The sequence below is a fragment of the Micromys minutus genome, assembly GCF_963924665.1.
Source record: "Micromys minutus genome assembly, chromosome: 22".
Taxonomy (NCBI): domain Eukaryota; kingdom Metazoa; phylum Chordata; class Mammalia; order Rodentia; family Muridae; genus Micromys; species Micromys minutus.
Genome location: NC_137957.1, coordinates 4,286,326 through 4,430,504, shown reverse-complemented (window position 1 = coordinate 4,430,504; position 144,179 = coordinate 4,286,326). Strand labels below are relative to the sequence as shown.

The window sequence follows — 144,179 nt, the reverse complement described above, 5'->3', positions numbered from 1 at the left end:
CTGGGTCTACACTGTTGGGATTGCTTTAATCCCAGCACTCTAGAGACATAGGCGGGTAAATTTGAGCCTAGCAGTTTGTATATTGCAAGTTCCAGGCCCACATAGTGAAGCTTGGTCTCAAATGAAACCTAAAAACAAGAGAGCTGGAGTCTAAGGCAGGCTGTGGGGAGGCTGAGCAGGTAAAGGAGGAACCTGATGGGAAGACGAGGTATTGGGAGGTGGAGCTGACAGGAATAGCAGGTAGAGACTTTACACACAGTTACTTTTATTTACTGTGAGTCTGGGTACAAGTGTGTACAGGAGTGTTTGCCAGCATGTGTGTGTGTGTGTGTGTGTGTGTGTGTGTGTGTGTGTGTAAGTCAGAGCTTGGTGTTACCCTCTGTTGCTTTTTGAGACCATTTTTCACTAAAATTGGAGCTTCCAGTTTCCGCTAGACTGGCTGAACCAGAGCCCCAGGATCCACTTTCTGTAATCTTTGCCTTGTAGTTAGGGATGCGCCCTGCTGCGGTTCCTGGGTTCTGGGGTCAAACTCACTCCACATGCTTGTACAACAAGCACTTTACCCACTGAGTTATCTACTCAGCCCTGAGGGAGCTTTTTAAAAAGATTTTATTTTATATGTTCCTGGATGGCCTGAAATTCTCTGTGTAGATCAGGCTGGCTTCAAACTCACAAGAGATCTGCCTGCCTCTGCCTCCTGAGTTGCTAGGATTAAAGTAGCTAAAGTTATGAGATGCTGCTTTCAGTTTAGTTTGCTGCTTGTAGAAGTTAGGATTTAGAGGGGATTGGGCATCCAGAGCACTGGGCTTTCCTCTTTTTGTTTTTGGTGACAAGGTTTCTTTCTATATTGATAGCTGTCTGAGAACTCACTATGTAGACTAGGCTGGCCTCAAACTTAGAGATTTGTCTTTCTCTGTCTCCTAAGTGCTGGGATTAAAGCTGTGCACCACCACGCCTGGCATACTGCATTTTCTTGCATGGATGTTAGAACCTGATTGACTCTGTGTTTCAGGGATTGAGCCATGTGCTCAGAACAGGCAGTGCCAATCACAGCCTGCCCTTCCTTGCTCCTGTGACAACATCAGTGGTTGCTCTGCTGGCTCTGACAAGAACCTCAACTGTAGCCGCCCACCCTGTCAGGAGGGCGAGCTGCGTTGCTTACTGGATGATGTCTGTATCCCACACACGTGGCGCTGTGATGGCCACCCAGACTGTCCTGACTCCAGTGATGAGCTCAGCTGTGGTTTGTGCCCTGGGATCTTGGTATACCTGTGTGGGTGGGGAGGGCTGGCAGTTACTTAATGCCATTGGTTATTTTCTCCATGGGTGACTAGTTTGAGGATGTGAACACATGCATCTTCCCAGGCCTTCATCCCCCAGGCCTTCATCCCTGTTGTGGTGAACAAGACTTTGTCAAGATTAGTGATTTCCTACCAACTCTACTCTGTCTTAGATCAGGATGAATTCTAAGAGTTGGGCACCAGGAATGTTGTGTGCCATACTGCTAAGCCTTGGGTGCCTCTCAACTACTGATGCCTGGGCTTATTGCAGACACTGACACAGAAACTGACAAGATATCCCAGGAGGAGAATGCCACAACTGTCAGGTCGTCTATGACTGTGGAGAATGAGACCTCTTTCAGGAATGTCACAGTTGCCTCTGCTGGGAACGCATCCCGAAACCCAAGTGCCTATGGGGTTATTGCAGCTGCTGGTAAGATAGGCTTTCCCATATGAGGAGCTTGGGATTACTGGGGGGAGTGCACAGCTGGCTCTCCACTTATTAGTCTGTGATAGCTTTTACCTTCCTTGTCCCGTTCCTGACCATCTGTCTGTCCCCTACAGGGGTGTTGAGTGCGATCCTGGTTTCAGCCACCCTTCTCATATTCCTACGACTCCGAGGTCAGGGTTATCTGCCCCCATCAGGGCTGTTGGTGGCCGTGAAGGAGTCGCTGCTGCTGTCAGAAAGGAAAACCTCTCTGATCTGAGGACACATGGTCACCACCTGAGTACAGTCAGACTGGGACAGAGCGGCAGTGGAACATGCAGGTAGCTGCTGGCTTCTCACCTTCGAGACCTGGGCTTTTGGCCACAGAGAACTTTGATTTTTAAGCTTCTACAGATGTGGTCCTAGAGACTGGGGGTCCTCAGACACTCCCTCTGTATGTGATGAGCTGGGTTGGAAAATTGCCATAGCCAGAACTGAGGGGCTGGCCCCAGGATGCTCCCAAAGAAACGGGGCCACCCTGGTTTAGACACTCCTGCTGCTCACATTGATGGGTGGCTATTAAAGCTTCTTCACCCCCACTGCCTCTAGCCTGTGTTTCACTTGGCCTGGGCAGCCTACTGTCTCTTCTGGATCACCTTCTGCCTTTTAAAGGGGAGCCTGCAGCCAAGAGAGCACGGGTCTGTGTCCTGGACATTTCCTCCTGTACCTGCTTCCTTTATAAAGTGAGGCTGGGTTGGCAGTGGACTGAATAGAAGAGGAGACCTCAGGTGGTGTTTCCTTATTGGGCATTACTTTGCCATGGTTTCTTGTGTGGCATGGGCAATCCTGACTTGAACTTGGCTATCCCTTGGTTTTGCAGGGCTATAATCTCAGCACGTGGGAAGGGGCGGTAGGAAAATCAGAAATATTAGGCTTGATGTTACATACTTGTGATTCTGGCACTGGGGAGATTGAGACATGAAGATCTGGAGTTCAAGGAAGGTCTTGGCTATTCAGGGAGACCTTGTTTCCTCTCTTCCACAGGTGCAGTTGATGTTTTATGACACAGTTCTGTTCTTGGCTGACAGGTTGCTTACTCTCTAGCAGTGAGTTAGCCCTAGGAGGGAGGGAGGGACTGTAACTAAGGTCCAAGATGTCTGTGCAAGGACATACTGAAGACAAGAAAATAAGGTTAATACAACTTGACTTCTGAGTCACAAGGCAGAGGTCTTCTCAGACCCTCATATTCCTAAGTAAAACCCCCGACAGGCAGAGGAGAGACCTCCCAGGCATCTCTGTGGCTCTCAGTAACCTCGGGTCCCATGATGAGCACTGGAGCTCTGAGGCTATGAAAGTTAAAGGACAAGAGTCCAGATACTCATGTAGAAAGTTGGATTTGCCTATAATCTTATTACCGAGGGTGGGTATGAAGACAGGAGGACCCCAGGGACCTGCTGGCCAGGCAGTCTAGCCTGAGAGCTTAAGAGTCAGTGAGAAAACTTGTTTCAAAAAAGAAAGGAGAGGGGCTGGGAATGCATCTCAGCGATTAAAGCACTGTTTCACAAGCATGGGAACAGAATTTGTATCCTCAAACCTCATGTGAATACTGGGTGAGTGTGGAGGCCTGCCTGTAATCCCAGCTCATAGTGGAAGAACGATCCAGAATGATTTCTGTCATCAACATGCATGTGGACTCTCAAATATATGTCTATACCCAGGTGTACACACACACACACACACACACACACACACACACACAAACTTTCATTCACTCCAGCACACACATATAAATCTCAACAAAAAGAATTCCTGGATCTCTGATGCCTGGCAGGCAGTGACTTGGTCACTCACTGATAATGTGATGCTGGGTGCAAAGGAGGGAGTGTACACCAGGAGGGCTTACTGAAGGTGGGGACTGCGTTGGTCCCCTGAGGATGATTGCGTCCCCTTCCCTAGTACTACAGTTATAGGTATGTACCACCATGCCTGGTTTTATGGGGGTGCTATCGATGGAACCCAAGGCTTTGTGTATGCCAAATGTATACATACAGCCAGGTGTGGTTGCTCATTCTTGTAATTCCATGTATTACAAGTGGTGAGATTAAAACAGTAAGTTGAGGCAGGAGGATTACCTCAAGTTCCAATACAGATTACACTTTGTATATTTAGACTCTCTACCAGCTGAGCTATATTCCTAGCCACTCGTTTTTTTTTTTTCCCCCCTTACTCTTAGGGTAAAGGGCAGCCTACTGTGGTGGACAGGAAGGATTCCTAGCCATTCCCACCCTAGTGATGGACTTCAGACCTCCAGGGGTTATTGGGCAGACCATGTGGGCTCAGGTTTGGGCATGTGCGTGAAGGCTGTAAGTGGTATTAAGGTAGCCAGGCCAGATTTTGCGAGATCACAGCCTTACACCTCAGTCTAGTTTTGAGAGGCTTTCATCACCCTAAATCACCTAAGAAACCCCAATCCCATGGGACTCCTGCAATCCCAGCATTTGGCAAGAAGAGGCTGGAGAATCACAAGTTTAGCCTGGGCTATGTACACCCTGTTTCTTCAACACAGTAGCAGTCACTACCGCTAAAAAGTTAGAAGATCCTGTTCCCATTAGCAGTTACTTCCCATCCCTCCTTTTTCTTCTCCAGTTCCCCTGCTTCTCTCCCCCAATCCTTCCCCACCCCCCACCCCCGCCCCAAAGCAGAAGCAGCTAATTACTTTCTGTCTCTAGGGATCTCCATGATCTGGAGTTTTCATACAAATAGATGTACAAGTTTCTGTCCTCTCCCTCCTTCCCCCTCGCATCCCCACGTTTCTCTGCATATGCATTATTTATACATTTATTGTGTATTATGTGTGTGTGAATGTGTGTGCTTTGCGTGCTATGGTGGCTATGTGTAGGTCAAAGGACAACTTGTAGGAGTTAGTTCTTGTTTCAAAGTCAGGCTGCCAGGCTTGGAAGCAAGCACCTTTACCTGATGCAGTGCCTATTTCTGGTCCTGTCTGCCCGCCCCCCTCAGGATTTCATATCACAGGGTGGCTTTGAGTCACTGTAACTGAGGATTACTTGAATTCATGATTTCTCTTCCTTCTATTTTTGAAGTGCTGGGATTAAAGTCATGCAGAACCGCACCTGAAGTGACTTTTTTGCTTTTTCCGTTTTTTTTTTTTTAATTAAATATGGTCACATATTATATCTCCAAGTGGTTTTGATTCACTTTAATCTGTGTTTGAAACCTGGGGTAATCTTCCTGCCTCAGCTTTCCAAGAGCTGATGTTACAAGAGAGAGGAGCACACGTGGCTGTGTACGTGGTATTTGTGGCTGGTATTGTCATGAACACTGTTTTCCTGGCTTACTGAGCTGCAGTGTGTGCCAGCGTTTTGTTTTACAGTTGAGCAGTATCCCGTCATGCAGGCTAACCAACTCTTGTACATCCATTCTTCAGTGGCTGGAAAGCAGGACTACTTCCATTCCCTGTGTTCATTTTTACAGGCGGTAGAAATGAAATGACATGGCCCACATGGTATCTGAGATCTGTATGCCTCATGTATGTCTCCTTGGTACAGGATATCATTCTGTTGCCCATGTGGGCCTAGAATTCACTGTGTAGCCAGCCTGTGCTGGCCTAGAACTTTCAGCAGTTCATCCTCCTTAACTTCTCAGGTTCAGGCCTTACATTGCATGTCACGGGTTTTCACTAGTTTGTGTGTGTAATAGATATGTAATTATGTATGTGTGTGGAGGTCAGAGGACAGCTCTTGGTGGGTGTCATTCCTCAGGTGCGTTCTACCTTGTGTCTGAGATAGTGTCTCCCAGAGGCCTGAACTCAAGTTGCTGGGATTCCAAGTGTGCTGTCATGCCTGGCTTTTTCTCTTGAGTTCTGGCGGGGATGGAGCTCAGGTCTGTAGGCTTATAAGGTAAACACTTGAACTGAGCCATCTTCCAGCCTTCTTTTAGAAACATTTATGTGTGTTTTCTGCATATATATATCTGTGTAGCAGATGTGTGCCTGGTGCTCGTGCTGTCCATAAGGTAGCATCAGATCTCCTGGGACTGGACTTACAGATATGGATGGTGTGAGCTGCCATGTGGGTGCTGGGAACCAAACCTGGGTCTCTGGAAGAGAGGCCAGTGCTCTTAACTTCAAAACCGTTTCTCCAGCTCCATTCTTCTTTTTTCCCCGATCTTTTGCTACAACCTACACTGACCTAGAACTTGTTATTCTCCTGCCTCAGCCTCCCAAGTGATATGATTATAGGCATTTGCCATTATACCCAGCTCGAAACTGGGATTTGGACCTGAACAGTCCACTCATGGCAGTCTGGACAACTGGATCCCTTTGAGCCTGGGTGGAGCCCTCAAAGCCCAGGATACACAAGGCTGGCCCCGTAGCCCTTGTGTCTCAGCAGTGGTCATGTTGAGACAAGGTGTCTTCTTCACCTTGTTGATGCATAGTCTTTCTTTTTCACTTTCAATATTAAGTTTAGTTTTTTAGGATGAAGTAACAGTTTAAATAATTACCAGAATTATGAACATTCATTTATTCAGACAAAGCATCATTGTTCACAAGTAGCTAAGAAATATTTTGCAATTTATATAATAAATATATCTGTGTTTAGGTTAACAGGCACCATCTTGATAACAGAAAAGTTTTTAAAAAAACCAATAAATAAATATTTAAGAAAAAAAGGTGTTTGTATCTGAAATATAATACAGCCTTAAATGCTTTTCTTCACATAGCATCGAAGTCTCCAAACTGTCTAGAAAGTTTCTGAAAATATAACTCCTACCTTAAATCATTAAAATAGTACCTAAGAAAAAAGGTCAGTTGAAGACAATTTGTAATCTATATTTGTAATTCTCCATTCAACAAAATATCAATTACCAATGTATTAAAAGTCAATGGTGTGGGTGCATGTATGCAGTGTGTTAATGGTGAAAGCCCGGGATACATATATTTATAGTCACTCTCCTAACACTCCTGTCCCTTCCATCTGTGGATATCCTGCCAGTTTCCCAGGCTTTTTTGGTATTTTTGTTTGTTTGTTTGTTTTTGTAAATACATTTAGTAATACCCAACACAAAGCACTGATAATAATCCTTGGTAAATGAGGAAATCCCAGCAAAGTCCAGACCCACAGCTTTGCTCCCCAAGCGCACTAGAAAACAGAGAAAGCAATCAGTGGCCCTCATTCATACAGTCTGCGAGCTCCTGAGAATTCACGACTGTCCGAGAATTGGCCGATACAATCCTCAAGAAAGTGGCAACAGATTTTGAAGATGAATATCAGAGAATAAGTCTTTGATAATTTTTCTATTTATTTCTGCCAAGGCAACATTAGGAGGTTAGCATAGTTGTCAATTTTCTTTTTTTGTTTCTCTCTCTCTTCCTCGTGTGTTTTGGCAGATGAACTTTTAGGTCTTCCTCTTCCTCGTCTGATACAATCTGAATGGCTGTTACTTCCAGATCTTTCGGTTTTCTAAATATTTACTGTAGAATTTGTTTTCTTCTAACTCTGTTCCCCTCCTCTTGGCCTCATTCATGTTTTCTATAGATGGTGGTGATTTTTTTTCTGAATGTTTTGAATTTAGTAGTTTTCTGCTAATAAATATATAATCACAAGGACATCATTTATACGCAACAGGAATCTATCTGTTGGTCGTACTCAGGGCATGATTTGGTGGCCATCTTCACTTTCCTGGCTCAAAGTGGCAGACATGCTCCCCTCCTGAACAGCTGTCTCCAGACACATCAGAAGAGGGCATCAGATCCCATTACAGACGGTCGTGAGCCACCTTGTGGTTGCTGGGAATTGAACTCAGGACCTGTGGAAGAGCCGTCAGTGCTCTAACCACTGAGCCATCTCTCCAGCCCTGCTTGCTTGTTTATTGAATGACTGATGCTGTGTTTCACTATCCTAGAATTTGCATGTAGACTAGGCTGGCTTTAAACTTGAGTTGTACATGCTTCCTTCAGCCTCTTGAGTGTTAGAATTGAAAGCTGCAGCCGCCATGCTCCATCTAATTTTGATTATTCACTTTGTATTTTTGTATTTTTATTTTTATTTTTTTTTGTTTTAGAGGCATTTTTATTTAGATAACTAAAAAATTAGATGTTCAGAAGCAGTCAGTGTACAATGAAAGAGGTCAAACCCATTACTTTATCATGTATTTCCTCTTTCTTTTCACAACTAAGCAAAGAAAAAAAAAGGCATTCTTCTTTAAGGGAAAAGTCAGAAAAATAGGCCAATATTTTTTTTTTCTTCTCCATAACATAAAGAGCTACAAGATTTAGGAGTAAAATGGAAGGTGAAGTTGGCCTTCATTCAGGACAGCAGGCTGTGGCACTGGGATCACAATCCTCCTGCCTGCACCTCTACACTCCGCTATTCACTTAACGGCAACGCTGAGTACTTGTTCGTGCGCAGGAGCTAATTCATATGCCCCGTATTTTCCGCCCTGTGCCACAGGCAGAGAGTGGCTCTGAAGGCTGCTGCTTGTCTCTGCCTTTCAGTCCATGAACTCTACGGCATCTGCGGCACACGCTTGATGCTCAGGCCTTAACTTCAGGAGTTGACGAATAGATGGAATCTGAATTCTCTGAAGCAACTTCTTCCAGCTCTTCTGCTGTTTCTGGAAATTCGATCTTTGGCTTTGCCAGTTCCCCGCTGTCTTCCTCAGGAAGCACATATTTCCACAGGCCATAGGTCTTTCCTACCACAGTTTGCCACAATCTCAATGTCCTATCTTCAGAACCGCTGGCATAGAGTTCACCATCCGGACTGAATCTCACACAGTGAATGGGACCAAAGTGACCTTTGTGGGATTCTAATTCGTCCCCACTATTATAATCATACTTATACAGTTTAAAGTCCTCTCCACCCGCAACAACAAATTCCTTCTCAGGATGAAGAGATGCAGAATTAATGGTCGCAGGAGCTTCAAAGGATTTAATCGGCTCCAGACTTACCGCACTATGAAAAGCAATAGTTCGTCCATAGGTAATAACCAACATCTCTCCCTCAGGAATATACTCCATGCTGCTAACAGACATATTAAAATTTAGAGATTTCACTTCTGTCATTGTGGCAAGATCCCAGAGCTGAACAGTTTTATCATCAGCTGAAAGGATCTGTTTATCCTCACTGCACCACAGAGCCTTTTTAATACCGGAAGTGTGGCCACTAATTTCCTTCGGGTCTGCTTCAGGTTTGTTTAAGTCATAGATGCACAGCAGTTTATCCTGTCCCCCAGTTAACAGGTAATTGCTATCCTGTGTGAAATCCAGTCTTGACAATGTGCTTATGAGCCAGGGTCATCAATTCATCTCCTGAGACAGCATCCCACACTTTGGGCTGTGAAGTCTGCAGCTGCTGTGGCAGTTTTGGTGGCATCCTTATTCAACGTTGCACCCCAAACAGCACCTTTATGACCCAAAAATGTTCCAATCCAGTCTCCCGTGTCTCCCTGGCGGAGCATAGGCTTGCCATCTTTGCAAGCGCTGATCAGAAAGTAGCCATAAGGCGCGATGCCGCTGAAGGCCAAATCCACCACGGGCCGCGTGTGGCCGGAGCAAGTGAGCAGTGTCTGCCTCATGGCCACGGCGGCGGCGGCGGCGGCGAGCGCGGTGACGCGGAGCAAGGACCGAGGTTCGCGGTCCTCCTCTGCTACCTAAGGCTCCCGCACTCATGCCGAGGCCGGGTCCGGAGTCCCCGCGATGCCAAGGGAGGGACAGGGAGGGAGGGAGAAGGGGAGGGGAGCGCCGGAGAGCCGGCCCGCGCCACTCACAGTCCACACCGGTTATTTACTTCTTTATTAACGGGCATCTGTAAATTCCATTTTCTTACAGTCATGAATAAAGTTGCTTTGTTAAGTTTGAGGCATAATGTGTATTAACTACATTGTGTGAATTTTACATTTGAAATCCAAATGTGAGGGCTGAAGGTTGCATTGTCATATTTGTCTGTTAGTGGCCACCATCTAGAAGAGAGGGAAGAATTATTTTTCCTTGCCTCAGATAGTGGAAGCTGGAGGAAAAGGGTTAGTTTTGCTTGTATTGAAGGACATCCTTGAAATTGTGAATAGTATTGCTCTGTTTTAAGTGCATATTTAAGCACATCAAAGTATAGATATGCATCAACAATGGGCAGTGGATAACCAAGAGGGGTATGCATATCTGAAGGTGTAAAGAACAATAAAATTATGAGAATTATGCAACTGACACTAAAAGTCCCAACTAACATGACACACGGTTGAGATATAATTGGTTCCCATAGTAGCAGGAAGATAGTCACCTGTGGACCATGCCTGTGCAAGTTAGATTGTTGATAATTGCTGTGACCTCATGTTTTTCCACTCTCACAAGTAACAACTCTGAGACTTCGTTATTTATGAATAAATGGTTAGGCCCTAACTTTGGCTTGTTCTCTCACTAGCTTGTAACTTATTGCATTAGTCAGGGTTCTTTAGAGTCACAGAACTTATGGTAGTTTCTATATAGCAAGGAATTTGTTGGTGATTTACAGTCTGTAGTTCAACTTTCTAACAATGGCCGGCAGCAGCTGTGAATGGAAGCCCAAGGATCTAGCAGATGCTGAGTTCCCACTGAGCAAGCAGGAGAGAGCAAGCCTTGCTTCTTCCTTATATAGGTCTCCAACGGAAGGTGTGTCCCAGATTAAAGGTGTGTGCAGTAACACCTGAATCTGGGACTTGCTTTGTCCCAGATGACCTTGAGCTCAGAGATCTCCTGGCCTTAGTGTCCTAAGATTCACAGCCTCTATGCCTCAGGATCAGGATCACAGGTGAGCTTCCCAATTCTGGGTTGTGGTTCATTCCAGATATAGTCATGTTGACAACCAGGAATAGCCACTACAATCCTCCCCTTGTCAAGTTGACACAAATAATATCTCATGTCCACATGAAACAATAGCAAGGTCATGAATATGACTAACGTGATATAATTATTTCTTCTACAATCACAAACACATTTGTAAATTACAGTGGGGCGTTGTCCCTTGGGAACATTCTTTTAGTGTCTCAACTTAAATACCAATTGATGTTACAAATGTGTTCTTAACAAAAAACATAAGCATTCATATTACTTTATAATTCTCTTCTCCGCAGCTAGTTATACGGCCTTCGCTGGTATTTATAACTACCTTCCTCTACTGACCATTCTGTATTTCCTCTGCAAGCACCTCAGCAGGCCTTGGCTCTTTTCCTGGAGAAGTGACCCACACCTGCATTCCTGATGGTCTGTGTTCTTGGTCATCCTGCTTGGATCGGGCTGTTGTAGTTTCCCACTGACTTTAATCACAGGACATGGTATTACTAAGAGACACCCTGAGGGATCTCCTGCACCCCAGACATAATCCTTCTTACCTCCATTGTGGAGAGGCAATCCAATTTCCCCATGGTAATCTGGATCTATCACCCCTCCTAACACTGTTATTCCCTTCTTAGCCTGTTGGTTTAAGGCATTAGAAACCCAAAATGACCATGGGGAAGTCTGAGCTTCCAGTTCGATGGAAGGTTTGTTGTGGCTCCTGGTAGAAGCACTCCCCCACCTCTGGAACCAAAACTTCTAGGCCAGCAGAACCTAGAGTTGAGGGGACAGGAAGCAGGACATTTCCTAGAGGGTCACTAGGAGTGATAGTGAGTGAAACTTTTCACCCCTTGATTCCTGGACCCATGGATCCTGGCTATGGGAGAAACTACCATATATTGGATGCTGGTTCAAAGCACATACTGCCTTCTGAAGAACTCTGCCCCAGCCCTCCATGCTGCTGCCACCTAACTGGCACTATAACTGCGTCTTCAAAAGGCCACTTCATCTTTATCTCAGACCAACTGCTTCAGGATGATGGGGAACGTGGTAAGACCAGTGGATTCCATAATCATGGGCCCACTGTCGCACTTCTCTGGGCTGTGAAATGAGATTTTGGTCTGAAGCAACACTGACAATGAATAAGGTATTCTGTAAGTCCACGGATGGTGGTTTTGGCAGAGCACTATGTGTAGGAAAGACAAATTCATAACTAGAATGAGTATCTATTCCAGTAAGAACAAAACATCCTTTCCATGGAGGAAGTGGTCCAATTTAGTCAACCTGCCACCAGATTCCTGACTGGTCACCTTAAGGAATGGGGCTCAGTGTTGGTCTCTGCTGTTGGCAGATCTGACATTCAGCAGCAGCTGTAGCCAGGTCAGCCCTGGTGAGTGGAAGTCCATGTTGTTGATCCCAAGCATAACCTCCATCTCAGCCACCATGGCCACTTTGTTCATGTGCTCATTGAACAATGGCAGGGACGGCTGGGGAAAGAGGCTGGCTGTCCTCAGAATGGGTCATTTTATCCACTTGATTATTAAACTCCTCAGCTGGTCACTTTTTGGTGAGCATTTACATGGGGTACAAATATCTTTACATCCTTTGCCCATTTAGAGAGATCTATCTACATACTTCTTCAGATGTCTTTCTCACCAGTTTTCCAATCGTGATCTTTCCAAGTTCCTGATCATCCAGCCAATCCATTGGCAACAACCCATGAGTCAGTGAACAGTCGTATATCTTCTTCCAGATAAATTGTAATACCATGTATACTGCCCGAAGTTTTGCCCACCATAAAGATTTTCCTTCACCTGGATCTTTCAGGGTTGTCTCAGAAAGGGGTTGTAATGCTGCAGCTGTCCATTTCTGGGTGGTACCTGTAGAGCCTACAGAGCTGTCAGTAAACCAGGTATTAGCGTTCTCTTCTTCAGTCAGCTGATCATAGGGAACACCCCATGAGGTGCGTGCTTGGCAGCAGATGGCACTGTAAGGAGTAGAAACCATAGGCATTTGAGCAACTTCTTCCTGTAACTCACTTGTGCCTTCAGGACCTGCCTGGGCCCGACACATATACACCACTTCCATTTGATAACAGACTACTGCTGTGCATGTCGTACTGTATGACTCGAAGGGTCTGATAGCACCCAGCTTATGATGGACAGTTCAGGTCATATGGTAACTTGGTGTCTATTGTTAAGAGCTGTTTTTCAAATGGAGAATACTTGTCTGTAGATGACAGTAGAGCTTTGCTCCAAAATCGCAAAGGTCTTTTCTGTGACTCACCTACAGGGGCCTGCCAGAGGCTCCAAACAGCATCTCTATCTGCCACTGACACCTCATGTACCGTTGGGTCTGCTGGATCATGTGGTCCAAGGGGTAGAGCAGCCTGCACAGCAGCCTGGACCTGCTGAAGAGCCTTCTCCTGTTCCTGGCCCCACACAAAACTAGCACTTTTCCGAGTCACTTGGTAAATGGGCCGGAGTAACACACCCAAGTGAGGAATGTGCTGTCTCCAGAATCCAAATAGAACCACTAAACGTGCTTCTTTCTTGGTTGTGGGAGGGGCCAGGTGAATAACTTACCTTTCACCTTAGAAAGAATATCTCTGCATGCCCCACACCACTGGACTCCTAAGCATTTCACCGATGTAGATGGTCCTTGAATTTTGTTTGGACTTATTTCCCATCCTCTGATACACATATCTGTTTCCAATGAGTCCAAAGTGGTTGCTATTTCCTGCTCACTTGGTCCAATCAGCATAATGTCATCGATACAGTGCACCAATGTGATATTTTAAGGGAGAGACAAACGATCAAGGTCCCTTCTAACTAAGTTATGACACAGGGCAGGAGAGTTAATATATCCTTGAGGCAAAACTGTAAAAACGGGGTACTGCTGGCTTTGCCAACTGAAAGCAAATTGCTTCTGGTGGTCCTTATGGACAGGTACTGAGAAGAAGGCATTTGCTAGATCAATAGCAGGATATCAGGTACCAGGAGATGTGTTAATTTGCTCAAGTAAAGAAACTACATCTAGTACAGCAGCTGCAATTGGAGTTACTACCTGGTTTAGTTTTTGATAGTCAACTGTCATTCTCCATGATCTATCTGTCTTCTGCACTGGCCAGACAGGAGAGTTAAAGGGAGATGTGGTGGGAACCACCACCCCTGCATCTCTCAAGTCCTTGTTAGTGGCAGTAATTTCTGCAATTCCTCTAGGAATCTGATACTGTTTTTTAGTCATTATTTTCTTTGGTAGAGGCAACTCTAAAGGCTTTCATTTAGCCTTTCTAACCATAATAGCCCTCACTCCACAGGTCAGGGAACCAATGTGAGAATTCTGCCAATTTCTAAGTATATCCCAGTTATACACTCTGGAACTGGAGAAATGACCACAGGATGTTTTTGGGGACCTACTGGACCTACTGTGAGTTGGACATCAGTCAAAACTTTATTAATCATCTATCCTTCATAAGCCCTTACTTTGACTGGAAGGCCACAATGTTTCTTGGGATCTCCTAGGATCATTGTCAATTCAGAACCAATATCCACTAGACCCAAGAAAGTCTGATTATTTCCTTTTCCCCAGTGCACAGTTACCCTTGTAAAAGGCCGTAGGTCCCTCTTGGGAAGAACTGGAGAAAGGCTAACAACAAAACTTTTAGGTGTCTTATCAAGATTTTTCCTCAGGGGAACTTGGCCACTCCTTCATTCAAGGGGTTCTGGGTCCACATGAATGGAAATCTGCAACTGACAGGGGTGAGAAGGTGGGGTATCTACAGGATGAGACAGAGAACTGGGAAAATGGAGGTGCCCAAGAATCAATGTGGGTGACTTTAGGTGTGATTCATAACATTAGGTATGTGTAATCTTTTAAAATTTCTTGAGAAACCTCCATACTAACTTTTATAATGGTTATACTAGCTTACACTTCCACTAATACCAAATAAAGTTCTTTTTTCTTTCTTGCCAAAGGTTATTGCCATTATTTTATTTTATTTTTTTGAGACAGTATTATTATGTAGTCCTGGATGTCCTGGAACTTACTTTGCAGATCTGGTGTTAACCTCACAGAAATTTGCCTGTATCCTGCCTCCCAAATGCTGAGATTAAAGGCATGCACACCACATGGCTTCCTTCCTGATTCTGTCTTTGTTTTCTTAATTTACTGTCTTCATTAATTATTCTTTGACAGTTTTATACATGTATTTAATGAATTTTGGTTACCTTCAACTCCTATTGCCATTTCTTATTCCCTTACACTTCCATTGAATTCTTTCATCCTAGTAACATGTCCTCATTCTTAATTTTACCTATTTTAAGTTATAGTTCATTTGTGTGTATAGACATGTGTGCCACAGCACTTATAAGAAGGTCAAATGACCTAAACCACACAAAGGTCCAACAAAGAGTACTTCAGACAAGTCTCCCTTATAAACATCGATGCAAAAATACTCAATAAAATTCTTGCAAACCGAATCCAAGAACACATCAAAACGACCATCCATCATGATCAAGTAGGCTTCATCCCAGGGATGCAGGGATGGTTCAATATATGGAAATCTATCAACACAATCCGCTGTATAAGCAAACTCAAAGAAAAGAACCACATGATCATCTTATTAGATGCTGAGAAAGCATTTGACAAATATCAGCACCCTTCATGGAAAGATCAGGAATTCAAGGCCCATACTTAAACAGTAAAAGCAATATATAGCAAACCAGTAGCCAACATCAAACTAAGTGGTGAGAAACTTGAAGGAATCCCACTAAATTCAGGAACTAGACAAAGCAGCCCACTCTCTCCTTACCTATTCAATACTAGAAGTCCTAGCCTGAGCAACTAGACAACAAAAAGAGCTCAAAGGGATATGAATTGGAAAGAAAGAAGTAAAAATGTCACTGTTTGCAGATATGATAGTATACTTAAGTGACCCCAAAAATCCCACTAGAGAACTACAGTTGATAAACAGCTTCAGCCAAGTGGCTGGATATATAATTAAATCAGTAGCCTTCCTCTATTCAAAGAGTAAACAGGCTGAGAAAGAAATTAGAGAATCAACACCCTTCACAATTGTCACAAAGAATATAAAATAACTTGGTGTGACTCTATCCAAGCAAGTGAATGACCTGTATGACAAGGACTTCAAGTCTCTACAGAAGGAAATTGAAGACAACCTCAGAAGATGGAAAACTCCCATGCTCAAGGATTGGAAGGGTCAACATTATAAAAATGGCAATCTTGCCAAAAGCAATCTACAGATTCAATGCAATCCCTATCAAAATTCCAACTCAATTTTTTATAGAGTTAGAAAGAGCAATTTGCAAATTTATTTGGAATAACATAAAACCTAGGATAGCAAAATCTATTTTCAATAATAAAAAAACTGCTGGAGGAATCACAACCCCCAACCTCAAGCTGTATTACAGAACAATCGTGATCAAAACTGTATAGTTGGTATAGAGACAGTCAGGTAGACCAATGGAATAGAACTGAAGATCCAGAAATGAACCTACACACCTATGGTCACTTGATCTTTGACAAAGGAGCTAAAACTATCCAGTTGAAAAAAGACAGCATTTTCAATAAATGGTGCTGGTTCAACTGGAGGACAACATGTAGAAGAATGCAAATCAATCCATTCTTATCTCCTTGTACAAAGATCAAGTCCAAGTGGATTAAGGTCCTCCACATAAAACCAGATAACTGAAACTAATAGAACAGAAAGTGGGAAAAAGTCTCAAACATAGGCACAGGGGAAAATTTCCTGAACAGAACACCAATGATGTATGCTCTAAGATCACCAATTGACAAATGGGGCCTCATAAAATTGCAAAGCTTTTGTAAGGCGAAGGACACCGTCAAAAGGACAAAATGACAGCTAACAGATTGGGAAAAGATCTTTACCAGTTCTGTACCAAATAGAGGACTAATATCTAATATATACAAAAAACTAATGAAGCTTGACCCAAGAGAATCAAAAAAACCCTATTAAAAATGGGGGACAGCTGTTTCAGGCTCCATCTGTGCCCAAAGCCATGGACAGAGCTGGCCCAGGGCCACCAGAACTAACGTCCTGTCCACGGAGAGCTGAGCACCCAAGGGAGACACAGGCGCATTCTCCTTCCTGAGTCCACAGGTGAGCCTACACTCTCTCTCCACTGACTGTCTGGGGAGAGACTGTCAGGAATGCTCAGGGTGTATGTATCACACTGCAGACTGGGAACAAACTGTTCCAGCCTCCATCTTCACCCAGAGTTAGAGCTGGCCCATTGCCATCAGTACTCATAGCCTGCTTATAGAGAGCTGAGCACCCAGGACAGATCTTTCTCTGAAGTCCATGGACCCACAAACACACAGGAGAGACAAGCTCCATTCAGAGACAACAAGATCAAATAATATTAAAGATCAGAAGATGGCAAGAGGCAAGTGCAAGAATCTAAGCAACAGAAACTCAGACAACCTGGCAACATCAGAACCCAGCTCTTCCACCACAGCAAATAGTGTATATCCCAACACACCAGAAAAACAAGATTTGGACTTAAAATCATGTCTCATGTTGAATATGGAGGGCCTCAAGAAGCGCATGAATACCTTCCTTAAAGGAATTCAGGAGAACACAGAAAGGTACAAGTCCTTAGAGAAACACAGGAAAACACAAGCAAAAAGATGAAGGAATTGAACAAACCCATCCAGAATTTAAAAATGGAAATGGAAACAATAAAGAAAACACAAAGAGAGACAGCTCTGGAGATAGAAAACCTAGGAAAGAGGTCAGGAGTCATAGACACAAGCATCACCAACAGAATACAAGGGATGGAAGAGAGCATCTCAGGAACAGAAGATAGCATAGAAAATGTTGACACAACAATTAGAGAAAATGTAAAAATTAAAAAGCTCCTAACCCAAAACATCCAGAAAATGCAGGACAAAATGAGAATACCAAACCTAAGGATAATAGTAGTAGAAGTGAGAGAAGATTCACAACTAAAAAGTCCAGGAAATATCTTCAACAAAATCATAGAAGAAAACTTTTCTAACCTAAAGAGATAACCATGAACATACAAGACTCCAAATAGATTGGCCCAGGAAAGAAATTCCACCCAACTCTTAATAGTCAAAAGAAAAATTGTTCAAAACAAAGAAAGTATACTAAAAGCAGTAAGGGAAAAATGACAAGTAACATATAAAGGCAGACCTACTAGAATTATACCAGACATCTCAACAGAAACTTTGAAAGCTAGAAGATCCTGGACAGACTTTATACAGACCCCAAGAGAACACAAATGCCAGTTCAGGTTACTATATCCAGAAAAACTCTCAGTGACTATAGATAGAGAAACCAAGATATTTCAGACAAAAAACAAATTTACACAATTAGCTGTCCACAAATACAGCCCCACAAAGGATAATAGATGGAAAACTCCAACACAAGGAGGAAAAGTACACCCTAGAAAAAGCAAGAAAATAATCTCTTGCAAGAAAACCAAAAGGAGAAAGGCATAATTGTAACTCTAACAACAAAAATAGCAGGAAACAACTATCACTATTCCTCAATATCTCTTAAAATCATTGGACTCACTTTTCCAATAAAAAAGACTGGATACATAAAAACGATCTAGTATTTTGGTGCATGCAGGAAACTCATCTCAGCGACAAAAACAGACACTACCTTATAGATTGTCTCGAAGCTGTTCGTGTTTTAATGTTAATTTCACTTCCCCATGAAGGGCTGCCTAGTCACATACTCATCTTGTGACTTCATCTGAACTATCCCATTTTAATTAGTAAGATAAAGAAGAGCCAGTGACTGGGCGGGGTAAAGGAAGTAGAGAGAGAGGGTTAGAGAGGAGAGGACGAGGGGGAAACTCCAAGGTGGCGATCCAGTAGAATAAATTAGATCCAGGTGGGCTTAATTGGCATTAAGTAGTTATGAACACTAAGGATTTTATAGGTCTAATATCTCATATACAAGGGCAGTTTGTATCTTTGTCTATTTGATGTAATCTTATTGTGTAGAGGGTTTGTGAATTGATAGTTTGATATATAAACATTTATGATAAGCGATTGGGCCTTAGAGTTGTGTTTGTGTTGGAATTTGGGGTAAAGAAACATGCCGGGAACAGAGAGAGACCTGAGTGGTGGCTTGGACCGAGCCACAGAGGCCGTGTGCTGGCTCTGTACTAGAAATGGGCCCATAGGGTGAGACTGCGGGGCCAATAAAGAGATAGGCAATTTTATCTTTTAATATTTACTGCAACGCTACTTCAGAGTAAAAGGCTGGGAAAAACATTCAAAGCAAATGGTTACAAGAAACAAGCTGGAGGAGCAATTCTAATATCGAATAAAATAGATTTTCAACTAGAAGTTATCAAAAAGGATAAGGAAGGACACTTTTTACTCATCAAGGGAAAAATCTACCAAGATGAACTTTCAATCATAAACATCTATGTTCCAAATATAAGGCCACCCACATTCAAAAAGGAAACTCTACTAAAGCTCAAAACATATATTGCACCTCACACAATAATAGTGGGAGACGCCAACACCCCATTCTCATCAATGGACAGATCATGGAAGCAGAAACTGAACAGAGACACAGAAAAACTAGCAGAGGTTTTGAACAAAATGGATTTAAGAGACATTTATAGAACATTTCATCCTAAAACAAAAGAATATACATTCTCAGCACTTCATGGTGCCTTCTCCAAAACTGGCCATATAATCAGTCACAAAACAGGCCTCAACAGATATGAAAAGATCAAAAGAATCCCATGCATCCTATCATCACAATAAACTAAGGCTGGTCTTTAATAACTACATAATCAACAAAAAGCCAGCATACATACAGAAGCTGAACAGGTTCTACTCAATGATAACTCAGTCAGAAAAAAAATAAAGAAAGAAATCAAAGACTTCTTTGGGATACAATGAAAGCAGTGCTAAGAGGAAAACTCATAGCACTGAGTGCCTCCAAAAAGAAACTTGAGAGAGCATACACTAACAGCTTGATAGCACACCTGAAAGTTCTAGAACAAAAAGAATCATATACACCTAACAGGAGTGGATGGCAGGAAATAATCAAACTCAAAGCTGAAATCAACTAAGTAGAAACAAAAAGAACTATACAAAGAATCGACAAGACCAGGAGCTGGGTCTTTGAGAAAATCAACAAGATCGATAAACCCTTAGCCAGACTAGCTAGAGGGCACAGAGAGAGCATCTAAATTAACAAAATCAGAAATGAAAGGAGAGACATAACAACAGAAACTGAAGAAATTCAAGAAATCATCAGATCCTACTACAAAAGCCTATACTCAACAAAACTAGAAAACCTGGAGGAAATGGATAAATTTCTAGACAGATAACAGATACCAAAGCTAAATCAGGATCAGATAATTCCTCTAAACAGGCCCATAACACCTAAAGAAATAGAAGCAGTCATCAAAAGCCTCCCAAGGGAAAAAAAGCCCAAGACTAGGTGGGTTCAGTGCAGAATTTCATCTGACTTTCATAGAAGACCTAATATCAATACTCTCCTAATGGTTCCACAAAATAGAAAGACAAGGAGCATTAAACAACTCTTAATTTGAAGCCACAATTATGCTCACACCTAAACCACACAAAGACCCTACAACAAAAGTGAAGTTTAGACCAATTTCTCTCATAAACATTGATTCAAAAGTACTCAATAAAATCTTGCAAACTGAATTTAAAAACAAATCAAAACAATAATTCATCATAATCAAGTAGGCTTCATTCCAGAGATTCAGGGATGGTTCAATATACAGAAATCCACCAATGTAATCCACCATATCAACAAACTAAAAAAAAAAAAAAAAAAAAAAAAAAAAAAAAAAAAAAAAATCACACACACACACACATGATCATCTTACTAGATGTTGAGAAAACATTTGACAAAATTCAACACTCCTTCATGTTAAAAGTTTTGGATAGATCAGGAATCCAAGGCTCATACCTAAACATAGTAAAAGTAATATACAGTAAACTGGTAGCCAACATCAAACTAAATGATAAGAAACTTGAAGCAATCCCACTTAAATCAGGAACTAGACAAGGCAGCCCACTCTCCCCCTACCTATTCAATTTAGTACTGGAAGGCCTGGCCAGAGCAATTGGATAATAAAAGGGAGTCAACAGGATACAAGTTGGAAAGGAAGAAGCCAAAATATCACTATTTGCTGATGATATGACAGTATACTTAAATGACCCTAAAAATTCCACCAGATAACCCCTACATTTGATAAACAACTTCAGCAAAGTGGTTGGTTATAAAATCAACTCAAACAAACCAGTAGCCTTCCTCTCCTCAAAGGATAAACATTCAGGGAAGAAATTAGGAAAAGACACCCTTCACAATTGTCACAAACAATATCAAATACCTTGGTGTGATACTAACTAAGCAAGTGAAAGATCTGTATGCTAACAACTTCAAATCTCCGAAGAAGGAAATTGCAGAAGATCTCAGAAGATGGAAAAAATCTCTCATGCTTGTGGATTGGAAGGATCATCATTGAAAAAAATGGCCATATTGCCGAAAGCAATCTACAGATTCAATGCAGTCCCCATCAAAACTCCAACTCAATTCTTTATAGAGTTAGAAAGAGAAATTTGCAAATTCATTTGGAACAACAAAAATCCTAGGATAGTAAAAACTATTCTCAACAATAAAAAAACTTCTGGGGATATCACCACCCCCAGACTCAAGCTACATTATAGATCAATTGTGATAAAAACCGAATGGTACTGGTACAGAAATAGGCAGGTAGATTAATGGAACAGAATTGAAGATCCAGAAATGATCCCACACATTTATGGTCACTAGATTCTTGACAGAGGAGCTAAAAACATTCAGTGGATAAAGGACAACCTCTTCAGCAAATGGTGTTGGCTTAACTGTCAGTCAGCATGGAGAAGATTGAAATTAGATCTTTTCTTATCTCCTTGTACAAAGATCAAGTTCAAGTTGATCAAAGTCCTCCACATAAAACCAGGTACACTGAAAATGTTAGTAGAGAAAGTTGGGGAAGAGCTTAGAACACATAGGCATAGGGGAAAATTTCCTAAACAGAGCACTAATGGCTTATACTCTAAGAACAAGAATTGAAAAATGGGACCTTATGAAACTGCAAAGTTTTTTTTAAGGCTAAGGACACTATCAAGAAGACAAAAAGGCAGCCAACAGATTGGGAAAGGATCTTTACCAATCCTACATCTGATAAAAGGCTAATATCAAATATATACAAAGAACTCAAGAAATTAGACTGCAGAGAATCAAACAATGCTATCAAAAGATGGGTACAGAGCTAAACTGTAGATTGTCTTAAAGATGTTTGTATTTTAATGCTAATTCCACTTCCCCAAGAAGTACTGCCTAGTCACGTACTCAGGACTTCATGAAAACCACCCCATTTTAATTAGTAGAACAAAGGCAACAACCAGTGATTGTTCAGGGTAAAGGAAGTGGAGAGATAGAGGGTTAGAGGTCAGAGAACAGGAGAGGACGGAGAGAGAAGTTCCAAGATGGAGGTTGAGAAAGATGAATTAGATCCAGGTGGGCTTTATTGGTGTTAAGTAGCTATGAACATTTAAAGATTTTATATAGAAGGGCAGTTTGTATCTTTGTCCAGTTGGTATAATCTTATTGTGTAGAGGGTTTGTGGATTGAGAGTTTGATATATAAACCTGTATGAAAGCTATTGGGCCTTACAGCTGTGTTTGTGTTGGGATTTGGGGTAAAGAAACACCCAGGGATGGAGGCAGTAATCAAGGCAGAGTAATACCACCAGGGACAGAGTGACATTGTGGGGGTGGCTCAGACCCAGTGTCAGAAGTGCATACTGCTCCATACTAGAAGCAGGCCCATGGAGTGAGATTTCAGCACTGATAAAGAGATAAGCCATCTTTTATTTTTTAATACTTACTGCAACAGTAAACAAAAAAAATCAACTGAGGCATACCGAATGGCCGAGAAGTACCTAAAGAAATGCATGACTTCCCTAGTCAACAGGGAAATGCAAATCCAAACAACCCTAAGATTTCACTTCACACCCATCAGAATGGCTAAGATCAAAAACTCAGGTGACAGCAGATGCTGGTGAGGATGTGGAGAAAGAGCAGCATTTCTCCACTGTTGGTGGGATTGTAAGCTGGCATAACTCTGGAAACCAGTATTGTGGTTCCTCAGAAAATAGGACATAGTACTACCTGAAGACCCAGCTATACCATTCCTGGACATATTCCCCAAAAATGCTCCAACATCTATCAAGGACACATGCTCCACCATGTTCATAGCAGCCTTATTTATAATAGCTAGAAGCTGGAAAGAACCCAAATGTCTTTCAACAGAGAATAAATATAAAAATTGTGGTACCTTTACACAGAGGAGTACTACTCAGCTATTAGAAACACTGACTTTATGAATTTCCTAGGCAAATGGATGGAACTTGATGCTATTGTCCTGAGTGAGGTAACCAAGTCACAAAGGAATACACATGGTATGCACTCAGTGATATGTGGATACTAGCCCTAGAATTCTCTAAATACCCAAGAAACAATTCGCATACCTTATGAAGCTCAAAAAGAAGGAAGGCTAAAATGGGTATGCCTCAGTCTTTTTTAGAAGGAAGAACAAAACACTTACAGGAGGAAATACAAGGTCAAATAGTATAGTAGGGATTGAAGATAAGATCATTTCAAGGTTGCCTCACCTGGGGATCCAACCCATATGCAACCAACCAATCCCAAGCACTATCTGTTGCCAAAGTACATACTCTCAGGAACCAGACAGAGATGCCTCCTCAGGGGCTCTGCCAGAGTCATACAGATACAGTTGAGCATGATTGCAGCTAACCATTGGACTGAACATGGGGGCCTCAATGAAGGTGCTAAAGAAAGGACTGAGGGAGCTCAAAGAGGTTTCAACCTCATGGGAAGAACAACACTATCAATCAACCAAACCCTCCACAACTCAAATGGACCAACCATTGAGCACACACTGAGAGACCTAATGCTCCAGCTGCATATGTAGCCGAAGATGGCAATGTCTGGCAACTATGTGAGAAGAGGCCTTTGGCCCATGGAGGGCACATTCCCCAATGTAGGGGAATGCCAAGGCAATGGGTTGGAGAGGATGATTAGAAGGGATTGCACCTTTGTGAAGACAAGTGGGTGGGGAGTGGGCTGTGGAAGGGGATTACATTTCAAATGTAAGTACAGAGAGTATCTAATAAAAATCAACAAAAAGACTATAAACACAATAAATTAAAACAGAAATCAAGGGAAAAATCTCACAAAGATAGACTCAGAAATGATATGAAAAAGCTGTAAAAATGCAAAACCCAGAAGACTAGTAGGCAGCATAAGAATACAACAACAAAACAGGGCAATATGGCACCATCAGAGTCCTCTTAGTCTACATAGCAAGCACTGGATATTCCAATGTAGGTGAAGCAGAAGAAAGTGACCCTAAAACTAACCTTATGAAGAGAAGAGATGATGATAGAAGCACTAAAGAGAAAGTGAAAAAAATTCCTTAAATCCTGTAAATCACAAACAAATAGGTGAAGGAAGTGAATAAAACATTTTAAGGTCTGAAAATAGAAGCAATAAAGAAAACACAAACTGAGGAAATACCCGATATGGAAAATCTAGGTAAATGATCAGCAACTATAGGTGCAAGCAACACCAACACAATCCAAGAGATTGAAGAGAAAAACCTCTGGTATAGAAGATATGCTAGAAGAAATTGATACATTGGTCAAAGAAATGTTAAATTTAAAAATTTCTGGACAGAAAACATCTAGGAAATTTGGAACACTCTGAAAAGACAACAACCCCAAAATAATAAAAATAGATGAAGTAAAGGATTCCCAACTCAGAGGGCTGGAAAATATTTCAACAAAATCATAGAAGAAAATTTCCTAACCTAAAGGAAAGGCCTAAGACACAGAAAACTTAGAGCATTAAAAACACCGAATGAGAAAAATTCCCTTCGCCATATAATATTCAAATCACTAGACAGGAAATAAAGGTAGAATATTAACAACAGCAAGGGAAAAGGCCAAGTAACATAAAATTATACCTAACTTCTCAACAGAGACTGTAAAGGAACAGCCTGGGCAGACGTCTTGCAGAATCTAAGAGACTACAGATACCAGCCCAGGCAAGTATACTCACGAAAATTTTAAATCATTATAGATGGAGGAAAGATATTCCACAATGACGTCAGACAATATCCACACATTTATCCCTACAGTAGGCACTAGAATGAAAACTAACCCAAAGAAGTTAACTATACCTGTGAAATAATTTCATACCATCAAAACTAAACAAAAGAAGCACAAGTGCATATGTGCACACACACATACCAGCACCCCAATATCTACAAAAATAACATGAATTAATAATCTTAGGTCATTAATCTCAATATCTGTGGACTCAATTCCCCAATAAAAAAACACAGGCTTAGAGAATGGATGTGAAAACAGGATCCCTTACTTCAGAGTAAAGAGTTGGGAAAAGATTAACCAAGAAAATGAACTGTAGAAGCAAACTGGTCTATCCATTTTAATACCTAACAAAAATACACTTCAAATCAAAATTAAGCAAGAGATGGGGAAGGACATTACTTATTCTTAAAAAAAAAAGTGAACAAGATGACGTTTCAATTTTCAATGTCTCTGCTTCAAATGCAAGGGTTTCTACATTTGTAAAAGAAACATTACCCATGACTCCAGCTGCACATGTAGCAAAGGATGGTCTTGCTGGGCATCAATGGGAGGAGAAGTCAAGGCTTGATGCTGCAGTGTAGGAGAATGTCAGGGTGGGGAGGCAACAGAGGGTGGGTGGGTGGGTGGGTGAAGACCTCATAGAAGCAGGGGGAGGGGTGGTGGGATAGGGGATATGGAGGAGAATCCGGGAAAGGGGATCACATTCAAAATGTAAATAAAATATATCCAGTGAAAACAAACTAACAAAAAACAAGTGCAATCTGAAAAAGACAAATAAATAAAAACTAAAAAAGTTTAAATCACATATTAAACCTTATACATTAATGGTGTGAGACTTCAAAACCCCATGCTCACCAATGGAAAGGGCACCCAGACAAAAACTAAACAGAGAAATAATTGGTCTAACATGCTATGAATCAAATGGACCTAATTGATAGCTACAGAATTTTCAGTCAAACAGAATAGAATATACCTTTTCCCACCACAGCAGTTTATGGAACATCCTCCAAAGCTGACCACATAATGAGTCACAAAGTAAGTCTCAAAACACAGGAAAATTGAAATACCCCTGTATCTTATCAGACCACCATTGATTAAAGCCGAATTTCACAATAATGGAAACAACAGAAAGCCTAAAAACTCATGGAAAGTAAACAACTCTCTACTGAATGACTATCCTGTGAGAAAGAAATAAAGACATTAAAGACAAAAATAATGCACCTTGTTTTTGATAAAGAATTCAGAGATGTATAATGGAAAAATGAAAGCATCTTTAACAAATGGTGCTGTTCTAACTGGATGTCAGTATGTAGAAAAATGCAAATATCTATCACCCCGCACAAAACTTGAGTCCAATTGGATCAAAGACCTCAACATAAAGCCAGACACTGAACCCCAATATAAGAGAAAGTGGGGAATAGCCTTGAATGCATTTGAATAGGGCAGTCATGAACAGAACATCAATAGCAGATGCACTAAGAACAACAATCAATAATTGGAGCCTTACAAAGGATGCCATCAATAGGGAAAAAAAAGAAAGAAAGAAAGAAAAAAAAACATCAGCCTGCAGAATGGGAAAAAATTTTCACCATCTCAAATAGAAGGTATGTTAAGTGTTCAACATTCTTATCTATCAGAAATGTAAATCAAAACTACTCTGAGATTTTATTTTACACTTGTTAAAATGGCTAAGATAAAAATCCCTAGTGAGAGGTCATGTTGGCCAGGATGCGGTGCAAGGGGAATACTCCTTTATTGCTGGTGGGAGGGCAAACTTATTCAGCCACTTTGGAAATAAAAATAGTGATTTATCACAACATTGGCAATTAATCTCACCACAAGATTGCTATGTCATATTATTTCCAGAGGATGTTCCATCCTCCCACAAGGACACTAACTCAGCTATGTTCATAGCAGCTTTATTCATAATAGCCAGAAACTGGAAACAGCCTAGATAACCCTCAACAGAAGAATAGTTAAAGAAAATATGGTACATTTACACAAGGACTTATTACTACTCAGATTTAAAAAATTTATTTGAAAATTTCAGGGAAATGTATAGAGCTAGAAAAAAATTATCCTGAGGGATGTAACCCATATCCAGAAAAATAAACTTGGTATGTACTCACTTATATAGTTACTCATTAACTATAAAATATAGGATAATCATGCTACAATCCACAAACTCAAAGAGGCTAAGTCACAAGGAGGGTTCAAGGTGGGGAGGGGGAGATAATACATGAATTTCCCTGAGAAGGAGAAATAGAATAAATTTTATGGGTAGATTGGGGATTGGTGGGGATTGAATCAGCAGGAATCAGAATAATGAATGATGGGGGAAAGAGTATGGAAGAGAAAACTGGAATTGGGAAGCATTTCAGGGCTGAGGTAGAAACTTAGTGCAATGGAAACGTTCAGTAATCTATTATGGTGACCCTACCTAAGACTCTTAGTAACTGGGGATACAGATCCTTAACCAACCATCTGTAGATTGCTTTTGACAAAATTACCATTTTTACTTTGTTGATCCTTTAAGTCCATGAGTATGGGAACTCTTTCCATCTTCTGAGATCTTCTTCAATTTCCTTCTTCAGAGACTTTAAGTTCTTTTTATATAGATCCTTCACTTGCTTGGTTAGGGTCACACTAAGGTATTTTATATTCTTTGTGACAATTGTGAAGGGTGTTGATTCTCTAATTTCTTTCTCAGCCTGTTTATTTTTTGAGGAGAGGAAGGCTACTGATTTGTCTGAGTTATTTTTATATAACTTTGCTGATGTTATTTATCAACTGTAGGAGTTCTCTAGTGGAATATTTGGGGTCACTTAAATATACTATCAACAATAATTTCATGACATTCCTAGGCAAATGGATAGAACTTGAAGCTATTATCCTGAGTGGTGTAAGCCAGTCACTAAAGAACACTCATGGTATGTACTCACTGATAAGTGGATACTAGCTCAAAAACTCAGAATACCCAAGAAACAATTCACAGAACTTATGAATCTCAATGAAAAGGATGGCCAAAATGTGGATGACTCAGACTCTTTTAGAAGGGAAACAAAACACTTATGGGATGAAATAAAGTGACAAATAGAGGAGCAGATGTTTGACCTGTGTGGCTCAACACTCTGGGTGTTCACTTCCACAGAGACATAGAGGCTGAGATCAATGCAATAAGCAAGAGGTTTAATTACTCTAGTGTACTGGGTTCGTCTTGCAAGTGGAGTAGAGGCGACCATGAGGTTTTCAAGTATACATTTTTTTATACAGTTCTCAGGACAGATTTCAGCAACAGCCGGTGGTGGTGGCATCTCATTGGTGGGTCACAGTGACCCTTGGATTTATTGGATGAGGGAGTTTAGGCTGCTGTTGATGTATTTTTGGGACTTTTCCATGAGACCTTGTGGCTGCCAGCCAGTAAATTCTGTGGGTTTTCATCCTTGTTTTGTTTCTCAGAACTGGGTGTTATGAAAAAATCTCAGAGCTGGGCAACTTAACCTTGCCAAGAGCCTCACATTCTTGGGTTGTTGTAACCCGCCATTGGAGCCTGGCTTTATTTTTTCTTCCCCTGCTTGTTTTGCTAAGAACTCCTTTCTTGTATCCATAGAACATTCCATCCGAGCTGTCTTTACTTTAAAAACATCCTGTTTTGTACACTCTTAACTGCACCTGGCCTCCCTGAACTTTGTTGTTCACCCCATATAAAAGCAGTCCCAAGTAAAGCCTGGTTGGCATTCACCCATTATTGAGTTACCCATGTGTGTGTTTCTTTTTCAATCTCCCAAACTGTCCAAGGTTCAGTGACAGTGACGGCGTGGGCATCGTCATTAGGTGTTTTGGAAAGTCCCGGGGGGGGGGGGCAACTTGTTCCTACTTGGTTTCACCAAGAACCTCAGATTTCTTCCTTTTCTTTGGAGATTTTATTTCATTCTTAAAATTATAGATTATTCTGGTGTAATTCTTGATATTGTTTTCTGAGCAGCATAATACGAACTGTACTTATTGGTTCTCTGATAAAAGCTAGCAATTGATTTAAAATGCAAGGTCTGAAGGTCAAAAGCAACAATAGAATGATTAAAGGTTTTATCAGAGTTGAAACAAAAGTGACCCCCCAGCTGTAAAAATAATAGGTCTAGCCCTCTCCTTTTCTTTAGGACTACCTCTACCAGGTAGTTGAGGGACTCCCAAAGGTGGGAGATAGAATCTTTTATCTTCTGGATATCAAGGTCTATGGCTGCACACAAACTGGAGTAGTGGTTGCTAGGGAGGCAATTTCTATTTTTAACTCTCTCAGGTTGGCTCCCAGAAGCACACTCAGTGTTAAGGCTGTAATTGGTTCTTTCTTTCTTCAGCTTAGACCCAGTCTCTTTCTAGTATCTTAAAGACCTCTGAGCCCTCATGATATAGGATCTGAGGCATCAGCTGAACTAAGACACAAAACCCCTTGGTCCAATTCAGGATCTGAAGATGTACACAAGGGTTCAACCTTGAAGAATAAGTCCACCAGGTATCCTCAGGAGGAATCAAATACCCATTCACTCTACCATAGTCATGAGTAGAGTTACAAAGAAAGTTTTTCTCTGGGAGGATAGTGTCTATACATAGTCTTTCTCTCAGTTTCTGAGTGGGAATATCCCATGTGTCCAACCTGGCAGCTAATTTACACAAATTGGGTTAAAGTGGGCCACTAGGTGTAAGGGAGTGATTGTTTTAGATGTAGACCACACCTGTAGCTGATAGGACCTGCCATGTAAGTCCAGCACAGGTATTGGAGTTGCTCATAGTTTTCAAGATGTCCTCTGCTGGCCACAGAAAAACTAGTAGTCAGATAACAGTGTTCAGGATATTTTGAGCTTTAGGGGGTTGTCAGTCTTTTCTATTTTCTAACTGGAGATGTCAGATGGCTCAGGTCTGGAGCAGGTTTCACATGGGAAGTGTGTGTCCAGGTCGTGATCTCGTTTACCTTGATGGCTGTTGGAGTAGTCAGCAGGACTTGGTAGGGTCTTTTCTAGTGGGCTCAAGTGTCTGGGCACCAAGTATGTAGACTGAGTCACCATCCTGGAACTGATGGAATGTCTTTGGAGTCCCTGGTTCATAGGCAGCTGCCATCTGTGATCACACTTCTTTCTGCACCACCTGCAGACCTTTTAGCCTAGCATATAAATTATTATTATTACAGGGAGGTTCTAGGGTATCTCTTATAACAGCCAGGGGTCTTGCAGTCTCATACAAAACTTCAAAAAGAGTCAGACTAAAGTGGGATGGGATGTTTCTAGCTCTAAACAGGGCAAGGGGAAGGAGTACCACCCAGTCAAAGCCAGTCTCTAAGGCCATATTTTTTTTTAACCTGTCTTGAACTTTGGGAATGGTAAACACAATGAAGTTTTCAATTGGTCCCCAAGAAATGAGCTAATATCTGACTTACCTGGGCAACAAAAGCTGGCCCATTGTCTGATCCAATTACCTTAGAGGTGCCAAACCTAGGGAAGATCTCTTCTAGAATGTTTTTAGCTACCACTGCTGCCATTTCTCTCTTTTTTGGGGGAGGCTTTCTCCCACCCAGAAAAGGTATCTATAAAGACTAACAGACATCTATATCCCTATCTTCTTGGCTAATCTCTGTAAAGTCCACTTCCCAGTAAACCCCAGGTCTATCACCCCTCAGCCTCTTTTTTTTTTTTTCTACCTTAGTTCTACATGTATTTACCTTCTGGCATGGCACACAGTTATCTACTACCTTCCCCACTAGATGCCTCAAATCTGGCACAAAAGCATTTGTCCGCAAGATGGTTCTCACAAGTTTGTCAAACTCTAGATGAGTCCAGCACTGTGTACCAGGTTCTGGATGGGGACAATGAGCTCCACAGGTTATATGGCTTAGGTGCTGTGAAGTGGAAATCAGACACCTGTTTGTTTACCTCTTGGAGATCTTGAACTGGCCAGCAGTCATTTGTTCCAGGTTTCCTCACACTCAGGAGAGGTGTGTTCCAGGCTGATTGCCACTTACTCAGAACCCCGAGTTGGAGTAGCAGAATGATGTGTGGCTTGATCCTGTCTCATGCCTCTTTTGACATGGTGTACTGATGCACTGCTATAGAGCTATCCTGGGCTTTTCAGTTCTATATGGATGGGGGGTTGGTTCTTAGCCTCTCTCATTCCTGCAATTTCTGCCCAGGCTTGTGGATACGCCTACAGCCACCAGTCTGAGGTGGGCTGTTTTTGCTCAAAGAGTTGATACTTGTCCTCCAACTGGATGGTTAGGACCTGTATAGGATCCCCTTTTGGCTTTCTTACATGTGGTCTATCAGGGTGAAAGTGTATTTGTGCCCCCATCTTAGGAGGTCTCTCCCAAACAAAAGGCAGGGATAGTCTGACATTACTATGAATGAGTGGGATACCCAGCCCACTCTGAGATCTACAGAGCTTCGGGTAGTCCATGAATATTGTTTTGTGCTGGGAGCTCCTTGAACCCAAGACTTTTTATTTGACGTGGGTCCCTCACTTCATAGCAGGACAGAGGACTGAGCCCCTGTATCTACAAGGAACTGGATAGGTTTCTCTTCCACTTTCAAGGTTACTCTGGATTTGGGGAGGGGATCCAAATCCCGTCCCCCCAATTACTGTTTTCTTGCATGGTGAATATCATAGGACCCAGGGGTTATTTTTCAGGATCACAGGCTCCCCTTTTCTTCTTCCATTGGCAATCTCTGTCCCAGTGGACATTTTTTTTTTTTCAGTAAGCACATTGATCCTTGTCTAGAGGCTCCTTCCTAGTGCCTGACTTAGTTTTTAATTTTCTGTTTCTCATTGATGTGGCCAGGATCCTCTGTAAATTCCTTTCCTGCCTCTTCTTCCACCTTCTCTCTCTCTCTTCTTCTTCCTTTCTCTTTCTTTGTTCCTTCTCTTCCTCTATCTCCCGGTTGCAGTAAACTTTCTCAACAACCTGCACTAAATTCTACAATGACTTATCTCATAGTCTATCTAGCCTCTGAAGCTTTTCCCCTCACACCTGTACTGGTCTATAGAGGCATAGTCACAATAGCTTTGTGCTCCTTGCTGCTGGGGTCATAGGGTGCACACTGGTGGGATGCCTCCATGAGCTGCTCTAGAAAGGGTGACGGTAACTTGTCTGGTCCCTGCTTAACCTTATGAACCATTGTTAAATTTGTGGGTCATCGTGCAACCCTCTTAAAACCTGCCAACAGAGGCTGGTGGTAGACCTTCAGGAGTATTGAAATCCCAGTCTGGCTTGATCAGTGGAAATCTTGGTGAAATAGTAATAACTAGACTTCTAACAAGATTAAGGGACAGAGCATTGGTTGCAGAGCATATTATAACCTAATGACAGTAGCAAAAAATCATTACTGAAAGTCTCAAAACTTTGACAGTTTTTTTTTTTAAACCTGGAGTTTGAGCTGAGAAGGCAGGCTTGGCCCAATGCCTGTACACAGAAAACAAAATATTTTTTTCTTTACAACTTTATTAAAAAAACAGAGATACATGAGAGATTTTTAAAAGCATTTTGGCATAAAAATATATTTTTGTCAGTACTTGATTTTTTTTAAGGTTTGATAGAACCTGAACAACTATCTACTCAAAGATCATGGTGGTACATGCCTTTAATCTGAGGAGACAGATGCAAGCTGATCTCTGAGTTCAAGGCTAGCCTGAGACAGAGCAAGTTCCAAGTATAAAAAAGCTAAGATCCAGGCATGTTGGTACAAGCCTTTAATACTAGAACTGAGAATACAAAGGCAAGTAGATCTCTGAATTCAAAGTTAGTCTTAGAGAGCAAGTTCTAGAACAACCAAGCTTAGGAAAGAAAGGAGTTAGAAAACAGAAAGTGGTCGATTACGTAATAGAAAAATGCAGGGGGTAGGGAGAGGGGATGAAGGGGCATGTTCCAGCCACAACAAGAAGTAGAACTCAGCAGATTTGGCCATGTGGCTCTTGCTGGAAAGTCAAGAGTAGAGGCATGACTGGGACCATTGATCTTGCTTAGCTGGGGTTACAAAATTAGCAGTGATCAAGTAATTAAAAAGAGATCAGCAACACTGAGGTGAAATCTGGGAAGTGTTTTCTAAGAGAAGAAGGTGTGTTTCAGAAGTAACCAAGGTTGTACCTTATGCTACAACTAGACTTGGTAATGTGTAAGAGCCACCCAAATGGTTTTGAAGGCATGAAGAAGTCACGGAGAGTGTCTGAGGTCTGGCACCGTGAGAGGCCATTGGTGAAGGTGCAGCCTCAGCTGCAGTTGGTGGCCTAGAACTGAAGGGATCATGCAAAGAAGTTGAGTTTTAGCCCCATGAAGGGAACCTGTGAGAAGCTATTGGTGAAGTCTAGTTGCATCAGAAGACCCCAGCATATTGGAGATGCCAATACCATGGGATGGCCACCAAGATCAGCATTAGAGTGGAGTCAACCAGATCCTGGAGTGTTACAGAGGGCAGAGCTGGAGATGTTCCCCAAGCCCTTTACATAAGCCCCAGAAGATCCTGTGTGGATCCCAGACATTTGAACAAGAATCTGTGAATGCGAAATTGCCTTGCTGATCATAAGACATTAGAGATGCTGGAGCCGAGGGGATACCTGCCAGGGAAAACTGCTAATAGTGAACGGAAGCAGCCAAAGAGAAAGAATCGTGTTAAAGTCAATAAAGAAAGGAATCAAAGATCTGAAGAGTATTTTGACTTCACACATGGAAATGCAGAGTTTGTCAAGCTGACTTTTGGTCTTGCTTTGGTCCCATATTTCCTCACTATGATGTTTTGGAATTGTAATGTATATCCTATGATGTTGGAGATATGTGATTTACTTTTTTTATTTTGATTTTATAAGAGATTCAAGTTAAGTGATGGAATAAGTCTCAGAAGGAACTTTGAATTTTGGAATTTTAACATTATTGAGACTATTATAGACTATTATAAAATTTTGGAAGTTGGACTAAATGTATTTTACATTATGCAATGACTAAGTATGGGCCCCATAAACTCATGTGCTTGAACAAGTCTATGGGGGCTAAGGATTGGGTTGTGGTAGTTTGAATGAATTTGGTTCAACAGTGGCACTATTAGGAGATGCGGCCTTGATGATATAAGTGTGGCCTTGATGGAAGAAGTGTATCACTGTGGAGGTAGGCTTTGAAACCCTTCTCATAGCTGCCTAGAAGAGACAGCTTACTCCTGGTTCTTTTCAGATCAAGATATAGAACTCTCTGATCCTCTAGAGCCATCCCTGACTGGATGCTGCCATGCTTCCCACCATGATGATAATGGACTGAATCTCAGAACCTGTAAACCTGCCCCAAGTAAATGTTGTCTTTATAAGAGCTGCCTTGGTCATGGTGTATCAGAGTCCAGTCTGGACACAGGCTCAAAATTCTCAACTGGAAGCAGGGATGTCTGGAAGGCACATAATGAACACAGACTACTTTTTGGGTACAAGATGACAGGCAATTTTTTCAAGGCTTAAAGTTACTCTCTTTCTCTCTGTTCTCTCTCAATCTCTTGTCTGAAGCTTGAGGGTGCGCCCGCACGCACGCACGCGCACGCACACACACACACACACACACACACACACACACCTCTGTTCATTCCCCCTTCACTCTTACACACACTCTCCATACACATCTCACACATGTCTCAATACACCACATGCACTCTCCTTTCATTCCTGTGCCTATGTGTTTTAAGGTTTTCCCCACTTTCTCTTCTAATAGTTTCACTGTACCTGGTTTTATGTGGAGATCTTTGATTCACTTGAATTTGAACTTTGTACAGGGAGATACGAAAGGATCGATTTGCATTCTTCTGCATGCTGACTGCCAGTTGAACCAACACCATTTGTTGAATAGACTTTTCTTTTTTCTTTGAAAGTTTTTTAGGTCCTTTGTTAAAGATAAAATGACCAGAGGTGTGTGAGTTCATTTCTGGGTTCTCAATTTTGTCCATTAATCTACCTGCTTATCTGTGTACCAATACCATGCAGTTTTTATCACAATTGCTTTGTAATATAGCTTGAGATAGGGATGGTGATTTCCCCAGAAGTGTTTTTATTCTTGAGAATAGATTTCACTATTCCAGGTTTTTTGTTATTCCAGATGAATTTGCAAATTGCTCTTTCCAACTCTATGAATTGAGTTGAAATTTTGATGGCGATTGCATTGAATTTTGAAGATTACTTTTGGCAAGATGGCCATTTTAAAAATGTTGATCCTGCCAATTCATGAGCATGGGAGATCTTTCTATTTTCTGAGATCTTTAATTTCCCTCTTCAGAGTCTTGAAGTTCTTGTTCTTGGGAATCTCATAAAATCAAAAACTTCTTTGAAAGTAAGGCAAAGGATACTGTCATTATGCCAAATGACAACCTACAGATTGGGAAAAGGTTTTAATCTGTCCTACCTCTGATAGAGGGCTAGTCACCAATATATAAAAAAAAATCTCAAGTAGTTAGATTTTACAGAACCAAATAATCTTATTGAAAGCGGGGTGCATTTGGCCTAAAAATATACTTACTTTCAACAGAGAGAAATTGTTATCACCAAAATGAATCATAAAACATACTTACCTTTATGGAATAACATGTGGCTCACAAAGCTTTACTTCACCAGGAGCAAAGGTCTTTCTCATATGCTTGTTCTGATTACAAACTAGTAGACAGAATATTGTTCTTAAGCTCAGGAAATAAATGAATAGAATAGAAATTAATGAACTTGTCTGGCAGTTCCTCAGAAAATTGGACACAGTACTACCTGAGGACTCAGCTATACCACTCCTGGGCATATACCCCAAAGAAGCTCCAGCATCTATCAAGGACACACAATTTACCATGTTCATAGCAGCCTTATTTATAATATCCAGAAGCTGGAAAGAACTCAGATGTCCTATACAGAGGAATGGATAAAGAAATTGTGGTAAATATACACAATGTATTACTACTCAGATATTAAATACCATTAGTTCATGAAATTCCTAGGTAAATGGAAGAAACTTGATGAAATCATCCTGAACGAGGTTACCCAGTCACAAAAGAGCACTCATATGTACTCACTTATAAGTGTATACCAGCCCAAAAAACTTGTATTACCCAAGAAACAATTCACAGAACTTATGAAGCTCCAAGAAAAGGAAGGCCAGAGGTGGATGCCTTGTCCCTTCTTAGAAGAGAAAACAAAACACTCATGTGAGGAAATAAAGTGACAAATAGAGGGGCAGGGATTGGAGAAAAGATCATCCACAGACTGCCTCACTTGGAAATGCACCCCATAGGCAGCCACCAAACCCAAGCACTATTGCTGTTGCCAAGTAATGCTTACTGGCAAGAACCTGATATGGATGCCTTCTCAGAGGCTCTGCCAGAGCCATACTGATACAGAGGAGGATGCCTGCAGCTAACCATCTGACTGAACAGGGGACCCCAATGAAGGATCTAGAGAAAGGACTGAATATGCTGAAAGGGTCTGCAACCTCATAGGAAGAACAAAATGATCAACTAACCAAATCCACCATAGCTCCCAGGGACTAAAACACTAACCAATGAGTTCACATGGAGAGACCCATGGTCCCAGGTGTATGCACAGTAGAGGATAGCATTTTATGGCTTCAATAGGAGGAAAGGCCTTTGTTACAGTGAAGGATCATTGTCCCAGTGTAGGGGAATGCCAAGACGCTGAAGTTGGAGGGGTTGATGGGAGAGGGCGCATCTTCATGGAGGCAATGGGAGAGGGTGGGGGAATGGGATTGGGGGAAGGTGTTAAAAGAGATACAGAGAATATCTAATAAAAATAAATTAATGAACTTAAAAGAAATTAAAGAAAAAGTTCTTTGAAAAATAAGTAGGCTTAATTAACTATTAAAATTTAGTGAAATAAAAAGGGAAGAATTAAATCAATAATATAAAAGAAAGGGAGTTAGAGAGACCCTTTAAAACAAATACCAATGAAATTCAGAAAAATCACACAAACATCTAAAACTCTGCTTTATGGCAGTTAAGAGTTTCTGAACAAATGATAAAAAAATCTTTTGATGCATATGACTTACAAGTAAAAGAACATGAGATAATTAATTTTAAAAGTTGCACAACAAGCACAGATTCAAAAGCAGTTATAAGAAATATCTCTTGTTTTTGATATTTTTTGAGAATTTTTTTTGTAGGATGAAGGCATCAGATGATTCACTGTATGTTAAGAACAAATTTCTGATTCATGGATGGAATAAAGTCATTTTACATCATGCTAGTGTGAATAGGACAAGGAAAGCTTATTATGTACATTCACAATGATAAAAATTATAAGTGGTTTCCTCTTATGAACTGTTAGCTGCTGAAAGCATACTGTACATTCATTTTCCCTTAAATAGTAGTTTATCAACATGGGAGATTAAATAATAAATATCATCATCAATTATAGTGTATTAAATACAATGACATTCATTTTATTTGATTTGAAGATTATTATATTTGGAATTACATAAATAGTGATTACTGTATGTTGTTTTTAGTTTGCCAGAAAAAACATACCAATATGTTCTGGTAATGCTTTTTGCCATAGAGGAGATCAACAAGAACCCGAATCTTTTACCCAACTGTACCTTGCCATTTTTCTTGGTGACCAGTGTGATACATCAACACATCTTAATAAACTAAATATATTCTCAAAATCTAGAGACATGTTTCCTAATTACCTTTGTGAGTATAGTGACTGTGATGTAGCACTTACAGGACCAACATGGACAGTTTCTGCCAGAGTAGGGGCACTCCTGCAGCTTTTCAAATTTCACAGGTAATGTTAAGTGCTATGGGTAGAGTTGAAAACAAATGTCCTTGGTTTGTCCCTCTCTCCCTCCCTCTCTCCCTCCCTCCCTCCCTCCCTCTCTCCCTCTCTCCCTCCCTCCCTCCCTCTCTCCCTCCCTCCCTCCCTCCCTCTCTCCTTCCCTCCCTCCCTCTCTCCCTCCCTCCCTCCCTCCCTCTCTCCCTCCCTCCCTCCCTTCCCTCCCTCTCTCCCTCCCTCTCTCCTTCCCTCCCTCCCTCCCTCCCTCCCACTGTATCTTCTTTGATTCTTTCTTTTTGTTTTTGTTGCTTTTGAATATTTTGTTTGTTTGTTTACAAATTTCCAAATTCTGCTCCCCTGCCTGTTTCTTCCTTCACTGAGTCTCTTCTACCTACCCCTTCCTTCTCATCTGAGAGGGTAAGAACCTGGGTATCCCCCCCACCCTGGCACGTCAAGTCTTTGTCAGATTAGGTGCTTCCTCTCCGAAGGAGGCCAGATAGAGCTTCCATGAAGACTGATCTACCTGTCTGCTTCATATATGCTGGTGGGCTTCATTCCAGCCAGTGTATGTTATTTGGTTGGTGGTTCGGATTTTGAGACCTGCCAGAAATTCAGTTTTGCTGACTCTCCTGGTCTTCCTGTGAAATTCTCATCTATTACCGGGCCTTCAATCCTTACCACAGTACTTTTGTGGGTATCCCTGATCTCTGTCTGTTACCATCTGCTCTTGCTTTCATCTGCTGCTGGGTACAGACTCACAGAGGACAGTTAAGCTAGGCTCCTGTCTACAGTCATAAGAGTATCATTAACCATTTTGGGGATTGGTGTTTGCCCATGGGATGGATTTTGAGTTGGGCTTTTATTGGCTGTGATTCCCCCGAATTTTGTGGAGAGCGGGTGTGGTGGCAGTCCCAAGATGATGCTTGGGACTCCGGCCTAGTCTTGTGACTAGCACCTGACTTCCTCCTGCCCCGAGATTAGCCACTCCCACCGTGCGAGCTTTGCAGGTGCACCCACGACTCGAGATCAGGATAATAGGACTGCGCTTGGGGGCGGGGAGAAAAAAAAAAGAGAAACTGAAAAGGAAACAGAAAGAGAAACAGAAAGAAACACAGAGAGACAGACAGGGGAGAGAAAGATTTTCACTGGCATGCTGTAAAGTTCCTGAATAAACTGCTTTGAGAAGAACACTGTGTAGTCGCTCCTTTTCTGCTGGTCAGAGACGGTAGCGACAAGTGGTGGCCCGTACGGCGAAACTTCCCTTCGGTGTTCAGAACTTATCGAGGTCAGGGTGACTAGTCCGTAAGCTCCCAGGTAAGTGGGACAATCAATCTCGGTTTGAGATTATAAAGCTCCCCAGTAAGGGGCGAGGAAGGGCTCTTGGTTTGAGGCGATATAGGTCCCGGTACAGGGTCAAGTTGCACCCGGTACTATGGGAAACACAACATCAGTTCCAACAGTTCACCAAGCTCTGAAGGATTTGCTGAAAGTGAAAGGAATCGGGCTATGAAAGGAGACTGTAGAGAATTTTTTAAAGCAATGGACCAGGTAGCTCCCTGGTTCCCGGTATCTGGACATCTCACAATGTCTAGTTGGAAAAAATTAGGAAGGGATTTGCGGTTTGCTGAAGAGCAAGGGGTACTAGCTAAAGGAGTGCTGCTGGTATGGAAATTGGTGAAAAACTGTATAGGAGATGAGAAACGGTGTAGTGCGGAGCTGGAGAAGGGAAATGAGGCTCTGAATCAGGTTAGGGAGGAGCTCTCCCAGAATTCAGAGGTGGGAGAAGTGTCTAGTGAGGGAGAAATGTGGGAAGACGATCTAGAGAGCATAGCCGACAGTTTGGAGAAAGTGAAAGTACGGGTTGAACCCTCAGCTCAGGGGCTGCCAACTCCGTCTCCTTATGCCCCAGGCAGAGTGGAAGGGTGTAGTTTGCATCCTGAAACTTGGACAGAGCTACAAGCCCAGTGCTTTCCTGTATTTCAGGATTCGCAGAGTAATCACTACCATGAGCCGCTAGACTGGAAAATTGTTCAGAGGCTAGCCGAGGGAGTGTGCACCTATGGAGTTAGTGCTGCGTATGTTGTGGCGCAATTAGAACACTTACACCGGTATTTAATGACCCCTAGTGATTGGCAAAATTTGGCTCATGCTTGCCTGACCTCTGGTCAATATTTAGATTGGAAGGCATACTGTATTGAATTTGCCGTGGAGCAGGCCGTTTTTAATGCTCATAATGGTCAGCCCACCTGGGATCAGGACATGCTGATGGGACAATGAAAATTTGCAGCAGCTCAGACTAATTATCCAACTCAGGTATACGATCAGATCAATATCCTAGGCACTAGAGCTTGGAAATCTCTCCCAAATAGAGGGGAAGTAAGTGGAAATCTGACTAAGATTCTCCAAGGACCTACAGAGCCATTTGCAGACTTTGTGGCAAGGATGATGAAAGCGGGGGGGGGGGGACATGTTTTTGGAGATCTCGGTACTGCCATGCCTCTACTGAAACAGCTTATATTTGAATAGTGTACTAAGGAGTGTAGGCAAGTGATCACCCCATATAAGAGCAAAGGGTTAGAAGCCTGGATGAAGTTGTGCAGGGACCTGAGAGGGCCGCTAACTAGTGCAGGCCTAGCAGCTGCAGTTATGCAGATGTCACAAGGAAGAAATGGTCAAAAGAGTGGGACTTGTTTTGCATGTGGACAGCCTGGTCGCATGAAGCGTCAATGCCCACAGCGAGGCAGAAGTGACAGGCAACGCGCTCACCAACAGGGGGCGCCTGGGCTGTGCCTGAAGTGCAGAAAGGGGAATCACTGGGCCAATGAGTGCCGTTCAGTGAAGGACATCCATGGGCAGCCCTTGAACCCTGGTGTCCAGCCAAAAAACTGGAGGCGGGGTCCCCGACCCCAGAGCCCTCAAATATATGGGGCAATGTCGGAAGGATGGCCAATCCTGAACCCTCTGATGCATTGGGGCCGGCCAGGTGAGCAACCAAAGGCAGCGCAGGACTTGACCTCTGTTCCACCACCAGACTCATATTAACTCCCTGAATGGGAACTCAATTAGTGAATACAGACTTTAAGGGCCCTTTACCTCTTGATACTGTGGGATTAATTTTGGGGAGGAGTTCTGTCACGATGCAGGGATTGGTAGTCCATCCTGGGGTGATTGATCCAGATTATACTGGGCAGGTAAAAATTATGGTCTTGTCCCCTCGAGGCATGTATGCAATTTCACCAGGGGATAGAGTGGCTCAATTGGTCCTTCTGCCCAGCCCTCATGCACGACTTCCTGCCAATAATCAGGAGCGAGGAAGTAAGGGGTTTGGGTCCACTGGCGCCTCTAATATTTTCTGCTCCCTTGATCTTGACACCCAGCCGCTACTGAAATTAACAATTGATGGAAAGTCCATATCGGGCCTTTTAGATACAGGTGATGATCGTAGCATAATTAGCACCAGAGACTGGCCTACTGGGTGGATGAAACAACAGTCAGAGCAGACCTTAAGAGGGCTGGGATATGCCCAGATGCCAGAAATGAGCTCTTGCATGTTACACTGGACGGATGATGAAGGCCATTCTGGTGACTTCCAACCCTATGTGTTGGCTGTTCCAATATCCTTGTGGGGCCGTGACTTAATGAAAGAGATGGGCTATGTGCTGACTAATGAAGGACATCACAGCTCACAAGCCCGAGAGTTAATGATGGACATGGGTTATGTCCCTGGAAAAAGGCTGGGCCGCACCCTACAAGGCATGGCCTCCCCTGTAACTGTCCACAAGAAAATGGATTGCGGTGGGCTGTGTTTTTCCTAGGGGCCACTGAGGGAGCGTTACCCATAACATGGAGGACTGAGGATCCAGTTTGGGTTCCTCAGTGGCCACTCCCCTCAGAAAAGTTGATTGCTGCTCAGGTATTGGTACAGGAGCAACTAACCCAAGGGCATATACGACTTTCTACTTCCCTATGGAATAACCCCATATATGTTACTAAAAAGAAATTAGGAAAGTGGAGATTATTACATGATTTAAGAGAAATTAATAAATAAATGGTGATAATGGGGCCGGTGCAGAGGGGGCTCCCATTGCCTTCTGCCTTGCCTTGAGATTGGCCTCTTATAGTTCTAGATATTAAAGATTGCTTTTTCTTGATACCTTTACATCCTAAAGACATGGTTAGATTTGCTTTTACTGTGCCCTCACAAAATCATGATGAGCTGGATAAGAGGTTTGAATGGACAGTTTTGCCACAAGGTATGGCTAATAGTCCCACCATGTGTCAATTATATGTTGATGCAGCCCTAAAAGAAGTTAGATTGGCCTTTCCAAAGGTGAAATGTTATCATTACATGGATGAGATACTTATTGCAGCCCCAAAGGAAGGTATGCTTGATGAGGCATATAGCTGTGTAGTATCTCAACTACAAAAATGGAATTTGGTTGTGGCTCCAGAAAAGGTTCAGAAGGATATGGTGGTAAACTACGTGGGGACTAAAATAACTGTAGATTCGGTGACTCCCCAGAAAATCCAAATTCGTACTGATAAGTTAAAAATGCTAAATGATTTTCAAAAATTATTAGGAGATATTCACTGGGTTCGACCCTATTTATCTCTGACCTATTAACAGACAGCTGCAATCACTCTATGATATTCTGCCAGGTGATTCTGATCTTGATTCTCCCAGACAACTCACTGGTGCTGCCCGAGCTGCATTACAACTGGTAGAGCAGGGCATCCAGACTGCGGCCTTAAAACACCGGGATGAGTCACAACCCATTTTGCTGTGTATTCTGCCCATAGAGGCACAGCCTACAGGAGTTCTATGGCAAGAAGCTCCTTTGCTTTGGATACATCCCAAGATTTCCCTGGCCAAGACACTTGTGCATTATCCCACTTCAGTGGTACAGTTGACTTTGCTAGGCATTCAACAATGCATACAGTATTTTGGCATCCCACCTAAGGATCGTATAATCCCTTATAATGTGAGACAACTAGAAGTATTGTCATCTACTATAGATGTCTGGGCTATTCTGAGATGCAGTTTTCAAGGTAACTTTGATAATCATTTCCCTAAGGATCCTATCCTACAGTTGATTACCACTCATCCTGTGGTTTCCCTCGCATCACTTCAAAGGATCCTTTACCAGACGCCCCACTTATCTTTACAGATGGTTCCAAGACAGGACAAGGAGCATATGTGGTGGCAGATTTCTCTCCGGTTACCATACAATTTCCCCCTGCATCACCCCAAGTTATTGAATTGCAAATTTGATTTCTGATAGCCAGTATGTTGTTAACATGATGCTTTGCTTAGAAGTAGTGGGTAAAATCAATTCAAAATCTACTATTGGACATCTCATTGTCACCTTGCGTGACTTGATTTTAAAAAGAACATCGACCTTTTTTTGTACAGCATATCCATGCCCATACTAACTTACGTGGTCCCCTAGTGGAGGGAAATGATATTGCAGATAAAGCCACCAGGGCTTGCTTGATTTTTTTGATACATCACCTATTTCATTGGCTCAAGAATTTAATTCACAGTTCCATGTTAATTCCAAGACCCTGTCCTCATGCTTTAAGATCATGCGCGATGAGGCATGGGATATTGTAAAAGGGTGTCAGAAGTGTGCTCCTATGCTACTTCAGACTGGGTTTGGGGTTAACCCACGTGGGTTGTGCCCTCTACACCTCAGGCAAATGGATGTCACTCATTTCCCTGAATTTAGAAAACTAAAGTATCTCCATGTTTCTATTGATACAGCCTCTGGGATCATTTTTGCATCTCTACATACTGGGGAAAAGACATGTCATGTAATTGTACATTGCTTTGAAGCTTGGGGTGCCTGGGAACATCCCAAAGAATTAAAAACAGATAATGAGTCTGCCTATTCTTCTGATTCTTTTGTGTCCTTCTGCAAAATGATGGGTGTTTGAGTAACTCACGGATTGCCCTGTAATCCTCAAGGATAAGAAATCATCGAGCATGCTCACTGCACCCTCAAAGAGTGTCTAGTTAAACAGAAGGGGGGAATTGCCTCCACAGGTTCTTCACCTAGGGAGAGACTGGCTATTGCTCTTTTTACCTTAAATTTTTTAAATGAAGACAAGCATGGGTGGGTTGCTGCTGAGTGTCACACTAATCCTGATGTTTCTCCCAAAGTCCTGGTTATGTAGAAAGATGTCCTGACTGGCAAATGGCAGGGTCCCGATCTTGTGTTGGTTTGGGTGAGAGGGTCTGTTTGTGTGTATCCTCAGGAACATCGACAGCCACTGTGGGTCCCAGAGAGGTTGACCAGAGTGGTCCAGGATGAGTGGAGCAATGACCCTGTGGATGAGCCTGATGCTGCTGATGCTTCCGGTGGTGAAGACTGAAGATCTGCGATGGGGGCTCCTATCAGTGTTCCCTAAGCCTTTACCTCTCACACACTCAGCACAAGTTTTCCCTCGATTCTTTGCATCTAATACCTCCTTGCAATTGCCTTTCTTACCTTGGGATGAGGATATTGCACCCCTTGGGGATGCAATATTCTCCCTTAAAGGATTGTTATGTTTTCAGATGATTACCAACATTTCTTAGAATAGTAATTGCATTCAATTGTATAATCAGTCTGAGGATAGGATATTGAATTGTAGTAATGATAATTGTTTTTATAGCATGTGTTGTAATGCATCCACACATCATTTGGCTGTGGAGACTAGAAAGTCATGCTTTGTTCCCTGGCCTGTACAGGCCCCCTCAGCTATGACCTTATTCAGGCCTAAAAGAGATTTTGGATCACTACCACCACCTCAAGGCTGAAAGAATGGGCTGGACTAGCTAGATTAGCCCTTTGCTTGGTCCTCATAAGTGTTCTGGCATTCTGGTGCATGTGCTGTATACAATTTTGACAGAGCAGAACTCAAGCCTTAATAATACAGGCAGTGGTGGAGACTGGGCAGTCTCCTCAAGTGTGGTTTGGCATGCTAGAGTAGTCAGTGATGGGTAAGACTTCCTGGGCGTGTCACCAACCTAAGACAGGGATAGAACCAATGCAGTTCATTCTCCCAACGACGGGTAAGAGGCACTGCCACAGGGGGAAACCTAAAGCAGACATTCTCTCGGCCAAAATTAAAAAGAAGGGAGAGATGTGGAGAGCAGGTGTGGCAGCAGTCCCAAGATGATGCTTGGGACTTCAGCCTAGCCTTGTGACTAGCACCTGACTTCCTCCTGCCCCCGAGATTAGCCACTCTCATTGTGCGAGCTGCGCAGGTGCACCCATGACTCAAGATCAGGATAATAGGACTGCACTTGGGGGCAAGGAGAAAGAGAAAGAGAACCTGAAAGGGAAACAGAAAGAGAAACAGAAAGAGAGACAGACAGGGGAGAGAAAGATTTTCACTGGCATGCTGTTAACTTCCTGAATAAACCGCTTTGAGTAGAACACTGTGTAGTTGCTCCTTTTCTACTGGTTGGAGATGGTAGCGACACCATTTTTTTTTTTTTTAGTGATAAAGATCTTTATTTGGTTGGGGCCGGGCACTTGTACACATGTATCCGCAAATGTCAGAAAAAATGAGTTAAATCATGAAGTCTAAAAGTAGGCAATTGTGAGCCTCCTGACATGGGTATTGGGAACCGAACTCCTATCTTCTGGAAAGACAGCAACCTTTCTTAAAGTCTGAGCCTTCTCTCCAGCATCCCAAAAGACATTCCTGATAATTTCATTGGCCAAGGAATAAACTAATTCAGCCCAAATTTTCATCTGCAGTAAAATGTACCGAATGTAGTAAGTTCCCACAATAGGACCCTATTCAGAAGTACAAAGAAGCAAATCACTACCCTATTAAGAGGTGCCTTAACAGCATTATGCTGAGAGAAAGAAGCCTCAAATTAGCCAGAAACAGACGATCATAGTGTTTGGACGCTCTCTGAGCCTAAAATGGACTAACCTAACCTATGATGTAAAAACTGAGACAAGCAAAGAAATAGGAACTGAGAATTATGTTAATTTGACACATTGAATTCTTCAATGCTTTTACTTTTTTTAAAAATTGAACAACTTTATTTTAAAAAACAAAGATTAATGTACAGATTTTAAGCATTTTTGCATAAAAGTATATGAATACATTTTTTTGTCAGTACTTGAAATTTTTAAAAATTTGATAGTGTGCATTAAAATCTTACTAGTTACAATGACAATAAAGTACATGTAAAACAAGATATAACCTAAAATTAGTCAAAGTTTCGTTGGTGTGAAAAGATTAAGCATAATGGTTTTTCATTTTCTTTTTTTCTTTTTTCTTTTTGGCCTTTGTTTTTTCTTGAACTTCATATAGTCTATGAGTTGTTTCTGGGTGGTCAGAGCTTTCTGGGGTTAGTAAACTATCAGTGACTGCATATTATGTCTGTTCTTTTGTGACTGGGTTATCTCACTCAAGATGATTTTCTCTAGATGCATCTAAAACTTTACAATCTCATTAAGTCCCATTTGTTAATCTTTGACCTTAGAGCTTGAGCCATTGGTGTTCTCTTCAGGAAAGTTTCTCCTGTGCCTATGTGTTCTAAGGTTTTCCCTACTTTCTCTTCTAATAATTTCAGTGTACCTGGTTTAATATGGAGATCTTTCATCCACTTGCACTTGAGCTTTGTAAAAGGGATAAGAAAGGGTCTACTTTCATTCTTTTGCATGCTCTGTGCCAGTTGGACCAACACCATTTGTTGAAGAGGCTGTCCTTTTTCCATTGAATGTTTACAGCTTCTTTGTCAAAAATCAGGTGACCATATATTTGAGGGTACATTTCTGGATCTTTTATTATATTCCAGTGATCCACATGCCTGTCTCTGTACCAGTACTATGCAGTTTTTAGCACAATTGCCTTGTAATATAGCTTGAGGTCAGGGATAGTGATTCCCGCAGATGTTTTCTTGTTGTTGAGGATGGATTTTGCTATTCTAGGGTTTTTGTTATTCCAGATGAAATTGCACATTGCTCTTTCTAACTCTATAAAGAATTAGGTTGGAATTTTGATGGGGATTGCATTGAATCTGTAGATTGCTTTTGGTATGATGGCCATTTTTAAAATGTTGATCCTTCCAATTCTTGAGCATGGGAGATCTTTTCATTTTCTGAGATCTTCCTTGATTTTCTTCTTCAGAGTTTTGAAGTTCTTGTCATATAGGTCCTTCACTTGCTTAGTTAGAGTCACACCAAGGTATTTCATATTGTTTGTGACTATTCTGAAGGGTATCTTTTTCCTAATTTCTTTTTCCGCATGTTTGTTCTTTGAGTAGAGGAAGGCTACAGATTTGTTTGAGTTAATTTTGTATCCAGCCACTTTGCTGAACTTGTTTATCAGCTGTAGAAGTTTTCTGGTGGATTTTTTGGGGTCATTTACGTACACTATCATGTCATCTGCAAACAGTGATGTTTTTACTTCTTCCTTTCCAATTGTATCCCTTTGATTTTCTTTTGCTGTCTAATTGCTCCGGCCAGGACTTCCAGTACTATGTTGAATGGGTAGGGGAAGAGTGAACAGCCTTGTCTAGTCCCTGATTTTAGTGATATTGCTTCAAGTTTTTCACTGTTAAGTTTGATGTTGACTATTGGTTTGCTGTATATTGCTTTTATTATGTTTAGGTATGGGCCTTGGATTCCTGTTCTTTTCAAGACTTTTAACATAAAGAATGCTCTCTCAGCATCTAGTGAGATCACCATGTGGTTTTTTTTCTTTGAGTTTGTTTATATGGTGGATTACATTGAAGGGTTTCCATATATTGAACCATCCCTGAATCCCAGGGATGAAGCCTACTTGATCATGGTGAATGATCGTTTTGATGTGTTCTTGGATTCTGTTGGCAAAGATTTTGTTGAGTATTTTTGCATCAATGTTCATAAGTGAGATTGGTCTGAAGTTCTCTTTCCTTGTAGGGTCTTTGTTTGGTTTAGGAATGAGGGTTATTGTGGCCTCGAAAAATTGGTTAGGTAGTGTTCCATCTGACTCTATTTTGTGGAATAGTTTGGAGAGTATTGTTATTAGGCCGTCCATAAATGTCTGATAGAATTCTGCACTGAATCTATCTGGACCTGGGTGTTTTTTTTTTTTTTTTTTTTTTTTTTTTCCTGTTTTTTTGGTTGGGAGGCTTTTGATGACTGCTTGTAATTCTTTAGGTGTTATGGGATTATTTAGATGGTTTACACGGTCCTGGTTTAACTTTAGTATCTGGTATCTGTGTAGGAATTCATCCATTTCCTCCAGATTTTCCAGCTTTGTTGACTATAGGCTTTTTAGTAGCATCTGAGGATTTCTTGAATTTCCTCAGTTTCAGTTGTTATGTTTCCACTTTCATTTCTGATTTTGTTCAATTGGGTATTCTCTCTTTCCCCTCTAGTTAGTCTTGCTAAGGGTTTATCAATCTTGTTATTTTTCTCAAAGTACCAGTTTTGGTTTTGTTGATTTTTTAAATGGTTCTTTTTGATTCTATTTTGTCTATTTCTGCCCGATGTTTGATTATTTCTTGCCGTCTACTCCTCTTGGGTGTATCTGCTTCCTTTTGATCTAGAGCTTTCAACTGTGCTGTCAAGTTACTAGTGTATGCTCTTTCCAGTTTCTTTTTGGAAGCAGTCAGAGCTATGAGTTTTCCTCTCAGTACTGCTTTCATTGCATCTCATAGGTTTGGGTATGTTGTGTTTTTGTTTTCATTAAATTCTAGAAAATCCTTAATTTCTTACTTTATTTTTTCTTTGATCATGCTATCATTAAATAGAGTATTGTTTAGTTTCCATGTGTATATGGGCTTTTTGTTGTCTTTGTTTTTATTAAAGACCAGCCTTAGACCATGGTGATCTGATAGGATGCATGGGAATATTTCAATCTTCTTATATCTATTGAGGCTTGTTCTGTGTCCAATTATGTGTTCAATTTTGGAGAAGGTGCCATGAGATGGTGAGAAGAAGGTGTATTTTTTTTTGTTTTTGGATGATGTGTTCTGTAGCTCTCTATTAATTTCAATTGGTTCATAATCTCTGCTAGTTTCACCGTGTCCTTGTTCAGTTTCTGTTTCCATGATCTGTCCATTGGAGAGAGTGGGGTGTTAAAGTCTCCCACTATTATTGTGTGGGGCAAAATGTATTTTTGAGCTTTAGTAGGTTTTCTTTTATGAATATCGTTGCTTTTGTATTTGGAGCATATATGTTAAGGATTGAGAGTTTCTTTTGACAGATTTCCTCTGTAATGAGTAAAAAGTGTCCTTCCTTATCTTTTCTGATAACTTTTGGTTGGAAATTTACTTTATTCGTTATTAGAATAGCCACTCCAGCTTGCTTCTTGGGGCCGTTTGCTTGGAAGGTTTTTTTTTTATACCAACCTTTTACTCTGAGATAGTGTCTGTCTTTGTCTCTGAGATGAGTTTCCTGTATGCAGCAAAATGCTGGGTTTTGTTTATGTATCCAGTCTGAAAGCTTATATCTTTTTATTAGGGAATTGAGTCCATTTATGTTAATAGATATCAAGGAATAGTGGTTTTCTGTTTCCTGCTATTATTGCTTTTGTAGGTTGAATTGCGCCTGTGTGTCTCTTTTTTCTTTTTGTTTTTTGTTTTTTTTTTGCTTAGGTGTTTTCTTGTTTTTACTAGGATGTAGTTCCCCTCATTGTATTGGGTTTTTCACCTATAATTCATTCTAGTGCTGGGTTTGTGGTCAGATTTTGTGTAAATTTAGTTTTGTCTTGGAATATCTTCATCTCTCCATCTATGGTGATTGATAGTTTTGCTTGGTATAGCAGCTTGGGCTGGCACTTGTGCTCTCTTAGTGTCTGCATGTTGTCTGTCCAGGCTCTTCTAGCTTTCATAGTCTTTGTTGTGAAATTGGGTGTGATTCTGATTGGTCTGCCTTTATATGTTACCTGACCTTTTTCCCTTACTGCTTTTAGTATTCTTTCTTTGCTTTGGGCAGTTGGTGTTTTGACTATGTGTCTGGAGGAATTTCTTTTCTTGTGTAACCTATTTGGAGTTCTGAAGGCTTTTTTTATGCTCATGGTCATCTCATTCTTAAGGGTAGGGAAGTTTTCTTCTACAATTTAGTTGAAGATATTTACTGTGCCTCTTGGTTGATATTCTTCACCTTCTTCTATTCCTATTATCCTTAGGTTTGGTCTTCTCATGGTGTCCTGGATCACCTGGACATTTTGGGTTAGAAGCTTTTTGGTTTTTGCATCTTCTCTGACTGTTTTGTCTATGTTTTCAATGTTGTCTTCGGCCCCCAAGATTCTCTCTTTCATCTCTTGTAGTCTGTTTGAAATGCTTGCATCTGTGACTCCTGATTTCTTTTTTAGGATTTCTCCCTCTAGGGTTGTCTCTTTTAGTGTTTTCTTTATTGTGTCCATTTCCATTTTAAATTCCTTCTTCCATTCCTTTATATCTTGGGTTCTTTTTCCTTCTTGTTCTTTGAGTGTTTTTTTTGTTTCTTCTTTAAAAGCCTCTAGTTCTTTATGCTTTTCTTCCTGTTCTTGTTTAAGGGTCTCTATCATCATCTTGAGGTAGGATTTCAGGTCTCAGTCTTTTTTTTCTGGAGTGTTTGGTATTCCACTGTGATGGGAGACCTGGGTCTAGTGTTGCCAGGTTGTCTTGGTTTCCCTGGGGTACATTTTTGCTTTCCTCTTGCCATTTTGTTGTCAGTGATTGGTTCTCACCTTTCCCTTGTACTTGGCCTGTGTCCCGGGAACTCCGCTGTTTCTGGTGGTGGATGGTTCTAGTCCCTGTTCTGCATCCAAAAGCCGCCGGCTGGAAACTGAGGGCCCAATGCTGGGTTCCTGGTCACTGTATCAATCACGGCAGGGGCGCACTTTCCGCATGAGCTCGGCAGAGATCTCTCTGCCCCTTGGCTATTTGGAACCCCTACTCACCAGGCCTGTATGTAGTGTTTTTCATTCTTTTTTTCTGACTAGCTTTGGCTTGAAATCCATATTGTTAGATATTAAAATGACATGCTTCTCAATTTTCTTTTCTTGGAATACTGTGGAAGGTCTAAATTTAGCTTACCTGCTTTCAAGGCCAATGTTGACAGTGGGTTCAGAGTGATATGCTTTTTATTAGAAGATTTTAATCCTTGGAATGTAACAAGAGAAAATGTATGTATTATTTTATAAGTCATATATGAATGACGTTTAGTGTCTACACTGATACTGATGCCCAGACTTCAAGTTACTAGATGATAGAATATTAGATTATCTTCTCAATTTTATTTATGATTGGTTATCTGGTTTATAATATCACAGCAATTTTAGGTAGAATCCATCATTGTGACTAGTATGGGATTGTATATCTATAAAGAATACTTTTCTTTTTCATAGCTGCAATGTCAGTATGTTAAATGGCCTCTGCCTATAATTGATCAAGACACAATGGGCCATTTGTTTGCATGGGCTCTGAGTGGAATGGATGTGTATGATTTTTTTTTTTACCTCATTTCTTACTTTTGCTCCCAAGATGAAGTACACATATGAGATTTCAAATGACTTTCTGACATAGGCCTGGGACCACATATACCCAGAACGTATGCCATGAACATTAATGAAATTACTACCCTAAGGCAAGAATGGATGATCTTAAAAACATATTTTTCATTTAAGATTCACATTCACTTTAAATGTAAAGCCCTTGGGCCAATTGTTCTGCATGCCTCTTAGAATAATTGGCAGTCAGAATTGAGGAATTGGTAGAGTTGTGGTGATATTGAATTGACAGGATTTATGGCCAATGTGAGTCACCTCTACAGTGAACGATATTAATAAAAACAGACACACATTTGTACATGACTAAATTATTTGTTTGTGTCCATGGGATGATACATGGAACCTGTGTTCAGGCTTACTGAATGGCAGACATGACAAAGGTATACACTTTGATTGTTTTCTTAATGTTGTTAAGACTTCTTTTTATCTTGGGCAGTTTTCCCAAAGCCAGTTGCTTTTGGAGAAGAAATCACAATGAAAATCTCGAAGGCAACATGAGGAAGGACTGTGGTTTCACCCTTTTCACAATACCTGGACATCTAGTGGAAGATTACTTCAGGGTGCTGCTGAATTTTCCGTGAGTGCTTCACTTGTGTGTTCATGTTTCTGTTACTGAAATGTAGCTGGGAAGACAGGCATTATGTGACTCTCCTCTTTTCCCTCTCAAACTACTTCAGAAAATGCTTGAAATTTAGTTTTTCCTTTATTTCCTTTTTGAAATAGTTTATTTATAAAGACTTTCATTTATAAAGATGGGATTTAAGAGAGATTGCATTCCCCATCTTTTCTTTATAGATTACTTCTTTTCTTTAGCATTGCCATTGTATGGGTGGGGTACAGTTATCTCAGCACTGGAATTAGTTTAGTATTGGAAGGCTGCAACAATGATCCTTCAGCGTTCTGTTTTGAGAATACAATAAATAAATCCCAATTTTGAGTTAATTTATGTTTGTTTTTTTCCCTTTGGATAGATGTAGCCATAAACATTATTTATTGTTTGAGGCAACTTGTGTCTCAGGTCATCCTGCTATGGTTGTTCCATGACTTCTGAAGATGGATTTAACTATAGTCATGAGAGGACTATAAACCGTGATATTTTCATGGGTTTTGTGTTCAATGTATTGTCCCTGGTCTGCAATGTTCCAGTCACTTAATTGTGTTATTCTCATTGTCAGTTATTTGTTGAGTAGTCTACCTTTAAAAATGAAATAATTATACAGTGAATAGATTCCAGTGAATAACTATGTTTCTGATAAAACAGAAGATGTCAGTGAAGGAAGTGACAGCTCTCATTTGAGTATCTCATGTCACAGACGGTAGCATGGGTAATTGTTAACACTTTAGAGCAAAAATGAATGTTCTAAGTTGCATTATCTTTGTCTCTACTGAATATTCTTACCATATTAATTTGAAAATATTTTTATCTTATTAATTCTTTCACTTATAGTACATTTTATTTCCTTTTTTGTGATTATACATACTGCACATGCAATTTTTGTACATTTTATACTGTGTACATTTTGCTTCTGATGGCTCACTCAAAAATTCTCATGCCCGATCAGAGGTATCTACCCTTTAACTAGTTTGAGTCCTATTTTCTATGCACAAAGGTGGATAATTTTGTTAAAGATACAGATTGCATGGGGGTAATATCATCTGTTTACTAAAGGTGCTGTGGCATAACATCCCTTTAGAACAAATTTTCTGTTCATCTCCGAATGCACCATGGGCAATATATACAAAAACAGCAGATTTGAGATGTCTTGGTCAGCTAATAAATGACACAATGAGGCAACAGAGAGGCAATATGAGATTGTGGTGAGTTAGGACTGACAAATCTCATAGCCAATGAATATTCACCCAAATTAGACATCATTTAAATGATAGCAAATGATAATTAAAGTGTGTATATTTATAGAGGAAAATGTTGTACTGTTGTCTGTGGCTATATCTTTGGAAGCAATCATGTAGAGCAGCTTAGATAATTCCCATGTTTCTGCTACATGTATTCAATCTCAATTCCTCTCTGCAAGGATATGGAACACATTTACTTTAAATATCCCTTTGAATCAGGTACATACTATAACTGGTAGGCATATGGTTTGAAAAATATTAACTTAAATTTTGTAAAAATATTTTTTATTCTCCTGTTGTAATTGCTATTTCAGTGGCTTAATGTCTCCATCTGCTAATCTAGGCCTGGTCTTGGAAGCATCTGGCCTCTGTACAATATAATCCAGTTGTAGAATATTTTCAGCCTCTGAGGTTTGCTGCTCTGTAGAATCATCTTTTCTTGAACTTTCTGAACTCTAGTTGGTTAACTTAGTTTGTTTGACTCAAAGTCCTCTCCAACCTGACAGATTCAATCTGGCTTCTCTCTCAGCTTCTGACTCTTTCTTTGTTCTGCTTGGCCTCAAAGTAACTCTGGCAGTCTGTTATCATATTCTGGCTCCTTTTCATTTTCTGGAATATTTTGTCTTTTTTTAAAAATTAAACAACTTAATTAAAAAAAACAAAGATAAATGTACAGATTTTAAAAGCATTTTTGCATAAAATTATGAATATATTTTGTCAGTACTTGAGCTTTTTAAAGGTTTGATAATTAATTAGTAAAGCGGAAATTTTACTAGTTACAATGAGCATAAAGTACATGTAAAACAAAACATAACATGGAAAAAAATCAAAGTTTTCTTGGTATGTAAAGATTAATCGTAGGCTACATTCTTTTTTTTTTAAAACACATTGAGGCTCTTTGTGTATGACAGTTTATTGGATAAAATATATTCCACTACATTGCTTGCTATGATACGTTTTAGTTTGAAAAAAAAAAAAAAACCAAAATGCTCCATTTAACTAATAGAATTACGAACTATTGCTGAAATAAAATAAAATTGCATTTCCCCAAGTTTTGTCAAAGGTTTGTTCTTGTGGCCTGTTACTCCTAATAGCAGTACCTAGGTTTCCCTGCCCGGCTTCCAGGCCTATGATTAATACGAAAGTCTACATTACTTTCTCTCCAGGTGTTTTTTTTTTTCTCTTTTTAAAATTAGATACTCTGTATTTACATTAGAGATGTCATCCCTTTACCCCTTCCTGATTCCCTCTCTCCTCCCCTTCACAAATGTACACTCCCTTCTGATTCCCCTCTCCACCCATTGCCTTGTCATTCCCCTGCGTTGGGACAACCTGCCCTCTCTGGAACAAAAGTCTCTTCTCACATTGATGCCAGACACTGCTATCTTCAGCTACATATGCAATTGGATCAATAGGTCTTTCAAAGTGTGCACAAAGGTTGGTGTTTTACTTCATGGGAGTTTTGGAGGGTTTGGTTGGTTATTGTTATCTTCCCATGAGGTTGCAACCTCTTTCAGCTCCTTAGGTCCTTTCTTAGCAACCTCATTAAGATTTCCAAGTTTAGAGGAATGGTTTAGCTGCAAGCATGTTCAGCTGTATCTGTATGACTCTAACATAGTCCCTGATAGGGCATTTCTATCTGGTTACTTCTAGTAAGTACTTTTTGGGATCAGCTATGGTACTTGGATTGGGTGACAGCATATGTGGTGGATCCCCAGGTAAGGCAGCTTCTGACTGATCTTTTCCATCCATATGCCTAGAAATTTAATAAAGTCATTGTTTCTAATAGCTGAGTAGTACTCCATTATGTAAATATACCACACTTTCTGTATCCATTCATCTACTGGAGGACATCTGGGTTCTTTCCAGTTTCTGGCTATTATAAATAAGGCTGCTATGAACATAGTGGAGCATGTTCCCTTATTGTATGTTGGAGCATCTCTGGGGTATATGCCCAGAAGTGGAATAGCTGGGTCTTAAGGTAGTACTATGTCCGATTTTCTGAGGAACCACCAGACTGATATCCAGAGTGGTTGTAAAAGCTTAAAATCCTACAAACAGTGGAGGAGTGTTCCTCTTTCTCCACATTACTGCAGCATCTGATCCCATCTGAGTTTTTGATCTTACCCATTTTTACTAGTGTGGGGTAGAATTTCTGGGTTGTCTTGATTTGCATTTGCTTATGACTAGGGATGTTTAGCATTTCTTTAGATGCTTCTCAGCCATTCTATATTCCTCAGTTGAGAATTCTTTGTTTAGCTCTGTACCCCATTTTTAATAGGATTGTTTGTTTATCTGGAGTCTAACTTCTTGAGTTCTTCACATATATTTGATATTGCACCTTTATCAGAAGTGGGATTGGCAAAGATTTTTTCCCAGTCTGTTGGCTGCTTTTTTGTTTTCTTGACTGTGTCCTTACCCTTACAGAAACTTTGCAATCTCATGAAGTCCTATTTGTCGATTCTTGATCTGAGAGCATAAGCCATTGGTGTTCTGTTCAGGAAAAATTTTCCTGTGCCTATGTGTTCTAAGCTTTCCCCCACTTTCTCTTCTAATAGGTTCAGTGTACTTGGTTTTATGTGGAGATCTTTGTTTCACATACACTTGATCTTTGTACAAGAAGATAAGAAAGGATCTGTTTTTTTTGTATGCTGACTGCTAGTAGAACCAACACCATTTGCTGAAGAGGCTGTTATTTTTCCATTGAATGTTTTCAGCTCCTTTGTCAAAGATCAAGTGACCACATGAGTGAGAGTTTATTTCTATATCTTCTATTCTGTTCCATTGATCTACCCGCCTATCTCTGTACCAGTACCATGCAGTTTTTAACACAATACCTTTGTAATGTAGATTGAGGTCAAGGATGGTGATTCTCACAGAAGTTTTGTTGTTGTTGAGAATAGATTTTGATATTTTAGGTTTTTTGTTATCCCAGATGAATTTGTAAATTGCTCTTTCCTACTCTATGAAGAATTGAATTGTAATATTGTTGAAGATTGCATTGAATCTGTCGATTGCTTTTGGTAAGACGGCCATTTTTACAATGTTTATCCTTCCAATCCATGAGCATGGGAGATATTTCCATCTTCTGAGATCTTCTTCAATTTTCTTCTTCAAAGGTTTGAAGTTCTTGTCATATAGATCCTTCACTTCCTTGGTTAGAATCACACCAAGGTATTTCATATTGTTTGAGACTATTGTGAAGTGTGTCGTCTCCCTACTTTCTTTCTTCACATGTTTGTCCTTTGAATAGAGGAAGGCTACTGTTTGTTTGAGTTAATTTTACATCCAGCTACTTTGCTGGAGTTATTTATCAGATGTAAAAGTTCTCTGGTGAAATTTTTTAGGTTACTTAAGTATACTATGATATATATATCATCGGCAATAGTGATATTTTGCCTCTTTTCTTTCCGATGCGAATCTTTTTGATTTCCTTTTGTTGTCTAATTGCTCTGGCCAGAACTTTCACTACAATATTGAATAGTAGGGGGACAGTGGGCAGCCTTTTCTAGACCCTGATTTTAGTGGGATTGCTTCAAATTTCTTACCTTTTAATTTAATGTTGGTTACTGGTTTGCCATACATTGCTTTTACTATGTTTAGGTATGAACCTTGGATTCCTGATTCTTCCAAGACATTTAACATGAAGGGATGTTTTGAATTTCCTCAGTTTCTGTTGTTATGTCTCCCCATTTTTTCTGATTTTGTTAATTTGTATACTCTCTCTGTGCCTTCTTGTTAGTCTGGGTAAGGGTTTATTGATCTTGTTGATTTTTTCAAAGAACCAGCTTTTGGTTTTGTTGATTCTTTGTATGGTCCCTTTTTTTCTACTTGGTTGATTTTAGCTCTGAGGTTTATCATTTTCTGCTGTCTACTCCTCTTGGGTATATTTGCTTCTTTTTATTCTAGAGCTTTCAGCTGTGCTGTCAAGCTCCTAGTGTATGCTCTCTTCATTTTCTTTTTGGAGGCACCCAGAGCTATGAGTTTTCCACTTAGTACTGCTTTCATTGCATTCCATAGGTTTGGTATGTTTTGCTCTTATTTTCATTAAATTATAAAAAAAATTTAATTTCTTTTTTTTCATTTTTTGACTCTGCTATCATTGAGTAAAGCACTGTTCAGCTTTCATGTATGTGGGCTTTTTGTTGTCTGTGTTGTTATTAAAGATCAGCCTTAGTTCACTGTGATCTGATAGGATGCATGGGCGTATTTCAATTATAGCTATTGAGGCTTGTTTTGTGACTGACTATATGGTTAATTTTGGAAAAGGTGCTGTGAGGTGCTGAGAAGAAGGTATGTTCTTTTGTTTTAGGATGAAATGTCCTGTAGATGTCTGTTAGTTCCCATTGGTTCATAACCTCTGCTAGTTTCACTGCGTCTCTGTTCAGTTTCTGCTTCCATTGTCTTTCCATTGATGAGAGTGGGTGTTAAGTCTGCCACTATTATTGCGTGTGGTGCAATATATGTTTTGAACTTTAATAGGGTTTCTTTTATGAATGTGGGTGCTCTTGTATTTGGAGCATAGATCTTTATAATTATGAAATCATCTTGATAGATTTTTCCTTTAATGAGTAAAAAGTATCCTTCCTTATCTTTTAAAATCGGTTTTGGTTGCAAATCTATTTTATTCGATATTAGAATGGCTACTCCAGCTTGTTTCTTGGGCCATTTACTTGGAAGTTTTTTTCTCAACCTTTTACTCTGAGGTAGTGTCTGTCTTTGTCTCTGAGATGAGTTTCCTTTATGCAGCAAAATGCTGGGTTCTGTTTATTTATTCAGTCTGATAGTCTATGTCTCTTTATTGGAGAATTGAGTCCATTTATGTTAACAGATATTAAGGAATAGTGATTGTTGTTTCCTGTTATTTTTGTTGTTAGAGGTAGAATTATGTCTGTGTGTCTTTTTTAAAAAAATTTTCTTGCTTAGTTGTTTTCTTGCTTTTTCTAGGGTGTAGTTTTCCTCCTTGTGTTGGGTTTTCCACCTATTATCCTTTGTAGGCCTGGATTCATGTATTGTGTAAATTTACTTTTGTTTGGAATATCTTTGTCTGTCCATCTACTGTAATTGAGAGTTTTGCTGGATATAGTAACCAGGGCTGGTATTTGTGCTCTCTTAGAGTCTGTATGATGTCTGTCCAGGATCTTCTAGCTCTATAGTCTCTGTTGAGAAGTCGGGTGTGATTCTGATTGGTCTGTCTTTATATGTTACATGTCCTTTTTTTTCTTACTGCTTTTAGTATTCTTTCTTTGTTTTGAACACTTGGTGTTTTGACTATTATGTGTCTGGAGGAATTTCCTTTCTGGTCCATCTATTTGGGGGTTCTGTAAGCTTCTTTTATGCTCATGGTCATCACATTCTTAAGGGTAGGGAAGTTTTCTTCTATGATTTTGTTGAAGATATTTACTGTGCCTCTTAGTTGATATTCTTCGCCCTTTTCTATTCCTATTATCCTTAGGTTCGGTCTTCTCATTGAGTCCTGGATCTCCCGGACATTTTGGGTTAGTAGCTTTTTGGCTTTTGCCTCTTCTCTGACTGTTTTGTTTATGTTTTCTATGTTGTCTTCAGCCCGAGATTCTGTCTTTCATCTCTTCTACTCTGTTGGTCTTGCTTGCATCTGTGATTTCTGATTTCTTTTTTAGGTTTTCCATCTCCTGGGTTGTCTTTTTTTGTGCTTTTTCTATATTGTTTTTATTTATGTTGTCAATTTCATCATCTGTTTTGCTGTGTTTCTTATAGTTTTTTGAGTGATTTCTCCTGGTTCTCCTGTGATTGTTTAAGGGAGTTATTTATAAGCTTCTGGAATATCTCCACCATCATCATGAAGTATGTTTTCAAGTATAAGTCTTGTTTTTCTGGTGTGTTAGGCAATCCACTACTTGCTGTGATGGGAGAGCTGGTTTCTGATGTTACCAGGTTGTCTCAGTTTACATTGCTTAAGTTCTTTGCTTTCCTCTTCTCATCTTGTTATATGTGATTTTTAGATGATCTTGGTGTCAGTGACTGCCACCCATCTCTCCTGTAGTTCTGAGGTCCTTTGGGATGAGGCAGAAATTTTTTTTCTGAGTATTCAGCTTTTTGTGGACAAGCAGTGAGTTCTGATGGCAGTGACTCAGTTCTGTTTTTGTGGGTTCAGGTATGGGAGCTCTTGTGAGGCTGCTCTGGGAGCTCAGCCCTCTGTCCACAGCTCCTGAGTACTACTGTTGGGGACCTGGCTCTTTCCCTATGCCAAAAAGGACCCTTTTCTAGAGAGCACAGCACTCTCTGCTTTCTAAGAATTCCTGCTGACCTCCCTGGGCCTATGTGTCAGACTCACCTCTGGTCAAGGTGTAAAAGTGCCTGTGGAGCTGATTGTTAGAGCAATGCCTTTCCTGGGCAGATCCTGATTCCCACTGACAAAGGCTGGGCCCTCACTGTTGGCCGGAATACCCTTTTCAACAAAAACCGCCAAGTGCTCTCTGAGCTCTGGATACTCACAGGGTGACCTCACCAGGCCTGTGCCCCCAGGTTTCTGCTGGTACAGGTGGAAAAGAACCTGTGAGTCTGTTTCATGTTCTTTTAAAACATCTTTACCAGCATCGGCTGTCACCTGAGTTTTTGATCTTAGTTATTCTGCTGGTGTGAGGTGGAATCTCAGGGTCAGTTTGATTTCATTTTCCCTGATGACTAATAATGTTGAATGTTTCTTTAGGTGCTTCTTGGCCATTCAATATTTCTCAGTTGAGAATTCCTTGTTTAGTTCTTTACTCTTTTTTTTAATATGAGTATTTGCTTCTCCAGTGTCTAAGTTCTTGAGTTCTTTATATAGTTGGATATTAGCCCCATATTGGATTCAGTGTTGTTGGTAAGTGTCTTTTCTCAATTAGTACATTTCTGTGTCTTATTGACAATGTCCTTTACTTACTGAAGCTTTTCAGTTTTATGAGGTCTCATTCATCAAATTTTGTTCTTTACACTTGGGCTACTCGTGTTTTATTTAAGAAAAATTTCCCCTCTGCCTATGTGTTTGGGGTCCTTTCCTACTTTCTCTTCCATTAGATTCAGCAATATGGTATTATGTTGAGTTCCTTAATGTACTTGGACTTGAGCTTTGTATAAGGAGATAAAAATGGATCGATTTGAATTCTTCAACATGCAGACTGCCAATTGAATCAACACCATTTGTTGAAAATGGTGGATGACATTAGCTGAAATACACAACAAAAGGGGAGGGAGAACTTAGAAATATCATATCCAGAGGTTAGGTGTTGCCCTTTGTTAATAGAAGGGGCCACCTACTCATTTCCAAAATTTTGAACTCATAACTGCTTCTGTCAAAAGGAAATATGGGACAAATATTGGACCAGAGACTGAAGGAAAGGCCATTCAGAGACTGCCTCACCTTGGGATCCATCCCACATACAGACACCAAGCTCAGATCCAAGATGTGCTTGCTCAAAGGAGCCTAATATCACTGCTTCTTGAGAGGCTTTGCCAGATCCTGACAAATATAGAGGCAGAAGCTTACAGACAGCCATTGGAGTGATCATGGGGTCCCCAGCGGAGGAATTAGATAAAGAATTCAAGGAACTGAATGGGTCTGCAACCCTATAGAAAGATCCACAATATCAACCCACCAGACCCCTCAGAGCTCTCAGGGACTCAACTACCAGTCAAAAAGTACACATGGAGCAACCCATGGTTCCAGCCCCATATGTAGCATTGAGAGGCCATCAGTGGGAGGAGAGGCCCTTGTTCCTGTGAAGCTTCAGTGCAGGATATTGCCAGAGTGTGGAGGAGGAAGTTGGTGAGTGGGTAGGGAACACTCTCATAGAGGCAGGGGAAGGGAAGATGGGATAGCGGGTTTCCAGAGTAGAAACCTGGGAAGGGGATATTTGAAATGCAAGTAAATAAATATTTCAGTAAAAAATCCATAGTGAGTTTTAAAAAAAGAAAGAAAGAAAATGCTTTCTTTTTTTTCCCACTGGATCATTTTGGCTACTTTGTTAAAGATCAACTGATGATCAGCGTGTTAGTGTATTTCTGAGTGTTCAACTCCATTTTTTTGATCTAGCTGTCTCTTTACTAAACAAATCTTCTCTTACATAAAGGATAGACATTTTGAAAAAAAATTAGGGAAACAACACTCTTCACAGTAGCCACAAATAATAAAAAATATCTGTGTGTCTCTAATCAAGCAAGTGAAAGATCTGTATGACAAGAATTTCAAGTCTCTGAAGAAAGAAATCAAAGGAGAACTCAGAAGATTGCAAGATCTCCCTTGTTCAAGGTTTGGGAGGATTAACATAGTAAAAATGGCTATCTTATCAAGAGCAATCCCCATCAAATTTTCAACCAATTCTTCACATAAATACAAAGTCCAATTTTCAAATTCAACTGGAGTAACAAAAAAATAAAATCCAGGATAGTGAAAATAGTTCTCAACATTAAGTGGACTTCTAGGGGAATTATCATTTCTGACCTCAACATCTACAATAAAAGCAATAGTGGTGTTGTCCACTAACAAGTGAATGTATACCATGAATGTCTTCCTGGATCAGGGTTATAGCATTTAGGGTGTTATTTTCTAGTTCTACTCATTTTGTTTTTCTGCAAATTTCATGATGCCATATTTATCATTACTTTTTATCAGATATTCCCTATATTTATATTTGAAATGTTATTCCCTTTGCCCACCCTGCTCCCATTCCACCTCCCCCTCTACTTGTCTTTTTGAAGGTGCACTAGCTCCTAACTACCCTCTTTACCTCAGTACCTTGGCATTCCCCTACATTGGGAAAATGTGCCCTCAATGGACCAAAGGTCTCTTCTCACATTGATGCCAGACACTGCTATTTTCCACTACATATGCAACTAGAGCCATGGGCCTCTCAATGCGTGCTCGATGGTTGGTGATCTAGTCCATGGGAGCTGTGAAGAATTTGGTTGGTCAACAATGTTGTTCTTCCCTTGAGGCTGCAACCATCCTAAGCTCCTTCATGCCCCACCCCCAGCATCCTCACCAGGGTCCCTGTGATCAGTCTGATGGTTAACTACAAGCATGCTCAACCCCTGAGAAGGCACCCTTATCTGGTTCCTGCCAGCAAGCACCTCTCTACAGTAGCAATAGTGCTTGGGCCTGGTGGCTGCACATGGGGTGGATCCCCAGGTGAGGCAGCACCTGAAAGATCTCCTATTCAACCCCTGTTCTTTCACTTGATCCTGTACCTCCTTCGGTGAGTGTTTTGTTCTCCCCTCTAAGAGGGACTGAGGCTTTCACATTTTGACCTTCCTTTTTTTTGAGCTTCCTAAAGTCTGTGACTTGTTTCTTGGGTATTCAGAGCTTTCCATCGGTAGTATCCAATTATTAGTAACTGCATACCATGTGTGTTCTTTTGTGACTGGGTTACCTCACTCAGGATGATAATCTTTAGTTCCATCCATTTGCCTAGGAATTTTGGAAAGTCATTGTTTCTAATAACTGAGTAGTACTCCATTGTGTAAATTTACCACACTTTCTGTATCCATTAATCTACTGAAGGACATCTGAGTTCTTTCCAGCTTCTGGTTATTATGAATAAGGTTGCTATGAACATGGTGGAACATGTGTCCCTATTATATGCAGGAGCATCTTTGGAGTATATTCCCAGGAGTGGAATTACTAGGTCTTCAGGTAGAACTATGTCCACTTTTCTGAGGAACTGCCAGACTGAGTTCCAGAGTGGTTGTACCCCACCAACAGTGGAGGACAGTTCCTCTTTCTCCACATCCTCACCAGCATCTGCTGTCATCTTAGTTTTTGATCTTAGCCATTCTTACTGGTGTGAGGTAACAATCTCAGGGTTGTTTTGATTTGCATTTCCCCGATGACTAGGCATATTGAGCATCTCTTTAGGTGATTCTCGGCCATTCTGTATTCCTCAAATGAGAATTCTTTGTTTAGCTCTGTGCCCTAATGTCCTAGTTTTAATCAATGCGTAATATTCAATTGTGTAAACAAAGCACATTATCATTATACTTTCTTCAGTCAAGGGACATTTAGGTTATTTGCAGTTTCTGGCTTTCAAGTTTTTACTTCACACAAAGCAGTGTAAAGGTCCTCATGAACCTTTTAAAAATTAAATTTAAGATGGGGCATCTGCTAAAAAATACTTGTTGCCAACAGAGACAGTGTTTTCACCAAATTAATCATACAGCATACTTACGTTTATGGAGTAATATGTGGCCCCAAAAGCTTTACTTTGCCAGAAGCAAAGGTCATTCTCATACTACTGATAATGATGTAGTAGACAGAATATTGTACTTAAGCTCAGGAAATAAATGAATGGAATAGAAATAAAAGAAAGGTTTTTTTAAAAAATAAATAAGCTTATTAACCTTTAAAATTTAGTAAAATAAAAAGAAAATAATTAAATCAATAATGGGAGAGAGAGAGAGAGAGAGAAAGAGAGAGAGAGAGAGAGAGAGAGAGAGAGAGAGAGAGAGAGAGAGAGAGAGAGAGAGAGAAGGAGAGAGAACCTTTAAAACAAATACTAATAAAATTCAGAAAACCACACCAACATCTGAAAATCTGCTTTATGACAGATTAGTGATTCTGAAAAACATGATAAATCTCTTGAAACCTATGACTGGCAAGTGTTGAACTAAGATGAGATAATTCATTTAAACAGTTTCATAGTAAGCACTGATACAGAAAGGGTAGTAAGAAATCCCTCATTTTTGATACTTCGTGAGAATAATTTTTCTAGGATAAAGGCAAGAGATGATTCACTGTATGTAAAGAGCACATTTCTGATTCGTGACAGAGTAAAGTCATTTCACAAATTTCTAGTGTGAATAGGAGTAGAAAAGCTTATTATGGAGTTTCACAATGACAAAAATTATGAGTGGTCATCTTTATGAACTATTGGTTGCTAAAAGCATAATGTACATTAATGTTCCCACTAAATGACATTGTATCAACATGGGAAATCAGGGGATAAACATCATTATTAAACATTCATTGTATTTGATTTGAAGATTATTATGTTTGGAATCAATAGTAATTACTGTATCTTATTTTCAGTTTGCCAATAAAAACATACCAATATGTTCTGGTAATGCTTTTTGCCATAGAAGAGATCAACAAGAACCCTAATCTTTTACCCAACTGCACTTTGGGATTTAATTTTCTTGGTGACCAGTGTGATATTACATCAACACATGTCAATAACCTAAATATATTTTCAAAATCTGGTGAAGTTTTTCCTAATTACGTCTGTGAATATAGTGACTGTGATGTAGCACTTACAGGACCAACATGGACAGTTTCTGCCAGAGTGGGGGCACTCCTGCAGCTCTTCAAAATTTCACAGGTAATATTAAGTGCTATGGGTAGAGTTGAAAACAAATGTCCTTGGTTTGTTCATTCTTTCTTCCCTTCCTTCTTTTCTTTCTTCTTTCCTCCCTCCCTCATCTCTCTCTCCCTCTTTTTCTTTCTTTCTTTCTTTCTTTCTTTCTTTCTTTCTTTCTTTCTTTCTTTTTTCTTTCTTTCTTTCTTTCTTTCTTTCTTTCTTTCTTTCTTTCTTTCTTTCTTTCTCTCTCTCTCTCTTTCTTTCTTTCTCTCTTTTTCTTTCTTCCTTTTTTCATTTCTTCACTCGTATTTTGCTTGTAGGTATTTTGTTTGTTTGTTTACATTACAAATGCTATCCCTCCTCCTGTTTCTTCCTTCACTGAGACCCTTCTACCTACCCATTTCCTTCTCATCTGAGAGGGTAAGAACCTGGGTATACCCCTCCCACCCTGGCACATCAAGTCTATGTCAGATTAGGTGCTTCCTATCCCACGGAGACCAAACAGAGATTCCATGAAGACTGATCTACCTGTGTGCTTCATATATGCTGGTGAGCCTCATTCCAGCCAGCATATGTTATTTGGTGGGTAGTTCAGAATTTGAGGCCTTCCAAAAATCCAGGTTTGTTGATTCCCCTGGTCTTCCTGTAAAATTTCCATCTATTACTGGGTCTTTAATCCTTACCACAATATTTCTATGGGCACTCCTGATCTCTGTTAGTATCTTTCTCTGTTTCCATTTTCTGCTGGGTATAGAATAACAGAGGACAGTTATGCTACATAAGAGTATCATTAATAATGTTGGAATTAGTGTTTGCCCATGGGGCAGATTTTGAGTTGGGCTGTTATTGGCTGACCCTTCCTTCAGCCTCTGCTCCATCCCTGCATTTTTTAAAGATAGGACAAATTTTGGGTCAAAAGTTTAGTTTGTGGTTGGTATCCCCATCTTTCCACTGGGGTTCCTGCATGTAAAAGAGTTGGTCTCTAGCTTCCATGCCTCTACTGTTAGGCATCTCAGCTAAGGTCAGATACAATGTCTTTTGGGAGACTCCCCTATTCCAGCTCTCTGGACTTCCTACAGATGCCCCCCAAACCAAACCGTTGCAGATGTCCATTCCTTCTTGAGATCCAATGGGCCTTTTTTCTGCCTCTTCCTGCACCTGATACATTTGCTCTGGAAACTCTTTTCCAGCCCTTTACTCTGAGGTAGAGTTTATTTTTGTTGCTGAGATGTGTGCAGCAGATTGATGCACATGTATACATGCTCAGTCTGTTAGCCTGTGTTCTTTTATTGTGGAATTCATTCCATTGATGCTCATAGAAGTTATTTATCAATGATTGTTATTTTTGTTGTTGCTGGATGTGGTATAAAGTGTGTGTGATTCTTTTCTTTTGGGATTTTTATGAGATTATTAACTTGTGTTTTCTTGTGTTTTGTTATCCTTCTTTTGTTGTTTTTCTTCTAATATCAACTGTAGGGCTGGGCTAGTAGAAAGATATTGTTTAAAATTGGTTTTGTATTGGAATATCTTGATCTTTTTACATAAGGATACTGAGAATTTTGCCAGGCATCAGAGCCTGTGTGGAGATTTGTGTTCTCTTAGGGTCAGCATGCCATCTGTCTAGGATCTTCTGCCTTTTATAGTCTCTGATGAGAATGCTGGTGTAGTTCTGACAGGTCTGCTTTTATATGTTCCTTGTCCCTTTTCTCTTACAGCTTTTAACATTTAATTTTTATTCTGCACATTTAGTATTTTGATTATTATGTGGCAGGAAGATTTTCTTTTCTGTTTCAGTCTGCTTGGTGTTATGTAGGCTTCATTTATGTGTATGACTATCTCTTTTTAATATTAGCAAATTTATCTTTTATGATTTTTGTTGAAGATATTGCCCTTTGACACGGAAGTCTTCACCTTCTTCTATTCTTATTATACTCATGTTTTTTCTTTTCATCATGTCCCACACTTTCTGGATGTTTTGGGTTAGAAATATTTACACTTGCCATTTTCTTTGACCAATGTTCAATTTCTTCTGTGGCGTCTTCTATGCCTGAGATTCTCTCTTCCATATCTTGTATTCTGTTGTTGATACTTTGGTCTGTACTTCTTGCTTTCTTTCCTAGGTTTTCCATCTCCAGTGTTGCCTCCATTGTGTTTCCTTTATTGTTTCCATTTAATTTAATTTTTCAGTTTGCACCATTTCCTTCACCTGTTTGTTTGCATTTTTTGTATTTCTTTGAGAGTTCATTTGGTTGCTTTTTAATGGCTTCTACATATTTGATTGTGTTTTCCTGTATTTTTTAAAAGGGACTTATTAACATCCTCCTTACAGGCCTCTATCATCTTCATGAGATGGCTTTTAAGATTACTATCTTCCTTTTCAGGTGTTTTGTGATATGTAGGGCCTACTCTAGTAGGAGAGCTGGGTTCTGATGGTGCCATATTGAATTGTCTTCTTTTGTTTGCCTTTCACTATCCAGTTTTCCCTGGTGTTGGTCAGCACGAGTGTCCTGCCTTGAAGCAGGCCTCCTGCCAGGCAGGTGGAGCTGTTTTTTTGAGTTTGAGCAGGTCTTCTGGGAGTCAATAGGAACTGTGTACAGGGAAATAGTGTATTGCTTTGTAAATACTATGTGTTTGTCAGGTTAGAGCTGGATTCCTGGAAGGCAGGCAGAGCTATGGACTGTGAAGTGGTGAGCTGGCCTTTGAATGCTTTGTATGTCATATTAGAGCCAGATTCTTGGGACGTATAGGGTGGGGCATGTTGTGATGCTCCTAACCATTGCTGTTACAGGTGTGGACTGGAAGGGAGATAGAACTCTGGCTGCTAGGCTCTCACTCCTAAAGGCAAGGGTACTGAGGTGGAGTTGAGGTCGAGTCTCATCTGTGTGTGTCTGGTTAGAACCTACTTCTTAGGAGGCAGGTGCAGGTACGGATTGTAGTGTTGTGTGTTGCTCTGTATCCCAGTAGTGCAGGCACATACCAATGGAAGACAGAACTCAAGACATGCAACTCGTGGATATTTGAAGAATTCTGAGTGAGGTAACCCAGTCACAAAAGAACACACATGGTAAGCAGTCACTGATAAGTGGATATCAGCCCCAAATCTTAGAACACCCAAGATATAATTCATAGATAATATGAAGCTCAAGAAGAAGGAAGACCAAAATATGGATGCTTCAGTCCTTAGAAGGGGAACAAAATACTCATATTATAAAATACAAGGACAAAGTGTGGAGCAGGGACTGAAGAAAAGCCTATCCAGAGACTGCCCAAACTGGTTATCCATCCCATATGGAGCCACAAAACCCAGTCATTATTGCTGATGCCAAGAAGTGCTTGCTGACAGGAGCCTGATGCGGATGTCTCTTTAGAGGCTCTGCCAGAGCCTTATTGACAGAAATTTAGATGCTTGCATCTAACCACTAGACTGAGCACACATACCCCAATGGAGAAGTTACAGAAAGGACTGAAGGAGGTTGCACCCTCGTAGTAAAAATAACAATATCAACCAATGTGATCTCCCAGAACTCCCAGGGACTAAACCACCAATGAAAGATTACACAAGGAGGGACTCATGGCTCCAGCCACATATGCAGAAGAGAATGGCATTGCCCTGCATCAATAGGAGGAGAAGCCCTTGGTCCTGTGAAGGCTCGTTTCCCCAATAGGGGAATGTCAGGGTGTTGAGGTGGGAGTAGGTGGGTGAAGGGGACCATCTTCGTAGAAGCAGGAGGAGGGATTGGAAAGGTCAAACTGGGAAAAGGGGATAACATTTGAAATGTAAATACATAAACTATCCAATTAAGAAAAGAAGAATTTTGATGTAGTGAATTTGCTGATTTACATATCCATAATTTGTTACAAAGAAAATGAAATAAAACCCATTTAATGTAACCTTGGTGCTTTAATTTTGATAAAAATGTTACTTCAGTAATAAGAATTTTGTTGCCTACTGAGAAATGTCAGTAGTTTTCCAACTTAAGGAAGAAAAGCATTATTTCAATTTGGTGAACACACAGTCCTCCCTTCTATCTGCCAATCATGCTTCTTAATTTCAGATCTCAGGTTTCTCATGCTGCTTTGGTGTTCTGTCTTATTTAGGTTACGTATGGACCATTTCATGATCGTCTGAGTGACCGTGATCTGTTTCCTCACCTATATCAGATCGCCCCAAAGGACACAAGCCTAGTTCCTGCCATGGTATCCTTGATGATTCATTTCAGCTGGAAATGGGTGGGGCTGGTCCTCTTAGATGATGACCAGGGTGTTCAGTTTCTTTCAGATGTGAAAGAAGAAATGAAGATCCATGAACTCTGTTTAGCTTTTGTGAATATGATCCCAGTAAACATGCAGTTATACATAGAAAGGGCTGAGAATTATTATTATCAAATAATGACATCATCAGCAAATGTCGTCATCATTTATGGTAATGTGAACTCCACTCTAGAAGTGAGCTTCAGACGATGGGAAACTTTAGGTATACGGAGGTTATGGGTCACATCCTCACAATGGGATGTCATCTCAAGGTCAAGAGATTTCACCATTGACTCTTTCTATGGGACTTTGTCCTTGTCACACCATTATCAAGAGATATCGACTTTTAAACATTTTATTCAGAAAACAAACTTTTCAGCTTACCCAGAAGACATTTTTCTGGTGAGATTGGGATGGATTTATTTTAATTGTTCATTATCTGTATGTGACCATAAAACACTGAATCATTGCTCATCTAATACCACATTGGAATGGTTGCCGTGGCACAATTTTGACATGGCCATGAATGATGAGCGTTACAACATATATAATGCTGTGTATGCTGTGGCACACGCCTTTCACAACATGGATCTCCAAGATATTCAAGTAATGGAAAGTTGGAAAGGGCTAATACCTAGGTGCATGCAGGTAAATATGACCGTAAGTTTTATCAAGTTGACATTTAAAAATTAACATACTCTATATCAATCAGGACCTTAATCAAATACCAACAACTCAGTTACAAACTGGGCATGGATGTGTTAGTCTGTAATCCCAGTATTGGAAAGAAAAAAAAGAAAAAAAAAAAAAACCCTGGCATGTACACACACACACACACACACGTGTGTGTGTGTGTGTGTGTGTGTGTGTGTGTGTGTGTGTATAAAACGTTCAATGGATAATGAGCAAAGCCCCCCAAAAACCCAGGAAAGTTTATGTTTAATAAGAAACCAAATGCACCTAAATACATCTAATGTAATTTCATCTTACTATGCTTTTTAGTTATTTGAATTAAAGTTGCATTTTGAAAGGGATATTTAAAAGTACAAAAATATCCATCAGAGAACATTTCTTTCTTAATGTGTTAGCATATTTAATAATAAGGTTATGCATTTTTTAGGTAAATTCCTTTCTGAAGAATATGAGATTTATTAATCCTGTAGGAGATCCGGTGAATACTAATCAAGAAGAAAAATTAGATGCGATGTATGATATTTTCAAAGTTTTGAATTTTCCTCAAGGTCACATACTAAAGGTGAAGATAGGACAGTTTTCTCCTTATTTTCCACATGATCAACAACTGTTCTTGTCTGAGGACATGATAGAGTGGGCCACAGGAAGGAGACAGGTGGGTTGCATCAAGTTTTAATTAAAATTTTTTTGGATATTGTTTTTATTTACAGTTCAAGTGTTATCATTTCCGCCTCCATTCCTTCTCCACTTGTTTCCACGAAGGTGCACCCTCTCCCAATCACCCACTCCACTTCAGTGCCTTGACATTCCTCTACACTGGAAAAACGAGCCTTCACTGGACCAAAGGCCTCTTATTCCATTGATGACAGATAATGTTATCCTCTGCTACATATGCAACTGGTGCCATGGTTCTCTCTATGCGTGCTCAGTAGTTGGTGTTTTAGTCCATGGGAGCTCTGGAGGGTTTGTTTGGTTGATAATGTTGTTCTTCCCATGAGGTTTAAACCCCTTTCATCCCCTTCAGTCCTTTCTCTAACTCCTTCATTGGGGTCCCTGCATTCAGTCTGATGGTTAGCTGCAAGCATGCTCAGCTGTATCTGTATGACTCTGGAAGAGTTTCTGAGGAGACACCTATACTTGGTTTCTTCCAGTAAGCACTTCTTGGCATAGTGATTGAGGTTGATGGCTACATATGGGGTGAATCCCCAAGTGAGGCAGTTTCTGAGTGATCTTTTCTTCAATCCCTGCTCCTCCATTTGACCTTTTATTTTCTCCAGTGAGTATTTTGTTTTCCCTTCTAAGAAGGACTGAGGAATCCACATTCTAGCCTTCCTTCTTTTTGAGCTTCATAAGTCTGTGAATTGTTTCTTGAGTATTCAGACCTTTTTGGGCTAACATCTGCTTATCAGCGAGTTCATACCATGTGTGTTCTTTGGTGACTGTGTTACCTCACTCAGGATGATAGCTTCAAGTTCCATCCATTTGCCTAGGATTTTCATAAAGTCATTGTTTCTAATAGCTGAGCCACATTGTCTTTATTCATTCCTCTGCTGAAGAACATCTGGGTTCTTTTCAGCTTCTGGCTATTATAAATAAAGCCTCTATGAACATGGTGGGCCATGTGTCATCATTATATGTTGGAACATCTTTTGGGTATATGCCCAGGAGTGGAATAGCTAGGTCTTCACATAGCACTACGTCCAATTTTCTGAGGAATTGCCAGACTGATTTCCAGAGTAGTTGTGTCAGCTTGTAATCCCACAACAATGAAAGACTGTTCCTCTTTCTCCACATCCTCACCAGCATCTTCTGTCACCTGAGTTTTTTATCTTAGCCATTCTGACTGGTGTGAGGAGAAATCTCAGGGCTGTTTTGATTTATATTTCTCTGATAACTAGGGATGGTGAACATTTCTTTAGGTGCTTCTCAGCCATTCATTGTTCCTCAGTTTAGAATTTTTTGTTTAGCTCTGTACCCCATTTTTAAATATGACTTTTTTATTTTCTGGACTCTATCTTCTTGAGTTCTTTGTATATATTGGATAGTAGCCCCTATTAGATTAAGGAATAATAAAGACCCTTCCCAATTTGTTGGTTGCCATTTTATTCTCTTGACAGTGTCATTTGCCTTACAGAAAACTTTTCAATTTCATGAAGTCTCATTTGTCGATTCTAGGTCTTAGCGCATAAGCCATTGGTGTTCTGTTCAGGAAAATTTCCCCTGTGCCTATGTGTTCTAAGCTCTCCCCTACTTTCTCGTCTATTAGTTTGAGTGGCTACAGGAAGTAAACAGGTGGGTTGCATCAAGTTTTAATTTTAATGAAACCTCAAAGTGGTTCTTTTTTCTCTCTTATTTATTCCCATTTTCATTTTTGAGAAGGATATATATTTTCTTGAATTAATTTACGTACCCATGCTATTATGCAGCAGAGTACATATTTATATACTGGCAACCTATTTTATTCAAATCATACTGAAAATACATTTATTAATATATATCAATATGTTACAAGATGTTGTACATGTTACAAGGTATAGACAGCAAAAGAAATTTCTGTTATTAACACATATCTGATTTTTCCCAGTTTCCCACTTCTGTGTGCAGTGTGCCTTGTGATCCTGGTTTCAAGAAATATCATCAAGAAGGAAAAGCAGACTGTTGTTTTGATTGTTCCCGATGTCCTGCCAATGAGATTTCCAACACTACAGGTCATTACATGCCTTGTGAGAAAATTCTTCAGACTACATGTTTTATATGCATTATGTACATAAAAAACCTTGATAGGGAACTTTAGACATAAAATCTCCTATTATTTTAAGCAGCTTATATGACAAGTAGTGTTACTCTGAGATAAAACACTCATACCATTTGTTCAGCCACATTTTTTTTTGTGTATTACTAGACCCACAAAAGAGTGTATTTTCTCAGGTAAGCAGGCGTGAGAGCTGAGGATTATGGCAAGTGTCACATCTCTCAGATATTTCACACATGTGACTACCTATTATTGTTTTCACCAATGTATTGATCATAGTGAAAATACAAGTTTTTCATAGCCCTATCACATCAATTCTCAGATAGTTTACTGAAAATGGCTGGGTACTCAAAGGTTTAATGTTCAGTTTAAGAAATATGCATTCCTTTGGGGGTCAACTCTCCTGTCAAGCCAAAAATCAAAGCATATGCTGTATTTTATGTTGTTATTTTATTTACAGGTTAAGTAACATATGGAAATAAAATTTGTGATTAAGCCACAAAACTGAAGTGAATATAGGCAAATCAGCTATGAGATGACATAGTTGTATCTACATTCTTGAGAGACAAGGGCCAGTTTTTAGAAAAGTATTATTTAAAACATATTAGGTGACTGAACTAAATTTTTACAGAATTATTACAAATAACTAACTGTTAGAATATAATGTTAATTATGTCCAGAAGTATATTAAAAGTTAATGTTGTTTGAAGTAAAAACTTTGAATGTAGATGTAGAGATATGATGTGGAAAATATGATCAATATTAATTAGTTTTTGTGAAGTGGCTAGTGTATAATGTCAGCAGAAAAAGAGCTAAGAATAACATCATATATGAAAAATGTCATAAAATTCATGTAAAGATGACACTACCTCATAGATATATAGCTAATGTTAATTATTTATGAATTCACTATTAGCTAAATATAAACTTATTGGTTATATTTTTTATTTATACTTGCTCTTAATATTGTATATACAAACTAATATAGGAATTCTGGTGTTTATTAGATATGAAATTATGATATATGTAAAGAAATTGTTTTGTCATTGGTTATATTTTATTTACATTTCAAATGTTATTCACTTTCCTGGATTCCCCTTCACACCCATTATCTAATTACCCTCCTCTTCTAATAGGGTATTCACCCTCCCATACACCCCCTCCAGCCTTCCTGCCTTGACATTTTACATACACTGGGGTATCAAGCCTTGGCAGGACAAAGGGCTTCTCCTCCCAATGATGACCAACAAGATCATCCTCTGCTACATGTGCAGCCTGGAGCCATGGGACCCTCCATGTTTACTCTTTGGATAGTGGTTTAGTCCCTGGGAGCTCTGGTTGGTTGGCATTATTGTTCTTATGGCATTGCAAACCCCTTCAATTTCTTCAATTCTTTCTCTAACTTCTCCATCTAAGGAACCCATTCTCAGTTCAATAGTTGGCTGTGAGCATCTGCTTCTGCATTAAAAAAAATTAATGCATATGATCATGTTTCTCGTCAATATTATTGAGAAAAATCAAAGAAGACTAAATAAAATAATACATTTCTCAGTGGAAAGAATCAATATTGAAAATGTATCAATCTTTAATGATGTATAATATATGTAAATTGCAATCAAAGTAACAGCATATACCAAAGTGGAATATGTAACTCCTAGGTGGGAAAAATTCTCCTAATTTCTCTTATTATGTATCATTTCTATTTTATATAATTTAGAAAATAATTTATACGTTTTTCCAGCAAGTTTGTGTTTCTTTTATATGTTAATAAAGGTCAACCTACATAGTTGTATAACTTAAAAATATATGTAAATGCCATAGTTCCCGAAAATGGACATTTATAAAAAGAAACCCAAAGTGGTAGAATCATTAAGTTGGAATTTAAAAAAATTTTTATTTATTTGTTTTATTAGATAATTTATTTATTTACATTTCAAATGTTACCCTTTTTGCCAATTTCCCCTCTGGAACCCTCTTATGCACCTCTCTTCCCTTGCTTCTATGAGGGTGCTCCCCCACTCACACACTCACTCCTGCCTTCCTGCCCAGACATTCCCCTTCACTGGGGCATTGAGCCTTCACAGTACCAAGGGCCTCTCCTCCCACTGATGCCCGACAAGACTATCCTCTGCTACATATGCAGCTGGAGCCATGGATCTCTTGTATACTATTTGTTTGGTGGTTTAGTCCCTGTGAGCTCTGAGGCATCTGGTTGGTTGATATTGTTGTTTTTCTTATGGGGCTTAAAACCCTTTCAACTTCTTCAGTCCTTTCTCTAATTCTTTCATTGGAGATGCTGTGCTCACTCCACTGGTTGGCTCTGAGCATCCAACTTTGAATTTGTCAGGCACTGGCAGAACCTCTCAGGAGACAGATATATCAGGCTCCTGGCAGCAAACACTGCTTTACATTCATAATGTTTATGAATTCATAATGTTTCCTGCTAATTTGAAAACCCACTCTGCCTTAATGCCACCACAGTGGGACAGGTCTAGCCATGCCCCAAATCCCGCCTCCACAGGAGAAGGTGATGTAAACTCTAGCCAGACCAGCCACCCCCTAAGTCCCTTCGTGCACACACATGTAAGCCCTAGAAAAACAACTATGGCCAATCTCAGAGGCAAACAAATGGTTGAATCTCAAGCTATTTAAAAAGGACAAAAAAAGGAGAGAAGTGCACAAATATAAAACACATGTTGAAATCTTCTCCTTCTGGGATCCTTTTGTCCCCAGTGAATAGTCTTTTCAGGAGCCCTATCTTGGCTCTGCGTTGCCTCTGAGAGCCAGGCTGGGGTTAACACACTCCACCGGCCAAGCTTTAATCTCAGCAACCCACTGAACATTGACCTGCCAGAGTTTACAGGCCCAGACTAGACATAAGCACCGTGCTGAGATTTGTTTATATGCTTCCCAGTGAGCTGGCCTGAAAGCATCAGAAGCAGCATTTTCTCAGACAGGCTGTGTGGGATTGAGCATGGTCTCACAGATAATATTTTCCAGTTACATCCATAATTACAGCCTAAGAATTCTATGAAGTAATTGTTTTTAATAGTTGAGCCACATTTTCTGTATTCATTCCTCTACTAAAGGAAATATGGGCTCTTTCCAGCTTCTGGCTATTATAAATAAGGCTGATATGAACATAGTAGAGCATGTTTCCTTGTTGTTTGTTGGAGCACCTTTTGGGTATATGCGCAGGAGTGGTACAGTTAAGTCCTCAGGTAGTGCTATGTCCAGTTTTCTGAAAAACTGCCAGACTGATTTCCAGAGTGGTTGTGCCAGCTTGCAATCCCACCAAAAATGGAGGAATGTTCTTCTTTCTCCACACCCTCACCAGCATCTGCTTTTGCCTTAGTTTTTGATTTTATCCATTCTGGTCGATTGATTTTATTTAATATTTTTTAAACAACCCAAATATTATCTTCCTCCTGGTTCATCCTCTGACTATTCCATGTCCCATAACCCCCCTTCTCCATGAGAATGTTTCCACTCCTACTTCCCACCCCACAGGGCCTCTCCACTATCTGTGATCCCCAGTTTCTTGAGTGTTAGGTGCATCTTCTTTGACTGAAGCCAGACAGGCAGTTCACTGCTGTATATGTGTTAGGGGCCTCATATCAGCTGGTGTATGCTGCATAGTTTGTGGTCCTGTGTCTGAGACATCTCTGGGGTTCACATAAATATAGACTTCTGGTCCTCCTACAAGGTCACCCTCCTCCTTAGCTTTTCTAGCTTTCCCCTAATTTAACCTAATTTAACCACATTGGTCAGCAGCTTCTGTCCATTGGTTGGGTGCAAATATCTGCATTTGACTTTTCCAGGTGCTTGTTGTGGTTTTTGAAGGGCAGTCATGATAGTCCATTTTTGTGAGCACTTCATAGCCTCAGTCAGGCTTTGGGGTCTCTCTTTTTTCAGACAGGCACAATCATGGGTCAGAGTTTTGACTGAGGATGGCAACCCCATTCCTCCATATGATGCCCTGTCTTTCTACTGGAGTGGACTCTACATGTTCTCTTTCCCCACAGCAGGGCATTTCATCTGAAGTTTCTCCCTTTGAGTCCCGAGAGTCTACACCTCCCATTTCTCTGGTACATTCTGGAGGCTACTCTCAACCTCCCAACTTTCAAGGTCGCCTGTTTCCATCCTTTCTGCTTTCCCTCAGGGCTTCAGTCCTTTTCCCTCACCCATACCTGATCATGCTCTCTTTTTGACCCTGTCCACTTTCCCGCTTAGGTCTCTCCTTCCCAACACTTTGTGAATTATTTTTTCTCCTTCTCAAGTGGGATTGAGAACACTTGGGCTCTTCAGCTTGTTAACCTATTTGAGTTCTGTGAACTGTACTTTGGGTATTCTGTATACTTTTTTTGGCTAATATTCACTTATCAATGAATATATACTGTACATGTCCTTTTGAGTCTGAATTACCTCACTCAGGATGATATTTTCTAGTTTCATCCATTTGCCTACAAGACTCAGGATATTCTCATTCTTAATAGCTGTGTAGTACTCGATTGTGTAAATGAACCATATTTTCTGTATCCATTCTTCTATCGTGGGTCATCTGGGGGGTTGTTTTCATCTTCTGGCTATCACAAACAAGGCTGATATGAACATCTCGGAAAAAGTCCTTCTGTGTTCCAGTAAGGCAATTTTTTTGAGTATATTCTCAAGAGTAGTATAGCTGAGTCTTCAGGTAGATTTATTTCCAGTTTTCTAAGGAACCTCCAGTTTAATTTCCTGATTGGTTGTGCCAATTTGCAATCCTACAGAAATAGGGGAGTGTTCCTCTTTCTTCACATTCTTGCCGACATGTGCTGTCACATGAGATTTTGGTCTCAGTCCAAAACCATGAGATTGGTGTAAGGAGCAATCTCAGGATCATTTTGATTTGCATTTCTCTGATCACTGAGTACTTTCAACATTTCTTTAGATGTGTCTCAACAATCTGAGATTCCCCTGTTGTGAATTTTCTGTTTAGTTCTTGTACTGGATGGTTTTTTGTCAACTTCACACAAGCTAGAGTTATCACAGAGAAATGATCCTCATTTGAGAAAATTCCTCCATAAGCACTAAGGCATTTTCTCAACTGTGATCAAGGGTGGAGGGCCCGGCCAATGTGGGTGATGCCAGCCCTGGGCTTGTAGAATTGGGTTCTATAATAAAGCAAGCTGAGCAAGCCAGTAAGTAACATCCCTTCATGGCCTCTCCATTAGCTCCCTTCCTGACTGGCTTGGGTTCCAGTCCTGACTTCTTTTGGTGATGAACAGCAATATGGAAGTGTAATATGAATAAATCCTTTGCTCCACAACTTGCTTCTTGGTTATGATGTTTTGTGCAGGAATAGAAACCCTAACTCAGACAGTTCTATACCCCATTTTTGTATTGGGTTTTTTTGTTTATTTGTTGGTTAGCTCCTTGAGTTATATATATATAACTGTTTTGTTTTCTTTATTTCTTTATATATATTGGATATTAGCCCTCTATCAGATGTGGGGTTATTGAAGATTTTTCCAATCTGTAGGTTGCCTATTTGTCTTGTTTACTGTGTCCTTTACCTTACAGAAGATTTCCAATTTCATGAGGTCCCATTTATCAATTTCTGATCTTAAAGCATGAGTCATTAGAATTATGTTTATGAAATTTCTCCCTGTGCCAATGAGTTCAAGGCTCTTTCCCACTTTCTTTTCTATTAGATTCAATGTATCTGGTCTTATGTTGAGGTCCTTGATCCACTTGGAATTGAGCTTTGTGCAAGGTGACAAATATGGGTCTATTTCATTCTTCTACAAACAGACATCCAGTTAGACCAGCACAACATATTGAAGATGCTTTCTTTTTTTCAATTGTATATTTTTGGCTTCTTTGCCAAAGATCAAGTGTGTTTAAGTGCATGTTTTTCTTTCTGGGTCTTTAATTCTATTCCATCTAACAATGTCTCTGTACCAACATTATACAGTTTTTATGTCTATTGCTCTGTAGTTTAGATTGAGGCCAGGGATGATGATTTCTCCTAGCACTTCTTCTATTGCTAAGTTTTTATTTCCCTATTATGGTTTGTTTTCCTTTCCAGATAAATTTGTGCATTGCTCGTTCCATGTTTTTGAAGAATTGTTTAGAGATTTTGATGGGGATCACACTGAGTCTGTTTATTGCCTTTGGTAGGATGGACATTTTTACTATTTTACTCCTGCCAATCTATGAGCATTGGTTTTTTCTGCTCTTCTGAGGTCTCCTTTGACTTTTTTCAGATCCTTGAATTTTTTGTTATACAGATCTTTCACTTGATTGGTTAAAAATCACTCCAATATATTTTATATTGTTTGTGGCTATTGTGAAGTGAGTTGTTTTCTAATATTTTCTCATCCTGTTCACCATTTGTATAAATAAAGGATACTGATTTGAGTTAATTTTACATCTGTTCACTTTATTAAAGTTGTTTTTCAGCTGTAGAAGTTCCCTGGTAGTATTTTTGGGGGTTACTTAGGTATATTATCTTATCATCTGCAAATAGTGATACTTTTTTTCTTCTTTGTCAATTTGTATCCTCTTGATCTATTTTTTTGTCTTATTGTTCTAGCTATCACTCTGAGTACTATATTGAATAGATATGGGGAGAGTGGGCATCTTTGTCTTGTTCCTGATTTTAGTGTGTTTGCTTCAAGTATCTCTCCATTTAATTTGATATTGGCTGTTGGTTTTAAGTAAATTGTTTTATTGTCTTTACATATGGGCCTTGAATTCCAGATTTCTTCAATACTTTTAACATGAAGGGGTGTTGTATTTTTTTTATTAGATACTCTGTATTTACATTTGAGATGCTATATCTTTACCCCACTCCACTCTCCTCCCCCTCTATTTGCCTTCACTAAGGTTGACTCCCTTCCTCCTCTCTTCCCCATTGCCTTTTCATTCCCCTACACTGGGACAATGTGCCCTCTCTGGAACAAAAGCATTTTCTTACATTGATGCCAGACACTGCCATCTTCACCTAAATACACAACTGAATCACTAGGTTTCTCAAAATGCACACAGAGTTTGGTGTTTTACTCCATGGGAGTTTTGGGGGGGGTTGGTTGGTTGATAATTTTTCCATGAGGCTGCAACCCCTTTCATCTCCTTAGGACCTTTCTTTAGCAACCTCATTGGGATCCCCGAGTTTAGACCAGTGATTAGCTGCAAGCATGATCAGCTGTATGTATATGACTCTAGCATAGTCCCTGAAGGACCATCTCTGTCTGATTTCTGCCAGTAAGTACTTTTTGGGATCAGCTATAGTGCTTAAATTAGGTGACTGCATATGTGGTGGATCTTAGGTGAGGCAGCTTCTGAGTGATCTTTTCTTCAATCCATGCTTCTGTATTTGACTTTTCATTTTCTCCCATGAGAGTTTTGTTCTTTATTCTAAGAGGGACTGGAACATGCCAATTTTGACCTTCCTTCTTTTTGGGCTTCATAATGTCTGTGAATTGTTTCTTTTTTTTTTCATCTTGAAAACAGTTTATATAGAAAGCCCAGGAAATACAGTGAACTGCTCATTATTACAGTAGAAATAGAGTAGGTAGAAGGTAACTGAAAACCAATGCAACATCAGACTCAATTCTACGACTCCTACAGCTCCTTACACATGGTTTCAGAAACCAAACCCAACATTTCCAGTAACCATAAAAACAGTTAAGATAAAAACAGCCATGAAAGCCCTTATATCATGCTTGATATAGGGAGGCAGGAAGATGTAAGAACCAGGACACATGAGACATGATGTTTTATCTACAACTCCTGTTTGCTTTACTGAGGATGTTGTTTCAAAATTCAGTCACCTTCTTTGGCTTCAGACACAGATTCCTCCTCAGCATTTTCGAACCATTCTAAAAGCGTCTTCATTTGCTCAAGGAAGACACTTTCCCCTTTGCATCATGGGCTCTTCACTCAGGACCTCAGCTTTATAAAAAAAGCACCACTATTTTCTGGAAGGCTTCCATGAGGTGAACGTTGTCATAGCAATACTCCGGGATCTTCAGTAACCAAGTCAGCTCCGACTGACCTTGAGTAGTGAAGGCAGCAAGTAGAGGGCTGTATTGCTCCAAGCACTTGATAGCTTGTTCTGTTAAAAGCTTCTCTTTTTTGTTCCACTCCACGGTGCTCATCACACTTGACCACACTATCCAATGACCACTGGTTCTGGGATGTAATTTTATTTTAATTTCTTCCTTGACATATAAATTATGTCCTTGAATTAGTCCCCATGGGACCCATTCTAAAGCTCCTTCTGGAACTCCTTCTGTGCCCAATGGTCTGCTGGTCGCAGACATGCTCCAGAAGCTCTTTCAAGCCTGCCTCAGTGAAATGCTTAGTGAAGTGCTAACGCGTTGTTTATTGGCAGGGAACAGCTCAGTCAGTCTGCTGTTCACGCCCACTTTTTGAAGACTCTGAGCAACTGCATTTATGTCTTTTTCATTTATCCATGATGTATAGAGTTTTACAGCAAAAGCTGCTGGGACCCCTTCTTTAACCAAAGTCCTTTTATTTTATTTTATTTTTAAACATTTTTATTTTACAAAACAAAGATAAATGTACAGATTTCAAGCATTTTTTGCGTAAAATTATACAATACGTTTTTGTCAGTACTTTTTTTTCAGGTTTTAAAATAATATTCACATAAATCTATATGAATAGTCAGTACTTGATCTTTTTAAAGGTTTGACAGTATGCATCGAAAACCCAATAGTTACAATGAGCACAAAGTACATGCAAAAAAAAAATGTAACATGAAAATAGTCAAAGTTTTCTTGTTGTGTAAAGATTTTTTTGTTTTGTTTTGTTTTCTTTATTTCTTGGACTTCCTACAGTCTGTGAGTTGTTTCTGGGGCAGTGCGAGCCTCTGGGGGTTAGCATCCCACTATCAGTGACTGGATATTATGTATGTTCTTTTGTGACTGGGTTATCTCACTCAGAATGATATTCTCTAGATGCAGCCATTTTCTTAAGAATTTGGTTAAGTCATTGTTTCTGGTGGCTGAGTAGTATTCCATTGTGTATATGTACCACAATTTTTGTATCCATTCATCTTCTGAAGGACATCTGGGTTCCTTCCAGCTTCTGGCTATTATAAATAGAGCCGCTATGAACATTGTGGTGCATATATCTTTGTTGTGTATTAAAGTGTCTCTGGGGTATATGCCCAGAAGTGGAATAGCTGGGTCTTCAGGTAGTACTATATCCAATTTTCTGAGGTATCGCCAGACAGATTTCCAGAGTGGTTGTATTAGCTTGCAACCCCACCAACAGTGGAGAAGTGTTCCTCTTTCTCCGCAGCCTCGCCAGCATCTGCTGTCATCTGAGTTTTGGATCTTGGCCAATCTGACTGGTGTGAGGTGTAATCTCAGGGTTGTTTTGATTTGCATTTCCCTGATGGCTAAGGATGTCAAGCACTTCGTCAGGTGTTTCTCGGCCATTCGGTGTTCCTCAACTGAGAACGTTTTGTTTAGCTCTGTACCCCATTTTTAATAGGGTTATTTGATTCTCTGGTGTCTAGCTTTTTGAGTTCTTTGTATACCTTGGATATTAGGCCTCTATTTGATGTGGTGTTGGTAAAGATCTTTTCCCATTCTGTTGGTTGCCGTTTTGTTTTCTAGACGATGTCCTTAGCCTTACAGAAACTTTGCAATCTCATTAAGTCCCATTTGTTAATCTTTGACCTTAGAGCTTGAGCCATTGGTGTTTTGTTCATAAAATTTTCTCCTGTGCCTATGTGTTCTAAGGTTTTCCCTACTTTCTCATCTAATAGTTTCAGTGTATCTGGTTTAATGTGGAGATCTTTGATCCACTTGCACTTGAGCTTTGTACAAGGAGATAAGAAAGGGTCTATTTTCATTCTTTTGCATGCTGAGTGCCAGTTGGACCAGCACCATTTGTTGAATAGGCTGTCCTTTTCCCATTGAATGTTTACTGCTCCTTTGTCAAAAATCAGGTGACCATATGCATGAGGGCTCGTTTCTGGATCTTCTATTCTATTACATTGATCCACATGCCTATTTCTGTACCAGTACCATGCAGTTTTCAGCACAATTGCCTTGTAATATAGCTTGAGGTCAGGGATAGTGATTCCCGCAGATGTTTTTTTGTTGTTGAGGATGGATTTCGCTATTCTAGGTCTTTTGTTATTCCATATGAAATTGCACATTGATCTTTCCAATTCTATGAAGAACTGGGTTGGAATTTAATGGCAATTGCATTGAATCTGTAGATTGCTTTTGGTAGGATGGCCATTTTTAAGATGTTGATTTTTCCAATCCATGAGCATGGGAGATCTTTCCATTTTCTGAGATCCTCCTCAATTTCTTTCTTTAGAGGTTTGAAGTTCTTGTCATACAGGTCCTTCATTTGCTTAGTTAGAGTCACACCAAGGTATTTTATAGTTTTTGTAATGATTGTGAAGGGTACCTTTTCCCTAATTTCTTTCTCCACATGTTTGTCCTTTGAGTATAGGAAGGCTACTGATTTGTTTGAGTTAATTTTGTATCCAGCCACTTTGCTGAACTTGTTTATCAGCTGTAGGAGTTCTCTGGTGGAATTTTTGGGGTCACTCAAGTACACTATCATGTCATTGGCAAAGAGTGATGTTTTTATCTCTTCCTTTTCGATTCGTATCCCTTTGATTTCTTTTTGCTGTCTAATTGCTCTGGCCAGGTCTTCCAGTACTATGTTGAACAGGTAGGGGGAGAGTGGGCAGCCTTGTCTAGTCCCTAATTTTAGTGGGATTGCTTCAAGTTTCCCGCCATTAAGTTTGATGTTGGCTGTTGGTTTGCTGTATATTGCTTTTATTATGTTTCAGTATGGACCTTGGATTCCTCTTCTTTCCAGGACTTTAACATGAAGGGGTGTTGGATTTTGTCAAATGCTTTCTCAGCATCTAGTGAGATGACCATGTGGTTTTATTCTTTGAGTTTGTTTATATGGTGGATTACGTTGATAGATTTCCTTATGTTAAACCATCCCTGCATCCCAGGGATGAAGCCTACTTGGTCATGATGAATGATCGTTTTGATGTGTTCTTGGATTTGGTTTGCAAGTATTTTGTTGAGTATTTTTGCATCAATGTTCATAAGTGAGATTGGTCTGAAGTTCTCTCTCCTTTTAGGGTCTTTGTGTGGTTTAGGTACTAGGGTTATTGTAGCCTCAAAAATGAGTTAGGTAGTATTTCATCTGATTCTATCTTCTCGAATAGCTTGGAGAGTATTTGTGTTATATCCCCAATAAACAGTCTGATAAAATTCTGCACTGAACCTGTCTGGACCTGGGCTTTTTTTGGTTGGGAGGCTTTTGATGACTTCTTCTATTTCTTTAGGTGTTATAGTTGTATTTAGATGGTTTACTTGGTCCTGGTTTAACTTTGTGATCTTGTATCTGTCTAGGAATTCCTCCATTTCTCCAGATTTTCCAATTTTGTGGAGTATAAGTTTTTGTAGTAGGATCTGATGATTTCTTGAATTTCCTCAGTTTCAGTTGTTATGTCGCCACTTTCCTTCTGATTTTGTTAATTTGTATACTCTCTCTTTGCCCTCTAGTTAGTCTGGCTAGGGTTTTATCAATCTTGTTGATTTTCTCAAAGAACCAACTCTTGGCTTTGTTGATTTTTTCAATGGTTCTTTTTGTTTCTATTTGGTCTATTTCTGCCCTAATTTTGATTATTTCTTGCCGTCTACTCTTCCTGGGTATATCTGCTTCGTTTTGTTCTAGGGCTTTTAGCCGTGCTGTCAAGTTGCTGATGTAAGCTCTCTCCAGTTTCTTTTTGGAAGCACTTAGGGCTATAAGTTTTCCTCTCAGTACTGCTTTCCTTGCATCCCATAGGTTTGGGAATGTTGTGTTTTCGTTTTCGTTGAATTCTAGAAAATCCTTAATTCTTTCTTTATTTCTTCTTTGACCCGGCTATCGTTTAACAGAGCGTTGTTTAGTTTTCATGTGTATGTGGGCTTTTTGTTGTCTTTGTTGTTGTTAAAGACCAGCCATAGACCATGGTGATCTGAGAGGATGTACGGGAGTATTTTAATCTTCTTATATCGATTGAGGCTCGTTCTGTGTCCAATTATGTGGTCAATTTTCGAGAAGGTGCCATGGGGTGCTGAGAAGAATGTGTATTCTTTTACTTTATGATAATATGTTCTGTATATATCTATTAATTCTAGTTGGTTAAAAGTCTCTGCTAGTTTTCCAGTGTCCTTGTTCAGTTTCTGTTTCCATGATCTGTCCATTGGTGAGAGTGGGGTATTAAAGTCTCCCACTATTATTGTGTGGGGTGAGATGTATTTTTTGAGCTTTAGTAGGGTTTCTTTTATGAATGTGGGTGTTTTTTTATTTGGAGCATATATGTTAAGGATTGAGAGTTTCTCCTGAGAGATTTCCCCAGTAATGAGTACAAAGTGTCCTTCCTTATCTTTTTTGATAACTTTTGGTTGGAAATTTACTTTATTCGATATTAGAATAGCCACTCCAGCTTGCTTCTTGGGGCTGTTTGCTTGGAAGTTTTTTTCCCACCCTTTTACTCTGAGATAGTGTCTGTCTCTGTCTCTGAGATGAGTTTCCTGTATGCAGCAAAAGGCTGGATTTTGTTTATGTATCCAGTCTGATAGCCTATGTCTCTTTATTGGGGAGTTGAGTCCATTTATGTTAGATATCAAGGAATAGTTGTTTCTGTTTCCTGCCATTATTGCTTTTTTGGGTTGAGTTGTGTCTGTGTCTTTTTCTTCTTTTAGTTTTCTTGTTTTTACTAGGCTGTATTTTTCCTCATTGTATTGGGTTTTTCACCTATAATTCGTTGTAGTGCTGGGTTTGTGGTCATATATTTTGTAAATTTTGATTTGTCTTGAAATATCTTCATCTCTCCATCGATGGTCATTATTAGTTTTGCTGGGTATAGCAGCTTGGGCTGGCCCTTGTACTCTCATAGGGTGTGCATGATGTCTGTCCAGGCTCTTCTAGCTTTCATAGTCCCTGTTGAGAAATCGGGTGTGATTCTGATTGGCCTGCCTTTATATGTTACCTGACCTTTTTCCCTTACCGCTTTTAGTATTCTTTCTTTGCTTTGGGCACTTGGTGTTTTGACTATTATGTGTCGGGAGGTATTTCTTTTCTGGTCCAACCTATTTGGAGTTCTGAAGGCTTCTTTTATGCTCGTGGTCATCTTATTCTTGAGGGTAGGGAAGTTTTCTTCTACGATTTTGTTGAAGATATTTACTGTGCCTCTTAGTTGATACTCTTCTCCCTCTTCTATTCCTATTATCATTAGGTTCGGTCTTCTCATTGTGTCCTGGATTTCCTGGACATTTTGGGTTAGGACCTTTTTGTTTTTTGCATCTTCTCTGGCTGTTTTGTCCATGTTTACAATGTTATCTTCTGCCCCCGAGATTCTCTCTTCCATCTCTTGTAATCTATTGGAAATGCTTGCTTCTGTGACTCCTGATTTCTTTTTTAGGTGTTCTACCTCCAGGGTTATCTCTTTTAGTGATTTCTTTATTGTGTCAATTTCCGTTTTAAATTCCCTCTTCCATTCCTTCGTCTCTTTGGTGTGTTTTCCACTTGTTCTTTGAGTTGTTTGAGTGTTTTTCTTGCTTCCTCTTTAAAAGCTTCTGATTCTTTTTGCTTTTCCTTCCGTTCTTGTTTAAGTATCTCTATCAGCATCTTGATGTATGATTTTGGGTCTGCATCTTCTTTTTCTGGAGTGTTTGGCATTCTTATTTTTGCTGTTGTGGGAGATCTGGGTTCTGGAGTTGCCAGGTTGTCTTGGTTTCCTTGGGATATACTCTTTAGCTTTCCTCTTGCCATTTTGTTGTCAGTGATATGTTCTCGCCTTTCCCTTGTATCTGGTCTGTGTCCCTGGGTCTTCACTGGTCTATGTGGCAGATGGGCCGAGCCCTGTTCTATGCCTCAGTGTCGCCAGGTGGAAACAGAAGTTCCAAAGTTCTGTTCCTCTTCCCTGGATCAGGCAGGGCTGGGGGTGCGCTTACAGTGCTCACCCCGCAGAGATATCTCTGCTCCCTGGCTGCCCAGGTCTCCTCCTCAGCAGTCTTTAAAACTTTAGGCGCTGCTGATATCTGTGGCAGATGGGCCGGGCCCTGTTCTGCGCACTCTGTGAATTGTTTCTTGTGCATTGGGTAAACAGAGCTTTCTTGGACTTGTATCTGCTTATCAGTGAGTGCATACCATGTGTATTCTTTTTGTGACTGAGTTACCTCACTTAGGATAATAGTCTCTAGTTTCATCCACTTGCCTATGAATTTCATGAAGTCATTGTTTCTAATAGCTGAGTAGAAATACTCCATTGTGAAAAGGTACCACATTTTTTGTATCCTTTCATCTGTTGAAGGACATCTGGGTCCTTTCCAGCTTCTGGCTATTATAAATAAGGCTGCTATGAACATGGTGGATCATGTGTCCTTGTTATATGTTGGGGCATCTTTGGAGTATATGCCAGGAGTGGAAACACTGGGTCTTCAGGTAGTACTATCTTCAATTTTCTGAGAGACCATCAGACTGATTTCCAGAGTGGTTGTACCAGCTTTCAATCCCGCTGATAGTAGAGGAGTGTTCCTCTTTCTTTACATTCTTGCCACCATCTGCTGTCATCTGAGTTTTTGATCTCAGCTATTCTGACTGGTGTGAGGTGGAATCTCAGGGTTGTTTTGATTTGCATTTCCCTGATGACTAGGGATATTGAGCATTTCTTTAGGTGCTTCTCGGCCATTGGGTATTTCCTTTTCTTTTCTTCTTTACTTTTTTACAACCTAAGTGCTTATATTTTTTATTGCAATACACATTTTAGACCTTGAACTTGTAGATGCACTCAGTCACTGAGTAAATGTAATAATAATACAAAGGAATTCTTCTTTTTTATATGTTGAGTTTTCCTATGTATCAGAAGACTACACACTCAGAATTAAAATAAAAGAAGATAAATCATTATGCATTAAGGATTAAACTTTTTATTCCTGAAGCTTAGACATGCAGAATGGTTTGTTTGTTTGTTTGTTTTTGTTCTTTTTCTTATTTTTCCTTACCGTTTTATTTAAAAAAAAGAGGCATACATTTACAGATTTTTAAAGGCATTTTGGTATAACATTATATGAATAATTTTGTCAGTACTTAATTTTTTTAGAGCTTTGATAGCATGCATAGAAATCCCACTAGTTACCATAAGCACGATTTCCAGTAGTATGTTAAATAGGTAGGGGGAGAGTGGGCAGCCTTGTCTAGTCCCTGATTTTAGTGGAATTACTTCAAGTTTCTCACCATTAAGTTTAATGTTGGCTATTTGTTTGCTGTATATTGATTTTATTATGTTTAGGTATGGGCCTTGAATTCCTATTTTTTCCAAGACTTTTAACATGAAGAAGTGTTTAACTCGATGGCTTTCTGGTCAGATAGCAAAGTCCATATTCCATGGTTACTGCTCCTCTTAACCAGTCGGGGGACATTGCTTTCCACATGCTCGGCTCAGACCTCTCTGTACCTTTGCTACTCATGCCGCAGGCCTGCATTCCTGAATCTTCACTGTTTCTGGTGCCAAATGGGTTGATTGTTTGGTCCACACGAAAAGGCCTTCCGGGTGGACACCATGTCCCTATGGCAGAGTTCCTGCTCCCCTGGACCAACCGGAGGGCCACGCCTACCATGTGCTACACCTAGCCCTCTCTTCCTATAGGGTATTTCTTGCTAGAGAATCTTTGTTTAGCTTTGTACCCCATGTTTTACTTATATTGTTTGTTTTTCTGTTGTTTAATTTCTTGAGTTCTTTGCATATATTGGATATTAGCCCTCTGTCAGATATGGGATTGGTAAAGATCCTTTCTTAGTCTTTTGGCTGATGTTATGTTTTCTTGACAGTGTTTTTAGCATAACAGAAACTATGCAATTTTATGAGGTCCCATTTGTCATTTCTTTATCTTAGAGTACAAACCAGTGGTGTCTGTTACAGAAATTCCCCCCCCCCCCGTGCTTATGTGTTCTAAGCTCTTCGCCACTTTTTCTTCTAATAGTTTCAGTGTACCTAGTTTTATTTGGAGATCTTTGGTTCACTTGGACTTGAACTTTCTACAAGGGGATAAGAAAAGATTGATTTGAATTCTCTGCATGCTGACTGCCAACTGAACCAATACTATTTGATGAACCAACACCATTTGTTTAAGAGGCTTTTTTCCCCATTTAATGTTTTTAGGTCCTTTGTCAAAGGTCAAGTGACCATAGGTGTGAGGGTTCTCTTCTGGGTCTTCAATTCTGTTACATGCCTATCTCTGTACCAATACCATGTGTTTATTATATAGCTTGAGGTCAGGGATGGTGAGTCCCACAGAAATTTTTTTTTTTTTTTTTGTTGAGAATAGATTTTGCTATTCTAGATTTTTTTGATATTCCAGATGAATTTGCATATTGGTCTTTCTGACTCTATGACGAATTGAGTTGGAATTTTGATGGGGATTGCATTGAATCTGTGGATTGCTTTTGGTAAGATGGCCATTTTTACAGTGTTGTTTCTTCCAATCCATGAGCATGTGAGTTCTTTCCATCTTCTGAGTTCTTCTTAAATTTCCTTATTCAGAGATTTGAAGTTCTTGTCATACAGGTCCTTCACTTGCCTAGTAAGTATCACACCAAGGTATTTCATATTGTTTGTGACTATTTTGAGGGGTATCTTTTCCCCAATTTCTTTCTCAGCATATTTTTCCTTTGAGTAGAGGAAGACTACTGATTTGTTTGAGTTAATTTTATATACAACTACTTTGCTGAAGTTATTTTTCAGCTGTAAACATTCTCTGTTTGAATTTTTGGGGTTATTTACATATACTGGTATATCATCTGAAAATAGTCATATTTTGAATTTTTCTTTCTGTCTTGTATTTCTTTGACTTTCTTTTGTTGTATAATTGCACTGAACTAGACTTCCTTTAATACTTTGGATTGGGGAGACTGGATAGCCTAGTCTAGTCTTTGATTTTAGTGGGATTGCTTCAAGTTTCTCACCATTTAGTTTGATGTTGGCTACTGGCTTGCTGTATATTGCTTATACTATGTGTACATCTGAGCCTTGGAATCCTGATCTTCACATCCTTAGGTTGAAGCCTACTTGATCACATGTTGAAATGATCATTTTGATGTGTTCTTGCATTCAGTTTTCAAGAATTTTATTGATGTTTTTGCATCAATGTTCTTGAGGCATATTGTTCTGAAGTTCTCTTTCATTGTAAATCCTTTGTGTGGTTTAGGTATGTTTATAATTGTGGCTCAGAAGATTTGAGTTGGGCAGTATTTCTTCTGTTTATATTTTGTGGAGTAGTTTAGAGAGTATTGGCATTGGGTCTTCTATAAAAGTCTGATATAATTCTGCAGTGAAACCTTTTAATCCTGTGTTGCAGTAAATATTAAAAAATATTAACCAATTTATCACTTTACCCACCCAAAATTCTAACTTCTCAGGCCCGACTCTGATATGGAGCCACGTGCATCTCTGGCGCCTTGTCTGAACTGTCTTCATGACCCAACTTGTCCATGCAACTCTCTTCCCTTGGCAGTTTACTACCGCCTGTTCTCTGCCTCTGTCCTGGGGTGTTTCTGTACCCCCAAATCCCACAAACACAACTCTACAGCATGAAAGCTTTTTATGTAGGTTTATATATTCAACTCTCAATCCACAAACCCTCTATACAACAAGATTTCATCAAATAGACAAAGATACAAACTGCCCTTCTATATGAGATATTAGACCTGTAAAATCTTTAATGTTCATAGTGTTTTAATACCAATTAATCACACCTGGGTCTAGCTGGTTCTTGGGAAGCTCCATGTTGCCATGATCTTCTCTCTCCATCGTCTGACCTCCTGTGACCTCCTCACACCTCTCTGCAGTCTCTACTTCCCTTGTCCCACCCAGTCACTCTGGCTTTTCTTTATTTTAGTAATTAAGATGGGAATGTTTAGTTGGAGTCACGTGACTAGTCAACACTTCTTGTGGAAGTGGAATTAACATTAAAATACTAACAGCTTCAGGACAATCTACAGTTCTTTATTTTTTTTTTTTAAATTTGGGAGACTTTTGATGACTGGTTGTATTTATTTAGGTGTTATGTGATTGTTTAGACGGTTTATCTGATCCCAATTTAACTTTGGTATCTGATATCTGTCTAGAAATTTGTTCATTTCCTCCAGATTTTCCAGTTTTGTTTAGTATAGGCTTTTTTAGTAGGATCTGGTGATTTCTTAAATTTTCTCAGGTTATGTTATTATGTCTCCCTTTCATTTATGATTTTGTTAACTTGGATACTCTGTGTTCTCTAGTTAGTCTGGCTAATTGTTTATTGATCTTGTTGATTTTCTCAAAGAACCAGCTCCTGGTTTTTATGATTCTTTGTATAGCTCTTGTTCTTTCTACTTGGTTAATTTCTGCTCTGAGTTTGTTTATTTCTTGCCATCTACTCCTCTTGAGTGTATCTGCTTCTTTTTGTTCTAGAGCTTTCAGGTGTGCTGTGAAGCTGCTAGTGTGTGCTCTCTTCCATGTTTTTGAGGCACGCAGAGCTATGAGATTTTCTTTTCGTACTGCTTTCATTGCAACCCATAGGTTTGGTTATTTTGTGCTTTCATTTTTCTTAAATTCTAAAATATTTTAAATTTCGTTTTTGTCCACGTTATCATTGAGTAGATCATTGTTGAGCTTCCCTGTGTATGTGGACTTTTTGTTGTCTTTGTTGTTATCAAAGACCAGCCTTAGTCCATGGTTTGACTTCTTATATCTGTTGAAGCTTGTTTTGTGACTGACTATATGGTCAATTTTGCTGAAGGTGCTGCAAGGTGTTGAGAAAACAATATATCCTTTCATTTTAGGATCAAATGTTCTCTAGATATCTGTCAATTCCAATTGTTTTATAACCTCTGCTAGTTTTGCTGTGTCTGTGTTTAGTTTCTGCTTCCATGATCTGTCCATTGATGAGAGTGGGGTGTTGAAGGCTCCTACTATTATTGTGTGTGGTGCAATATATGCTTTGATATTTAGTAGTGTTTCTTTTATGAATATGGTTGCTCTTGTATTTGGAGCATAGATATTTAGGATTGAGAGTTCATCTTGATAGTTTTTTTCCTGTGATGCGTAAAAAAAAATGTCCTTCCTTATCTTTTTTGATAACTTTTGGTTGAAAATCAATTTTATTTGATATTAGAATGGCTATGCCAGCTTGTTTTTGGGACCATTTACTGGGAAGATTTTTACCCAGACTTGTACTCTGAAATAGTGTCTGTCTTTGTCTCTGAGATGAGTTTCCTGTATACAGCAAATGCTGGATACTGTTAATGCATCCAGTGTGACAGTCTATATTTCTATATTGGGGAATTGAGTCCACTTATGTTAACAGTTATTAAGGAATAATGATTGTTGTTTTATGCTATTTTTGTTGTAAGAGGTAGATTTATGTTTTTGTGCTTTCCTTTTTTTAGTTTTTTTGCATGATTATTTTCTCGACTTTTTCTATGGTGTATTTCCCCTTTTTTTGTTAGATCTTCTATCTATTATCCTTTGTAGGGGTGGATTTGTGGACAGATATTGTATACATTTGGCTTTGTCCTGGAATATCTTGGTTTCTCTATCTTTGGTAATTGAGAGTTTCTCTGGATATAGTAACCCAGGCTGGCATTTGTGTTTTTTTAGAGTATGTATAATATCTGTCCAGGATCTTCTAGCTTTCATAGTCTCTGTTGAGAAGCCTTGTGTAATTCTGATAGGTTTGCCTTTATATGTTACTTGCCATTTTTCCCTTTCTGCTTTTAGTATGCTTTTTTCTTTTGTTTTGAACATTTGGTGTTTTGACTATTATGCGTTGGAAAGTATTTATTTTCTGGTCCAATCTATTTGGAGTTCTGTAGGCTTCCTGTATGTTCATGGTCTTCTTGTTTGTAAGGGTAGGAAAGTTTTCTTCTATGATTTTGCTGAAGATATTTACTGTTCCTTTTAGTTTATATTCTTTGCCCTCTTCTACACCTATTATCCTTAGGTTTTATCTTCTTATTGTGTCCTGGATATCATGGACATTTAAGATTAGTATCTTTTTGATTTTTGCATTTCCATTGACTGTTTTGTCTACGTTTTCTATGTTGTCTTTTGCCCCTAAAATCTTAACTTCTATCTCTTGTAGTTTGTTTGTGATGCTTGCATCTATGACTCCTGATAACTTTCTTATTTTTCTATCTCCAGTGTTGTCTCTTTTTGTGATTTTTTATTGTTTCTATTTCCATTTCATTGTTCATATTGAAATATGAAATATTGTGTCTATTTCTATTTTCATTTCATTGTTTGGTTATGTTTTATTGTGGTTCTTTTAGTGATTTCTCTTGGTTCTCCTGTAACTGTTTAATGGAGTTATTCATGCACTTCTTGAAGATCTCTGTCATTATCATGAATTACAATTTTATGTCTAAATCTTGTTTTTCTGGAGTGTTGGGAAATCTACTTGCTGTGGTGGGAGAACTGGATTCTGATTTTGCCAGGTTGTCTTGGTTTTCGTTGCTTGGGTTCTTGCCCTTTTCTCTTGCCATCTTGTTTTCTGTGATTATAGGTGATCTTTATTTCTCCGACTGATGGTTGTCTCTCCTGTGGGTCTGATGGCCCATGGGATCAGGAGGCAGATTGCTCCAGGGTGTTCTGCTCTATGCGGGCAGGCAGTGAGTTTTGATGGCAGTGACTCGGTTCTATCCTTGTTAGCTCTTGTGAGGCTGTTCTGGGCGCTCAGACTTCTGCTTGTAGATGCAGAGTTCTTATGGCAGAGACAAGCCTCTCTCTCTGGGACAGAAAGGACCTTTTCCAGTAATCAGCACACTTCCTGAACTCTGAGAACTCCAGGTGCTCCCTCCCTGGATAGTTGGTAGGCTTGTGTGTTAGGCTCACTTTTGGCTCAAGTGGAAGAGCACTTTTGAGGCTGTCTTGGGAGCTCAGCCTACTGCTGGCAGATCGTGAGACCTGTGGTATCTTTAAGGGGGGAGCGAAGCTGCTGATATGTTGTGCTGGATCCAGCAGATCTCTTGAGAGGACTTCAGACTGTTGGGTCTTCAGAGGAGCAGTCAAGCTCTTTCCCCATGTAAAGCCGTTCTCTCTCTCTCTCTCTCTCTCTCTCTCTCTCTCGTGTGTGTGTGTGGTTGTGGTCTACGGACTATGGTTTCTGTTTCACTGTGTTTGGAGAAACTCTAGGAAAGCTTTCAGTCTTTTGGGTCAGTTGTCCTGCATGCACCAGAGCTGCCAGGAGGTCTTCATTCTATGGTGTCGGTTTCACAGTTGCCTTGTGTTTAGAGAAACTCCTGGGATGTTTTTAAGTGGTTGTGTCTTCCAGGCACCAGACAAGCTGGTGGTCAGTGGCCCATTTGCCCTTTGTGCTAGCATATCTTCTGTGATGCCTTCAGGTTGTGGTGGAAGTTGCCTTGTGTGCAGTGGATCTCATGGGATGCTTTCAGGCTGTTGTGTCAGTTGTCCTGAGAGCAGCAAATCTCTTTCCTGCTTCACATTGTGGTGTCTTCAGAGGAGCAGACTATCCAGCATTCTTCCCCAGCAGAAAGCACTGGATGAAAGGGGAATTTACAAGGCAGGGGTTTGGGAGGATGATGGGTCTCGAGTCTACTGAACATCCAGTGGCAATTGTAGGACTTCAGGAAGGTACTTACCAGATTCCCTGAGTACAGCAGATCTCTTGGGATGCCTCAAGCTGTGGTATCTTCAGGGGAACAGGGGGAACAGTCATAAGCTAGTCATAAGCGTGGACAGTAATTGCTGGCCAGAGAGGTCAACATAGCAATTTTTAAGTCAATAGATTCACAAGATGTCTACCTTGAACATTAGAATAATTTCCCCTTATGAATAAAATTTAGGGGGGCAGATTCCTACAACCTTGTGACAATATGAAAACAGACCCATAGCTTATTAATTCAGACAGTTTACCTAATATAAATTCAACTTTCTCTGAAATCAGAACTGGCACATCTCATAAACAGTATATATAAAATTTACAATATCACAAATGACCAAGTACAAAGTATATTACTAAAAAATACCACATTACTAAGACACAATATGATTTTGATTACTCTCAAGATAAAAAATATCATAAATGTGCAAAGCTAATAGACATTTTTATTTATACCAAAGTTATGAAAAAGATTTTCTATACCACAAACATGAAAGATACTATAAAATATAAGATGCTGCTTTAGATCTATATTTTCAATGGCTATTTATAGCAAAAAGAAGGCAAATTGTGTTAAGATATTTCAAAATCTTTGGCAGAGGTATCCTATGAATAAGAGACAATACAGAACTATGCTGGTGATTGTTTGCTTTTCCAATAGACACAGAAGAGTGTGTGAAGTGTCCAGATGATTGGTATGCAAACAAGGAGCAAACCTACTGCCTGCCCAAAGCTATGGCGTTCCTGGCTTATGAAGATCCTTTGGGGATGGCTCTTGTCTGCCTCGCCCTGTGCTTCTCTGCACTTACTGTTCTTGTCCTTGGGATCTTTGTGAAGCACAGAGAGACTCCCATTGTGAAGGCTAATAACCGTTCTCTCAGCTACATTCTGCTAACATCCCTGACATGTTGCTTTCTCTGCTCCTTGCTCTTCATTGGAAATCCCAATACTACGACATGTATCCTACAGCAGACTACATTCGGAATTCTGTTCACCGTGTCAGTGTCCACAGTCTTGGCCAAAACTCTTACTGTGGTTCTGGCCTTCAGGATCACTGTTCCAGGAAGAATGAGGGGATTGCTGATATCAAGGATACCTAAATACACCATTCCCATCTGTACTCTTGTCCAAGTAATTCTCTATGGAATGTGGCTGTGGACATCCCCTCCCTTTGTTGACATTGATACACACTCTGAACATGGCTACATTACTGTCACGTGTGGCAAAGGCTCTGTCATAGCATTCTATTGTGTTCTTGGATACCTGGGATCTCTAGCCTTAGTGAGCTTCACAGTTGCTTTCTTGGCTAGGAATCTACCTGACACATTTAATGAAGCCAAATATCTGACATTCAGCATGCTGGTGTTCTGCAGTGTCTGGGTCACCTTTCTTCCTGTCTACCATAGTTCCAAGGGGAAAGTCATGGTAGCAGTTGAAGTGTTTTCTATTCTGGCCTCTAGTGTGGGCCTGCTAGGGTGTATCTTCATCCCAAAATGCTACATTATTTTGTTAAGGCCAGAGATGAACTCAATTCAAAAGTTCAGAGATAATACACACACTTGAATCACGTAATATATCTTAAAATTTAAATCATTTATAAAGTTATTGTATAGCTTGAAGAAAACTGTTTTATCACTAACATAAAATATTACATTTAACATGTTATTTATTGGTTTGCATACAAGTTAATAATATTATTTAATGATACTTGAATTTAATTAATTTTGTTATTATTATTTTCTATTACTTGTTGCATGTGTAGTTGATTATATAAGCATGCATGTAACTGTGTTCCCCTGTAGTTAGACTTAGAGGCAACCTTCGAGTTTAAACTGCCCCACATGGCTACTAGGAGTCCAATTCACATTCACTGGAATGCAGCAACCTCTCTTATCTCTCAGCTGTTTAATAAAATGTTATAGCAGTGTAATGATTATACCATTATGTTTTCTAATATTAATCTGCAGTACCTCATTAAATTATTAATCTTTCTTTGAAGATTTATTAGACAAAATTTTATTTCATCTCTCTAAAATAAAAGTATTAAGAGTAGTACATTAGTACCTCTGGAGAATTTCTTTGATTACTATAGAAAACAATATATATTTTTTTCTTTTTCTTTTTTGTTTTCTTTAATTTACAACTGAAAGAATGTTGATTGTGATCATTCAGAGAATAGATGTTACCTTTTAAAATGTCTGTTTTTTAAAATCAAACTGAATAGTATTCCAATGTGTGAATATATCACACTTTCTTTATTTATCCTTTGTTTTAGGGGCATCTAGGTTATTTCTGATTGCTCACTATTATGAATAAAGATGTTATGAAGATAGTTGAGCAAGTGTTCTTATGGAATGGAGGAACATAACCTTTTGGGTATATGCTCAAGAGTGGTATAGCTAAGTTGTGATGTAGAGCTATTCCCAATTTTCTGAGAAACTGTGACATTTATTTCTGAAATGGTTGTAAATGTTTGTGTCCTTTTACTTACTAATTTTTGCAATTTTATAATTTCCCATTTCTCAATTCTTGATCTTAGAATATAAGTGATTGATGTTCTGTGCAGGAATTTCCCACTGTGTTCAAGGCTCTTCACCACTTTCTTTCCTATTAGTTTAAATGTATCTGATTTTATTTGGAGGTTCTAGATTCACTTGGGCTTGAGCTTTATACAAGGAGATAAGAATGAGTTAGTTTGCATTCTTCTACATGCTGACTACTGGTGGAATAAACATCATTTGTTAAAAATGCTATCTTTTTTCCACTGAATGGTTTTTGCTTCTTTGCCAAAGATCAAGTGACCAAAAGTGTGTGGGTTTGTTTCTAGGTTTTCAGTTCTATTCCATTGATCTACTTGCCTGACTCTGTACCAATACCATGAAGGGTTTTTAAAATCACTATTGCTCTGTGATACAGCTTCAGGTGAGAGATAGTGATTATCCTAGAAGTTCTTTTACTGTTGAGAATGGGTTTCACTATCGTGGATTTTTTGTTATTCCAAATGTATTGGCAGATTGTTCTTTATAACTCTATAAATTGGATACTAACCCCAGAAAGCTCTGAACATCCCAGATACAATGCACAGGCCATATGAAGCTCAAAAAAAGGCCAAAATGAAAGTCTCAGTTCTTTTATTAGGAAAAAAATAAATGTATAGCACCCTCTCAGATTGTGGTACACCTGGACCTTAAATCATTAATCATCCAAGAGATAAAAATATAGCCTTGTGGCAATTTTGGGTATTCAAAGATCATTATGCTTAATCTATACTCACCAAGAAAACTTACTGTTTCCATGTTACATTCTGTACTACATGTACTTCATGCTTACGGTAACTAGTGGGATTTCAATGCATGCTATCAAACCTCTAAAAGAATTAAGTACTGACAAAAATATTCATATAGTGTTATGCCAAAATGCCTTAAAATCTGTGTATGTATCTTTATTTTTTTAAAAATAAATTTGTAAGAGAGGAAAAAAAGAGTTGAGCTGAAATTTTGATGTGAAGCGCATTGTACCTGTAGATTGGCAAAATGGCCATTTTTTGCTATATCAATTCTGCCAGTTCATAAGCATGGGAGATCTTTCCATTTTCTGAGGTCTTCTTCAACTTGTTAATTCAAAGATTTGAAGTTCTTTTCATGCAGACCTTTCACTTCCTTGGTTAGAGTTACACCAAGGCATTTTATTTTATTTGTGACTATTGTGAGGAGTGTCATTTCTCTAATTTTTTTCTCTGCTTGCTTATCCTTTGAGCAGAGAAAAGTTCCTGATTTCTTTCAGTTAAGTTTATATCCAGCCACTTTGCTGAAGTTGCTTATCAGGTTTATGAGTTCTTTGGTGGAGATTTTGGGGTCAGGTAAGTATACTATCATATCTCCTAATAGTAATATTTTGACTTCTTCCTTTCCAATTTCTATCCATTTGACTTCTTTTGTTGTTTAATTGCACTGGCTAGGAATTTCAGTATTATATCGAATAGTTAGGAAGAGTGTAGGCTGCCTTGTCTAGATCCTGTTTTTAGTTGGGTTCCTTCAAGATTCTTTCCACTTAGTTTGATGTTGGATACTTGTTTTCTCTTTATTGCTTTTACTATTCTTAGGTATGAGCCTTGAATTTCATGATCTTTACAAGACTTTAACTATGACATGGTATTGAATTTTGTTAAATGCCTTTTCAGCAAATAATGAGATAATCCTCTGTTTTTTTTTGTTTTTTTGTTTTTGCTTTGAGTTTGTTTATAAAGTAGATTAGGTTTATGAATTTCTATATAGTGATCCATCCCTGCATTTCTGGGATGAATTCTACTTGAATATGACTGATGATTGTTTTGATGTGTTTTTGGATTTGGTTTGCAAGAATTTTATTGGGTATTTTTGAATTGATCTTCATAAGGGAGATTGGTCTGAAGTCCTCTTTCTTTGTTGGTTTGTTTTATTTTCAATTTTTAAATTAGATACTCTTTGTATTTACATTTCAACTGTTACCCCTACACACTGCTCCTAGTTACCCTCCCATTCCAGGTGTCTCCATGAAGGTACACCCTCTCCCAATCACCCTCTCCACATCAGTGCCTTTACATTTTCCTACATTGGGAAAACACGACCTCACTGGACCAAAAATCCACATCAATGCCAGACACTGCTGTCTTCTGCTACATATGCAACTGGAGTCATGGGTCTCTCCATGTGTGGTCAATGTTTGGTGTTTTAGTTCATGGGAGTTGTGGGAAATTTGGTTGGTTGATAATGTTGTTCTTACTATGAGGTTGCAAACTTTTTCAGCTCCTTCAGTCTTTTCTTTAGCCCCGTCATTGTGGTCCCCTTGTTTAGTCTGATGGTTAGCTGTGCTCAGCTCTATCTGTATGACTCTGGCAGATCCCCTGAGAAGGCATCCATATTTGGTTCTTGCCAGTAAGTACTTCTTGGCATCAACAATAGTGCTTGTGTTTGGTAGTTGAATATGGAATGGATCTCCCAGTGAGGCAGCCTCTGAATTATCTTTTCTTCAATCCCTGTTTCTCTATTTAACCTTGCATTTGCTCCCATGAGTGTTTTGTTCTTCCTCCCTTCTAAGAAGGACTGAGGCATCCACATTTTGGCCTTTCTTCTTTTTGAGCTTCATAGGGTCTGTGAATTGTTTCCTGGCTATTCAGAGGTTTCTGGGGCTAGTATATGCTTGTCACTGAGCGCATACCATGTATGTTTTTTTGTGGATGCATTGCCTTGCTCAGGATGATAGTTTCTAGTTTCATCCATTTGCCTACAAAATTCATAAAGTCATTGTTTTTAATAGCTGAGTAGTACTCCATTGTGTGAATGTACCACAATTTTTGCATTCATTTCTCTGTTGAAGGACACATGCGCTCTTTCCACCTTCTGGCTATTATAAATAAAGCTGCTATAAATGTTGTGAGCCTATGTCCTTGTTATATATGTTGGAGCATCTTTTTGGTATATGCCCAGGAGTAGAATTGGTGAGTCTTTAGGTAGTACTATGTACAATTTTCTGATGAACCACCAGACTGATTTCCAGAGTGGATGTACCAGCTTGTAATCCTACCAATATTGGAGTGTTTTTCTTTTGCCACATCCTCACCAGCATTTCTGTTATCTGAGTTTTTGATCTTAGCCAATCTGCCTGGTATGAGGTGGCTTTTGTTGGTTCTTTGTGTGGTTATGTTATAAGTGTAATATGGCTTCATAGAAGAAATTGGGTATGGTCCTTCTGTTTCTTTTTTCTTTTTTGGAATAATTTGGAGAGTATTTTACCAAGTATTCTTTGAGGGTCTGACAGAATTCTGCATTAAGCTCATCTGGTCCTGGGCTTTTTTTTTTTTTTTTTTTTTTGGTTCTGAGACTTTTGATGACTGCTTCTATTTCTTTAGGGGTTATTAGACTATTTAGATGGTTTATTTGACCTGGTTTAACATTGGTACCTTTCATCTCTCTATAAAACTGTCAATTTCATCCAGATTTCCCAGTTTTGTTAAGTATAGGCTTTTATAGTAGGATCTGATGATTTTTTAAAATTTCCCCAGTTTCTGTTTTATGCGTACTGTCAAGCTGCTACTGTATTCTCTCCAGTTTTTTTTTGGAGGCACTGAGAACTATGAGTTTTTCTCTTAGTACTGCCTTTTTTGTGTCTCATTATTTTGGGTATGTTTGGCTTCATTTTTATTAAATTCTAAAAATCTTTATATTTTCTTTATTTGTTGTCCAATTTATCATTGAGTAGAGCATTGTTCAGCTTCCATTTGTATGTTGGATGTTAGTCATTTTTGTTGTTATTGAAGACTAGTCTGAGTTTAAGGTGATCTGTTAGGATGCATTGGATTATTTTAATCTTCTTGTATCTGTTGAGGCCTGTTTTGTGACTAAGTATATAGCCAATTTTGGAGAAGGTACCATGAGTTTCTGAGAAGGTATAGTCTTTTGTTCTAGAATGAAATATTTTTAAAATATTTGTTAAATTCATTTTGTTCATAACTTGTTAGTTTCTCTGTATCTATATTTAGTTTCTGTTTTTATGATCTGTCCATTGATGAGAGTGAATTGTTGAAGTCTCCCAGTATCATTTTGTGCAATGTGGGCTTTGAGCTTTATTAAGGTTTCTTTTATGAATGTAGTTACCCTTACATTTGGAGCATATATATTAGAATCGTGAGTTTATCTTGGTGGATTATTTTTGATGTGTTTGAGGTGTCTTCTTTATCTTTTTTCAAAATTGTAATATTTTTTCCAGCTTGTTTCTTGTTGCTTGGAGGATTGTTTTCCAGCCTTTTGCCCTGAAGTAGTGTCTGTTTTTGTCACTGAGGTGTGTTTTCTGTATAAAAAAATGCTGGGCCCTTTTTATATATCCAGTCTGTTAGTCTATGTCGTTTTATTGGGGAACTGAGTTCATTGATGTTTAGAGACATTAGGGTCTAATGATTGTGTTTTCCTATTTATTTTTGTTAGAGGTGGAATTATTTTTTGTGTGGCTATCTTCTTTTGGGCTACTTATTTGTTTTTCTAGGGTGTAGTTTCCCTCCTCATGTTAGAGTTTTCCCTCTATTGTATTCTTTATGAGATGATTTGTAGAAAGATATTGTGTAAATAAGCTTTTATCCTGAAATATCTTATCTTTTACATCTATGGTAATTGAGAGTTTTGCTGGCTATAGTAACTTGGGTTAGTATATATATATTTTTGTAGGGTTTGTGTGACATCTACCCATATTCTTTTACCTTTTAGAGTCTCCATTGAGAATTTAGGCATAATTTTATATTTTATAGGTCTATCTTCATATGTTACTTGACCTTTCCCCCTCACTGCTTTTAATATTCTTTCTTTGTTTTGTGCATTTGGTGTTTTGATTCTCACGTGACAAGAGGAATTTCTTTTTGGTCCAGTCTATTTGGAGTTCTATAGGCTTCTTGCATGTTCATAGGCATCTCTTTCTTTAGCTTAGGGAAGTTTATTTTATAATTTTGTTGAAGATAGTTACTGGCCCTTTAAGTTGTAAGTTAACTCTCTTTTATAACTATTATCATTAGGTTTGGTCTTCTCATTGTGCCCTGGATTTCCTGGATCTTTTGGGTTAGGAGATTTTTGCATTTTTCATTTTCTTTGACTGTTGTTTCAGTGTTTTCTATGGTATATTTTGTACCTGTAGTTTCTCTTCTACCTCTTGTATTCTGTTGGTGTTGCTTGCATCTATGACTTTAATCTTTTTCCTAGGTTTTCTATCTCCGGGGTTGTTTCTTTTTGTGATTTCTATATTGTTTCTGTTTAAATTTCTTGATTCTTATGGTTTTGCCCAATTCCTTCACCTCTTTGATTGTGTTTTTGTGTCTTTATTTAAGGGATTTTTGTGTTTCTTCTTTAAGGGCTTCTATGTGTTTGTGTTCTCCTGTATTTTTAAAAAGAAGTTACTTATTTCCTTCTTAAAGTCCTCTTTCTATCATCATCAAGAAAAGTGATTTTATATTCAAATCTTGCTTTTCCATTGTGTTGAGGATTCTAGGACTTGCGACTGTGAGAAAACTTGATTCTGATGATGCCAAGTAGCCTTGTTTTCTGTTCAGTTTCCTTTACTTGCCTCTTGCTATGTGGTTATCTCTGGTGTTAGTTGGACTTGCTGTTTCTGACTGGAGCTTGTACTTCTCATGGGCCTGTGAGTCTGTGAATCTAGGATTGACAGTAGTCCTAGGCGACCAGGTCTCTATTGGTGGGTATTGGGTCTAGAGAGCTTTGCTATAGGCTTAACTCCAGGGCAAAGTGGAAACCAGAAGGATCTTGTCCCCAGTTGCTCCATGGTTTCTGAGCCCTGTGGTGAACTTCTTGGACTTTTGCGTCTGGAATTCTTTAGATTTAATATTTTCTTTAACTGATGCATGAATTTCTTCTATCATACCTTCTATGTCTCAGATTATTTCTTCTACCTCTTATATTCTGTTGGTTATGTTTGCATCTGTTCTTCCTGTTCTCTTCTCCAGGTTTTCCATCTCAACAATTTTCTCACTTTGTATTTTTTTATTGCTTCTATTTTTATTTTCAGGTCTTGAATAGTTTTATTTACTTGTTTTACCTGGTTAATTTTATTGTAGTATAGTTTTTTGAGTAATTTATTTGTTTCTTTAAAAAAGGTGTCTAACTGATTGTATTTTTCTTTACTTCTTAAGAGAGTAGTTAACTTCCTTCTGGTTTGCACCTGTTACTGAAGCAGAGCTTCTGCTTTGAATTCCCATTCACTCAGCACACACTCCAGTTGCAGCTTAACTCCTCAGGTGTCCTGAATCATTCACGTGTCACAGGTGAGACCCAAAACTCTGCCCCAATACCTTGGACACCTGGGACCCTGAGACCCCAGGACACAGATGTCCTGTCCAGCCAGAGACCTGTGCTCCTTCCAGTTTGCACCCATACAGGGAACAAAGCTTCTGATATGAATCCCAACCCACTTGGCTCACCCCCAGTTGCACTTCAACTACACAGGTGTTTTGACACACCCAGTATTATAGAATTACAGACTCACAGGCTCACAGGTGAGACAAGCTCTGGGTAGAGACAATGATTCTAGTTAACCCAGGAGATATCCAGATGGTTAGAGGCAAGTGCAAAAACACAAGCAATGAAAAACAATACAACTTGTCAGCATCAGAACTCAATTCTCTCAACACAGCAAACCCTGGATGCCTCAGCACACCAGGGAAACAATATTCAGATGTATATCAGCATGTCATTAAGATGATAGAGGACTCTAAGAAGGACATAAATAATTCCCCCAAAGAAATACAGGAGAATGAATACAGGTAAATGAATAGAAGTCCTTAAAAAGGAAACACAGGACATAAATAACTCCTTTAAAGAAATACAGAAAAACACAATAAAAAGTGAAAGGACTGAATAAACATGTCCAGGATCTAAAAATGGAAATAGAAACATTAAAGGAGACAACCCTGGAGATGGAAATCCTTGGAAGGAGAAAAGTCACAGATGCAAACAGAAGAGAGAATCTCAGGTGTAGAAGATACCATAGAAAACATTGACAGAACAATCAAGAAAAACACATAATGTAAAAAGCTTCTAACTCAAAATATTCAAGAAATCCAGGACAAAATAAAAAGATCAAACAACCCTAAGAATAATAGGTTTAGAAGAGAGTGAAATTCCCAACTCAAATACCAGAAAATATTTTCAACAACAGTATAGAAAAAAGTACCTTAACCTAAGGAAAGTGATTCTCATAAACATACAAAAAGCCTACAGAATACCATGCAGATAGGAAAGAAATAAATTCCTTTCACCACATAACTAAAACACCAAATGTACAGAACAAAACAGGGTTATTTAAAGCAGTAAGGGAAAAAAATCAAGTAACATATAAAGGCAAACTTGTCAGAGTTCACCAGACTTCTCACCAGAGACTCTAAAGCCAGAAGATCATGGGCAGATGTCATACAGATGCCAAGAGAACAAAAATGACAGCGCCAGCTACTCTAGCCAGCAAAACTCTCAATTCCTATAGATGGAGAAACCAAACATTTTAAGACAAAACAAAATTTAAACATTATTTTTTCACTAATCCAGCCCTATAGAGGATTATGGAAGAAAAGTCCAACACAAGAATAGAAACTATACCTATGAAGAAGCATGAAATTATTCTTTTTACAGCAAACCCAAAAGAAGAGAAACACAAACATAATTCCACCTCTAACAATAAAATTAACAAGAGGCATCAATCCTTGGTCTTGAATATCTCTCATTATCAATGAACTCAATTCCACAATAAAAAGACATAGGGTAAATGACTGGATATGTAAGGAGGAGCCAGTACATTGCTGCATACAGGAAACACACCCCAGTGACAAAGACAGACACTACCTCAGAGTAAAATGCTGCTAAACATTTTCCAAGCAAATTATTTCAAGAAACAAGCAGGAGTAGCAATTCTAGTATCCAATAACATATACTTTCAACCAGAAGTTATCAAAACAGATGGGGCAGAATACCACATATTCTTCAATTAAAAGTCAACCAAGTTGAACTTTCAATTCTGAATAGCTATGCGCCAAATGCAAGTGTATCCTCATTTGTAACAGAAACATTACTGAAGATCCAAACACAGATTGAACCTCACACAATTATACTAGCAGGGTTCAATACTTCATTCTCATCAATGGTCAGATCATGGAAACAGAAACAAAACAGAGACACAGTGATACTAACAGAAGTTATAAACCAAATGGTTTAACAGACATCCACAGAACATTTCATCATAAAACAAAAGAATATACCTTCTTCTCAACACCTCATGGCAACTTATAAAAAAATCAACCATATAATCAGACACAAATCAAACCTCAACAAATTCAAGAACATTGAATTAATTCAATTTATCTTATGTGATCACCATGTACTAAGGCTTGTCTTCAATAACAACAGAAACAGACGAATGCACATATACACATGGAAGCTGAACAACTATCTACTCAGTGATAACTTGGCCAGGCAAGAAATAAAGAAACAATTAAAGACTTCTTAGAATTTAATGGAAACGAAGGCACAACATATATAAACTTATGGAAAAAGTGCAAAGATGAAAATTCATAACCTTGAATGCCTTCATAAAGAAGTCCCAGAGATAGTACACTTGCAGCTTAAAGTACATCTGAAACCTCTAGAATAAAAAGAACCAAATATAACCTAGTGGAGTTGATGGTAGAAAATTATCAAACTCATGGTTGAAATTAACTAAATATAAAAAAAAGAAGCAAGCAAATAACGAACAAAAGTGGGAGCTGGGTCTTTGAGAAAATCAACAAGACAGATAAACCTTTAGAAAATTAACTAGAGAGCAAAGAGATAGTATACAAATTACTAAATTTAGGAATGAAATTGGAGACATAACAACCAAAATTGAGGAAGTGCAAAATACAATCAGACTGTACTCAAAAACCTATATTCAACAAAACTGTAAAATATTGATGAAATAGATAATTTTCTAGACAGATGCCAGGTACTAAAGTCAAATCAGGATCAGATAAATAGTCTAATGAATCTTTTTTTTTTTATTTTTTAAACTTTATTTTAAAAAACAAAGATAAAAGAAAGAAAATTTTAAACATTCTTGCATGAATGTATACAAATAAAATTGTGTCAGTGCTTGGCTTATTTTTTTTTTTTTTAAGGTTTGATACTCTCCATTAAGGTCTTACTAGTTACAATGAGCAAAAAGTACATGTAAAACAGGATGTAACCCGGAATTAATCAACTTTTCCTTGGTGTGTAAGGATTGAGCATGACTTTTTTTTATTATTTTCTTGATCTTCACACAGTCTGTGAGTTGTCTCTGGGGCAGTCCGAGCCTCTGGTGTTAGCATCCCACTGTCAGTGACTGCATATGTCTGTTCTTTTGTGACTAGGTTATCTCACTCAGGATAATATTCTCTAGATGCAACCATTTTCTTAAGAATTTGGTTAAGTCATTGTTTCTGATAGCTGAGTAGTATTCCATTGTGTAAATGTACCACAATTTTTGTATCCATTCATCTTCTGAAAGACATCTGGGTTCCTTCCAGCTTCTGGCTATTTTAAATAGAGCCGCTATGAACATTGTGGTGCATGTACCTTTGTTGTATATTGGAGTGTCTCTGGGGTATATGTCCAGAAGTGGAATAGCTGGATCTTCAGGTAGTACTATGTCCAATTTTCTGAAGAATCGGCAGACTGATTTCCAGAGTGGTTGTATCAGTTTACAACCCCACCAACAGTGGAGAAGTGTTCATCTTTCTCCTCATTCTCTCTAGAAACTGCTGTCATCTGAATTTTTGATCTTAGCCATTCTAACTGGTGTAAGGTGGAAACTCAGGGTTGTTTAGATTTGCATTTCCCTGATGACTAAGGATGTTGAGCACTTCCTTAGCTGTTTCTAAGCCATTCGATATTCCTCAATTGAGAACCTTTTGTTTAGCTCTGTACCCCGTTTTTTAATAGGGTTGTTTGATTATCTGGTGTCTAGCTTTTTGAGTTCTTTGTATACCTTGCATATTAGGCCTCTATCTGATGTGGAGTTGGTAAAGATCTTTTCCCATTCTGTTGCCTGCCATTTTGTTTTCTTGACAGTGTCTTTAGCCTTACAGAAACTTTGCAATCTCATTAAGTCCCATTTGTTAATCTTTGACCTTAGAGCTTGAGCCATTGGTGTTTTGTTCAGAAAATTTTCTCCTGTGCCTATGTGTTCTAAGGTTTTCCCTAATTTCTCATCTAATAGTTTCAGTGTATCTGGTTTAATGTGGAGATCTTTGATCCACTTACACTTAAGCTTTGTACCAGGAGATAAGAAAGGGTCTATTTTCATTCTTCTGCATGCTGAGTGCTGGATGGACCAGCATCACTTGTTGAATAGGCTATCCTTTTTCTATTGAATGTTTACAGCTCCTTTGTCAAAAATCAGGTGAGCATATACATGAGGGCTCATTTCTGGACCTTCTATTCTATTCCATTGATGCACGTGCCTATTTCTGTACCAGTACCATGCAGTTTTCAGCACAATTGCCTTGTAATATAGCTTGAGGACAGGGGTACTGATTCCTGCAGATGTTTTCTTGTTGTTGAGGATGGATTTCGCAATTCTAGGTCTTTTGTTATTCCAGATGAAATTGCACATTGATCTTTCCAACTCAATGAATAACTGGGTTGGAATTTTGATGGGGATTGCATTGAATCTGTAGATTGCTTTTTGTAAGATGGCCATTTTTAAAATGTTGATCCTTACAATCCATGATCATGGGAGATCTTTCCATTTTCTGAGATCCTCCTCAATTTCCTTCTTTAGAGGTTTGAAGTTCTTGTCATACAGGTCCTTCACTTGCTTAGTTAGAGTCACACCAAGGTATTTCATAGTTTTTGTGACGATTGTGAAGGGTACCTTTTCCCTAATTTCTTTCTCCACATGTTTGTCCTTTGAGTAGAGGAAGGCTACTGATTTATTTGAGTTAATTTTATATTCAGCCACTTTGATGAACCTGTTTATCAGCTGTAGGAGTTCTCTGGTGTAATTTTTGGGGTCACTTAAGTACACTATCATGTCATCTGCAAACAGTGATGTTTTTACTTCTTCCTTTCCCATTTGTATCCCCTTGATCTCCTTTTGCTGTCTAATTTCTCCAGCCGGGACTTCCAGTACTATGTTGAATAGGTAGGGGGGAGAGTGGGCAGCTTTGTCGAGTTCCTGATTTTAGTGGGATTGCTTCAAGTTTCCCACTGTTAAGTTTGATGTTGGCTGTTGGTTTGCTGTATATTGCTTTTATTATGTTCCATCTGACTCTATTTGTGGAATAGTTTGGAGAGTATTGCTATTAGGTCATCAGTAAATTTCTGATAGAATTCTGCACTGAACCCATCTGGACCTGGGCTTTGTTTGGTTGGGAGACTTTTGATAACTACTTTTATTTCTTTAGGTGTTATTGGATTATTTAGATGGTTTACCTAGTCCTTGTTTAATTTTAATATCTGGTATCTGTATAGGAATTCATTCATTACCTCCAGATTTTCCAGCTTTGTTGACCATAGGCTTTTGTAGTAGGATCTGATGATTTTGTCAATTTCCTCAGTTTCAGTGTTATGTCTACACTTTCCTTTCTGATGGTTTTCCAGGCAAATATGAAGTCCATATTCCAGGGTTCCTGCTCCCCTTCACCAAACAGGGGGGAGGCGCTTTCTGTGTGCTGGGTCCAGACCTCTCTGTTTTCTGGCCACTCACGTCTCAGTCACACCAGGCCTGTATCCCTGGATTCCCACTTTTCCTATTTTTAATATAAAATACAACAATATTTATCTTAAGACTAAGCATTAGTAGTGATTTAAATGTTTACTTATTAAATATTTATATTTACAACTATAACCAGGCTTCACTCAAATATTTATACTGATTCAAATAAAATTGAAGTCTTTTCTACTGGATGGGTAAAGTAATATACTTTCTTGAGTATCGTGCCAGGCCCAAATGTTATTATTTTAGATATCTGATTGAGATAACATGGTGTTATAATTCAGCAATGGATTTAAATTTGTTAACACTTTTTTTTTACTTCAATTCAAGGAAAAGAACAATTTATTTGTAGTATTTCTATTCTTCTAATTTTACAAAAAATATTTTTTTGCTGTTATTATTATGTGACTATTTGCGCAAACATAATAAATAATAAAAATTAGGATGTTCTAGTTGACATTATCAAAATTTTACACATAGGATAAATTATTAGCAGTTTTTCAAACTGGTTTCTTTATTATACAGTAAGCTGATAACATATTGGTCCTTTTTTTCCTGGTCTTGCTGCTGCAATGACCTGAGATATTCCAGGACCCTGGGTCAGTGGTTTCAACCACAGTGATTCTTTGACTTGAATGGGTTTTGCTTTAAGCCCAATATAATTCCTGTGACTGGGGTGGGTGTGTTTTTACATCCAATCTGGGGCCTTGTCTCCTTTGGCTGTTCACTCTTGCTACAAGGGTTCCATTTGGACCTGGTGATATTTCCCTGGTTTCAGCAACCCAACAAATTTTCTCTGCCCCCTCCCACTATGCCTTCAATTAAAGAACATCATGGCCATGACCCTGCCTATGCCACACTCTTAAATTTTTCAAGTCTACTCATACTGATTTTTTTGCTTACCTCCACCCTATCACTGTGGTCATGGTGGTAAATGTTTCCTTCTGTACTGAGAGCCATCAATTCTACTCTGTTTCTAACTCCTCACCACAAAGCTACAGCATTCAGGCTTTTTCTGTACAACTACTCCACATGGTTGCTTAGGCTAGACCATGTTCCAGGAGGACACTATGCAGAGTCCTGGCCCCTTACCCTTGGTAGTGACCTCACTGGATGCTGATGACTTGAGATACAAGATATCCAGCCCTACACCCTATTTAAGCACCCCTGCCCTTTAGGAAAAATGAGTGAAAAAAGCCCCCAGCTGTCTTGGTCTCACTCTCGTGCCTCAGTGAAAAACCTGAGGCAGCAGATGCACTGGTAGTGCCTACCCCTTTGGCTGCCTCCCACACTGGCCAAATTTAATGTGCCCCATCTTTTCTACTTAACCTGACACTGCAGCAGACCATCTTCCCATGGAGACATCACTCTCCTCAGGGGCACAGGACATATCGTGACCCTGCCTATCTTGGTTTCAGGAACCCACAGACCTTGAGCCTAGAGTTTGCCAAAGCCAACACTAAGATGGCAAAGAGCAAATTAACAGGCGCATTAAATCCCTTATGACCTGACAGAGGCTGCTCTGATTCTTGTCTCCCAAGAAGCCTGGGCCCCTTACACTTTCTACACTGCAGATCTGACTCCAACCATTTCGCACACTACATTCACCTACCCAGCTGCCATTAGTTCTGTCTCCTTGTGTGATCAGATGCAATGGTACCATTCCTCTGACATCACTCAGCAGAATGGAAGTATTGACAGTTCTGTAAACTGCTCAGTCACCCTCGAGTTGGTCCTGGGTTGTGTGGAGCCAAAGCAGGTCTCTGCCTTCACTGCCACTTGAGGCCTGTGTAGAACTGCTTCTTTCCTCTAGACACTGTGAATCTGAACCATGACTAGGTAGATGGCTGTTTTTTCTTCCTCAGTTCTCTTAGGCCTTCAGGAATTTCAGGAGGGTCCTTCTTACTGGGATACCTAGGTACAGCTTTCAAATCTCACTGCGACACAGCACAGCCTAATCTTCTGCTCAAACTTCTTTATGTAGTTCTCTATTAAGGGACATTTCATTTTGCATGTTTACAAATTGTAACACTTGAGCATATTCTTGTAAGGTTTGTTCACACACTGTCAACATAGCAACAGGCGTTGGCACTGGAGGCTTGTCAAGCCTAGTCCTTCTTTCTACTTTTGACTTCTATAATTACCCTGATCCTTGTGGCCCCTTCTGTATTGAGGGCCTAGGTTAGTTGAATTTGTAAGTCTGTGGTGTCCTTGACCACTCTGTTTTACTGAATCCTACCACCCACTTTTTAAATAAGACTCGCTGACTTCTACCTGGTATTTGGCTGTGGGTCTCTGTATTTGCCTTCATCCACATATGGATGAAGCCTCTCAGGAGACTGTTGTGCTATGTTCCATTCTGAAAATATAGCAAAATGTCATTAATAGTGTCAGATTTGGCTCTTTCACATGTGATGGGACTTAAGTTAGGACAGTCATTGGTTGGCTGTTCTCTCTGTCTTTGCTTCGATTTATCCATGGATATCTTGAATGCAACACAAATTTTGTGTTGAAAAGTTTTTTGGTGGATTGATATCCTCCTCTGGAAGTCATTGCTACATGATGTGGACATGAGGGGAAGAAAGTTCGATAGGAAAGATATGTATAATACACTGGAGATGGGTAGTGGATAAGGAATGGGGGAGGCTGCAGTATATAGTCTGCTACAAATCTGGGTGTGACTGGGATGAATTTGAAGGAAACAAGGAAATAATGAAGATCAAAATTTAGCCGACCTGCTTCTGAGGCCAAGTGGACAGTGGGTTCAGTGATATGTGTTTCGCTATGAGATCTTTGTTTTTAGAAGGTAATAATCAGAAATGTTTGTAACGTTTTATAAGTTCTATATGAATGAAGTTTTATGTCTGCATTGACATTGATGCACAAACTAGAAGTTTCTAGACCAAGGATGATTCAATTAACTTTTGAATTTTATTTGTGTTTGGTTATCTGGATTACAAAATCACATTAATTTTAGGAAGAATTCAGAAGTGCGAGTAGTGTGAAATAGTATATCTTTACAGATTACTTTCTTGATAGAAGAAAGGTCAGTGTGTAAAACTACTCTGTCTATAATTGATGGTGAAGACACAATGGGCCATGTATTTGCATGGGCTCTGAGTGGAATAGATATGTATGATTTCTTAAACCTCATTTATTACTTTGTCTCACATGATGAAATCCACATGTGAGATTTCAAATGACTTTCTGACACAGGCTTGAGACCACATATCCCCATAGAACATCTATGCCATGAACATTATTGAATCACTACCCTAAGGCAAGAATGGATGATCTTAAAAACATAGTTTCCATCTTATTGTTCACGTTCACTTCAAATGTAAAACCCTTGGGCCAATTGCTCTGCATTCCTCTAAGGATAATTGGACAGAGTCAGAAGAAAGAAACTGTGGGAGTTGGTGGTAAGATAAAATTGACAGGGTTTATGGTCAATTTGAGTCACCTCTGCAGTGAGCAATGATAATAAAAACCAGACACATGTGTACATGAGTAAATGACTGGAGTGTGTTCATGGGATTGTACATGTCACCTGTGTTCAGGCTTACTGAATGGCAGACATGACAAAGGTATACACTTTGATTGTTTTTTTTCTGCTGCTGAAACTTTCTTTCATCTTGTGCAGTTTACCAAAAGCCAGTTGCTTTTGGAGAATAAATCACAATGAAAATCTCGAAGGCAACATGAGGAAGGACTGTGGTTTCATCCTTTTCACAATACCTGGACATCTAGCGGAAGATTACTTCAGGGTGCTGCTGGATTTTCCGTGAGTGCTTCACCTGTGTGTTCATGTTTCTGTTACTGAAATGTAGCTGGAAAGACAGGCATTATGTGACTCTCCTCTTTTCCCTCTCATACCACTTCAGGAAACACTTGAAATTTAGTTTTTACTTTTTTTCTGTTCATCTCTAAATGCACCATGGGCAATATATACAGAGCAAGAGCAGATTTGAAATGTCTTGGTCAGCTAATAAATCACACAATGAAGCAATAGAGAGGGAATAAGATTGTGCGGTGAGTTAGGACTGATAAATTCATTGGCTAATAAATGTTCAGCCAAATTAGCCATCATTTAATTGATAGCAAATGATAATTGAAGTTATATTTAGATTGGAAAAGTTTTTATTTTTTGTAGCTATGTCTTTGGAAGCAATCATGTAGAGAAGCTTTGATAATTCCCATGTTTCTGCTTCCTGTATTCAATCTCAATTCCTCTCTGCAAGGATACAGAACATATTTACTTTAATTATTCATTTGAATCAGGTACATACTATAACGTGGTAGGCATAGTGTTTGAAAGATATTAACTTACATTTTGTAAAAGTATTTTTATTTTCCTGTTGTAAATTTTGTCTCAGTGGCTTAATATCTCTGTTTGCTAACCTAGTCTTGGTCTTGGAAGCTTCTGGGCTCTGTATAATTTAGTCCACGTGTACAATATTTTCAGCCTCTGAGATTTGCTGCTGTGTAACTTTACCCTTTCTCATCTTTTTGAACTCTAGCTGGTTTGTTAACTTAGTTGTTCTGGCTCAAACTCTTCTCCAAACTGAATGATTCTTTCTGGCTTCTCTCTTAGCCCCCGACTTTTTGCTCTGTTTGGCTTCAATTTAACTGTTATAATTTTCTGGATCCTTTTCATTCTATAGAACATTCTGTCTTACGTGTGTCTATTTTTCCCTCTGTCTTCAGCCTGTCTCTGTACAACTGTCCCTGTAAACTATCTTTTCTTCTTTATTCTGCACTTCTTTGTTATGTAGCTCCTCGTTCTCACCGTTTTCATTAGAGTTGAACGTATTCTTTTCTGTCAGATTTCTCTAATGCAGCACATTGTCTACCGTTCAATCAGCAATCACTTTCAATATGAGTGCTTCCCTCTGCAAACTAAATTACTCTCATTGGGATTGAAGGTGTATACTGAGGGTTTGTCTGTATTCCAGACTTTGTGATTGACAGTGTGTTCCAAGACTGATCCATACCACAACTAAAATTGGTTTTTGTAGTAAACAAACCATTCTCCAAGTTCAGGGTGTGTTCTAATAATCTGCAAAAAAAATCTGTCACTTTTCAACTTTATGCTTCATATATTTGATTCCAGTTACTTTAATTTATTATGAACTTATCCTACTTTCATTTCTGTCACTCCAACTCTCTCTCCAAAAATTACTCTTTCATATTAATTTTTCTTTTTTTTCTACTCTATTTTACCAGGGCCAAATGTTAAACCATTTTCTTGAGGGAACTATCCATTAGGAATTTGTGAGATCACCAGAGGGTATATAACTGATAGGAATTACTGTTCTTTCCTCATTTGTAGGCAAGGTTTCAAGATGGAGTCACTGAACATTGTGAGCTCCCTCTCTACTCTTGACAATTGCCCACAGGTCTGTCTATCCCTGTATAATCTCTCTATAGAGAACCACAGCATTTATGAGAATGTGTTTGTGATGCTTCTCATGACAGAAAGAAACCCTCACATTTCTCCTGTCTTCTCAATCTTCAATTTTCACAACCCCATTTTCTGTTATGTTCCCTGAGTCTTACAGGATGTGGTATAAACTAGGGTTTAGCATTCAGTGCAAACCTACTTTCAAACGTGGCTTCTCTGAATAAGGCATGTGTATTTCTATCATTACTATTACTTTTATTTCTAATTTGTTTGAGATGGGGTCTTACTATATAGCCCTGGCATACTCAGAACTTGCAATGTAGCTTAATACTCACATTGATCTGCTTGCGTCTGCCTCCCAAGTGCTGAGTTAAAGGCCTGGTTTGTTTTTATTTCTTGACTTTGTCTAACACATTGTTTACTCACATTAATAGATTTCATCGAGTGTTTGTATATATGTACAATACATGTGCCCCTTAATTGTCCCTTCTTACATTACTTCTTTCTCCCTCTAAGCAGACTCCATAACATTTATTTGCACATTGTAGTTTTTTTTTTTCTATTTTAGATACCTTATATGAGGAGAAACCCTGTGGTACTTGTTTTAATGATTCTAGATCATTTATTTAGTTCATGATTTGGCTCCCAATTATGGATTTTATTGTCATATTTAGAGATGGAATATTGCATTTTGATGAATATCTTTATTCATGCATTGTTGAGAGGTGTTCAGGTGGATTGTATTGTGTAGAGTGAAGAATGTAACAGTAAAAATGAATATGTGGGTATTTGTTATGCATTCCTCTTTGTGATCTTTGGAGTACTACTTGTAATGAAGCTGGTTTACTGTCCACTGTTTCTCATTTAGTTTTCTTAGAAAAATCAATATAAATCAGTAAAGGAACCAGAAATAATTGACAGTATATTCAAACAAGTCAAGAAAAGATTCACTTTGCTGAATGTCATTACTATCATTTGTAACTCTTTTTTAAAGTTTCAAAATCAAATATCTCAGAAGTTTTTTCCTTACAACTTAATTAAAAAAGAGATACATGTACAATTTTAAAAGCATTTTTGCATAAAACTATATAAATATATTTTAGTCAGTAGTTGATTTTTTAAGATGTTTGATAATATGCATTGAAATCTTACTAGTTACAATAAGCATAAGGTACATTTAAAACAAAATGTAACATGGAAATAGTCAAAGATTTTGTGGTGTGTATATATTAAACATAATAATTTTTAAATACCAAAAATTGCTATAAGGCTATCTTCTCAGCTCTTGAGTTATTAATGATTTAAGGTCTAGGTGTACCCCACTCTGAGAGGGTGCTATACATTTATTGTTCTTTTTTCTAAGAATGACTGAGGTTTCCACATTTTTGCCTTTCTTTTTTTGAGCTTCATATAGTCTATGAGTTGTTTCTTGGGTATTCAGATCTTTCTGGGGTTAGTATTAAATTATCAGTGACTGCATATTATGTCTGTTCTTTTCTGACTGGGTTATGTCACTCAGGATGATATTCTCTATATATATATCCATTTTTCTAGGAATTTCCTAAACGAATTGTTTCTAATAGCTGAGTAGTACTCCATTGTGTACCACAATATCTCTATCTATTCATCTACTGAAGGACATCTGGGTTCTTTCCAGCTTCTGGCTATTATAAATAAGGCTGCTATGAACATAATGGAGCATGTGTTCTTATTGTATGTTGGAGCATCTTTGGAATATATGCCCAGAAGTGGAATAATTGGGTCTTCAATTTTCTGAGGAACTGCCAGACTTATTTCCAGAGTGGTTGTAACAGTTTACAACTCCACCAACAGTGGAGAAGTGTTCTTCTTTGTCCACATCCTCGCCAGCATTTCTGAATCTTCTATTCTGTTCCATTGATCTACCTGCCAATCTCTGTTACAGTTCCATGTGCTTTTAAATGCAGTTGCCTTGAAATATAACTTTAGGTTACGGATGATGATTCCCACAGATGTTTTCTTGTTGTTGAAAATAGATTTTGATATTCTAAATTTTTTGTTATTACAGATGAATTTGCAAATTGCTCTTTCTAACTCTATGAAGAATTGACTTGGAAGTTTGATGAGGATTGCATTGAATCTGTAGATTACTTTTACGTAAGATGACCATTTTTACAATGTTGATCCTGCCAATCCATGTGCAAGGGAGATCTTTCCATTTTCTGAGATCTTCAATTTCCCTCTTCAGAGATTGGAATTTCTTGTCATACAGGTCTCTCACTTGCTAAGTTAGGGTCACACCAAGGTATTTCTTATTGTTTGTGACTATTGTGAAATGTATCTTTTGCCTAATTTCTTTCCCAGAATATTTATTCTTTGAGTAGAGGAGGACTACTGATTTGTTTGAGTTAATTTTTTTCCAGCCACTTGGTCAGGTTGTTTATCAGCTGTAAACATTCTCTGGTGGAATTTTTGGGGTCACATAAGTATACTTTCACACCATCTGCAAATAGTTATATTTTTACTTCTTTCTTTAGGACTTCTATCTCTTTGATCTCCTTTTGCTCTCCCATTGTTCTGGCCAGGACTTCCAATGCTATAGGTAGGGGGAGAGTGGGCAGCCTTGTCTGTTCTCTGATATTAGTGGGATTGCTTCAAGTTTCTCAGTGTTTATTTTGATGTTGGCAATTGGTTTTCTGTATATTGTCTTTATTTTGTTTATGTATGGGCTTTGGATTCCTGCTCTTTCCAAGAGTTTTAACATGAAGGGGTGTTGAATTTTTCAAATGCATTCTCAACATAAAGTGACATGATCATGTGTTTTTTTTCTTTGAGTTTGTTTATGTGGTGGAATATGTTGATGGATTTCCATATATTAAACCATCCCTGAATCCCAGGCATGAAGCCTACTTGATTATGGTGAATGATTGTTTTGATATGTTCTTGGATTAAAAAATTTTAGTAAGTATATTTGCATCATTGTCCATAAAAGAGATTAGTCTAAATTTTTCTTTTCTTGCACAGTCTTTGTGTGGTTTAGGTATGATAGTAATTGTGGCTTAGAAGAATGAGTTGGGTAGTGTTCCATCTGACTCTATTTTGTGTAATAGTTTATAGAGTATCAGTATTATTTCATCAATAAATATCTGATACAATTCTGCCCTGAACCTATCTGGTTCTGGGCTTTTTTGTTTGGGAGACTTTTGATGACTGCTTCTATTTCTTTAGGTGTTTTTGGGTTGTTTTGATGGTTTATCTGGTCCTGTTTAACTTTGGTATCTGCTATCCATCTAGAAATTTATCCATTTCCTCCAGATTTTCAGTTTTGTTGCATATAGGCTTTTGTAGTTGAATCTGATGATTTTTTCAATTTTCTCTGTTTCTATTGTTATGTCCCTTTCATTTCTGATTTTGTTAATTTGGATACTCTCTCTTTGCCCTCTAGTTAGTCTGGCTAAGTGTTTATTGATCGTGTTAATTTTCTCAAAGAACCAGCTCCTTGTTTTGTTGATTCTTTGTATGGTTCCTTTTGTTTCTACTTGGTTTAATTCTGCTCTGAGTTTATTTCCTGCCATCTACTTCTCTTGGGTGTATCTGCTTCTTTTTGTTCTAGAGCCTTCAGCTGTGCTGTCAAGTTGCTAGTGTATGTTCTCTCCAGTTTCCTTTTGGAGGCACTCAGAGTTATGAGTTTTCTTCCTATTACTGCTTTAATTGTATCCCATAGGTTTGGGTATGTTGTGCTTTCATTTTCATTAAATTCTAGAAAATTCTTAATTTCTTTCTTTCTTTCTTTCTTTTTTTTCTTTCTTTCTTCTTTAGCCATACTATCGTTTAATAGAGCATTGTTCATTTTCCATGCATATATGGGCTTTTTGTTGTCTTTGTTGTTATTAAAGACTAGCCTTAGTCCATGGAGATCTGATAGAATGCATTGAAAGTATTTAAATCTTCTCATCTATTGAGGCTTGCTTTGTGACTGACTATATGGTCAATTTTGAAAACTGTGCCGTGAGGTGCTGAAAAGGTGTATTCTTTTGTTGTAGGATGAAATGTTCTGTTGATGTCTGTTTATTCCAATTGGTTCATTAACTCGGCTAGTTTCACTGCATTTCTGTTCAGTTTCTGCTTCCATGATCTGTCCATTGATGAGAGTGGGGTGGGGAAGTCTCCCACTATTATTGCGTGGTATGCAATGTATTTTTTGAGCTTTAGTAGGGCTTCATTTATGAATATTGGTGCTCTTGTATTTGGAGCTTATATGTTTATGATTGAGAATTTATCCTGATAAAATTTTCCTTTAATGAGTAAAAAGTGTCCTTCCTTATTTTTTGATAACCTTTGGTTGAAAGTCTACTTTATTTGATATTAGAGTGGCTACATTTATTTTTTTCCCTAAGAATGACTTAGGCTTTCAGTTTTGGCCTTTGTTTTTCTTGTGCTTCATATGGCCTGTGAGTTGTTTCTGGGGTGTTAAGAGCTTTCTGGGCTTAGTATCCAATTATCAGTGACTGCAATTTAATAACTGGGTTGCCTCACTAAGGATGATTTTTCTCTAGATGGATCAATTTTCTTTGAAATTTCATGTGTTTACTTAGAGTCAGTATGATGTCTGTCCAGGATCTAGCTTTCATATTCTCTGTTGAGAAGTCGGGTGTAATTCTGAGTGGTCTGCCTTTATATGTTACATGACCTTTTTTTCTTACTCCTTTTAGTATTCTTTGTTTTGAACACTTGGTATTTTGGCTATTATGTAAGAACTTCTTTTCTGGGCCACTCTATTTGAAGTTCTGTAGGCTTCTTTTATGCTCATGGTCATGTCATTTTAAGGGTAAGGAAGTTTTCTTCTACAATTTTGTTGAACATATTTACTGTGACCCTTAGTTGATATTCTTTGCTGTCTTCTATTTCTATTATCCTTAGGTTTGGTCTTTTCATTGTGTCCTGGATTTCCTGGTCATTTTGTGTTAGGAGCTTTTTGTTTTATGCCTGTTATCTACGTTTTCTATGTTGTCTTCGGCCCTTGAGATTTTCTCTTCTATCTCTTATAGTCTCTTGGTAATGCTTACATCTGTGACTCTTGATTTCTTTTTTATGTTTTTATCTTCAGGGTGGTCTCTTTTTTGTTTTCTTTATTGTTTCTATTTCTATTTTCAATTTGGTCATGTTTTCCTGTAGTTCTTTGAGTGATTTTTTTTGTTTCCTCCTTAAGAGCTTCTATTTGTTTATGTGTGTTCTCCTGTGCTTGTTTAAAGGATTTATTCATGCTCTTCTCCTAGGTCTCCATCTGTGTCATGAAATATCATTTCAAGTCTGAGTTTTGTTTTTCTGGAATGTTTGGCAATCCACGACTTGCTGTGGTGGGAGAGCTGGGTTCTGATGTTGCCAGGTTATCTTGGTTTCCATTGCTTTTGTTTCCTTCTATCTTACTATCTTGTTATCTGTTATTACATGTGGTCTTGTTGTCACTGACTGGGGTCTGTCTCTCCCATGGATCTGAGGGCCCTTGGGCTCAGGAAGAAAGTTGTTTTTGAGTGTTTGGCTTTTTGAGGGTGAGCACTAAGTTCTGGTGACAATGGCTCAGTTGTCTTTGTGGTCTTAGGTGTGGGAGTTCTTGTGAGGCTGTTATGGGAGGTCAGTCCTTTGCCCATTGCTCCTGAGTATTAGTGGCATGGACCAGGCTCTTTCTCTAGGCCAAAAAGGACCCTTTTTCAGAGAGCACAGCACTCTCTGATCACTGAGAACTACAGGTGTGCTCTCCCTGGGTTTATGTGTCAGGGTCACTTCTGGTCCAGCTGTAAACGTGACTGTGCAGGCGATCTTCCAGTACCACCTCTCCCAGGAAGACCAGGATTCTCTCTGACACCGGCCCAGGCACCACCACCAAATATTCTCTGTGCTCTGGCTACTCACCTGGCTGTGCCCCAGGTTATCTGCTGGTCCAGGTGGGAAAGTGCCTTGGCGTCTGGTGTGCAAGCACAACCTTTTTGGGCAGATCCTGATACCCTCTCTCTGTGGGCCAGAAAGGAATCTTTGCCACAAGCACAGCCTCCAAGCACTCTTTGTGCTCTGGGTAATCACTGGGAAGCTATACCAGGCCTGTGCCCCAGGTTATCTGCTGGTCCAGGTGGATGAGCACCTGGGCATCTGGTTCACAGGCACAGCCTTTCCGGGCAGATCTCAATACTCTTTTACTGTGGGTCGGACAGGAATCTTTGCCTCAAGCACTGCCAAGCACTCTCTGAGCCCTGGGTGCTCACGGTGCAGCCTCACCAGCCTGTGCCCCAGGTTATCTGCTGGTCCAGGTGGGAAAGCGCCTTGGCATCTGGCGTGCAAGCACAGCCTTTTTGGGCAGATCCTGATACCATCTCACTGAAGGCCGGAAAGGAATCTTTGCCACAAGCACTGCCGCCACGCACTCTCTGTGCTCTGGGTACCCTTGCAGTAGCAACTCTTACAACATAGCAATGGCTTTATCTTGATTGGCTATAATTTCAATGCTGCTTTGATTTACAGTTTCTTTTATTTATTAATTATTTTATTTATTTGCTTTCAGGACAGTGACCCAACCCTCTCTTAGTTTCTCATCCTATTCCCCCTCTTCTTCACTTCTGAGAGAGTGCTCCTCCTTTCCTCAACCCTTCCCTTTTGTATCGATCTTCCACAGGGACTCAATTATCTCCAGGATTAGGAGCATCCTCTCCCACTGAGGCCAGGTTAGGCAGGCAGTCCTCTGCTTTATATATGCGAGGGGCCTCAGACAAGCCCATGTATGTTCTTTGGTTAGTGTCTCAGACTCTGGGAGTGACCAGGGTTCAAGGTTAATTTAGAATGGTGGTTTCTTATGGGGTCACCATCCCTTTAGCTCTTTCAACTCTTCCCCTACTTTCTCCATAGGGGTCCATTATTTCAGCTTAGTGTTTCAGTGTAAACATCTGTATCTGTCTCAGTCAGCTGCTGGTAGGGCCTTTCAGAGGACAGCCATGTTAGGGTGCTGTCTGTAAGCACATCCTAACATCAGTAATTGTATAAGGTTTTGGTGCTCCCTGCTAACATGAGATGAATCCCCAGTTTTGCCAGTTATTGGACATGCTTTTCTTCAGTCTTCTTCAGTTTTGTCTCAGCATTTTTTTTTATAAAGAAACAATTCAAGTTAAAACCTTTGATGATAGTTTGGTCACTCTAATTGAGACTCTGTCTATCTACTGAAGGTGCTCCCTTCATGTTCCTTCTCTCACTGTTGGCCATCTTGGCTAAGTTTAGCCCTACTGAGTTCTGAAGATCTCTCACACCACAGGCCTCTGGTATTATATGGAGGGTCATTAATCCCACCAGAGAAGCTGCATATTTCCATTTATTCTCCTGGCCCTCTGGGCTTTTTTATTGTTCTCTACCTTGCCTCATAACTAATTTTTCCCCCTTTCCCATTCCTCCTCCCCTCTCTTATCCAGGTCTCTTCATCCCTCTGCCTCATATTTGGTTCTCTCTTCTAAGTGGAAATGAAGCATTCTCTCTTGTGTCTTCCTTCTTGTTAAACTTGTTAGTTTCTGTGGGTTATACCACGATTATCCTTAATATTTTTAGTTAAGATCCATTTATCAGTGAGCACATATAATACATGTCTTTTTGATCTGGAGTATCTCAACTCAGGATGATATTTTCTAGTTTTGTCCATCTGCCAACAAAACTCATAGTGTCTTAATTGTTGATAGCTAAATAGTACTTCATTGTGTAAATGTACCCCATTTTCTGATTCCATTTTTTCTTTTAGGGACATCAGGGTTGTCTCCAGGTTCTGACATTTATAAATAAGGCTGTTACAAACATAGGAAAGCATATGTCTTTGTTATATGTTGGAGAATCTTTTGGGAATAAGCCAAGTAGTGGTATAGCTGTGTCTTCAAGCAGAACTATTTCCAATTTTTGAGGAACCAGTGGATTGATTTCCAGTGTGGTTGTACAAGCTTGAAACTCCACCAGCAATGGAGGATTTTCTTCACATCCTCACTAGCATTTGCCATCACCTGAGTTTTTGTTCTTAGCCATTCTGGTTGATGTGAAATGGAATCTCTCATGTTTTTTTTTTTAATTTGCATTTCCCTGATAACTTAGGATGTTGAACATTTTTTTAGGTGCTTCTCAGCAATTCAAGATTCTTCAGTTGTGAATTCTTTGTTCAGCTCTGTACCCCATTTTTAATAGGGTACTTTGTTCTCTGGAGTCTAACTCCTTGAGTTCTTTTTGTATTTTTGATATTATCTGTTTATTGGATGTTGGGTTAGAGAAGATTTCTTCTCAACCTATAGGTTGTCATTTTACCCCACTGACTGTGTCCTTTCCTTTACAGTAGCTTTCCTATTTCATGAGGTCCCATTTGTTGATTGTTGATTTTGAAGCCTTAGCCATTGGTGTTCTACTCAGAAAATTCCCCCCCCCCCCGCTCCAATATGTTTGAGGTTCTTTCCCATTTTCTCTTTTATTAGATTCAGTATATCTGGTTTTATATTGAGGTTTTTGATCCACTTGGACTTGAGCTTTGTTCAAGGAGCAATTATTTTCCATGGCAAGTCTTCTACATTCAGACTGCCAGTTGAACCAGCACCATTTGTTGAAAATGCTGTCCTTTTCCCACTTCATGGATTTGGTTTCTTTGTTCAAGATCAAGTGACCATAGATGTGTGGGTTTATTTCTGTGTCTTTAATTATATTCTATTGATCTACAGGTCTTCCTCTGTACTATACAAATCAGCAGCCTTTCTCCACACAAAGGATAAATGGGGTGAAGAAGACATTAGGTAGACCATACCTTTTGCAATACTCACAAATAATGTAATATATCTTGGTGTAACCCAGCAAGTGAAGATTTGTATGACAAAAACTTCTAGTCTCTGAAAAAATAAAAGACCTCAGGAGATGGAAAGATCTTCCATGCTCATGGATCAGCAGGATTAATGTAGTAAAAATGACCATCTTACCAAAACCAATATACAGATTCAATGTAATACCCATAAATATTCCAAATCAACTCTTCATAGAGATAGAAGAGCAATTCTTAACTTTGTCTGGCACAACAACAAAAAAAAAAAAAAAAACCCAGGATAGTGATAACAATTCTAGATAATAAGAAAACTTCTGGGGAAGCCACCATCCTCGGCCTCAGGCTCTACTAGAGAGCAGTAGTGATAATGTCTACTTATAAGTGAGTACATATCATGCGTGTCTTTTTGGCTTAGGGTTACCACATTTAGAGTGATATTTTCTGGGTCTAGCCATTTTCCTCCAAATTTCATTATGCCATTGTTTTTAATAGATGAGTAGTATTTCATTGTGTAAATGAACCTCATTTTTTCCTTTCTTCAGTTGAGGGACACTTGGTTTGCTTCCAGTTTCTGCCTGCCTTTTTTTTTTAAACTTCACATATAGCAGTGTAAAGGGTATCATGAGTCTTCTAAAAATTAAATTTAAGATGGTGCATTCAGCCTGTGAATATACTTACTGCCAATAGAGTGAAATTGTCACAAACATGAAGTTCACAAAATACTTACCTTTATGAAATAACATATGGCACAAAAAGCTTTATTTCACCAAGAAGAAAAGTCATTCTCATACTCTTGTCTTGATCACAAACTGTAGATAGAATATTTTACTTAAGCTCAAGGAATAAGTGAATGGAATATAAATTAAGGAATTTAACAGAAATGAAACAAATAAAGAGAAAGTTCTTTGAAATGATCTTTAAAAATTAACCCTTTTGATTAACCATTAAGATTAAGTGAATAAAAAGAGAAGAATCAGTCAGTAATAGGAAAGATAGGTAGAGTAAGAGAGCAAGTTAGACCTGTTAAAATAAATACCAACGAAATATAGAAACAACACAAACAGCAGAAAATTTGCTCTGTGATGGATTACAGATTCTGAAAAAAATAAAACATCTCTTGGTTTATATGACTTACAAGTGTTGAACTAAAATGAGATAATTTAAATGAGATAATTTAAATACTTATAACTAGCACTGAGATAGAAGCAGTAATAAAAATACTCTTGGTTTTGATACTTCTACGGTGAAGACATTAGATGTTTCACTGTATTTCAAGAGCCTGCTTCTAATTCATGAATGGAATAAGGTCATTTCACAAGATTCTAATGTGAATCAGGGTAGAAAAGCTTATAGAGTTTCATAACGACAAAAATTACGAGTGGTTCCCATAATGCACTATTAGTTGCTAAAATCATACTGTACATTAATTTTTCCTTAAAAGATATTGTATTAACATGGGAAATTAGGGGATAAATATCCCTATCAAATATTCTTTGTGTTTGATTTGAAGATTATTATGTTTGGAACCATATCAATAATAATTACTGTATCTTGTTTTCAGTTTGCCAGTGAAAGCATACCAATATGTTCTGGTAATGCTTTTTGCCATAGAAGAGATCAACAAGAACTCTAATCTTTTACCCAACAGGACCTTGGGATTTACCTTTCTTGGTGACCAGTGTGATATTACATCAACAAACCTCAATAACCTAAACATGTTCTCAAAGTCTGGTGATATGATTCTTAATTATATCTGTGAATATAGTTACTGTGATGTGGCACTTACAGGACCAACATGGACAGTTTCTGCCAGAGTGGGAGCACTCCTGCAGCTCTTCAAATTTTCACAGGTAATGTTAAGTGTTATGGGTAGAGTTTAAAACATATATTCTCTCTTTCTTCCTTCTTTCTTTGCTTTTTGATATTTTATTTGCTTGTTTATATTCCAAATGCTGCTCCTCCTTTGGCTCCCTCCCCCACTGAGTCCCTTCTCCTCCTTTCTCCTTTTCCTATGATAGGCTGGGAACCCCCTGGATATTTCTCCATGCTGGCATGTCAAGTTTCTGTCAGTGCTTCCTCTTCCACTGAGGCCAGATAGAAGATCCATGAAGACTGAACTGCCTTTCAGTTACATATATGCTTGGGTCCTCATTCCAGCCAGTATATGTTCTTTGGTTGGTGGCTCAGATTCTGAGAGCTGCCAGGGGTCCAGATTTGTTGACTTTCTTGGTCTTCATGTGAAGTTTCAACTTGTACTGGGCCTTCAATGCATTCATCAACACTTCTATATGTATCCACTATCTCTGTCTAATATTTAGTTGTGGGTAAATGCTTTGGTTTCCATCCACTGCTAGGTACAGTCACTCAGAGGATAGTTATGCTAGGCTTTTGTCTGCAAGTATAACAGAGTATTATTAATAGTGTCTGAGATTAATGTTTGCCCATGGGATGAGTTTTAAGTTGGGCTGGTTTTTGATTGGTCTTTCCTTCTGCCTCTCTTCCATCCTCCTGTTTGTTTTAGACAGGAAAAATTTTAGTTTGAAAGTATAGTGGGTGGGTTAGTGTCCATAACCTGCCATTGGTGGTCTTGCTGGCTAAACTGTTGGTCTCTACAGGTTTCATGCCTGTACTGTTTGTTAGTCATCTAAGCTAAGGTGAGCCATAATAACTTCTGGTCACCTCTTTTATCCCTTTGTTGTTTTTTTCTAGTACACTGAGTGAATTCTTGGAAAGATATTGTTTAAATTTGGCTTTGTTATGAGCTGTCTAGGTTTCTCCAGCTATGGTGATTGAGAGTTTTGTTGGGTATCATAGCCAAGCCTGGGAATTGTGTTCTCTTACAGTCTGCATGAAATCTGTCCGGGATCTTCTGGATTTTAGAGTCTCTGTTGAGAAATCTGGTATAATTTTGACAGGTCTGCTTTTATATGTTCCTTAGTACTTTTCTCTCACAGCATTTTATATTATTTCTTTTTTCTTTTATTTAGTATTTTGATTTTTATGTGTCATGAGGATCTTATTTCTTCTACAATCTACTTAGTGTTCTGTAGACTTTTTGAATGTGTGTGGCTATCTCTTTCTGTAGGTTAGGGAAGCTTTCTATTATGATTTTGTCAAAGATGTTTTTTGGCACTTTGCACTAGAAATTTTCACCCTCTTCTGTTCTTGTTATTTTTAGATTTGGTCTATTCTTTATTTCCCAAATTTTCTGAATGTTTTGGGTTAGAAAAATTTACAATTGGCATTTTCTTTGAGAAGTGTATAAATTTCTTTTATGGTATCTTCTATTTCTGAGATTCTCCCTTCTCCTGTATTCTGTTGTTAATGCTTAAGTTTGTAGTTCTTGCTCTCTTTCTTAGGTTTTATGTCTTCAGGGCTTTCTCCATTTGTGTTTTCTTTATTGTGTCTATTTCCAATTTTAGGTCTTTGAATGTGTTATCAATGTTCTTCCCTGTTTGCATTTTCCTGTATTTCTTTGAGGGACTTATTTGCTTGCTCTTTAATGGTTTTTGTATGTTTAATTGTGTTTTTAAAGGGGATTATTTCTATCCTCTTTAAAGGCTTCTATCATCTTCATGAGATTTTTTTTTAAAGGTTATTATCCTGCTCTTCAGATGTGCTGTGACATCTAAGGCTTGCTGCAGTAGGAGAGCTTGGTTCTGATGGTGTCATATTGTTTTGGCTTCTGTTGATTATGTTCTTGACTTTACTTTCATCTTCTAGTTTTTTCTATATTTTTATTTTCCTTTTTTTTAGAACCAAAATTACGTCTTTTTATTCGTTCTTTGTTTTCCCCATATTTTCTTTTTAATACCCATTTAGTAGTATTTTCAAGACCAATGTATTGATTTATTTATTTATATTTCAAATGTTGCCCTCTTTCTGGTCCCCAATCCAAGAGTTCTCCACACCCCCCCCTCCACTCCTTTGACTCTGAAAGGGTGTTCCCTCACCCAACCTGTCACTTCCCACCCCTCTCTTCCTGGGGCATCACGTCTCTACAGGATTAGGTGCATTCTCTCTCACTGAGGCCAGACAAGGTAGACCTCGGCAACATCTGTGCCTGGAGCTTTGGAACGTTCCATGAATGTTCTTCACCAACTTAATTTCAGTACTATTTTCATGTCATCACATTTTACATTTTCATGTTTTAATTTTTAATACCCCCTTACACATTTATCCAATTTGTTTACCCAGTTTTTCAGCATTGCATAATATTTTTCATTTCTTTCCTTTATGCACTATACTTCTTTATTCTTGGTTTCCCTTTTCAATAGTTTTATGGTACTTTCAGTAGTATTTTGATGAAATCTTAATTTTTAAAAGGAACAAAACTAGCATGATGGTTTTATTTTTAATTTTCCTTCATAACTATTTAACTATGATCCTAACTTACTCATTATTGGATAAAAATCTCTTTGTGTAAATTTCCTTTTCTTTTTCTTTGTATTCATTGCATTAATTAACTCATTTTGTATATATATGCACACACAAATGACACAGGATCCATGTTAAAATTTAGTGGAAAACTTGCAGATATTGGTTCTCTCCTACCATGTAGTCGCTAGGAACTAAACTCAGGTTTCAAAGTGCCTTTATCTTCAAGCGCTGAATTTGAAGTTTCATAATATCTGACTCTTTATACATAGTCTTCATAATATTTTGTTAAATTTCCTCATTTTTCTATCATTTTGAACACTTTTTCCTTTCTTTTTCTTTTTTGTTTTTTATTTTAACCACTTTATTTTAAAAATCAAAGACAAATGTACAAATTTTAAGTATTTTTACATAAAAGTATACAAATACATTTTTGAGAGTGCTTTTTGGTTTTAAAAGTTTGATAGTGTGCATTAAGATCTTACTTGTTATAATGAGCATAAAGTACATGTAAAACAGGATGTAACCTGGAATTAGTCAAAGTTTTCTTGGTGTGTAAGGATTAAGCTTAATGGTTTTTTTCATTTCTTTTCTTTTTTCTTGAATTTAATATAGTCTGTGAGTTGTTTTTGGGGTGTTCAGAGCTTTCTGGAATTAGTATCCAGTTATCAGTGACTGCATATTATGTCTGTTCTTTTTGATTGGGTTATCTCACTCTGGATGATATTCTCTAGATGCATCCATTTTCTTAAGAATTTCGCAAAGTCATTGTTTCTGGTAGTTGAGTAGTACTCCATTGTGTAAATGTACCACAATTTTTGTATCCATTCATCTACTGAAGGACATTTGGGTTCTTTCCAGCTTCTGGCTAATATAAATAGAGCTATTATGAACATTGTGGTGCATGTGTGTTTGTTGTATATTGGAGCTTCTCTGGGGTATATGCCCAAAGTGGAATAACTGGGTCTTTAGGTAGTATTATGTCCAATTTTCGGAGGAATCGCCAGACTGATTTCAAGAGTGGTTGTACCAGTTTACAACTCCACCAACAGTGGAGAAGTGTTCCTCTTTCTCCACATCCTTGCCAGCATCTTCTGTCATCTGAATATTTTATTTTGGCTAATCTGACTGGTGTGAGGTGGAATCTCAGTGTTGTTTTGATTTGCATTTCCCTGATGGCTAATGATGTCCAGCACTTCCTTAGATGCTTCTCAGACATTCAATATTCCTCAATTGAGAACATTTTGTTTAGCTCTGTACCGCATTTTTAATAGGGTTGTTTGGTTCTCTGGTGTCTAGCTTCATGAGTTGTTTGTATACCTTAGATATTAGGCTTCTATCTGATGTGGGGTTGGTAAAGATCTTCTCTCACTCTGTTGGTTGCCATTTTGTTTTCTTGAGAGTGACCTTAGCCTTACAGAAACTTTGCATTCTCATTAAGTCTCATTTGTCAATTGTTGAACTTAGAACACAAGCCATTGGTGTTTTGTTCAGGAAATTTTCTCCCGTGCCTATGTGTTCTAAGGTTTTCCTACTTTCTCATCTAGCAGTTTCACTGTACCTGGTTTAATGTGGAGATCTTTGATCCACTTGCACTTGAGTTTTGTACAAGGAGATAAGAAAGGGTCTATTTTCATTCTTCATGGTGAGTGCCAGTTGGACCAACACCATTTGTTGAATAGACTGTCCTTTTTGCATTGAACATTTACAACTCCTTTGTCAAAAATCAGGTGACCATATATGTGAGGGCTCATTTCTGGATCTTCTATTCTATTCTATTCCATTGATCCACTGTACCAGTACATAGCAGTTTTTAGCACAATTGCCTTGTAATATAGCTTGAGCACAGGGATAGTGATTCCTGCAGATGTTATCTTGTTGATGAGGATGAATTTTGCTATTCTAGATCTTTAGTAATTCCAGATGAAATTGCACATTGCTCTTTCCAACTCTATGAAGAACTGGGTTGGTATTTTGATGAGGATTACATTGAATCCATAGATTGCTTTTGCTAGGATTGGCATTTTTACAATGTTGATCCTTCCATTTCATGAGCATGGGAGATCTTTCCATTTTCTGAGATTTTCCTTGATTTCCTTCTTTAGAGGTTTGAAGTTTTTGTCATACAGGTCCTTCACTTGCTTAGTTAGAGTCACACCAAGGTATTTCATAGTTTTTGTAACTATTGTGAAGGGTATCTTTCCCCTAATTTCTTTCTCCACATGTTTCTTTCTACTCATATCCCTTGAGTAGAGGAATGCTTCTGATTTGTATGAGTTAGTTTTATATCCAGTCACTTTGCTGAACTTGTTTATCAGCTGTAGGAATTCTCTGTTGGAGTTTTTGGGGTCACTTAAGTACACTATCATATCATCTGCAAACAGGGATGTTTTTACTTCTTCCTTTCAAATTTGTATCCGTTTGATTTCCTATTGCTGTTTAATTCCTCTGGCAAGGACGTCCAGTACTATGTTGAATAGGTAGGGGGAGAGTGTTGGCAGCCTTGTCGAGTCCCTGATTTTAGTGGGATTGTTTCAAGTTTCCCACCATTAAGTTTGATGATGGCTGTTGGTTTGCTGTACATTGCTTTCATTAAGTTTAGGTATGGGCCTTGGATTCATGTTCTTTTCAAGACTTTTAACATGAATGGGAGTTGAAAATGCATTCTCAGCATCTAGTGAGATGACCATGTGGTAATTTTTCTTTGAGTTTGTTCATATGGTGGATTCCATTGATGGATTTCCTTATATTAAACCATCCCTGCATCTAGGGGATGAAGCCTACTTGATCATGGTGAATGATCATTTTGATGTGTTCTTGGATTCGGTTTGCAAGGATTTTGTTGAGTATTTTTGCATCAATGTTCATAAGTGAGATTGGTCTGAAGTTCTCTTTCCTTGTAGGGTCTTTGTGTGGTTTAGCAACAATGGTTATTGTAGCCTCAAAAAATGAGTTAGGTTGTGTTCCATCGGATTCTATTTTGTGAAGTAATTTGGAGAGTATTGGTAATAGGTCGTCAATAAATGTCCGATAAAATTCTGCACTTAACCCATCTGGACCTGGGCTTTTTTTTTTTTTTTTTTTTACTTTGGAGGCTTTTGATGACTGCTTCTAATTCTTTAGGTTTTATGGGATTATTTAGATGGTTTACCTGGTCCTGGTTTAACTTTAGTATCTGGTATCTGTCTAGGAATTCATCCATTTCTTCAAGATTTTTCAGCTTTGTTGAGCATACGCTTTTACAGTAGGTTCTGATGATTTCTTGAATTTCTTAAGTTTCAGTTATTATGTCTCCACTTTCTTTTCTGATTTTGTAAATTTGGATACTTTCTCTTTTCCCTCTAGTTAGTCTGGCTAAGGGTTTATCAATCTTTTAATTTTCTCAAAGAACCAGCTCTTGGTTTTCTTGATTCGTTGAATGTTTTTTTTTTGTTTCTATTCAGTATTTTTCTGTCCTAAGTTTGATTATTTCTTGATGTCTACTCCTCTTGGGTGTCTGCTTCCTTTTGTTCTAGAGCTTTCAACTGTTCTGTCAAGTTGCTAATGTATACTCTCTCCAGTTTCTTTTTGGAAGCACTCAGAGCTATGAGTTTTCCTCTCAGTACTGCTTTTATTGCATCCCATAGGTTTGGGTATATCGTGTTTTCGTTTTTTTTTTTATATATAAAACAACTTTATTTTACAAAACAAAGATAAATGTACAGATTTTAAACATTTTTTGATTAAAATTATACATTTTTTGTCAGTACTTTTTTCAGATTTTAACATAATTTTTACATAAAACTATATGAATATATTTTTTAGTCAGTACTTGATTTTTTTCAAGGTTTGATTGTATGCCTTGAAAACTTAATAGTTACATTGAGCTAAAGTACATGTAAAACAAAATGTAACATTGAAATAAAGTTTTCTTGTTTTGTAAATATTTTTTTGTTTTCTTTTGCTTTCTTTATTTCTTGGACTTCATACAGTCTGTGAGTTGTTTCTGGGGGAGTGCAAGCCTCTGGGGTTAGCATTCCACTTTCAGTGACTGCATATTATGTCTGTTCTTTTGTGACTGGGTTATCTCACTCAGGATGATATTCTCTAGATGCTGCCATTTTATTAAGAATTTGGTTAAGTCATTGTTTCTGGTGGCTGAGTAGTATTCCATTGTGTATATGTACCACAATTTTTGTATCCATTCATCTTCTGAGGGACATCTGGGTTCCTTCCAGCTTCTGGCTATTATAAATAGAGCTGCTATGAACATTGTGGTGCATATATCTTTGTTGTGTGTTAAGTGTCTCTGGGGTATATGCCCAGAAGTGGAATAGCTGGGTCTTCAGGAAGTACTATATCCAATTTTCTGAGGTATTGCCAGACAGATTTCCAGAGTGGTTGTATTAGCTTGCAACCCCACAAACAGTGGAGAAGTGTGCCTCTTTCTCCACAGCCTCGCCAGCATCTGCTGTCATCTGAGTTTTGGATCTTGGCCAATCTGACTGGTGTGAGGTGGAATATCAGGGTTGTTTTGATTTGCATTTCCCTGATGGCTAAGGATGTCGAGCACTTTGTCAGATGTTTCTCGGCCATTCGGTATTCCTCAAATGAAAACGTTTTGTTTAGCTCTGTACCCCATTTTTTAATAGGGTTATTTGATTCTCTGATGTCTAGCTTTTTGAGTTCCTTGTACACCTTGGATATTAGGCCTCTATCTGATGTGGTGTTGGTAAAGATCTTTTCCTATTCTGTTGGTTTTCGTTTTGTTTACTTGACGATGTCCTTAGCCTTACAGAAACTTTGCAATCTCATTAAGTCCCATTTGTTAATCTTTGACCTTAGAGCTTGAGCCATTGGTGTTTTGTTCAGGAAATTTTCTCCTGTGCCTATGTGTTCTAAGGTTTTCCCTACTTTCTCATCTAGTAGTTTCATTGTATCTGGTTTAATGTGGAGATCTTTGATCCACTTACACTTGAGCTTTGTACAAGGAGATAAGAACGGGTCTATTTTCATTCTTTTGCATGCTGAGTGCCAGTTGGGCCAGCACCATTTGTTGAATAGGCTGTCCTTTTTCCATTGAATGTTTACTGCTCCTTTGTCAAAAATCAGGTGACCATATTCATGAGGGCTCATTTCTGGATTTTCTATTCTATTCCATTGATCCACATGCCTATTTCTGTACCAGTACCATGCAGTTTTCAGAACAATTGCCTTGTAATATAGCTTGAGGTCAGGGATAGTGATTCCCGCAGATGTTTTCTTGTTGTTGAGGATGAATTTCGCTATTAACATAAATGGTCTCAACTCTCCAATAAAGAGACATAGACTATCAGACTGGATACATAAACAAAATCCAGCCTTTTGCTGCATACAGGAAACTCATCTCAGAGACAGAGACAGACACTATCTCAGAGTAAAAGGGTGGGAAACAATCTTCCAAGCAAACAGCTTCAAGAAGCAAGCTGGAGTGGCTATTCTAATATTGAATAAAGTAAATTTCCAACCAAAAGTTATCAAAAAAGATAAGGAAGGACACTTTTTACTCATTACCGAGGAAATCTGTCAGGAGGAACTCTCTATCCTTAACATATATGCTCCAAATAAAAAATCATCCACATTCATAAAAGAAACCCTACTAAAGCTCAAAAAATACATTTCACCCCATACAATAATAGTGGAAGACTTTAATACCCCACTCTCACCAATGGACAGATCAGGGAAACAGAAACTGAACAAGGACACTGCAAAACTAGCAGAGACTTTGAACCAACTAGAATTAATAGATATATACAGAACATACTATCCTAAAGTAAAAGAATACACCTTCTTCTCACCACCCCATGGCACCTTCTCGAAAATTGACCACATAATTGGACACAGAATGAGCCTCCATCGATATAAGAAGATTGAAATACTCCCATGCATCCTCTCAGATCACAATGGTCTACGGCTGGTCTTTAACAACAACAAAGACAACAAAAGCCCACATAGACATGGAAACTAAACAACGCTCTGTTAAAGGATAGCATGGTCAAAGAAGAAATAAAGAAAGAAATTAAGGATTTTCTAGAATTCAACGAAAACGAAAACACAACATACCCAAACCTATGGGATGCAATGAAAGCAGTATTGAGAGGAAAACTCATAGCCCTAAGTGCTTGCAAAAAGAAACTGGAGAGAGCTCACATCAGCAACCTGACAGCACAGCTAAAAGCCCTAGAACAAAAGGAAGCAGATACACCCAAAAAGAGTAGACGGCAAGAAATAATCAAAATTAGGGCAGAAATAGACCAAATAGAAACAAAAAGAACCATTGAAAAAATCAACAAAACAAAGAGTTGGTTCTTTGAGAAAATCAACAAGATTGATAAACCCCTAGCCAGACTAACTAGAGGGCAAAGAGAGAGTATACAAATCAACAAAATCAGAAAGGAAAGTGGCGACATAACAACTGAAACTGAGGAAATTCAAGAAATCATCAGATCCTACTACAAAAACTTATACTCCACAAAATTGGAAAATCTGGAGGAAATGTACGAATTCATAGACAGATACAAGGTCCCAAAGTTAAACCAGGACCAAGTAAACCATCTAAATAAACCTATAACAACTAAAGAAATAGAAGAAGTCATCAAAAGCCTCCCAACCAATAAAAGCCCAGGTCCAGACGGGTTTAGTGCCGAATTTTATCAGACATTTATTGGAGATATAACACCAATACTCGCCAAACTAATCCAAAAGATAGAACCAGATGGAATATTACCCAACTCATTTTTTTGAGGCTACAATAACCCTCGTACCTAAACCACACAAAGACCCTACAAGGAAAGAGAACTTCAGACCAATCTCACTTATGAACATTGATGCAAAAATACTCAACAAAATCCTTGCAAACCGAATCCAAGAACATATCAAAACGATCATTCATCATGACCAAGTAGGCTTCATCCCTGGGATACAGGGATGGTTTAACATAAGGAAATCCATCAACGTAATCCACCATATAAACAAACTCAAAGACCAAAATCACATGGTCATCTCACTAGACGCTGAGAAAGCATTTGACAAAATCCAACACCCCTTCATGTTAAAAGTCCTGGAAAGAACAGGAATCCAAGGCCCATACTTAAACATAATAAAAGCAATATACAGCAAACCAACAGCCAACATCAAACTTAATGGCGAGAAACTTGAAGCAATCCCACTAAAATCAGGGACTCGACAAGGCTGCCCACTCTCCCCCTACCTATTCAACATAGTACCGGAAGTCCTGGCTGGAGCAATTAGACAGCAAAAGGAGATCAAGGGGATACAAATCGGAAAGGAAGAGGTAAAAACATCACTCTTTGCCGATGACATGATCGTGTTTTTGTTTTTGTTGAATTCTAGAAAATGCTTTATTTGTTTCTTTATTTCTTCTTTGACCCTGCCGTCGTTTAACAAAACATTGTTTAGTTTCCATGTGCATATGGGCTTTTTCTTGTCTTTGTTGTTATTGAAGGCCAGCCTTAGACCTTGGTGATCTGCAAGGATGTATGGGAATATTTCAATCATCTTATATCTATTGAGGCTTGTTTTGTGACCAATTATGTGGTCAGTTTTCAAGAAGGTGTAGTGAGGTGCTGAGAAGGTGTATTCTTTTGTTTTAGGATGATATGTTCTGTAGATATCTATTAATTCCAGTTGGTTCATAATCATTGTTAGCTTTCCTGTGTCCTTGTTCAGTTTCTGCTTCCATGATCTGTACATTGGTGAGATTGGGATATTGAGGTCTCGCCATTATTGTGTGGCTGCAATGTATCTTTTGAGCTTTAGTAGGGTTTCTTTTATGAATATGGGTGCTTTTGTATTTGGAGCATATATGTTGAGGAATGAGAGTTCCTCCTGACAAATTTTCCCTGTAATGTGTAAAAAGTGTCCTTTCTTATCTTTTTTGATATCTTTTTGTTGAAAATTTACTTTATTTGATATTTGAATGACTACTCCAGCTTGATTCTTGGGGCCATTTGCTTGGAAGTTTTTTTTTTTCCAATCTTTTACTCTGAGATAGTGTCTGTCTTTGTCTCTGAGATGAGTTTCCTGTATGCAGCAAACTGCTGGGTTTTGTTTATGTATCCAGTCTGATAGCCTATATCTTTTTATTGGGGAGTTGAGTCCATTTATGTTAATAGATATCAAGGAATAGTGTTTTACTGTTTCCGGCTATTATTGCTTTTATAGGTTGAATTGAGCCTGCGTGTCTTTCTTCTTTTAGTTTTCTTGCTTAGGAGTTTTCTTGATTTTACTAGGATGTAGTTACCCTCATTGTATTGGGTTTTCCACCTATAATTCGTTGTAGTGCTGGGTTTGTAGTCAGATATTGTGTAAATTTAGGTTTGTCTTGAAATATCTTCATCTCTCCATCTATGGTGATTCATAGTTTTGCTGGGTATAGCAGCTTGGGCTGGCACTTGTGCTTTCATAAGGAGTGCATGATGTCTGTCCGGGCTCTTCTAGCTTTCATAGTCTCTGTTGAGAAATCGGGTGTGATTCTGATTGGTCTGCCTTTATATGTTACATGACCTTTTCCTTTACTGCTTTTAGTATTCTTTCTTTGCTTTGGGCAGTTGGTGTTTTGACTATTATATGTCAGGAGGAATTTCTTTTCTGGTCCAACCTATTTGGAATTCTGTAGGCTTCTTTTATGCTCATGGTCATCTCATTCTTAAGGGTAGGGAAGTTTTCTTTTAGGATTTAGTTGAAGATATTTACTGTGCCTCTTAGTTGATATTCATCACCTCTTCTATTCCTATTATCCTTAGGTTTGGTCTTTTCATTGTGTCCTGGATCTCCTGGACATTTTGGGTAAGGAGCTTTTTGGTTTTTCCATCTTCTCTGACTGTTTTTTGTATGTGTTCAAAGTTGTCTTCGGCCCCCAAGATTCTCTCTTCCATCTCTTGGAGTCTGTTGGAAATGCTTGCATCTGTGACTCTTGATTTCTTTTTTAGGTTTTCTACCTCTGTGGTTGTCTCTTTTAGTGTTTTCTTTGTTGTATCCATTTCGGTTTTAAATTCCTTCTTCCATTCCTTCATCTCTTTGGTTTTGTTTTTCTCCAGTTCTTTGAGTTCTTTGAGTGCTTTTCTTGTTTCTTCTTTAAAAGCTTCTTATTCTTTATGCTTCTCCTCCCGTTCTTATTTAAGAATCTCTATCATCATCTTGAGGTATGATTTTGGGTCTGAGTCTTCTTTTTCTGTAGTGTTTGTCATTCTCCTCTTTGCTGTGATGGGGGAGCTGAGTTCTGGTGTTGCCAGGTTGTCTTGGTTTCCCTGGGGTACGTTATTTCTCTCTCTTCTTGCCATCTGTTGTCTGTGTTTATATCTCGTCTTGTTGTCCGTGATTAGTTATCGCCTCTCTTTTGTACCTGGCCTGTGTCCCTGAATCTCCGAGTGTTCCTAGTGACAGATGTCCTGAGCGTCTATTTTGTATGCACGAGTTGATGGCTGATAACAGTCAGCCCAAAGCAGGGTTCCTGCTTCCCTGAACCTATCAGGGGGTTGGAGGTTGCGCACTTTCTGCATGCTCGCGAGGTATTTCTCTACTCCCTGGCTACTTGGAATGCCTTCTCACCAGGTCTGTGTCTCTGGGTCTCTGCTGTTCCTGGTGGCTGTTGGTGCCCGTTCTGCACCGAAAAGCCGCTGGCTTGAAACAGACAGCCCAATTTAGGTTTCCTGGTTCTCTGAACCAAGCAATGGGAGGGGCGCACTTTCCAAGTGCTTGGCAGAGATCTCTCTGCTCCCTGGCTACTCAGAATGCCTTCTAACCAGGCCTGTGTTTTTGGATCTCCACTGTTCCTGGTGGCGGTTGTCTCCTGTTCTGCACCCAAAGGCCGCTGGCTGGAAACACAGCCCGATGCAGGTTTCCTGGTTCCCTGAACCAAGCAGGGGAGGCGCACTTTCTGCGCGCTTTGCAGAGATCTCTCTGCTCCCTGGCTCTCGTTTTCTCTATTGTTGGTTGGTATGACTGTTCTGCATTGAAGCAGGCCTCCTTCTAGGCAGTTGGAGCTGTAATGTCTTGGGTTTGAGGCCTCCTGTCATCCAGGAAGAGATCTGGACTGGAAAATTGTGTGGTGATCTGTGAATGCTTTATGTGTCAGGTTAGAGCCAGACTCCTGGGAGGTGGGCAGAGCTATTGGTCGGGTATAGTGTGATGCTCCTTGTTAATTGCTGCTAAAGGTATGGACTGGAAGGAAGATGGAATACTGACTGGCTGCTAGACTTAGTTTTCTGTGTGTGAGGGTGGTCGGGTCTCATCTGTGTGTTTCATGTTTGTGCCTACCTTTTAGGAGGCAGCTATACCTGTGTGTTGGTGTGCTGTGTGCTACTTTGTGTCTTTCTGGTGCCAGTGTTGACCAGAGGCAGATGGAACTTAGTATATGCTGCCTGTGGTTATTTTACGAATCCTGAGATAGTGTCTGTGCTGATATGTATAACCATGATGGTTCACAAAGAAAATAAAACTCATCTCTGTACTAAAGCCATTTTGTCCTGGGCTTTTTTTAGGGTGGGGGGGCTGGGAGACTTTTAATGATTATTACTACTTATTTAGGGTTTATGGGACTGTTTAGAATGTTTATCTGATGCCTATTTAAGTTTGGTACCTAATATCAGTCTATCATTTAAAATGTAAGTAAATAGAAAAACAAAACTCATCTCATGTAACATTAATGCTTTAATTTTTGTAGAAAGAAAGGAATTTTGAAATAAAAATTTTTTAGACTATGGGGAGATGTCAGTAGTTTTCCAACTTAAGGAAGAAAAGCATTATTTCAATTTGGTGAACACACAGTCCTCCCTTCTATCTGCCAATCATGCTTCTTAATTTCAGATCTCAGGTTTCTCATGCTGCTTTGGTGTTTTGTCTTATTTAGGTTACGTACGGACCATTTCATGATCGTCTGAGTGACCGTGATCTGTTTCCTCACCTATATCAGATCGCCCCAAAGGACACAAGCCTAGTTCCTGCCATGGTATCCTTGATGATTCATTTCAGCTGGAAATGGGTGGGGCTGGTCCTCTTAGATGATGACCAGGGTGTTCAGTTTCTTTCAGATGTGAAAGAAGAAATGAAGATCCATGAACTCTGTTTAGCTTTTGTGAATATGATCCCAGTAAACATGCAGTTATACATAGAAAGGGCTGAGAATTATTATTATCAAATAATGACATCATCAGCAAATGTTGTCATCATTTATGGTAATGTGAACTCCACTCTAGAAGTGAGCTTCAGGCGATGGGAAACTTTAGGTATACGGAGGTTATGGGTCACATCCTCACAATGGGATGTCATCTCAAGGTCAAGAGATTTCACCATTGACTCTTTCTATGGGACTTTGTCCTTGTCACACCATTATCACGAGATTTCTACTTTTAAACATTTTATTCAGAAAATAAACTTTTCAGCTTACCCAGAAGATTTTTCTCTGGTGAGATTGGGATGGATTTACTTTAATTGTTCTTTATCTGTATCTGACTGTAAAACACTGAATCATTGCTCATCTAATACCACATTGGAATGGTTGCCGTGGCACAGTTTTGACATGGCCATGAATGATGAGCGTTACAACATATATAATGCTGTGTATGCTGTGGCACACGCCTTTCACAACATGGATCTCCAAGATATTCAAGTAATGGAAAGTTGGAAAGGGCTAATACCTAGGTGCATGCAGGTAAATATGGCTCTAGGTTGTGGCAATTTGACATATAAAATTAACATAGTGTACATCAATTAGGACTTAAATTGAATATCAACAATTTAGTTACAAACTGGGCATGGATGTATCAGCCTGTAATCCCAGTATTGGAAATGAAAAAAAAAAAAACAAAAACCTCCTGGCACATATATAATGAGCAATTGCTAATGAGCAAACCAAAAATCAGTAAGGTTTATATTTAGTGAGAGACCCAATAAACATAAATGAAACACACACACACACACACACACACACACACACACACACGGAGTCATTGTAACATGTTTGTTTGTTACCTAATGTTTAATGTTGAATTTAGAATGAGAGATTAAAAAGTAAAAACAAATTCCTCCACAGAACATTTGTTTCTTAATGTGTGAGTATATTTAATAATACCGTTATCCATTTTTTAGGTAAATGCCTTTCTGAAGAACATACGATTTATTAATCCTATAGGAGACCCAGTGAATATTAATCATGAAGCAAATTTAGATGCGATGTATGACATTCTCAGTATTTTGAATTTTCCACAAGGTCATGTACTAAAGGTTGAAATAGGACAGTTTTCTCCTTATTTTCCACATGATCAACAACTGTTCTTATCTGAGGATATGATAGAGTGGGCCACAGGAAGGAGACAGGTGGGTTGCATCAAGTTTTGTTTTTAATCAAACTCCCAAGTGGCACTTTTTGGCCCTTATTTATTTTCTTTTCCATTTTTAAGGATTATATATTTTCATGAATTAATTCCCATATCCATGCCATTATGTAGTAGAATCCATGTTTATTTATTGGTAACACTCTATTTTATTTAAAGTATTCTAAAAATAAATTTATTTCTATGTCAATATTTTGAACGATGTTAAATATGGAAGGAGAGAGAAATTTTTGTTATTAAGACAAATCTGATTTTTTTTTTTTTTACAGTTTCCCACTTCTGTGTGCAGTGTGCCTTGCTATCCCGGTTTCAAGAAATATCATCAAGAAGGAAAAGCAGACTGTTGTTTTGATTGTTCCCGATGTCCTGACAATGAGATTTCCAACACTACAGGTCATTGCATGTCTTGTGAGACAATTCTTCAGACTGATTTTTTTGTTCCGTATTCTTTATGTACATAAAAAACCCTGAAATGGAACTTTAAAGAAAAAAATCTCCTTTCATTTTAATCAATTTATATCATAAGTAGTATTGCCCCTAGATAAGACAGTCACACTATTTTTTCAGTCACATTTCTTGTCTATTATAAGCCCCATGAGAGTGTATTTTCTCAGATAAACAAGATTGAAAGCTAAATATTATGTCAAGTGTTACTTTTCTCCAAAATGTCACACATTTTGTTACTTGTTATTGTTTCTACTACATACATATCATACTGAAAATCATAGCCCTATTATTATACTAGTTTCCAGATAGGTTACTGGAAATGACTAAGTTCTCAAAGATTTTATGTGCATTTTAAGAATTATACATTCATTTGGAGTTCAACTATCCTGTCAATGGATATGGTGTCATTTGTGCACAAGTCACTGTTGAAGGTAACAAATGGAGATAAAATTCTTGATTAATCTATAAAACTGAAGTAAACATACACAAATTAGTTATCATATGACATAAATAGTTGTGGTTACATGCTTGTTAGGCAAGGGCAGTTTCTAGATTAATATAATTTATTATATATTAAGTGATTTAAGTATTTTTTATTAATTTCATTACAATAATTAACTATGATAAAATAATATTGTGTCCAGAAATATATTAAAAATGAATGTATTTTATAGTCAAAGAAGGTGATGTTGATGTAGAGATATCATATGGAAATAGATTATCAATATCATGAATCACTTTTCATGAAATTACTTGTGTATAATGTCAGAAGAAAAAGAGCTAAGATTAACATAGTATATGAAAGATGTTATAAAATTATTACAAACCACCCTATCCCAAAAATATACAGCTAATGTTAATTAATTACTTATGAGCTCACTGTTGACAAATATAGAATTATTGGATAGATTTTTTCTTATTTACATTTACTTTTAATATTGTATGTGACTAATAGAATTGGAATTCTGGCACTTATAAGTTGTTAAATTATAATATGCATAAACAAAAATGTAATGCATATGCTCATTATTTTAGTCAATATTATTGAGAAAAATGAGAGAAGACTAAGCAAAAAATATATTTATTAGTGGCAAGCATCAATATTGAAAATATATCATGCTTCAATTTTTTGTAACATGTACAAATTACAATAAAAGTAACAGCACATATCACAGTGGAATATATAACTCCTAGGTGGGAAAATTTATCCCATTTCTTTTATTATGTGTCATTTCAATTAGGTAGAATTTAGAAAATGATTTCTTTGATGCTGTTTTTCCAGGAAATTCTTTCTTTTACATGTGAATACAGATCAATGTTCATAGTTGTAGAATCGAAAGATATTATTTGTAAATGAATATATGTTAACAGAAACCCAAAGTGGTGGGATCAGGAAGTATGACTTTGTAAGGCAATAATTTCAGAAGATCTCAACCTTGAGCAAGAGATTCCTATTCCCCTGTAACCATAGGAAAACAGATCCAATAGTTTATTTACTCAGACAGATTACCTATCAGAAATCCAACTTTCTCTGAGAATCCAACTGTCACATTCTCATAAACACTATGTATAAAGTTTAAACAACTACAAATAACCAACTATAAGCTATGTTCTTATATAATATACCAAATTACTAAGACACAATATAATTTTGCTTACTCTCAAGGTAATAAAAATCTCATAAATATGCAAGGCAAATCAAAAGTTTTATTTATAACACAAATATCAAAGGTTTTCCTTTACTACATATATGAAAGATATTATAAAATATAAGATGCTGCTTTAGAGCTATACATATAAATGGTTAACTATAGAAACAAAGAAGGAAGACTGTGCTTCAAAATCTTTGGCAGAGGTATCCTATGAATAAGAGACAATACAGAACTATGCTGGTGATTGTTTGCTTTTCCAATAGACACAGAAGAGTGTGTAAAGTGTCCAGATGATTGGTATGCAAACAAGGAGCAAACCTACTGCCTGCCCAAAGCTATGGCGTTCCTGGCTTATGAAGATCCTTTGGGGATGGCTCTTGTCTGCCTCGCCCTGTGCTTCTCTGCACTTACTGTTCTTGTCCTTGGGATCTTTGTGAAGCACAGAGAGACTCCCATTGTGAAGGCTAATAACCGTTCTCTCAGCTACATTCTGCTAACGTCCCTGACATGTTGCTTTCTCTGCTCCTTGCTCTTCATTGGAAATCCCAATACTACGACATGTATCCTACAGCAGACTACATTCGGAATTCTGTTCACCGTGTCAGTGTCCACAGTCTTGGCCAAAACTCTTACTGTGGTTCTGGCCTTCAGGATCACTGTTCCAGGAAGAATGAGGGGATTGCTGATATCAAGGATTCCTAAATACATCATTCCCATCTGTACTCTTGTCCAAGTACTTCTCTACGGAATATGGCTGTGGATGTCCCCTCCCTTTGTTGACATTGATACACACTCTGAACATGGCTACATTACTGTCACGTGTGGCAAAGGCTCTGTCATAGCATTCTATTGTGTTCTTGGATACCTGGGATCTCTAGCCTTAGTGAGCTTCACAGTTGCTTTCTTGGCTAGGAATCTACCTGACACATTTAATGAAGCCAAATATCTGACATTCAGCATGCTGGTGTTCTGCAGTGTCTGGGTCACCTTTCTTCCTGTCTACCATAGTTCCAAGGGCAAAGTCATGGTAGCAGTTGAAGTGTTTTCTATTCTGGCCTCTAGTGTGGGCCTGCTAGGGTGTATCTTCATCCCAAAATGCTACATTATTTTGTTAAGGCCAGAGATGAACTCAATTAAAAAGTTCAGAGATAACACACACACTTGAATCATTTAATATATCTTAAAATTTAAATCATTCATAAAGTTATTGTATAGCTTGAAGAAAACTATGTTTCTTAAAACTGCATATTGTTTTATTCTACATTTCAAATGTTATCCTCTTTTCTAGTTGAAAAGTATGTTTTATAACAAATCTCAAACAATAGATTTAATATGTTATTCATTGATGTATGTACAAATTAATTATATTCTTTAATGTTATTAATTTAATTATTTTATTAATCATTTTACTCATTTATATCTCATATGATATCCTACTTTCTGGTGATCCCTCCACAAAAATTTCATCCCATTCCATCTCTCTCCATTCCTTTTTGCCGACTTCTATCTTTTTGATTTCCATTTGTTCTCCTATTGTTCTGGCAAGGACTTCCAATACTATAGGTAAGGGGAGAATGGGCAACCTTGTCTGTTCTCAGATTTTAGTGGGATTGCTTCAAGTTTCTCAGTGTTAAGTTTGATGTCGGCTGTTGGTTTGCTGTATATTGCTTTTATTGTGTTTAGGTATGGGCCTTGGATTCCTGTTCTTTCCAAGACTTTTAACATGAAGGGTTGTTGAATTTTGTCAAATGCTTTCTCAGCATCTAGTGAGATAACCATGTGGTTTTTTTCTTTGAGTTTGTTTATATGGTGGATTACATTGATGGATTTCCGTATATTAAACCATCCCTGCATCCCAGGGATGAAGCCTACTTGATCATGGTGAATGATCATTTTGTTGTGTTCTGGGATTCAGTTTGCAAGGATTTTGTTGAGTATTTTTGCATCAAAGTTCATAAGTGAGATTGGTCTGAAGTTCTCTTTCCCTGTAGGGTCTTTGTGAGGTTTAGAAACAAAGGTCATTGTAGCCTCAAAAAATGAGGTAGGTAGTGTTCCCTTGGATTCTATTTTGTGGAATAGTTTGGAGAATATTGGAATTAGGTCGCAATAAATGTCTGATACAATTCTGCACTGAACCCGTTTGAACCTTGCTTTTTTTGGTTGGGAGGCTTTTATGAGTGTTTTTATTACTTTAGGTATTGTGGGATTATTTAGATGGTTTACCTGGTCCTGATTTAACTTTAATATCTGGTATCTGTCTAGGAATTCATCCATTTCTTTGAGGTTTTCCAGCTTTGTTGAGTATAGGCTTTTATAGTAGGATCTGATGATTTCTTGAATTTCTTCAGTTTCAGTTATTATGTCTCCACTTTCATTTCTGCTTTTGTTAATTTGGATACTCTCTCTTTGCCCTCTAGTTAGTCTGACTAAGGGTGTATCAATTTTGTTAATTTTCTCAAAGAACCAGCTCTTGGTTTACTTGATTAGTTGAATGGCTCTTTTTGTTTCTCTTCAGTCTATTTCTGTCCTAAGTTTGATTATTTCTTGTTGTCTATTCCCCTTGGGTGTATCTGCTTCCTTTTGTTTTAGAGCTTTCAACTGTGCTGTCAAGTTGCTAGTGTATGACCATGGTGATCTGAAAGGATGCATGGGAGTATTTCAATCTTCTTATATCTATTGAAGCTCATTTTGTGACCAATTATGTGGTCAATTTTCAAGAAGGTGCATTCTTTTGTTTTTGTTTTGTTTTGAGAAGTAGGTGTATTCTTTTGTTTTAGGATGATATGTTCTGTAGATATCTATTAATTCCAGTTGGTTCATAACCTCTGTTAGCTTTACTGTGTCCTTGTTCAGTTTCTGCTTCCATGATCTGTCCATTGGTGAGAGTCAGGTACTGAGGTCTCGCACTATTATTATATGGGTTCAATGTATTTTTTGAGCTTTAGTAGGGTTTCTTTTATGAATATGGGTGCTTTTTTATTTGGAGCATATATGTTAAGGATTGAGAGTTCCTCCTGACAGATTTCCCCTGTAATGAGTAAAAGTGTCTTTCCTTATCTTTTTTGATAACTTTTGGTTGAAAATTTACTTTATTTGATATTAGAATGGCCACTCCAGCTTGCACCTTGGGGCCATTTGCTTGGAAGCTTTTTTCCCAACCTTTTACTCTGAGATAGTGTCTGTCTTTGTCTCTCAGATGAGTTTTCTGTATACAGCAAAATGCTGGGTTTTATTTATGCATCCAGTCTGATAGCCTATATCTTTTTATTG

The 144,179-nt window shown here is 38.8% G+C and overlaps 3 protein-coding genes and 2 pseudogenes across 5 annotated transcripts in view; 3 read left to right on the top strand and 2 right to left on the bottom strand.

Annotated features, from left to right (window-relative positions):
• Positions 1 to 2,239, top strand: part of CD320 (CD320 molecule) — a 5,226-nt gene extending 2,987 nt beyond the window's left edge. Inside the window, exons 3-5 of the mRNA XM_080935729.1 lie at positions 1,013 to 1,243; positions 1,552 to 1,713; positions 1,845 to 2,239. Coding sequence (XP_080791855.1) covers positions 1,013 to 1,243; positions 1,552 to 1,713; positions 1,845 to 1,987 — 536 coding nt within the window. The 3' untranslated portion in view covers positions 1,988 to 2,239. The remainder of the gene's footprint in view (positions 1 to 1,012; positions 1,244 to 1,551; positions 1,714 to 1,844) is intronic.
• A 6,021-nt stretch (positions 2,240 to 8,260) lies between these two features.
• Positions 8,261 to 9,303, bottom strand: LOC308435117 (serine-threonine kinase receptor-associated protein-like; annotated as a pseudogene). The gene has a single exon. The product of its transcript is annotated as a serine-threonine kinase receptor-associated protein-like (transcript).
• Positions 9,304 to 68,978: 59,675 nt separating this feature from the next.
• On the top strand, positions 68,979 to 95,171 carry LOC308435276 (vomeronasal type-2 receptor 116-like; the record flags this gene model as incomplete). Its single annotated transcript, XM_080935948.1, has 3 exons — positions 68,979 to 69,068; positions 71,740 to 71,863; positions 94,270 to 95,171. 3 exons carry the CDS (start codon positions 68,979 to 68,981, stop codon positions 95,169 to 95,171), a joined length of 1,116 nt encoding a protein of 371 aa, XP_080792074.1.
• On the bottom strand, positions 79,717 to 87,572 carry LOC308435228 (eIF5-mimic protein 2-like; annotated as a pseudogene). The gene is made up of 2 exons: positions 87,400 to 87,572; positions 79,717 to 80,424 (listed from the first exon to the last, which is right to left on the bottom strand). The product of its transcript is annotated as an eIF5-mimic protein 2-like (transcript).
• A 16,394-nt stretch (positions 95,172 to 111,565) lies between the features above and the next one.
• On the top strand, positions 111,566 to 142,074 carry LOC308435275 (vomeronasal type-2 receptor 116-like; the record flags this gene model as incomplete). The annotated part of the gene is made up of 5 exons (XM_080935947.1): positions 111,566 to 111,648; positions 123,624 to 123,912; positions 137,328 to 137,426; positions 139,080 to 139,203; positions 141,173 to 142,074. The coding sequence occupies 5 exons, from the start codon at positions 111,566 to 111,568 to the stop codon at positions 142,072 to 142,074; spliced, it is 1,497 nt and encodes a 498-aa protein (XP_080792073.1).
• Positions 142,075 to 144,179: the final 2,105 nt, after the last annotated feature.